At 40.6% G+C, this 144,179-nt stretch overlaps 1 protein-coding gene and 1 long non-coding RNA gene across 7 annotated transcripts; both read right to left on the bottom strand.

Moving 5' to 3' along the window:
* Nucleotides 1–4,231: 4,231 nt before the first annotated feature.
* Nucleotides 4,232–88,705, bottom strand: ST6GAL2 (ST6 beta-galactoside alpha-2,6-sialyltransferase 2). 6 transcript variants are annotated; one of them, XM_054547849.2, is made up of 7 exons: nucleotides 87,515–88,062; nucleotides 44,766–45,765; nucleotides 35,824–35,921; nucleotides 34,342–34,443; nucleotides 31,851–32,025; nucleotides 8,458–8,761; nucleotides 4,232–6,657 (listed from the first exon to the last, which is right to left on the bottom strand). In XM_054547849.2, exons 2-6 carry the CDS (start codon nucleotides 45,706–45,708, stop codon nucleotides 8,490–8,492), a joined length of 1,590 nt encoding a protein of 529 aa, XP_054403824.1. In that variant the 5' UTR covers nucleotides 45,709–45,765; nucleotides 87,515–88,062; the 3' UTR covers nucleotides 4,232–6,657; nucleotides 8,458–8,489. The 6 variants fall into 6 exon arrangements, with proteins under 6 accessions (XP_054403824.1, XP_054403827.1, XP_024098177.2 ...); XM_054547852.2 differs by lacking the exon at nucleotides 87,515–88,062 and adding an exon at nucleotides 88,620–88,705 and having other exon boundaries at nucleotides 4,232–8,761; XM_024242409.3 differs by lacking the exon at nucleotides 87,515–88,062 and adding an exon at nucleotides 88,184–88,599 and having other exon boundaries at nucleotides 4,232–8,761.
* On the bottom strand, nucleotides 63,104–81,151 carry LOC134759689 (uncharacterized). Its single transcript, XR_010136252.1, has 2 exons — nucleotides 72,489–81,151; nucleotides 63,104–68,963 (listed from the first exon to the last, which is right to left on the bottom strand). It is a non-coding gene; the product is annotated as an uncharacterized LOC134759689 (long non-coding RNA).
* Nucleotides 88,706–144,179: the final 55,474 nt, after the last annotated feature.

A 144,179-nucleotide genomic window follows, 5' to 3' on the forward strand; every position in this document is an offset into this window, starting at 1 on the left:
AACAGGAGAGAAACTCTGACTCAAAAAAAGAAAGAAAAAAAGGAAAAAAATCATAGAAATTAATGACTCATTCAAAAAGTGATTCAGAAGAGAAATACTGTAAGTATAAATGTTTTAAGAATAATTTAAATGATCAGTTTCACACATATTGTGCTTTCCTTTATATCCCTTGGTGATACGTAATGAAAAATCTATGCCTAAATAAGTCTAAAATGCTTTTTTGACAAAGTTCGAAGTTACTATTGTTTACTGGAAATACATTGTGAGCAAACAATTTTAAATCTTCTAGTAAGCATGTTCAAAGATATAAAAAGGAACATCAGGCCAGACGCGGTGGCTCACGCCTGTAATCCCAGCACTTTGGGAGGCCGAGGCAGGTGGATCACGAGATCAGGAGATCGAGACCATCCTGGCTAACATGGTGAAACCCCGTCTCTACTAAAAATACAAAAAAATTAGCCGGGCATGGTATCGGGTGCCTGTAGTCCCAGCTACTCTGGAGGCTGAGGCAGGAGAATGGCGTGAACCCAGGAGGCGGAGCTTGCAGTGAGCCGAGATTGCGCCACTGCACTCCAGCCTGGGTGAGAGTGAGACTCATTCTCAAAAAAAAAAAAAAAAAAAAAAGAAACATCAAAATTAATCTCAGTAACATGTTTTTATTTGAAGAAATATATTGAAAATATCAGTTCAACATGTACTCAATATAACAAAGTTATTAAGGTATTTTACATTCACCTTTTCATACTAAGTCTTGAAAGTCCAGCCTGTATTTTCCACTTCACACCTCAATTCAGGACTGGCCACATTTCAGCTATGCCAAATTTACACGTGGCTCATGGCTACTGTGCTTCACAGTGCACAGCTAAGTGGGACAGGAGACTCATGTTCCAGTTTGATTACGTTTTTCTTTGTACTGGGGTGCAAAAGAATGGTGCATTTTATACTTAGTGATGTCTTAGATTAGATGAAATAGGGTAGTTTTTACCTTGCATTGAAAAGGGGATTCAAGGTAAGAAATAAATTAAGTTAGGGAAAAATATTTGTTTCTCACACACACCTACTATGTAGTTTTTAGAAGAAAAGTTGTCTGAGAATGCAATTGCTTGCACAATATTCCTAAAAATGAGTTCTGTGAGTCACCATCACTGCTGGCTCTTCCTCTACTTGGGCCCACGTGGGTGGCTGAGGTCCCTGAATGCCTTCTTCTAGGTTTTTTAGCACCCTCCTGGGCTCTCCCATACCCTCTTTAACCTCTTCATGCCAGCATTGTTTTAAAAACTAAAGGGCATGTTGCTGTTTCTACCTCCTTTTTTTCCCATCCTTGGGATGGTAAGCCAGCAATAACAAGAGAAGACATATTTTCCAAAGTCATTGATTTTTCTTTTGCTTTGACTTTTCTGATCAGTTTCTCAGGGGGTTCCTCATTCTTAAGTACTGCTTGTTTCTCCAGCATGATGCAATGAACTAAGAGAGTGGCTGGGCATAGAGCTTGTAGAATGTCAATCCTTCCTGGTGGCTTTCTCTACACCACATCAGAGGCACTCTTTATATTAGGCTGTGACAATCATAGAGGCTGCCTTCTTATAACAAAGTAATTGTACTTGACTGATACATACAGTTCAGAAAGATTCCAGGGCTCTGGGGATTTAGAAGACTGGAAAAGCCTCTGGAAAAGCCCAGTGTTAGTCTCCATAAATTTGAAAGCACAGTTTCTCACAATATTCAAAGTGCAATGATCCTCTGTAGAATTTTTTAGTGTTAGGGCAGCATCCCAGGGCAAGGCTGCTGTTAGAAGACTAACACAATGCTCCTGACCAAAGGCTTTGAAGCCAGTCAGAGATTGCGTGCCTGGCTCTGTCATTTCCTGGCTGTGTGTCACAGGCTGACACCTAAATGCTCTGACTTCAACTTTCCTGGGCTAATACACTACCTATTTTAGAAGGTGGTCTTATGAGGATTACATATACATCGTCTGCCACAAGACCAGCCTAAAGAGTTTTCCACAGATTGTATTCATGATCAGGGGTCAGCAAACTGTTTCTGTAAAGGGCCAGGTAGGCATGGTGGCTGCAAAGTCTCTGTTGCAACTACTCAACTCTACCCTTGTAAGGTGAAAGCAACAACAGACATGTGAATGAATGAGCATGGCTGCGTTCCAATAAAACTTTATTTACAAAAGTAGGCTGTGGGCCAGCCCATGCTCTAGGCAATGAGGGGCTTGCAGAGATCTAGTGCAGGAGGGCCTTCTCCCTGCCACATTTTGTGCACCAGGGTCTCTTGAACATAGCACTTCAGTGCATTCAGTGGGGTTGACTGGGTATGCCTTTGGTTGTGAGGTAGTTCTGTTTCTGAGTTCATGATTTTGATATGCAAATGGCATCTGGGACCCCTGGACTTACTTTTCACTCCCTCTCACTTTAGCCTTCTCTCTCTCTACCCTGCTGTTCACTTCACCTCCTTCCCCTAGCTCCTGCTGTCTCTGAGGGCAACGTATCTTACACAATTCCTTTCTCTTCCTCTGAATCCTCCCAGCAGCATCTAGTGCTAATGGACACCAAGTCTCCTGTGTGTGCCCCTCAGAGTCCCTGGGGTTTGCGCATGCCTGGCTTCTCCGAGAGCATGGAACAGTATCCTTCCAGTGATCCACTCCAGCTCTTCCCGATCAGGGCTGGTGCAGCCATGTCTACCTTTTAATTAGCTGGAAGAAACTGGTCATCTTGTGGGGAAAGAAATACAACAGCACAAAGGTGGTGAGAGTCCTCTCTGATTCAGCACAGCTGTTTGAGGTGATGGATGACTCTGAATTTCCTACCTGCTCACATTGTCCTCACATCAAAAACCCCAAAGACTTCCTTGGTTTGAGGATTTCCTCACATTCGAAACAGAAAGTGCAAATGACCGAGAATTTCTTTCCAGGAGCCTAATTAACTGATTTTCCCTTCACGTCACAAGTATGAAAATACCAAGGCTAATTTGACATCGTGGTGGGTTGTAGGTGACTCAGCTGTCTTTAGGCTTTCCTCGAATAACTTATTTATGTTTTCCAAGACTTAATGCCCTGTCAAGCTGAGGAAGAGTCTCCCAAAGCCATGCATTCATCAAAATCTTGGGTTATTAAGTCAACATCAAGATTTGTTAGCCTAAATATGCCTTTTCCACTTGATTTCGCCACTTTCATTCTCCGGCATGTGGCAATTAATCCCTGGAAGAAAAAAACCCGCCCACCTGTGGTTTCAGGCCCAGCCTGCGTCCATATTCATGGCTGAAGGCCTGCTGCTGTTCCTTCTGTTGCCACTCAGTCTTCTAATCAGATTTCAGCTTTGCCATTTGTTTTCCTAGGGATGGATTTTTATTTTGCCACTTGCTCATTTGTATGTGTAACTTCTACGAATTAAAACAAGAAACTTCTAGACAAATGAAAACATGTTTTATTTACAAGAAAAAAGTCTGTACATTGTGTATACATAAAAATATACAAAACCAAAATAGAAAATATCAAAGTGTTAAAATGTGTACAAACACTTTTAAAATGCGACTCCTGGAAAACTTCAAGCCTTAATTAGTTTGAAGAGTACACATTTTATTTTAAAAATTATCATACAAAAGAATTCTCAAAGCTGTTAAAAAAGTTCACTGGTTTCCACTGGAAGAATTGTCTAAGTATTTCATCTAGAGTAAAACAGGATTTGTTATAAATGTTAGATTTTAACACCATCAATGCAATTTCTTTGTTTCAAATCTACCTAGCAAGAAGACTATTTTCCATAGAACCAGTAAATGTTTCTTCTAATCCTTGAAAGCCATGAGCTATAGCTAAGCTTCCCTTCAAAGTTCAGTGTTAAATCAGGCTTCTGACTAGGATAAAATATTAAGGTAGTGTTCTACCTTCATAGTGCCTTTTAAATAATTCTGTCAGACCATTTTAACGTAGCCAAGACGTGCAGAGTATGAGTGTGTGGGAAGCGGTTGGTGGAGGACTGAATTTTTTTTTCTTTTAACAGAAGGACATATATAACATTTGCTTCCTTCTCTCAAAATATTAGTGGTTACATAATTAAAATAAAATTTATTGTAAAGGTTTCAGTCAAAAATATTGATGAAAAAGCAATATAAAACCAACCATGTGTGTAGATATGTATATACACAATTATATAACTATATCTACTACATGTACACTTTTTATACTAAGAACTAGATCAATGTCTTTAATTCTTTAAATGTCATTAGCTCAAATTTGAACAGAAACATATTAGATTACTTTTTTTTTAACCAAAAGGCTTCATTCATTTAATAAAACAAGAACTTACATTTTATTTCCTTGAACGGACAGAGAAATACCTTTCATTTATCAAGTGTGTAAATAATGCCCATGTGACAGAAACATGCATAATAATCTCATAAGAGAATATCCAGAGTATAAAAGACAAGTTGAAACTCAGGGACATTTTACCTAAGCAATTAATTTCCAGATGGAGTTGCCTTGATCAGTCATGAAACCACTGGGTAAGAGTTCTAAACTATCAGAAAGAGTTCTAAACTATCAGAATCAAAACAGACAATACAATAGAACATACTTGGAAGCTACCTGGCCAACAGGTTCGCTCATGTCTCTCTGATAATTCCCCTGGTCCCACCTCACTCCCTTTCTCTGTCTCTTACCACAGCTAAGCAGAAATTCAACCAAGTCACTGACCACACGTACTGTGTGTTGATCTATAAGAAAAACTGGAGAGAGAACTTGAATCACGGCATTTGTGTGTATGAAATTCTTCTATCACATACTGGCACTCATCTAAGACTGATCCCACTTAATGCACCCAAACGGGACCTACCTAATTAATTCAGGAGATGTGTTACTGCTCAGAAGAGTCAATCAGCAGCATAAGTATGATCTGTCCCAACAGAATGAACTGGCTCATACACATGTAAGAGAGTGACCCAGCTACTTTGATTTCCTAATTTTGAAAATGCTAATGATTATTTTAGCATTTCTTTTTTTGCAGATGCTATGGCTACAATGACTGAGGACTACTGGAGAGTCCAGGATTGATTAAGTGTCTGGCTGAGAGACCAAGAGGACCAGACACATGGGAAGTGCTGTTTCTCAAAGCTCTGCCTTCAGACAGACAAGGAAAGACCTGGTCATTCAAAGATGTATAAAAGCCCTCCCTTGCCCATTTTAATGCACAAGCCTGATGCTTACATGCAACTTTTAATTGACCATCCCTTGGTCCTGAGCACAAAGTTCTCTGTAAGAGCAGCTCTATAAGGACATGGTGGGAAAGGCCAGCTCCCTGGGATGAGCATTGGCATTCCATGAGAACACCAGGTCTGTTAAAGGTTACCTGCCTGCCTGGTGTGACTGGCTGGAGAAATAAGTTAGGGAGAATCTAGATGTGGTTGAATTGTCATTGCTGCTCAAAATTTGTTTCTTTGTGATAACAACAACAACAACAATAACAACAACGGGTGAAATTATCTTGAAATACAAAAGAATGTTTGTTGGTCCTGAGAGTGAAAAAAGGAATCCTTAACAGCTTCAGCTTGCACCAAGAGGATTTTTTTTTTTTTTTTTTTATCAGCTTCCCTTCATAAGAGAGGATGGAGGATTTTGGAAGAGACAGAACCTGGGAGAAATTCAGTGAGCTGCCACTTATTGTTAACTACTCCACAGAAGAACTGTGTGTTTATTGGAATTCAGTAAACGTGGCATGTAAGGATTTAGTCAATGTCTGGCAAAATACTGCCACTTAGGACCCATTTGGCTAATACCAGAAGTAGTCATCATGTTAACTATAACTGCCTAACATTTTCTTAGAAGCTAAATAACTTAAACTTTTATAGAAGAATGCCCAGTCAGCACTATATTAATATGTGTATTACATTTATTGACTGTTGAACAGACCCTGATTCCCAAGAGTCTTTAAGGCCATAATAAATGCAAAAATTGTAATTAAATTTCCTTTGTACTCTTCAGTCTTTCTTGTAACCTCAATGAAACTGCAAGTACTATTTTAAAAGCACAATGATTACAACAAAATTCTATTTAAAAATCTTTAAAGTGTGGGGTTCTGAGGCTTTTGAACTTGAATTTTTACACTGACCCCAATAAATTCTCCTCTAACCAAGTTCTCATGTCAGCCAAGGGGGATTGTGCTGGATAGTAAGGATGTCTACAAGTAAATCCACTCGCAAAACTATAAAAGGAGCTTCAATAGTCAGGGGCATTTAATGGCCTGGAAGATCTAGAAAGATCCAAGGAGGGTAGGGAGTAATATTCATCCACCAGAGCCACCTCACCCACATTCCAGAGTTGCTGAACTTATTACACACATATAAACATAAGGACAAGACCAAGTTCTTTCAAGAAATTAGAAAGGAACAGCCAGGCGCGGTGATTCATGCCTATAATCCCATCACTCTGGGAGGCCGAGGTGGGCAGATCACGAGGTCAGAAGATGGAGACCATCCTGGCTAACACGGTGAAACCCCGTCTCTATTGAAAATACAAAAAATTAGCTGGGCGTGGTGGCAGATGCCTGTAGTCCCAGCTACTCAGGAGGCTGAGGCAGGAGAATGGCGTGAACCTGGGAGTCGGAGCTGGCAGTGAACTGAGATCGCGCCACTGCACTCTAGCCTGGGCGACAGAGAGAGAGACTGTCTCAAAAAAAAAAAAAAAGAAAAATTAGAAAGGAACATGGCTTAACCATGTCTATTTAGACATAAGTTAATATATAGGACAAAGTTACCTATCCCTTCTCATTGACTTAATAACAAAACTCTCAAAATGGGCTTTTATTGGATATTATCGTGATTAAAACTTTCCAATTTCTCCTTCACTATTATAACAAGCTATAGGAGATGTCTTGTTATCCAGCTCCATATCTGCTGAATAGACTAACCAAACAGAAGCCTTCAGTCTCTGTAAGCCATTCTTGCTCAAGAAAGTAGTCCTGAGAACAGTCTAGAAGAAACCAATCCTGAAACAAAGAAAACTTTTCCACTAAACTCTCCTGACGTTCATACACTTTGCAAGGGAGAACACATTTAATTAAGCTGCTATTGTCATTGCAACAAGTCTTAACTGTACCATGGAGATATGTTTTGGTTATACACTGAAATAATAGCATGTTTAATTAAGGTATTACAAAATGTTTCTGTTTCACTATATTCATAGCAAAAATTTTTCAATGTATTAGTGACAGTTGAGATTAAAAAAAAAAAATCAACCCTGAATATAGCTAACATATTGGGATGAAAATTTCCCTCTAGCTGCCTTTCCCTCTGAAGCATCTACATATTTTCCTTGTTAATAAGCAATGCTTTCACATAAATTATTTAATTATATGGCTTCGTCATGCTGCTGACATAAAACATATCTGCGAAAGCAAGGACTGGATTCCTAAATGTCTGTAGGAAGATTTAGTGAAGATTCAGTGCTCATCACTGTGGAGTTCCCACTGGCTGATAAAAACCTACAAGAAACCTGTATAATAAAGACAGGCGTGCATCCCTAGAAGCACAGGGTGATGGCTCCAAAATCTTTCCTTCTAGTTTGGAAGGAGCAAGGTGTCTCCTGTCTTCCCCAGCACAGCTGTGCCAATTGTCAAGTGTGTCACTGACTATGCAAAAGCTGCAGGGTAGATCTGCAGGCAAGGAGGTACAAGGCAGAAAAGCCAGAACCGGGGAGTGTCCAGGGGCACCTGCAGCCCTGTGATTCTATGTTACTTGCCAGTGATGTGCCTCCTGGTGGATGTGATACTAATGCTCCTGGTTGAAATACTGCAGGGAAACAAAGGGCCTCCTCTGTGGTGCTATATGGAATTTGGCTTTTTCTTGGACCTTTCAAGATGGATGTTTTCTGGTTTTAGAACTCTGTCTTGATGCACAGAAAGCAAAGCATTCAGTGGGCAATGGGAGGCAGAGATGAAGAACCCAACGGTTGGAAACACAAGCCTTTGCCAGGATGTGCTGGGAATTTTTGCTGTTAAACACATCTGAGTGATAATTTCAATGTCTGTCATAAAACCCAGGATATTTAATGATGAATGCATGTATAACTGACACACTCGATGCTGTAAATGATGTCCCTCAATTTGAATGTTTCTAAACATAAACCACTTCATATGGTCAGGAACATCACCAAAACCTGTCATTGAAACCAACCCTGATGAGGGGTGCTCATAGCAGAAGAATAAGTTGTTATCATTTCTGGAGGTATCATACTCATGGTCATACACGTGTTTTCTTTCTAGCTATCCTTTGTTTTGCATCTTTCTTGAGCCTTATTTTTTTAAAAATCCATTTCTATGTTCAAAGCAGTAATACATACTCAATGGCTTAGAAAGAGAAGAATCCTCACGACCACCACTAAATTACAGTTTAAAGACTCAAAACTACATTGTCTAAAATCTATCTTCAAGTATTCTTTTGTGATTTTGAGTACAACAGTAGTACCTTATTGCACATTGATTCCCAAGAAACCATTTTTAAGAGTGTGGAATGACTGGACTTGGTGCAGGGCAGTGCACCGCCTGGAAGCCAGGCAGAACCACCTTGCCCTTGCGATGCAAATCCCCCTGCGTGCCCGTGTTCAGGCGCTGCACCAGGAGCTTCTCATAGAGTAGTGGGTGGTACGCCCCGAGGGTGCAGGCTGCGTCGTAGTACAGCTCGTGGTAGTGGCACAGCTCCGTCTGCCGTACAGATGGGATGTATTCATACACGTGCACCTCTCTGCACATGGACATCATGATGAGGATTCCTGACATGAAAACCAAAAATTAGAACCTAATGAACAACTCCACGTGAGAGGGATGAGTTTTTTGGGGGAGGGGTGGTGGTGATGGGATATGACTGTGGCAAGAGACACTTGCTTTGCACTCACTTTTTTGTTGTTGTTGCATTTGCAATGTTATAACTTCCATTAAGTGGTGTGTATGCAGTTCGTGGAGTATGGGGGCATATTAAAATGTAATACTATATATATATCTATTCACTCATTCAATTTATCACTGTGGGCCTGGTAAGGAGAGATGAAAAGAAGTCAGTGAAGTTAAGGGAACCACACTCTAGTGAAGGACAGATTTGCAACCCCCAAATTAGAGTTTCCTGTATCACATTCTATACACATGTCCCGTCTGGTTTGCAATGATGGGACAGTTATGTTCCAAAGAAACAAATGCCATAAAAACTAAATTATAAAATAGTTGCTTGCTTATAAATTGACTATAATACAGTTGTTTGAAAAGTTGTAACATAAAACTGTACAATGGATCAGCCCTTATAAAATACTATAGTTGTCTGAATGGAAAGAAATGGAGTTAAAGGGACAGAGCTTAAGATTCATATTAACAAAATTATTTTTCTCACTGCACTATCAGTGTTAAAGTTTTAATTTTTTAATGTTTTAAATAATCAGCTATAACAGCTAATCATCACTGAGTACATTTCACTCTTTTCTTCATTTTTTTTTGAGATGGAGTCTCACTGTGTCGCTCAAGCTGGAGTGCAGTGGTGCGATCTCCTCTCACTGCAAGCTCCGCCTCCCGGATTCACGCCATTCTTCTGCCTCAGCCTCCCAAGTAGCTGGGACTACAGGTGTCCACCACACGCCTGGCTAATATTTTGTATTTTTAGTAGAGACAGGGTTTCGCCGTGTTAGCCAGGATGGTCTCAATCTCCTGACCTCGTGATCCCCCCACCTCGGCCTCTCACAGTGCTGGGATTACAGGCATGAGCCACCGTGCCTGGCCTGAGTACATTTTATTCTTTATCTAGACTAATGGCTTTCTTTCTTTTCTCAACACCACCATGCCACTATTAACTTGAAAGTTAAAAAAAGGCTTATCACTTTTCTGAAAGGGATATCCCTTGTTAGAAAAAACATAAAGCAGCACAGTTATTCTTGTTATAGCCAATATTTATCTGAAGATGACAGTAATATTCCCTATTTAACCAACCATGTGTGCAACACAAAAATCCCATACCAGAGGAGTCCTGTATAAGGGACACTGGGAGAGAAGAGAGAAGGGGCCTAATTTTGCCGAGGGGATCCAGAAAGGCTGCCCAAAGGTGGAGAAGTGTGAAGCTCAAGGGGCTACCTGGTGGACAAGGGGTAGAAGGAAACAGGAGAAGGGATACTGCTCCAGAGTCAGCAAGGATAGCTTGTGTAGAAGATGTCAGAGTCATGATACGGTATCATAGTTGAGAGTAAAACACACTCCTAACAAAGACAAGGGGATTATGCACTTCACATTCTATGCAGTCAAGTTGCTCTCAAGAGCGATGGTCAGAACCTCAAGTTACTGGGTCAATTCCTCTTGTTTTTCTCCCAGGTCCTTCTACAGTTTCCTTCCTTCTTCCACGGCTGCCTGGCTGCTGCCCCTCCCTTAGATCAGCCTAAAGCACTGTGATTCAGGCATTCGGGTGGCACCAATTGAAGAAAAGGAAGCAGTACCCCATAGATGCTCGAAGTGTCTGCACCCGTGGAGAAACACGAGTGCAGGTGGTCAAAAGTCTGCCTCCTGATTAGTAATGACTGCTCTCAAACATTTTTTCTCCCCTGTATAAAATCATATACAAGGAATTCACATGGTGAATGACATCTGCCCATGGAGAATTAAATTCTTTTATTTCAAGTCACTTGCTGACATGGTGAAATCCTGTCTCTACTAAAAATACAAAAAACTAGCTGGGCACGGTGGCATGTGCCTGTAATCTTAGCTACTTGAGAGACTGAGGCAGGAGAATCACTTGAGCTTGGGAGGCGGAGGATGCAGTGAGCCAAGATTGCACCACTGGACTCCAACCTGGGCGACACAGCGAGACTCTGTCTCAAAACAAAACAAAACAACCCACAAACAAACCTAAACAAACAAGAAATGCTCTGGTGTGAATGTTCTCTGGTGGCTGAAGTTTTCCCAGAGCCTGTGCCTGTGGAGCTGAGGATGGCTTCATGTTTTCTAACCAGGGGCTACAGACCAAGTTGCTGTGCACTGCCCAGCACTGGGGGCTCCCCCTCTCCTGGGCATGACATCTGCTCAGCCAGCTCTGCACAAGAAACCACATTAAAGGGGGTGGACTTCATCATGGGCATCATTAATCAATATGTTTATTACAACACTTTCCTTGTACATGGCAGGGGGGTGGCTTCAAGGGTGTCTTTTGCACAAAGTCACTGTATAACCTAGCAGTGGAACTGTACCCAGAAACCACAGTTCTTTGGTACTTGGGCATTTCTATGAGCTAATAACACAATGGCATCCATAAGGACTGGAGTCAATTGTGTTGGAGTTGTGACTTTTGCAACTCTGGTTCTTAAACTGGATGGTTTTCAAAAGCCAATCTTATACTTAGGGGAGTATGTTAGCCATGCAGTTGGTCCTCCCCATAAAGCAGTAGTCCTCAAAGTTCAGCATGGAAAAGAATGACACAGGCAGCTTGATCAAATGCAGGTTCCTGGGACTTGTCTTCATTTCCAGAAATTCAGGTTCTATTGGTTTGTGCTGGGGTCCAGGAATCTGAACTTTTAACAAGCATTCCCTTTAGGTGAAAGGCCAGTTAGAGAAAAGTTCCAACCTATCACAGACCAATGCTTTTGTAAAATACCATAATGAGGAACTACGAGAACAATGATCAACTATTTGGATGCCATGGCTATGTGAAATTGCTATAAGGTGTCTAAATCCTTCCATTTTCTACACTAATCTAGTTGTAGACCAGTAACACACGTTCCTGGACCAGTGCTGGTCTATTCTCCATGCTTTAAGGACCAGGTTGTTTTAACACACATATTTTTTGAAAACTGCTGAGGAATCCCTAAGTTGTCTCATAGGTAGCAAGACATTCTGCATGTTGACAGCTAATCTAGATTTGAACTGCTACCAAATCCAAGTAACTCTGGGGAGCTTCCCTATACATCCTTGCTATCCTCTTGGACTCGAAGAGCTATCAGATGCTTGAATCTGATTGTTTTTCCAGAGAAAAATTTTACCCTTGCTGCTAGTTAACCATTATATCTTAAATCATGTTATCTGCTAAATATACAATATAGATTTTGTCATAGACTATGCAAATAGTTATGCTTTCAATATATGTAAATAGGTACACTTTTAGTATTTTCTTATATAAGTACTCTATATTTAAAAAGAACTTCTTCAGCTTCAGAAATAGAGGGATTTGTCAGTTAGCTCATGGCAGTCCAAATTGAAAGCCAATAGATGCTATGAGAGTGGGTGTTTGTCCTGAGTTTTCTGCACAGTTCTTCCTGATCTTTGCCTATCGGATAGAGATTTAGCAACAATGACTTCTCCATCTTGTTTTGTAGTCTCACAAACTTGTGGCTTCCTGAAACTATGAACCATGGCCTGGAGCATCCTAAAATTAAAGTAACAGTAGAATCTACCCTGAGTGTTTAGGTGGCAGCCAGCTGCAGCCACTGATATGGAATTGGTATGGAGGCATCTTCAAAAAAAAGGAAAAAATTAATTTAAAACTCGCTGTGGAGTAGGACGTGCAGTGGCTCACGCCTGTAATCCCAGTACTTTGGGAGGTCAAGGCAGGTGGATCACTCAAACCCAGGAGTTTGAGACCAGCCTGGACAACATGGTGAAACCATGTCTCTACAAAAATACACAAAATATCAGCCAGGCATGGTGGCTTGTGCCTGTGGTCCCAGCTACTCAAGATGCTGAGGTGGCAGGATCACCTTAGCCCACAGGTTGAGGCTGCAGTGAGCCATGATTGTGCCACTGCACTCCAGCCTGAGTGACAGAGTGGCATCCTGTCAAAAAAATAAATAAATGGAAATTAGTAATAATAAAACTGTGTAATGTGAAAGGTAGACAAGGAGATTTATGGTGCCAAAGACGTAGAATATTCTTTAACATTTTAACTTTTTTTTTCAGGCAGCATCATCAATTCATTTAGCATATGCATACTTTGCCTTTTAATTTTCTTTAAGGCTGTTGTTATACATAAATTTGAGTTTAGATTCAGACTCTGTCATATAATAAATAGTGAAAATTATTAGTATTAAATTTGATTCCATCTACATATCAATTTTCCTAAGAGTTAATAATAGTACTTAGCAATACACAAACACCTGAAGAATAAATTTCTTCATACTTTGCAAAAAAGAACTAGGTAGATGTCAATGTTTGGACATATACAATAATATGTGGGCATGTGGGGAGTAGATACTACAGGCAGGCAGGACGGGGACAGGATTAGGGAAGAATAGAGTCTTTAAGTGCTGTTTGAGGCCTCCTCAATTAAATTCAACATCTATCAAGCTGACCACAGTACTAATCATTGGCAATTTAGAGCACCTTTCTTTAAAAACGTAACGAAATTAAATAAAACTAAAGATTTCACCTTTAAATTTAAAGACAGGTAGAAGGCCCATGATCATTCTTAGGATGGCTTGAAGAAAGTATCCTAAACGTCATACTGAGAAAAATGTTTAGGAACTACCACCAGATCTCTCTGCAATGCCCCAATGCTGGGCCTTGTCATTCACAAATGACTACCAATAGCACACAGCTCTCAAATGAACTCTGAGTCACCACCATTAAGGTACTGTGTCAGTTCCCAACATACCCCTAGGTTCAATGATTCAGTAGGAAGACCCAGAATCTAGCATAGGGTTTTACTCACGATGATGATTTACACAAAATGATACAAAGCAAAATCAGCACAAGGAAGAAGTGCACAAGGTAAAAAGTACAGGGGGAACCAGGTGCGAGCTTCAAGAATCCTCTCCCAGGGAGTGGCACAGGGACTGAATTCCCCCAGCAATAAGTTGTGATCACTGCTACGAACTGAATGTGTCTCTATCCCCACTCACAGGTTGAGATCCTTCCCAATCCTTAATGTGATCGTATTAGGAAGTGACACCTTGGGAAGTGATTAGGTCATGTGAGTGGAGCCCTCATGAATGGGATCAGCGCCTTTGTAAGAAGAGATGTTGTGGAGGTGATTTCTCTCTGCAACAACACCATCTGTGGAACCAGCAAGAAGGCTCTGTCTCTAAATCAGGAAGAGGGTCCACACCAGGAGCCAAATTGACCAGCGCCTGCTCTCTAACTTCTCACCTCCAGAACCATGAGAAATTTCTGCTGTTTAAGACATCCAGTCTATGGTATTTGTTATAGCAGCCAGAAATAATGGAGACAACACCACAAATGAAATGTTGCCAACCAGGGAAGCTTTTGAGAGACTCAGTACTCAGTGTTTCTATTTGAAACTGGTCATGTCAGCAGTCTCTGCCTGGCATATACTAAAATTCCAGACTCTCGGAAGGAAAACAAGTATCCAGCATAAACCACATTTCTTGCATAAACAGTACACACATAGTGAACCACGCTTATCAATTAGAGGGGTGGGAACCTTCCCAAAAAATCCAAGTTCCCAGACATCAGCCAAGGGCCAGTCTTATAAGCAGGCCTTCCTGAGGATAAGCAGTCAAGCTGGCAGTGTTGTCTTTTCTGCCAGATACCATATATGCATAAATTCAAAGTATCACATTACTTCATAATCATTTCCCCATGCCAGACTGATGTGGGGAATTCACATCTGGTTATGCTAAAAATGTTATTGATCCTTTTTTTATTTCCTCTCTTATGTGTGCTCAGGACTACATAAAATGCAAGAAGAATACAAATCATCTAATAATATGCAATTCAGCAAAGGACAGCTTTTAAAAAGCATTTAAGAAACTTTTATGTTAAGTAATTTTGTTTAAGAACTACGAAAAATTAACAACTTTAATCACTAATAGAAGTTTTACTGCTTTCAACATGAGGCTGGACTTTTTGATAGGCAGATCAAGATTTAGACACTTTTTAATGTATTTTTCCAAGCCAATCAAATGGGTATGGGGCCAGCTGTTTTGAATCTTTAAACAGTATGAATGTTAAGTTTCTTATATGGCCAGTTTTTTTTTTTTTTTGAGATGGAGTCTCGATCTGTCATCCAGGCTGGAGTGCAGTGGCGTGATCTCGGCTCACTGCAAGCTCTGATATGGCCAGATTTTACAAATGAGTCTATATGAAGGATTCATTTGAAGAAAATAAGTATTAGTATTTTCTAGGCAATTATGACTCAAGAGGCATTCATTTGCTGAACTGTAGGCTTTTAAACGTCATATAATGCAAGATAATTATCAAACCAATTAAAAAGCATTTCTACTGGTCTTGATAAAATGTCATGTTATATGATTCAGCATAGTAAGCAGAATGGGCACTTATTTATTTGCTCCAAAACCTGAATAAAAGGCAAACTTTAACACATGCTCAGATTATCACAAATTCTAGATGACTGAGGTTTCCTTTATACATCTTTAATTGGCATATACAGATATATTTGATGTGTTATCAGAGTCTAGTATAATCATTTAGCATTTAGCTTAATTGTGGTTGTGCCAGAACTATCTTGTTTTTCACTTGGCAGAATATTTAAAATAACATCCCAAATCATTGAGAAAAATAAAATTTTCTCCTTGATGAAAACAGCCTTTCATTAAACAGCAAAAATGAGCTCTGGATATAAAACAGAACATAATACAAGTAACAAGAAAACTACCAGTTTAAATCAATTCTAATAAACACTTGAACATAACTCACACATGAAGTAAATTAGCAGTTTCTAAGAGTCACCAAAGAACACTGCAGAACACTTTTCTGAATGAGGGGTGAGGGTGAAAGGCTAAGTGTATTAAATATGCCAGGCTAACAGAACTCTAGCAGCTGTTTTGTGGTTTTTCCTTAAATTCAATCATAAAATGGAAAATAATGACAGCTACACTTGAGATTCTTAAAGAGATAAAAGAGACTTTTTAAGTGGTGGTTCTAGAAAATATTTGTAACTAAAAGATGGTTTGGAAATTTGAACCTGATGTAATTTAAGAAGACTCTACCACCCTAAACAAAATAGTATAATGCAAGAATAATACTGGAAGGTCAATTTTTAGCTCATTTACACTGCATTATTTGTTGTTATCACACACTCAGGATTCATTATTTACAGGAAAATACAAAAAGTTGTTCCTAACCAACAAAACTGTGACACATTTGACACGATCCTAAATATAGATGTTAAGTAGCTTATTATTTTGTGTTAATGTTCTGAGTTTGGGTGACACATTAAAAAATGAGATTCCAAAAGCCAATATAAAATGGAAAAGAAAGAAGTTATGACATGTTTCTAAGCCTATTATTCTTGTGCATCTATAAATTAGCCTGAAATTACAGTGTTTGCACCTGTAAACTTCAGAACTATTAGTTATAATATTATGAGTAGTGGTTGCATTCCAAAAAAAAAAAAAAAGGCAGGGTGGGGGTGTTGCTGGCTTCTGCAATAAAAAGAATTGGCAATTGTACCTTAAAAAGGAGTTCCACGTCTGTGTGTATGTTGGGCAGAGGCCCTGGCTACAAGGCCTGTCTGCCTGTCAACACTCAGGCTGGGAGCCGGGGTGGGTGAGGCTGGTGCCTGCTGGTGTGCCTGGATGCCCTACTGCATGCAGGTGGCAAACCCATCCAGCTATGCATAAAGATCCCAGGTGAGATCACTCACCTATAAAAATATGTCATTACGTGGGCAAAATAAAAGCTACAGGACTCCAAGTAAATTATTCCTTATCCTCAGTCAGGCACAGTCAAAATGACTTCATTGCACTGAATAACAAGATAAAATCTCTAGTATCTGACTAGGGATGAAAGAGAGAAATGCTCTTCATATGTGAACAAGTAGCTCCCAATGGGCTGAGTGTAAGGAAGCTAATGAGATGGAGAAGTTGTTCCAAAGAAACGAGTCCTTATGGATCATCTAAATTACCCTGATTCATGCTACATCTTTTTAGTTTTAAAAATACATGTGCAGTCCAATAATAGGTGTATGAATTCCTTTATTGCTTCTCTAGAGAAGGAGATAGTACATGTAATACAATCCAATATATCTACTAGTGTACTTTCTTCTGTGAACCCAGAGGACAAATATGGAGTCTAATTAGAAACTCAACTACATAATTATTGGGAAAGCAATATATCAGTTCTTATCAATAATCACCAGAATGCTATACCCTTTGCACTGGCACTAATACTCCTGGGAATTTATCTTAAGGAAATAGTTTAAAGAAAAGTCTATATATAGTCACTTACTGCACATAATTTGTATGAATACATACATATAGTAATGACTTGTCAACATAATTGTTTGATAATATCAAGCACTATGAAACAACCAGAATATCAACAACTAAACAAAGGCATACATTATGATACACCTGTTTGATGTAATTATATGATCTCTGTAATAGCAAGGAAAACCAAAGTCTATTTTCACCTTGATTATAGGTCTTAATGAAAGAACAGTCCTTTTCTGTTTGGGGAAGAGTCTTATTTGACATAGCATAAATTTTTAGATGACACACATTACAATAACAGCAAATAGTAAACATTAGTTATTGTGCTTAGGCACATGATAATTCAAAGTTAAAGGTACTATCAGTATTGTCATTTTACAGATGAAGGAACTGGGGTTTAGAGATGCTAAGTAACTTGTTCAAGGTCATATAGCTATTCAGTGGTAGGGCCAAGATTTGATTCTGATCTCTGTAGAATCTAAGGTCTTAGCCACAGTGCACACATAAAATGACAGGCCAGGAGTGTGGCCACCCTTCTACATATGAGACCAGTGAAATCAAAGGTGAGAGTCTATAAGATGACATGAATCACAGCCTCCCATTCATTCGTTTTTTCAATCGGGGAACACCATGCACTGTGCTGTGGTGCTTCACAGTAAGGGAGCCTTGTTCATTACAACAATGTCAAAATCTGGATGTGGTCAAGATTTGGAAGGGTATACACTAAAATAAAGTCAGGATGGCAGTACCAGAAAGTGAGGTGGAGTTATTTGGTGTTTTTAAAAATGTGTAAACATTTAGTTACATTATTATTTTGTTTCTTTCTATAAGGACTGCAAAGTTCTAGGAGATTATCCCAAAAGTTGCAGAGAAAAACTAATAAAGTAAGGCAGAATCATTCTCTTCCTTAAGGTTTGGTGAAAGCTTTGGACACATACTTATGTGAGGATAAATAGTAATTCTAAACCTACTCAGCCTTACATATGTTAATAAAATGGGATTTGTTAAAAAGCTAGTCAGGCTTTTACTGAATTCCAAGTAATAACCTTGATACAAAAAGTCAAAACGTATTTGCAAAGTTATGGTTTAAATGTTTTGAAAAATAATTATCAATAATTGGTATGCAACTTTGAGTCAGGTTTCCATGATTAATTGCAGTAAATAATCAACTCCAATAATGATTCTTCAGAATATTTTGTTAGGTGGAGTTGCTCAGTAATAACAAAAATCCGATGTTAAAAACATAGAAAACAAGATTTAAAAATATTAATTTAGAAATTTGAGAGGGCTAACTTCAGTATACATTAGTTTTAAAACTTTAATAAGGATATAGGGAGGCAGAGCAAGATGGCCGAATAGAAGCCTCCACCAATTAATTGTCCAGCCAGCAGGAACACCAAAGTCAACAACTATCCACACAAAAAAGCATCTTTGTAAGAACCAAAAACCAGGTGAGTGATCACAGTACCTGGTTTTAATTTTCTATCACTGAAAGGAGCACTGAAGAGAGTCGGAAACTCAGTCTTACATTGCCAACACTGTGCCTCCTCCATCCCCCAGCAGGGAGGAGAATCTGTGCACTTGTGGGGAGGGAAAGTGCAGTGACTGGGAGACTTTGCAATGGAACTCGGTGCTGCCCTGTTACAGCAGAAAGCAATACCGGGCAGAACTCAGCCAGAACCTATGGAAGGAGCATTTAGACCAGCCCTGGCCAAAGGCAAATCATCCATCCCAGTGTTCACAACCTGAGTTCTGGCAAGCCTTGCCACCAGGGGCTAAAGTGCTCCTGTGTCCTAAATAAACATCAATGGCAGTCTAGGCCACAAAGACTTCCATTCCTGGGCATGTCCTAGTGCTGTGCTGGGCTCAGAGCCAGTGGACTTGGAGGCATGTGACCTGGCGAGACACAAGCTAGGGCAGCCAAGGGAGTGCTTGCACCACTCTTCCCTCAACTCCAGGCAGCACAGGTTGCAGCTCTGGAAGAGACTCCTTCCTTTCTTGTCAGGAGAGGAAAAAGAAGAGTAAAGAGAATTTTGTCTTGCAACTTGGATACCAGCTCAGCCACAGTAGGATAGGGCACCAGATAGAGTCCTGAGGCCCCCATTCCAGGCCCTAGCTCCTGGCTGACATTTCTAGACACACCAGAGCCAGAAGGGAACCTGCTTCATGGAGAGAAGGACTCAGTCCTGGCAGGATCCATCATCTGCTGACTAAAGAGCTGCTGGGTCTTGAATAATCAGCAGTGGTACTCAGGCAGTACTCACTGTTGGCCTTGGGTGAGACTCAGAGCCATGTTGGCTTCAGGTGACACTCAGCATTTTCCCAGTGGTGGTGGCTACAGGGAGGGACTCCCGCTTGAAAAAAGGAAAAGGAGGAGTAAAGGGCACTTTGTCTTGCAGCAAAGGTACCAGCTTGGGCAAAGTGGGTTAGAGCACCAAGCAGGCTCCTGGGGTGCCAGATTCCAGGCCTTGGCTCTCACCCAGCACTTCTTCACCTGCCCTGGGCCAGAGGGGAGCCCCCTGCCTTGAAAGGAGAATCCCAGGTCTGGTAGCATTTACCATAAGCTGACTGAAGAGTCCTTGGGCCTTAAATGTACATTGGTGGAAGCCAGGCAATACTCACTGTGAGCTGGGCTGGTAGTGGCCATGGGAGACACCCCTCTGCTTGTGAAAGGGGGAAAGAACAGTGGGGAGGACTCTGTCTTGTGCTTTGGGTGCCAGGTCAGCTGCACTAAATACAATACCAGGTAGAATCCTAAGTTTCTGACTCTAGGCCCTGGCTTCCACATGGCATCTCAAGACCCACCTGGGGCCAGGGTGAACTCACTATCCTGAAGGGAAGGACACAAGTTGACTGGCTTCATCATTTGCTGATTGTAGAGCCCTAGGACATTGAGTGAACATAGGCAGTAGCCAGGCAGTGGTTACCATGGTCCTTAGGTGAGACCCAGTGCTATGCTGGCTTCAAATCTTATCCAGTACCGTCCCAGTGATGGTGGTCACAGAGGTGCTTTTGTCCCCTCTTCTCCACTCTAGGCAGCTCAGCACAGAGGGAAAGACTCTGTTTGTTTGAGAGAAAGTGAGGGAAGAGAACAAGTCTCTGACTGGCAATCCAGAGAATTCATCTGGATCTTATCCAAGACCACCAAGGCAGTACCTCTACAAGTCTGCAAGGGTCACAGTGCATTGGGGTGCCCCTTAATGCAGATACAGCTGAAGTGACCAAAAACTTAGATCATAATATCATACCCAACTCCTTTCAAAAACCTAGAAAGCCTTCTCAAAAAGGCTGGATACAAACAAGCCCAGACTGTGAAGACTACAATAATACCTAACACTTGAATGCCCAGACACCAGAAAACATCCACAAGCCTCAAAACCATCCAGGAAAATGACCTCATCAAACAAATTAAATAGGGCACCAGTGACCAGTCCCACAGAGAAAGAGATATGTGACCTTTGAACAGAAAATTCAAAACAGCTGTTCTGAAGAAACTCAGTGAAATTCAAGATAACAGAGAGAAGAAATTCAGAATCCTATCAGATAAATTTAACAAAGAGATTGAAATAATTAAATACAATCAGGCAGAAATTCCAGAGTTGAAAAATGCAATTGACATACCGAGGAATGCATCAGGGTCTCTTAATAGCAAAATTATTCAAGCAGAAGAAAGAATTCATGAGCTTGAAGACAGGCTATTTGAAAATATATAGTCAGAAGGGACAAAAGTAAAAAGAATAAGAAAGAATAAAGTACACCTGCAGGATCTAGAAAATACCCTCAAAAGGACAAATCTAAGAGCTATTGGTCTTAAAGAGGAGGTAGAACAAGATATAGGGGTAGAAGGTTTATTCAAAGGGATAATAACAGAAAACTTCCAAAACCTAGAGAAATATACCAATATTCAAGTACAAGATTATAGAACACCAAGCAGATTTAACTTGAAAAAGAATACCTCAAGAAATTTAATAACCAAACTACCAAAGGTCAAGGATAAAGAAAGGATCCTAAAAGCAGCAAGAGAAAAAAAAACAAATATTAATAACATATAATGGAGCTCCAATATGTTTGGTAGCAGACTTCTTAGTGGAAACCTTACAGGCCAGGAGACAGCAGCATGACATATTTAAAGTGCAGAAGGAAAAACAAATACACTTTTATCCTAGAATAGTATATCCAGCAAAAATATCCTTCAAACATAAAGGAGAAATAAAGACTTTCCAAGACACCCAAAAACTGAGGGATTTCAACAAAACTAGATATATCCAACAAGAAATGATAAAGGGAATTCTTCAATTTGAAAGAAAAGAATGTTAATGAGCAATAAGAAATCTGAAGGTACAAAAGGTACTCACTATAGTAAGTACATAGAATATTATAATAATTATAGCCTGTAAACTATTCATATATTGAGTAGAAAGACTGAAAAATGATCAAAAATAATAACTATAACAACTTTTCAAGACAGACATTAAAAAAAGGTATAAAGAGAAACAACAAAAACTTAAAAAGTGGGAGGACGACATTAAAGTGTAGAATTTTTATTGGTTTTCTCTTTATTTATGCAATCAGTTTAAAATAATGAATTGAAGATATTATTTGCCAACCTCACGGTAACCTCAAATTGAAAAACACACAACAGGTACACAAAAAGTAAAAAGCAAGAAATTAAAATACCACCAGAGAAAATCACCTTCACTAAAAGGAAGACAAGAAGGAAGGAAAGAAGGAAGAGGAGACGGCAAAACAATCAGAAAACAACAAAATGGCAGGAGTAAGTCCTTACTTATCAATATTAACACTGAATGTAAATGGACTAAACTCTCCAGTCAAAAGACACAGAGTGGCTGAATGGATAACAAAACAAGACCCAATGATCCATTGCCTACAAGAAATACACTTCACCAATAAAGACACACATAGACTGAAAATAAGGAGATAGAAAAAGACATTCCATGCTAATGGAACCCACCTCCCAACTAAAAGCAGGAGTAGCTACACTTCTGTCAGATAAAATAGATTTCCAGCCAAAAACCTATAAAAAAAAGACAAAGTAGGTCATTATATAATGATAAAGGGGTCAATTCAGTAAGAAGATATAGCAATTGTAAATATATTTTGGACCCAACACTGGAGCACTCAGATCCATAAAGCAAATATTACTAGAGCTAAAGAGAGAGATAGACCCCAAAACAATAAAGGCTGGAGACTTTAACACCCCACTTTCAGCAATGGACAGGTCATACAGACAGAAAATCAACAAAGAAACATTAGACTTAATCTGTATCACAGACCAAATGGACCTATAATTATTTACAAAACATTTCATCCAATGGCTGCAGAATACACGTTCTTTTCCTCAGCACCTGGATCATTCTCAAGGGTAGACCATATGTTAGGTCACAAAACAAGTCTTAAAAAATTTGAAAAAACTGAAATTGTATCAAGTGTCTTCTCTGACCACCATAGAATAAAACTAGAATTAACAAGAGGAATTTTGGAATTAAAAAGATGAATTTTGGAAACTATATAAACACATGAAAATAAAATGGTATGTTCCTGAATGACCAGTGGTCCAGTGAAAAAATTTAGAAAAAAAAATTTAAAAGTTCCTTGAAACAAACGATAATGAAAACACAACATATCAAAACCTATGAGATAAAGCAAAAGTAGTACCAAGAGGAAAGTTTATAGCTATAAGCATCTACATAAAAAAGTAGAACAACTTCAAGTAAACAACCAAATGATGTATCTCTAAAAACCAGAAAAGCAAGAGCAAACCAAAACCAAAATTAGTAGAAGAAACAATAGAGATCAAGCAAAATAAATGAAATTGAAATGAAGAAAATGATACAAAGGTCAATGGAACATAAAGTTGGCTTTTTGAAAAGATAAACAAAATTGAAAAATATTTAGCCAGATAAAGATAAAAAGAAAGAAGACCCAGATAAACAAAGTTAGAGATGAAAAAGGAGACATAATACAACTGATGTCACAAAAATCCAAAGGGTCATTAGAGGCTACTATGAGCAACTATAATAGTATATATGAAATTGTATATATATTAATAGTATATAATAAATTGGAAAACCTAGAAAAAATGAATACATTCCTAGACACATATAATCTAGTAAGATTGAGTTATAAAGAAATCCAAAACCTGAACAGACCAGTAACAATTAATGAGATCAAAACTGTAATAAAGTTTCCCAGCAAAGAAAGTCCAGGACTCAATGGCTTTACTGCTGAATTTTACCAAACATTTAAAGAAGAACTAATACCAATCTTACTCAAATCATTCTTAAAAATAAAGGAGGAGGGAATACTTCCAACCTCATTCTACAAGCCATCCTGATACCAAAACCAGACAAAGACACATCAAAAAAGAAAACTACGGGCCAATATCTTTGATGAATATTGCTTTAAAAAATCCTCAATAAAATACTAGTAAATTGAATTCAACAACACATTAAAAAACCATTCATCACAACCAAGTGGGATTTATCCCTGGGACGCAACGATGGTTCAACATATGCAAATCAATCAATGTGATACATTAACAAAATGAAGGACAAAAAACATATAATCATTTCAACTAATGCTGATAAAGCATTTGATAAAATTCAACATCGTTTCATGATAAAAACCTTCAAAATAGTGGGAATAAAAGGAACATAATTCAACACAATAAAAGCCATATATGACAGACCCATAGCTAGTATCATACTGAATGGAGAAAAATTGAAAATTTTCCTCTAAGATCTGGAATATGGCAAGGATGCCCACTTTCATCACTGTTATTCAACATAGTACTGAAAGTCCTAGCTAGAGCAATCAGACAAGAGGAAGAAGTAAAGGGCATCCAAATTCGAATGGAAGCAGTCAAATGATCCTTGTTTGCAGATGACATGATCTTATATTTGAAAAAACCTAAAGACTCTGCCAAAAAACTATTAGAACTGATAAACATTCAGGAAAGTTGCAGGATACAAAATCAACATAGAAAAATCAGTAGCATTTCTATATGCCAACAATGAACAATCTGAAAAAGAAATCAAGAAGGTAATCCCATTTACAATAACTACAAATAAAATACATGGGAATTAACCAAAGAAGTGAAAGATCTCTATAATGAAAATTATAAAACATCCATGAAAGAAGTTGAAGAGGCCACAAAAATATGGAAATATATTCCATGTTCATGGATTGGAAGAATCAATACTGTTCAAATGTCCATACTACCCAAAGCAATCCACAGATTAAATACAATCCCTATCAAAATACCAATGACATTCTTCACAAAAACAGAAAAAAAATCTTAAAATTTATATGTAATCACAAAAGACTCATTCAATAGAATGACCCAGAGTAGCCAAAACTATCCTGAGTGAAAAGAACAAAACTGGGGAAATCACATGACCTGACTTCAAATTATACTAGGTTGGTACAAAAGTAATTGTGGTTTTTGCCATTTTTGCCATGCAGTTTCTCCATTAATAAGAATCTTATTAATATTGAAGTAAGCTTGTAATGAAAGCATAGTTTAATTTCATATTAAAATGTATTTATATTATGTCAATAATATAATTGTTCGCATGTTTTAGAATTCATTTATTGTAAGGAAAACAGAATCACTGTTATCTTTGATAAATTTTCTATGTACGTAAATTGCAAACTTCTGAAATCAGGTGTTTTTCCAACAATAAAATGACTTTTGGTGAAGAGGTTCTTAGAGTTTGCTTTCTTCAATGCTAGGTCAATGTGTTCTTCAAATTTTGAAACTTATTGTTCTTTCTCTTGAAGCAGAAAAGGAAGCCCTGTTATTTTCAGATAAAACAGGAAGAATTTATTTGGTTGCAAACTAAGTATTTCTGTCCAAATCTGATTTCACTAGGAAATCTGATTTTCTTCTCCATAGGAAATAATGCACAGATCTTACAGCAGCAAAGAAGCTCAGCCGTGCCTATGGGGTACTAGATGAATGACAATTCTGATGTCACAATATCTCCAGGCCTACTAACCAAGAAACATTCAGACTGGTGCACTGAACAGAAGTTGTTTCTATACTCCTTTTCCCTTTAATATTTATTGCTTTCCTTTTCCCAGCAGAAAACACACACGCGCGCACACACACACACACACACACACACACACACACACACACACAGAGAGAGAGAGAGAGATTTCCTAATCCAATAAGGCAAGAGCACATGATGTATGAGCCATCAAAAAGACTACAGGTACTGGGCTAGGGGTTGCTAATGAAAGTGCCAAAAGTATGTTATGCTTTTTGAGAGGAAGGTGTTGGCTGAATGTCTTATTCCATTTGGGCTGCTGTTCCAAAATGCAATAAACTGGGCAGTTTATAAATGACAAGAATTTATTTCTCATAGTTTTAGGGGCCTGAAATTCCGAGAACAATATGCAGCAGATTCAATGTCTCGTGAGGGCCCACTTACTGGTTCATTGATGGCCATCTTTCTGCTGTGTCTTCACACAGTGGAAGAGGCAAATGAGCTGCCTGGGGTCTCTTTTACAAGGGCACTAATCCTGTCCATGAGGGCAGCTTCACCTTCATGACCTAATCACCTCCCAATGGTCCCACCTCCTAATATCATCACCTTGAGGGTTAGAATTTCAACATATAAATTTTACAGGAAGAAACATTCAAGTCGACCACACCAAATGCATCTGCCCAAATGTTAGTGAGAGAATGCCTTCCTGAAATCAATGAGAGTTGGAACTTTGCTTGCTTTTTACAAACTTATACCCCACTAATCAGCATATTCAAGAATCTGGGTCCCCATTTGATAGGAACAAACACAAATCCACTTTTAAGAAAAGGATTTACAGTTCACATTGTAATGTATGTCATTTCATAAGAAGTTTTAAGGACCAAAACTGAGTTCATTAGTAAAGCAAGTAAATTTTATAGTTATGTCTTCCAAAGAGACAAAAAGAATAATTGTATTTGTAGTTAAAACATCCAATAATGCTGGAATAGGCCAGGCACGGTGACTCACGCCTGTAATCCCAGCACTTTGGGAGGCCAAGGTAGGCGGATCACGAGGTCAGGAGATCGAGACCATCCTGGCTAACATGGTGAAACCCCATCTCTTCTAAGAATACAAAAAATTAGCTGGGCACGGTGGCATTCGCCTATAGTCCCAGCTACTCGGGGGAATGAGGGAGGAGAATTGCTTGAACCCAGGAGGTGGAGGTTGCAGTGAGCCGAGATGGCGCCAGTGCACTCCAGCCTGGATGACAGAGCGAGAGTCCGTCTCAAAACAAACAAACAAACAAACAGAAACATCCAATAATGCTGGAATATAGGATTTAATGTTACGGAATTTCAAAAGACGAAAATATATAAAAATGTTATATTTTTAGTAATACATTACATTGTTTTAACTAAACACAAATAAAAATAATTATCCCACTTGGGATTAAAGATTGCAATAAGTACATGATTAGTAGTTATTCAAGATTCCTGTGTCCTCCTACTGAGCCACATGCATATCACCTTGCTGGTACCTCCATCAGTACAGAGCCTGTGGACTAGACTTCTAAAGTACTTAAGATTCCAAAAAGCTAAAAGAATGGTTCTCAAAGCGTGGCCCCAGGACCAACAGTGTCACTATCACTTGAGAACTTGTTCCAAATGCAAATTCTCACAATCTCTGGCAACTCAAAAACACTAGTGGTGGGCCCGGTAATCTGGTTTACAAAACTGTGACAGCCACCCTCCAAACTGACTCCATAATGATTCATGCCTGCTATTCATGCCTTTGTATAGTTCCCTCCCATAACAATGGTGCTGACTTGTGTATAACAAAGATAATGTAGCAGATTTGTTAGCTTATGACATCATAAAAACATTGGGCCTTCCTCGTTGCTCTTTCTCAGATCCCCTGTTCTCTGGAAGCCAGCTGCCATGTTGTGAGGATGCCCAAGCAGTGCTATGGAGAGAGGTTCATGCGGTAAGGAACTGAGGCCTCCTGTGCTCAGCTATGCAAGTGAGTCATCTTGGAAACACATTATCCAGCCTGAATCCAGACAGTTTCATTGTAACCTTATGAGACACTGTGAGCCAGAATCATCCAACCAATCTTCTCCCAGATTACTGACCCATGGAAATTGTGTGAGAGAATAAATGCTTATTAATCTTTTTAGTATCTAACTTTTGCTTTGCAGCAATGGTTTACTAGCATACAAACCTTTTGTGTGATTCTGACACATGCTAAATTTTGAAAAACATTGAGCTAAAACATGCATTCATTCACAAAGTAATTATTATTTGTATCTACTATGTACCAGGCTAACAGCAGAAATACAATGATGAGCAAAACAGACACTGACCATTCCTTGATGCATCCTTTTCTTTTCCTTCATTGGACTTATCATACTTTATAATAATTTTATTTATGTCTGTCCTGCAAGTTTTGGGTGGGCAGGACCCTTGTCTGGTTTCTTCACCACCAGGTTTCTGGGGCCCAGTCCTGTGTCTGGCACACAGGAAGTGTGCAATTAATATCCACTTGACAGTGACCCTTACCTTCCTTGTTCACCACCTTTCGCCTATATGAAGGATTCAGGCCCCAGTAACAAGGACTTGAATAGCACTAATAGCACTACATTTAAGGGGCTGGTAACATCTCCTTGGGAATCTAACTGCCGCTGGATAATCTCCATACAAAGAAATGTCTTTTGTGTTCAAAATAGTCAACTTTTAGAGTCTCTCTATTTCAAACATGCAGATTCCTAAGCATGTATAAAGAAAATGTATGCAGTGGATGTGTTAGTCTGTTCTTGCACTGCTATAATAAAATACCTGAGACTGGGTAAATTATAAAGAAAAGAGGTTTAATTGGCTCATAGTTCTGCAAGCTGTACAGGAAGCATAGTGCTGGCATCTGCTTCTGAGGAGGCCTCAGGAAGCTTTTACTCTTGGTGGAAGGCAAAGTCAGAGTTGGCACTTCACATGTTGAAAGCAGGGGCAAGAGACAGAGTGGGCGGGAGGTGGTGCCACCTGCTCTCAAATAACCAAATCTGTAGTCCCAGCTATTTGGGAGGATGAGGCAGGAGAATTGCTTGAACCTGGGAGGCAGAGGTTGCAGTGAGCTGAGATCATGCCACTGCACTCCAGCCTGGGTGACACAGCGAGACTCTGTCTCAAAAACAAAAAAAAAATCAGAAAACAACCAAATCTCACAAGAACTCACCATCATGAAGACAGCACCAAGCCATGAAGGATCTGTCCCCATGATCCAAACACCTCCCACCAGGCCCAGGTGAATTGGGGATTACAATTCAACATGAGATCTAGGTGGGGGAAAATATCCAAACTATGTCAGAGGGTTTAGAAATATAAGTAATTGCATGGGAGACTATAAGGATGAACATATCAGTAAAGGTTTCAGCCAAAAATATTGGAAAATAAAAGCACTATGAAGCCAACCATGGGTACAGCTATGTGTATATATATGTATCTAATGAGCACATCAGTATAGGAAGTGGGGCACACTGTTTCACCTCCAGTGCAGCCCCTTGTGGATCAGAACAACCGGAGGCCAGGGACACTGCCAGGGTGACCTCTTGTGATGGTGACTGTCCTGCTGACCAGTGTACCCAGGGCTGAAGATGGGACTATGCAAACTGAAATGTTCTAATCCCTTCTAACAGCTCTTCAATGAGTTCTTTTGTTCAGGAGCTGATGTTAGAGGTTAGAGCACTTGGAAACAATGAGGTGCTGAGACAACAAGTCAATACCTTCTCAACATGACCTCAGAGCATGAAGGGGGCATTTGGAGAACACTTTTTGATAGCAAAAAAAAAACCAGTCACTGATTTTTAAAATTCTTATAGCAGACAGATTGAGACGTGGGTGACATCATTTTACTGCTATTTAAGGATGTTGGATAAATTATAAAACAGATTCTGGCTCTCAGCCTATTTATGATCAAGATCAAAGAAGAGGGGCAGAGACTACTGCAGTCTCGTGGGTCATCAGAAGGTGCTGGAGTTTTTCTGAGCAGAACTCATCCAAGCTGTCTCCACTGCCCATCCTTGGTGAGGGTTCTCACATGCTTCACCATGACAAGGCACAAGGGCCACAAATAAATTTAACAACGCCAGACCACATCTTCTGTTGCCTCTTCTATCCTTGCCCACCCCCAACCCTTACTCACAGAGCACAGCCTGCCCAGTGGGAACTGAGGGATTTCTTATCAACTTACTGTTTTTCATTCTTTTGTGACTAGCAAAACATAACAGTGCTGTCCTATATAACTTTCTGGGACAATGGAATTGTTCTCTCTCTGCACTGTCCAATATGGTAGCCATCAGGAGCATGTGGTGACTCAGAATTTGAGATGGGGCTAGTGAGATTGAGAAACAAAAGGTTTCCTCTTATTTAGTTTGAAGTAATTGAAACGTAAGTAGCCATATTGCTCAGTACAGTCTTAGAAAATAATAATGATTATTAGTATTTCCATTTCTCATCTGTGAATATTCAGGGTCAGAGGATTAAGTAACTTGCCCAAGGTCAGAAAGCTAGGAAGCAGCAGAGGGGAATTCAAACTCAACCCACCCTGCACAACCTCAACTTCTTGCATGAAACTGCAGCCACTTCCTCATGTCAAAGAAGCCTTAAAGATAATCTTCAGCTTCTGAAACTTTAAATTCTCAGTAAATAGCTTTAAAAGGAAGCTGGCTATATATGGCATGATTTCTTTTAACAAAAACAACATAGGAAAGTACTTTTTTTCAGTTATGACTATCTAACTTGAATTTTTTAAACCCCATGTTGATAATAAGTGTATCTGACAGGCCCCTCTAACTGTGCTTTAAAACTTTTGCTCTAATCAAATATTAGCCACATGAATTCATGAGAGGGTGATGATATGAAAAAGACTTTATTAAACTTCTGTCACATCCTATTTTGCTGTCTAGGCATTATTCTATCCTGTTTATCCTTTGCTGACAAACTAGATTATACTTTCTTTCCTAAATCAACAAGATCCTATGAAACCACACAAAAGATAAAGAACTTAGGATTTCAAAAGAGTGATTTGGAAACAAAGAGTGTCAAAGGCACGAGTTTAAAAAGCAGAAAAAAAGCTGAGCTTAAGGAAAATAATATGCAGTCATATTGTAAATTTTGTTCTTAAATTATAAGTAAAATATTTCACATTATTAAGATACCAAAACCCACTCTAAAATCTGCAAGCTTCAATTCAGGATACCTGTGTGTTCCGAATTCATAACCAAACCAGTGTTATATCCACAAATCTTTCCTTTATTCATGGGGAACCACTGTGCAGCCCAAGAAAGGAAAAGAGGTATAAATTCATTGAAATTGGGGAAGAGAACATTACAGTTCTTTAAAGACAAAACCAATACCCTTTGGTTCTTGTATAGGTTTTAATTTTGCCAAAAGGGTCTAGGATATTCCTTAATATTACCCTACTCAGGTAATATCAAAGAGACAATGGGGTGATAAGCTAAAACACAGATAAAGAAATGGGGTAAAACCCAAAAACTCTGAGGATCAAAGCTAGACTGGAAAACAACGTAGGCCCAGTGTGATGCTCTTGTTATATAAAACCATCTGTAGATGAAAGATGGTGTACTCTTCAGTTAAGAGAGCTAAATGAGGTACTGGAACTAGTCTCATCAAAGCCCGTACCTACTCATAATCTTGAAACACAACACACTATCCTGTTGTCACAGATTCAGCTCCACAACCAAGTATGGCATAAGCTATGTGAACAGGCATGGATGGTGGATTCACAATGCCGCACATTCCTGGACATGCTTCCTTCACTTCCCTCAAGAGGCGGTGGTCTATGTTCTGTCCCCTGGAATCAAGTGAGCCCTGCAGTGACTCTGGCCAATAGAATTGCACACGTGATGCCGTACCAGTCCCTAGGTGTTGGCCTTAAGAAACTGGCAGTGGCAGAGAATTCAAATTCTTGAAATTCAAATTCTTGATTTTCTGTGTTTTCAAACATTCTCCCTAAGATCCATAAGCTGCCATTTAAGAAGTCTAATTACTTTGAGACCACCATGCAACAGAGACCATGTGCAGGCCCATGGTCAACTGTCCCAGCTGAGTTGGGCCTTTAGCCATCCCTGCGAAGGGACTGGATGGATGTGGGAGTGAAGTCATCCTACAAAGCAGCTGAATACACCAGATAACCCCCAGGGATGCCATATGGAACAGAAAGAACTGCCCAGACAGGCCCGTCCTGACCCATAAAACCATGAGAAAAATAAAACAGTTCTTGCTTTTACACCTTGGAATTTCAGAGTAGTCTGTTACACGAGTGTTTCTTTTTTCCTTAGTTAACCTACCCTCCCTCCAAAACACCTGTTAATGGCTCTTACTATACAGGTGGAACATGCCTAATCTGAATAACCAAAAGTTCCAGTGCTCCAAAATCCAAAACTTTTTTGTGTGCCTACATGGCACTCAAAGCAAAGGCTCATTGAAGCATTTTGGATTTTTGGATTAGAGATGCTCAACCGGTTAAATATCTGCAAATATTCTGAAATCCGGAAAAAAAAAATCCAAAATTAGAAACACTTCTGGTTCCAGGCATTTCAGATAAGGTATTCTCAACCTGTATAACACGACTGTATATTTGTTAAATATTAGATCTCATCCTGTCTGCCCCCCAATCATTCCAATTTTTAACATAACACCTACCAATGAAACCAGAAGATGGTGGGTTTGGTTGAATCTTCTCTTTAGTGTTCTCCTGGATAATATCCCACAGCTGCCATATAAATTTAGGATGAAGAATGTAAAATGGCTGATTTGGGTTTCTCTGACGATGCTGAATATATGGAGTGAACAGGTTGTAATCCGGCTTTTTGTACCACTAAGGAAAAAAAAATCAATGCAGTCAAGTAGAAAGAACTAAACTGTGAAAGGAGACAGGGCATGGCTGGTTGATTCGAGGCAGAGGGGCCAGGCCGGGGCTAGAGGATGGGGAAAGATCATGACTCATGACCTCTACAGACACTTCCTCATTGGGATGAGGCGACAAGAAGAAAGAGAGACCAGGGCGCTAGCCCTAGCAGAGATAATGCTTTGTGCTTTAGTAAAATAAGGAAAATGGACTAGATCATCGATCAGCATACTTCTTCTACAAAGGGCCAGATAATCAACACCTTGGGTTTTGCAGGCCATAGAGTCGGCCGTCTCTACTCAATGGTACCATTGTAGCATGGAAGCAGTCATGGACAATAAATACTGAATGGGCGTGCTGTGTTCTAATAAAACACTATTTATGAAAACAGGTGGTGGCTAGATTTGGCCCATGGGTGTAGATTGTTGACCCCTGGGGACTGGATCACTGTATTTCAAATATAAGTTTTCCAAATTTCATCTATAGTGACAGAAATTGTATCGTTGCTGCCTGGGCCAGAGTTGGGGCTGGGAAGATTGACTAGGATTGATTAACAAAGGAACTTTCTAGGGTGATGGAAATATTCCAGTTTTTCATTGTGATGGCAGATATATGAGTGTATAAATTTATCATTCATCAAAATGTACACTTATATTTGTTTACACAATGTATGTTATTGTATGAAAAATCAATAAGGATGCTTCTTAAAAAGGAAGTTTTCAGAAGCATCTCAGCTGTAACCATGACATGGATTTGGAGAGGGTAGGGAGAAGGTTAGCTCATTGAACTCCCTTTAAACAGACATCGGGGATATATAATGGGTATATATTAAGATCACAGGAAATATTCCACTAATGAAACGGCACTGTCACTTTAAAAGCTTTGAGAATGACTGGACCAGAGTATCTTTCATAAATGAAGCCCTAAGCCATGTGGCACTGGCAAGGGAGAAAGAGGAATGTGGGGCCAGAGGGAGAGTCGCTCCTTTACCCTCCCTCCTCTTGGGGCCTCACATGGCAGCAAAGGCCTTACAGAAAGTGGCCTTGTCACTGGGATTTTAGCACTGCTGGGTGGCCAGCTCTGTGCCCTGGGCTGGGCTGCTTTCAACAGAGGAAGAAATAAGGTCCAATAGCTAGAAACTCTCAAGTCTGTTCACAAATAGCAAGAGAGCTGTGAGAGCTTCAAACCAGGGAACCTCAGGCTGGAAAGGAAGTTGAAAAGTTCAAACACCCATCTGATGCTTGATTCTCAGTGGACGGTACATATGAGAATCAAAGAGCCCTCCCAAAAAATATACATTGAGGCTATATATATCGTACATTTCTGGAGATGGGGCTCTGACAGATTTTGAAAAATACTCTCCAGGTGATTTTGACTTGCCGGCCTGGTCAAGAATTGTAAGTAATCATACGAGGTAAACGTCCAGCCTTTGTCTCAAGGTCAACAGTGACCAAAATGCTCCTTCTCCAGGAGCCGCTTCTATCTTGGGAGGTTACCTCTCGGAGAAGCAAAGATCTTTCCCTGACACTGATCTTAAGAAGGTTGCATCCTCTCTGGTCTTGACTAAACAAGTCAAAGGCACTCATTTACAGAACTGACAGCATCTCTTACTAGGCTAAATACTATCCACCTTTTCCAGTCCTCATTGAAAAACAAGCATGCTGGCTTTTCATGAAAGGTTTCACCAAAAGTAGCTGGCTGCTTGTTTAGACAGGTAATGATTTACCAGAATTTCCCAAATATAACCTGTTTGTGTTTTTATGGCTAGTAATAAACTTGTTTCAGCCCCATTGCATAAAATTAAACAGATTCAGAAGCAGAGGCCAAAGAGGAACACACTCAAGAAGAGCCTGGAACAGGCCCCATTTAAATAAAAATGAGCTGTGGATTCACAAAGTTGAGATTTTCATGCCATCACTTTCAATTTATTTCAAAAGGTCTTCCAACTACTTGAAAGGTAATGTAGCCCTATCACAATGAAACAATTCTGAGTTTAATCAGTCAACCCTTTAGTGTAACTAGAAATTTCTGAATATTTAGATATTCTACATTTCCCCCACCCGGCTGCCCTGCCCACCAATTCTGCACAAAAGCACTTTGGCATTAGATGACTACTGCTGCTGTAACTGGGTATCAACGTGGTGTTCACAAACATGCATTAAATTGATATTGATGGGTACTTTCATTGTCTGTCAAAGCTTAATTAATCCTTGCCTTGCTCTTAGGATTAATTAGTCAAAGCCATTGTCTGACCGTTGGGGTGGGCGAATCCAGGGAAACACTTACCAGGTTAAGATTTGCGGAATATGGGGCAGGGTCCCAGGCCACCAAAATGACGTCTTTATACAGGGAACTGTCAATGAAGTGATGGCTGGGGTTGGTCAGAATCTGCAAACACACAGAAAAACCATTTCAAAGCCAGGGTTTGGTTTTTAAAAATTGCATTTTAAAAAGAGGTGAAAACTAAAAAGAACTAAGGCAAGAAAAAGGTGGCTCAGACATTGTATTTTCTTCTGGGGGAGGGAGAGAGACAGGCATTGCATGCAGAAGCACTTAAAGAATGTTTGAGGAAATTACTTTTTTAATAAAAAAACACAAGTTCTGACATTTTCACCAGCAATGTACTCATGTCTAGTGGTATTGAATCCAGATCCTGAAGGATGCAACTCCCTAGCTAATTCAAGCCTCACAACCTCCTCTACAATTGCCTTCACATATAATTTGGAGACAGACTTGCAGTTGTGGATGAAGTGAGTTCAGAAGGAGCCTCCAGGGTGCCAACCGCATCCTTCCCTCTGTGGCCCTACCTAGTTCTAAATGAGTTCTTCAATCTCAGCTGCCAATCATCTTTTTAAAATTATTATTTCAGGAAAAAACAACGTATTATTTTCCCTCAGTTTTAAGATCCTTTTTTTTTTTAACCATTATTACGATGTACTTTTTTCCTTTACATGTTAAAGTTTCTTAGAATGTATGTTACAGATGATATGTATTCTAATTTGGTGGCATTTACCTCCTCCTTTGTAAAAAGTTGTTATTAAATGAATGGCAGATTTTACAGTCAAATGACATCTCTGAATTAAGGAAATATGGTAATTGTTTCTTACCTTGCGGCAGGCTGCCTGGTGCAGTGAACTGTGCAGAAAGCTAATCTTTTGTTCTGTAAGCAACTCACCATAAATCACTCATCACCTCACTTTTTTCTACATATTTTGAAACTCCAGAAATTGTTGTGGTTTGTTCTGAGGATAATTTTGCTATAAATTTGCAAGGCATTCTTATTAAGAACGTGAAGAAATGAGGTATTTTCATTTCCAATTAAACAATTCCTTTTCATTTTTTAAAATTTCCAAATGGCAGACTAAAGTTGCAAAGATCTCCTATGAACTCTCAGATTTTATACTTTGCTTTTCTCCCCTTTATCCTCTGCTTGCTTTATTGCCATTTCTTCTAAGTTTAACTTTTGTCAGCTCACAAAATGCAACATGCTAAGTCTATGATTATAAATATACATATATTTCTATTTCTACTGATTTTTCCTTTTAATCTTATTCATTTCCTCCTATTCATGTCATGTCTAAATTCCCATTTCTCTGCAGTTTTCTTCATTAATTTCTATTAATTATAAGAATGATACAAATAAACAAGTTCCACGGTCATAATTCACCAGGTAACTTCTCTTCACTCATCCAGTTAAACTCATTTCTCTTCACTCATCCAGTTAAACCTAAGAAACATACATCCATGAAAACACTCAATCTGTCTTACCTGCGAATTAATGATGCGTACAGTGGTTTTATTCCCAACATCTTTCTCATAACCACGTGTAGGAGCAGAGTTAAATCTCAAAACTGCATCATGAGAATCTAAGGGCACATAAGTGACAAGCTTACTTTTGTTCTCTGTAGAATCACATAATCTAGGAAAAAATGTTAAAGCAAATCTTTCAATACCTGAAGCTAATTATACACCATCAACAAAGTTAAGATATCTCCACATGATTTTCAGAGAATTTACTCTTCACTGAGAATGAGATCTTGGCTACAGGAAACATCAATATGGATATATATATATATATATATATAAAATCTGTTCAATTATGGGCGACATTGTATTATCTAAGTGATATTTAGATACTTGCTACCTTTTCAACATTCTTTACAAGTGACACGCTTGATGCAGCCATTCTCCCACAGCTTCCAATACATCTTGAGGGAGACTGTACTGGAGCAGATAAAGACACTAGAAGGCAAGGGCTGCTTTTTGGTGCTGGTGTATGCTTAAAAAGAAAGCCAGCCCTTAAGCAGAGATTCTGCATGTAATGTTGAAGAAAGAAAGAAAGTCAGCGCTGACTTCGACGCAGCCTTACGTACTGCTGCCGATGGCAAGAAGACCTGTGTGAGAGCAACCTTAAGAGCATTCTGCGTTAGCAGCAATAGCCTGCCAGACCACCGTAGCCCCGAGGATAGATGAGATGGAGAGACCACCAATGCCACCAGCTGCCAGGGCTCTTATGTTCTATAACCACACACCGTGCTTCACCAAACTTGAACTATGAATGCAACATAAATTTACATCTCACTTCATTCAACTTGACCGCCCAACTTGCCCAAGTTCTCTGAATGCTGGGCTGGGAGGTCCTGGATGAAAACAAGGTACCCCTATCCTGGAGGCTGACAAGGAGGTGAACAGTGGGAGGTACAGGAAAGTGGGTTCACCTGATTTAGCATTGGGACTAGGGGATATGTTCCCTTTACAGAAGGCAGCCTATAAACATACATGCTTCTTGAAATTCCTAGAAACCAGCCTGAAGCCAGAGTCAATGAGCAAGAAAGCAATTTTCTAAGGGCCATCTTTAGCTTTAAATATCTCATGCAGATTCCAAGCTCGGCCTGGAGCAAGGACAGTGCCTGTCTGTGAGGGAGAGGTGAAAAGAGGTATTTCTGTCATGCCCAAGGGGAGCTGCATTTATAGTCCCCGAGCCCGCACAAGTGCCTAAGGCAGCCGCCTTCTTCCCTGAGTCCCTGCTATCTGCTCCTTTGGAGTTGTCTTCTTGCTCCCCAAATAGCAGAAACTCACCATGCATGCCCCCACTAAAACAATGTTTAAAAAGTTGCCTTCACTGACAAACCCTAAACTTAAAAAAATTCAAATTCCAGCTTCAGCACCAAAATTAATTCACTTTTGGAACACGTGAATGCGTAAAGTGTAGGTGGCTATGTCATCAAAACCCCGCAATGTTCTTTTAGGGGAAATTTTGCAGGAGTTGGCAAACTATGACCTTCTGGCCAAATCTGGCCTGCCACTTGTTTTAGTAAATCAAGTTCCACCATAACATAGACACACTCATTGTACACGCTGTCTATAACTGCAAAGTTGAGTTGTTGAGACAGAGACAGAGATGCAGTTCACAAATCAAAAAATATTTACTATCAGGCTCTGTAAAAAAGTCTGCCAATCTCTAGATTCAAGGGGATCTATTCTTTGTGTAAATGATGCCAAAATACATGAATGCCTCCAAATTAAAACCAGTTCTTTACTTCACAATTTAAGGATTTGTTCATACTTTATTGAGGTAATGGATTTCTTATTTATTTTTATTGAATAATGTTTTGTCAAAAAATTCAAATAATATTTGAGGTAGAAAAACCAGATTACCCAAAACAGTAGACTCTTGAAATTTATTGATAATCCAAACACTTTTTAGGCATATGGAATATATCTACTGATATTTGCCATACTAAAAAGTAAAATAGGGAATTTAAAAATGTTTATTAATTTATTTTAAAATAGCTTTTTTTCAATTTAAAAAACCCCTATATTTTCAAAAACCAAAAGAATACTGAGAAGACTGCCACCGTTTTAAATGTTTTCAAGTCTCTTTAAGGTCTGGTTTTTTAGAAAGTTGTTTTCTCATATCTGCTTTTGAATTCAACTTGTTGTAATATGTTGTTTTATTTGAAGTATATGAAGGCTCAGACACATTGTTGAATTGAGAGAGCTATTTAAAGAATCCTTCCAAAGAACTGTGAATATTCTTCTTTGATACGAGGGCTAGTTTCTTAGGGTTGGTTATAATTTGGAATCTGAAACCTATCGATGAACTTTTTGTGCTCTGTTACATTAAAACTTGTGGTCTATTTTTCTCTTAAAATGGATCTTTCACTCATGCATAATTGTATAATATTGTACAATGATCAGCTGGAAACTATCAGCTAGGCATAGTTATATATAAGTCTTATATATATATATATATATATATATGTATGTTCGTCAGATCTTCCAACTAGTGATGCATTTTGTTATAAAGAGTTGAAACACTGGCTGGGCATGGTGGCTCATGCCTGTAATCCCAACACTTTGAGAGGCACAGGTGGGCGGATCATCTGAGGTTGGGAGTTCGAGACCAGCCTGACCACTATGGAGAAACCCCGTCTCCACTAAAACTACAAAAAAAAAAAAAAAATTAGCCAGGCGTGGTGGTGCATGCCTGTAATCCCAGCTACTCAGGAGGCTGAGGTAGTAGAATTGCTTGAACCCAGGGGGCAGAGGTTGCAGTGAGCCAAGATTGCACCATTGCACTACAACCTGAGCAACAGGAGCACAACTCCATCTCAAAAAAAAAAAAAAAAAAAAAAGAATTGAAACACCACATTGATTAGTATCACCATGGAGTTCACCAGTTTTTAAAGTCTGGAAAACTTCCAAGTTCATGGTTCAAAGCTTGAATTTTATCATCAGCAACAAATACTATTAGTTATTTTCCTAAAAGTGACAGGTTCACTTGATTCCTTTTTGAGAATATATCTGCCAAATATCCAAGTCTGAATAAACTTTTTTTTCAAGTTAAAATTGTATTTCATGAAAAAAGTGGCTAGTTCGGCTCACAGTACAATTACCCAAGGGCTTTTCCTTTGTGAACTGGCACACATAAGTGCTTTTCTCCTGTTTCCCCATGTGCCCCACTGAATCTGAAAAACACGTGTATTCAAAAGTTGAGCTTTGGGTTCTGCTGCCCTGACTTGTGCTAAGAAGCCCCAGTCTCATGCATCATTCATTGTGTTTGTACCACCACTGCAAATGTCAACAACTGAAAGGAAAAGAACTCTGAGTATACTTACCACAATAGTTTTTTCTCATGGACCCTCGAAAGGGCCTTGCAAAGGCTAAGGGTAAGCTTAGATCTCACTGTTCCCACTGCTAAGCTAGGGGGACCCTGTGGTTGCAGACAGTGAGAGGAGACTCCACCAGCGAGGTGACTGCAGGTGCTGGGAGGGAATCGGCCCTAAGCCAGAGAGGAAGTGTGATGCCAGCAATACTCAATCTCAGTTCTGTCCAAACCACGCTGCCCACCCCTCAGACACAGCCTACCCAAGGGCCTCAAGCGGTGGGTGCATTTCTATTATTTGACTAATAAATCTGAATTAATTGCATCACCCTTGAAAACATCCCAGCATTTACATGCCCATTGTCCTATTGTGGAGCTGTGCTCTAAACCATCCAAGGACTTCACGAGGCACAGGGCACAGAAAGATAATGCAGTGTAATTCCTTTGGAGGTGGTATTAGTCTGCAGAGTTAAAAGGCCACCTCCGTGGAGAGGGCAAGGAGGCAGGGTCATGTAGGCTTGTGGCTAGGCCCAGTGCAAGCCCTCTATGAACAGCCTCTATGAGCAGCGTGGGGTTGGGATGAAGGGGAGGGTGAGCTGAGACTGTCTGTCACACAGACATGTTTTGTAAACATACACCTGGGTGTGCATTCCTTGATAATGCACTGTGAGGATAGAAGCTGTCCATTCATATTTAGAAAAAAAGGAATAGGTCAGACAGCAAATACAAGGGGAAGAAAGTCAAGTTTCATTTCTGGAGAAGGCATTTCCAGGCCAGAACCATGCTGTGTTGACCTTGAGAATGGAGCCAGACAAGTGCATCCATGGAAGGAAAATTAAAGCCCTTCAAGGAGCTGCTGGGCCAGCACCCGGTCACTGCCCTGCCCCAGGCCCCATTCACCACATCACCCCCCTCTCCTACGCTGATGAGAAAATTCAAACAGCAGGAGAGCAAGCCTCCAGTCACTAGAGAATGGCCTGCCTAGGATTGGACAAAGCATTGCTTTGGGAGCTCCATCACCCTGGGAGCCCTGTTTCTCCCCAGGACCTGTAACCCTCACCTCTTGACGTACTTCCCTCGCACCCTCAAGTCCAGGCTCTGGAGTGATCTCTCTACAGTGACTATCTGCAATGGCTGCACATCATGGGCACAGGGGTGAGAGCTAGTGTTTCTGGAGACCCAGACTGGGGTTTGAATCCAGACTCTGCACATGTGACTGGAGGTACCTTCATTTCCTTATCTGTAAAATGGGAACAAAGTTATCTATCACTTAGGGTTGTAAGGTTTACAACAGTTAGCATATAAAAAGCATTTTGGGTTGGGCACGGTGGCTCACACCCGTAATTCCAGCACTTTGGGAGGCCGAGGTGAGCAGATCACTTGAGGTCACAAGTTCAATACCAGCCTGGCCAACATGGTGAAACCCCATCTCTACTAAAAACACAAAAATTAGCTGGGTATGGTGGCGTGTGCCTGTAATCCCAGCTACTCGGGAGGCTGACACAGGAGAATCTCTTGAGCCTGGGAAGTGGAGGTTGCAGTGAGCCAAGATTGTGCCACTACACTCCAGCCTGGGCAACAGCGGGAGACTCCATATCAAAAAAACTAAAAAACAAACAAAAAAAAAACAAGAGCATTTTGAACAGGGCCTTCTCTGTACTATAAATGGTACCTATGATTTCAATGAAGTGAAGTCTAATTTTCATAGAGTGGCTTGCAAGGGCATCCAGGAAGATGATCTGCCTTCCAAGCCTGCTTCTCTCTTCTGTCCCTACGAGCCCAGGTACTCCCTGTAGCTCTCACCACCTGCACAACATGCTGTTTCTCACTTCCATATGATGCTGGGCCTTCAGCTTGGTCTCTTCTGCCTGGAGAAGAGATTTACAAATCTCTTCTCTCTACCAGCCCTCAGGGGAGTTAGGAATCCATTGTCATTTCTGCCTTGTCAGCCTACATATCTCTCTGTCCTTCTCCAACCCACAACACTGGAATTGTCTGTTTACCACTGAAGTGTGCCGGTATGGATAGTTGAGCCTGTGACCTATTCATTTTTTGTCTAGCACAGGATCTGGTGGAGAGTTGGTGATCAATAAATAATGCTAATTGGATGGGTATATGGACTACTTTCTTCTTTCTTGCTTTTTTAAAAGGTAACAGGACATGTCAAATCTCAAGCCCTCTCCACCACTCTATGCATCCCACCCCCAGTCTCTCCCTCCATGTCCCATTTCCCATGCACTTGCCAGAATTCGAGTTTCAAGTACACAGATCTTGGTTTCCCACATGAAGCCTATTACTGGTGGTTCAGAGCAGACCTTTCTCCTCTGTAACATGTTTGCACATGAATGCTAGTGGCACTGCATAGAAGCAAATTATTATTGCTTATATGCATGGGTGAGAACAGATCATCTTATGGCTCTAGGAAAGAATGATCCAGGTTTCCAAAACAATTAGTTTGTTTTTCAATAACATATTCATAGTGGAAGTGTTTACAACTGCTCTACTTTTCTAACCAAAACCAATTCCATTGTGTGACTCAATTCCAACAGAAGGGTAGGGGGATGGGGGCTACACTGCCAGTGGAGCAAACACCAGGGGGAGCGAAAGGGCAGCCAGTAAGCAAACCTGAGACTGACTGGGTCTCCCTTTGACATCAGCGTGGAGAGGGGTCCTCCTGGCAGAGCGTAGGTAGGGCTGATAAGCACTGATCATCTGAGATACTTTCTAGCTCTGCCTTCAATTTTTCATAAGATCGTGATCTTTGGTAAGTCTTTTGATCTTCATTTAGCCAATTCACAAGTAGATACTTAGGGGCCAACATGAATGTAGCTACAGCATGCCCCCAATATTCTAAGCTGCCTGAAGGAATTTGCTGCCAGAGTTTGTATTCTGCAAGCCATTCATAACTACGTGGGTTTGCTTGCATATATTCAGGTGAACAGGAAGGAGCGAGGTTGGCACCTGGCATGTACACTGCTGATGCTGAGATACCAACTTATACAAATGAAACTTTTTGTTTATACAAATTGAGCCATGCTATGGTTACATGTTCTTAAAATAGTAGATACACAATCTGATCCAAAGGACCCTAGACAAAACAATAAAGAGAATTTTAAAGAAATTTCCAGGCATGTTCTTCAGTTGTGATTCTACAGTTCTAATCATAAAGACTTACACAAGCGCATGCCAAATAAATTAGATTTGGATACTAGAAATTAACAAAGATATAACCGGCATTTCAAGTTTCCCAGAAACATGGACTTCTCAGAGTCTTTCACGCTCTCTTCCAAATTCTCAACAGAGTTTACAAGATTCTGGTCAGGGATATTTACGCAGAAATAAAGAACAAGGGATTGCTCACTGACATGCAAGAGCAATCCAGATCTTCACCTCTGATGCAGAGGTGTTTAAAACAAAACCAAACCGGAAGCAAGTTACTGCCTGCTTCAAGCATAATACTTAAATTCCTTCTCCACATTATTAATATTGGCTCTCAGAAATGAGAAAGAACTGTGGTGTTATTTCACCCCGGGGACCTCTAAACCACTGCTTCTTCTTAATAAATTGCAGGCTGCTCTGCTCTGGCTTTGGCTACAAGCTTATGTGACACATGGACTGTGTTATTATGAGCCTGCTGTAATGTCAGCACAGGGACACAGGGACCCCAGACCTTGATTCCAGACTCACTATCTTGTTTTCTTTTTTAACTTTAAAAATATTTCTCATTCAGCCTCATGCCCAAGGACTTCTGCTGAGCTGAGGTCTGGGCTTCTGAGCCTGCCTACAGTGTGGCTTCACCCTATTCCAAGAGAACTCTGGAACATGGGCCACTATTCAAGGACACAGAACAACTAATGGATCCGCTTAAAATGAAGACAACAAAGATTACTTATTTGCAAAGAGGGAGCAACACTCCCTGAATGTCACTTCCAGACCAGTTATGCCCTAACACCGCCTACTGTGAGAGTGTACAGGACATGAATGTTTTATATCTGGACTTGAGGCTGATGCTGTATTTGATTCACATTTGTTTTACTGCTCCTAGTACAGAATCAAGCACATATTAGGGGCTAAACACATATTTGTCAAATGAATGAGCCTAAAGGGCCAAGCTGCTTGCTGACTGGTGTAGCAATGGAATTAGCCTGGGAATGGGGGGAGTTTTGGGAGCAAAGGGATCTGAAACTGCTGAGGGAGAGCCCAGCTACGGCAACACAAGAGCCTGGGTATCTCTGGCAAGACAGGGTGAGAGTCTGGGGCAGGTGGGGAAATGAATGTGATCCAGTGAAGAAGGGGAATTCTGAGGAGAGCCAGTGCAGGCCCATCTGGTGCAGAACCTACACCACTTTGCAGGAGGAAAATGTATTTGAACCCTGCCATGCCCCCATCAATCAAAAAAGATTAGAACTGGTATTTTACTTGAAAACTAGGAAGAAATAGTGATGGCTAATGTTGTGTGCCATCTTGGCTAGGCCACAGTGCCCAGCTGGTTGGTCAAACACTAGTCTAGATGTTGCTTGGAAGGTGTTTTTAAGATGTGATTAACAGTTAAATTACTAGACTTTGAGAAAAGCAGACGACTCTCAAAACGCAGGTGCACTTCCTCAAGCCAGGTGAATGCATTAAGAACAAAGACTGAAGTTTCCTAAACAAGAAACAACTCTGCCTCAAGACAGCAACACAGAAACTCTGCCTGAGTTTCCCATCTGCTGGGCTGCACTACCTATTTCAGACTTGCCAGCCTTCACGATCATGAGACTCAAGTCCTTAAAATAAATCTTTCTGTCTCTGTATAGACACATATCCTCCTGGTGTGAGTCTCTGGAGAATCCTGACTCATACAGGAGCTGGGAAACAGATGTGCTCCAGGGCTCTTGACAGGGATGTGAAGACAGAGCCTGGCAGGGAGGGAGGAAGCCCAGGTGTTGCATGTTATTTACCATCTTGGAGAAGGTCCCTGGTAGGTGCACTGGCAGTGCCCCAAAGGTTGGATTTGCGCCAACAGTTGAGAGGCCAGAACTTATTCTCCCATGGAAAAGATGTTCCCAACAGCAGCTGGGCTCTTCTCAAAGCCCACAGGAACCAACATTATCTTCATGCACCCTGCTCTTTGGAGCTGACGCCCTGATTGGGCAGCTCCTGCTTTCTTGCCTCCTCCTCTTGTTCCCTTCCCTTATTCCCACTGCAGGAAGGGTTCACCGGGCTTTCAGGGGCCACAGCCTGGGGGCATATCCATGTAGACTGCGGTTTCTATGGGATACAAAGTCTGAACAGTGAGAAGGACGCCGGGGGCAAAGGGCGGTGCTTTCCTTCCACTGCCTACTGGCATCAGCTATGGGGAGGACCCTTCCTGCTCCCTAGCATTCCCCAAATCCCTGCTCTAAGAGTCTCCCGAAGAGTACTTCTGCTGTGACCCCAGACAGACTCATTCTGTGCCAGCAATGGGAAAGCACCTGAACAATCTCCAGCTAATATTAGGAACACCTGGTGGGGAGACCCCAGCTTGCCCCGTCAGAGATCCAGAGGCGCGCGCAGAAAGAATCGGCCCCCAGGGACACACTGGTTCAAGACAGGGCGACCTGGTCCCCCCGCTGAGACCTACCTATTTCCTCGCCCAAGGAAGAGTTGAGGATTGCGCCTGCAGACATGACGACAGCGCAGCTGCGCAGGCCGCGCGGGTGCAGCTGGCTCAGGGGCACGGCGGGCACCAGACGCCGCCAGCCCAGCGCAGAAAAGGGCGCCTCGGTGCCGTCCAGCGTCCGCACGCGCGCGCGGCTCCGCAGCTGGCACAGCAGCTGTGCCCTGCTCAGCCCGGCCTCCCGCTTCCCGCGGAAGTGCACCCCGTGCTTGTTGGCGGTCAGGTAATCCTTCATCGCCTTCTGCAGGCGCGGGTTCAGCATTTTGGAGGAGACGTTCCCCTTCCAGAGCCGGTACAGGAAAGCCCTGGACATGGAGGAATACAGCCTGTCGCCGTCGTCGCCCTCCTCCAACACGTGGCTCCTTCTCTGCCTCCGGTGCCTCTTCTTCACCCGCCTCCTCTGGACCTGTGCAGCAGGAAAAGCCCCCTCCCGCGGGCCTGGCTCCCCGGGGAAAGGGAATCCCAATGTCCCCTGAGTGTGGCTGTGCCACCCTGGCTGACCAGCAGCAAAAAAGTAGTCGTCATCCTCTGGGTAGAAAGCACTTTGAGATTTTCTTCCCACCTGGGATGAAAAAAACTCTTTCTGTTCAAACCCATCTTGGGACGGGGCCCATTTCTGCAGGTCTCCAGGCCCCGCGTGAAACGAACCGGCTGGGTGGACGCGAGGCAGCGCCTGGCGTGCGTCCAGGCCCCCAGGCGGGGAGGGCTCATGCGCGGCGCCCATGATGGCCCGCTGCTTCCCCTGCACCGGCAGGAGCCTCCTGGTTTCCAGGAAGGAGAGGGAGCTGGGCACAGGCTCAGCGGGGTTGCTGTCGGTGAAGTAGATGAAAATCAGCAAAAAGAGGAGCCCCCAAGCGAATATTCCGAAAAGCATTCGTTGTCTCCATTGCTTCAAGTGTGGTTTCATGGCAGGTCTCTGCGGTCAGCACCTTGTGTCTTAAAGCAGATTGGTAGCAGAATGAACCTGAAAAACAGCCAGATGGCAGTTAGCCAACATGGGGCATCTGCTCAGATGCTGCTGGGGACATTCTATCTTGAGCAGTGTTTCTGTAGGTGGTGGGGTGGGGTTGTAGAAGGGACACTGGAAACCAGAATCATCCAGGAGTTTTAGCTAAATCCAGGTGTCATATCTGTCCCCTTCCACCCCCCCCCCCCACCTCCCACCAACCTCTGCAAAACAAGGGATCTCACCATCTCAGGTGAGTCTTTGGAGAGAGGCGATGGATGAGTGTATATTTGCAAAAGCCTCCCCACATGACTCAGGGACACGTCTGCCTTCCCACTTTGATAGACAGTAGTGCCCCTGCCCACAAGTTCCCCCTACTTCTGAGATTATAAAATTCCAATTTGATAAAGCAAAGCCAGAGAGGTAAGCATGGTTTGCCCTCTTTTGTCTGCTTATCAGACCACCAAAAGCTCAGAGCTCATAGATTTTACAGCAGCACTGCTGTGCACTTCTAAGGAGTGACAACCATATCTGATTCTTCCTGTTGTCCCCAGTCTGGAAGGCTGCGTAGAACATACCAGAAGTCCACCGATGGCACTGAATAAAGCAATGCTTCAGTGACTGTGTCTGTGGGTGAATGTTATTTCAGGGTGCCTGTTGTCTTCAACAATGCCCCCAAGACTACCCTCCTACTTCACCCTTACCATGAACTTTTGGTGAGATAAGAGGGAAGTACATTAAAACTTTAAATAGGAGGAGAGATGAGGAGAGAGCTTGCTGATTCCAAATGAGACTCAGAGAAAGGGTAAGGGTAACAAAAGGGGCAGAGATGAAAAGTAAGATACAATGAAAGAGAATGAACCTCTCCTCTGTACAGCATTGCAACTAATATGTATTGCTATGTGGGTAGCACATGGCACTTGATATCAAAGGAAACAATAAAACATTAATAAGAAATGATCCTAACTTCAGGAACTTAAAGTCCTGGAAAGGGAAAATAACCTAAGGTATGTTTGTGGAATAATAACTAAGCTTGCTAGAACTTCAAACTGAGCACCAAACCAAGCACAGGCAGATATTCAATAAATATTGGCTGGGTAAATGATCTGAGCTTGTGTTTGTGTGTGTGTTTTGCAGAGGGCCTTGTGCGTCTGTGGCTATGATGGGTGTTTTGGTGGGGGTGCTGGAAGAAGAAGCAAGACCACTGGAGGAAAACATAATTGGAAAGCTATCCTCTTCCAGCTGTGGAAGGTCTGGAGTGCCTACCTGGATGTCTGGGGCACATGCCGTATAAGAAATAGGAAGAGAGTGAAGTTCTGAGAGCAAAGGAGTTATGCATTGGTTCCATGGGCTTTCAGGAGATTCCTTGGTGGCAAGTAAGGCAGAGAAGTGTGCAGGGAGGCAACACAGACTGCAAGGAAGTCGTTAGTAGAAATCAGATACTCAGCAAGTAGGGTGATTCTGAGGGGAGGGTCTGCCAGGGGAAATGTGTGACCCCCACACTCCTTCCCCAGTACAGGCTGACCAATGCTAAAACACAAAGGCATGTAGGGCATGGCTGTAATACAATGGTGGTGTTTTCACTCAAAAAGATAGGAACTGAAATCGAAATGAATGTTCCTACCTCAATGTGGTCACCTTGGGAAGTCATACAATGTCGCTGGTGGGAAAGGACATGCTAAACTAAGAAAACTACATTCCTTTTGTGGCTCTATGGCAGGTTAAAGGTGGACACAGATTCTTTGACCCTCCACCCAGAGAGAGGCAGGTTCTGTGTCTCCCCCTATTATATAAGGACAGGCTCGATGACTGCTTGGACTAGTAGAATATGGCAGTGGTGATACTATGCCAGTTACCAGGCCCAGGTCTAGCATTTTCCACTTTCTTCCTCTCAGGACATTCACTCTGGGGGAAGCCAGACACCAGTGAAGACATGTCCCTAAGCTTAGCCCAGCATGCATCGAGGAAGCCCAAGCTACGAAAGTCCACATGGAATGAGAGATACCCAGCCAGCCCCAAGCTGTTCCAGCCGTCCCAGCCCAGGCACCAAATGTGAAGCGCAAAGAAGTCATTCTGGATGTCCAGTCTGTTGCACTTTCCGATGACTCCATCTCCAGCCAACATCTGACTGCAACCCCATGGAAGACTGGATAGGAGAGCCGGTCTAGCCCAGTCGGTCAACGGTGAGTGATAATGATAGATTGTTGTTCTAAACCACGAAGTTATTTTTCATTTGTTTTGTTTGAGATATGTATAGATGTGTATAAATACATTTATATACCTATATATGTATTTGTTTTGAATTTTAGATTCAGGGGTACATGTGCAGGCTTGTTACAGGGGCATATTGCATGATGCTGAGTAAACTCCTACATTATAAGGTGATTTGTTACATCAGAAGATCACTGGAAGAGGTTCTAATGGAAATGTTAAATAAGTTCCCAAAATCATCAGTAACATATACAACTATCTTGTACCCATAATAATTAAAAAGAAAAATTAAGCAAAAAAAAAGAAGTCCCAAAAATGCTTCCAACAATTGCAACATTTTCAGATAAGACTCTAGCATCCCAGAGGGATTCTACAAAATGCAACATTCGCTTACATGTATAAATTGTGGCTTTTAAACAGTGTTTGCTTTATTTTGTATTCACATGAGAGCAAGGCTATAGATTTTACATACAGTAATACATCAAACCTACATAGACAGACTATACTTTAACCAAGCCAGAACCACAGATGCCAAGAAGCGAACGTAGAAGAATACCCGCAGTTAGCTTACCATATATACAGGTCTGTGGTTAGCACTTGTTCTGGATTATTTTATTTGGTCTTTCCAGCATCGAATTAGATAGGAAATACTGTCATATCCATTTTCTAGACTAGGGAACTGAGTCCCAGAGCAATTAAATAACTTGCCCAGGACCACAGAGCTAGCAAGCAGCAGATATTACATGCAAATCCATCTGCTTCATCCTATGGCTCACACCTTTCACACTAAGTTCTGATTCCATCTGGTCATACCAACCAAGGCTATATTTTCTAAATTTACACTCCCCAAATACCTGTGGTGAAGGATAATTTCCCCCCAAATTGTCACTGTGTGATATTTTAATATTTCCATTTCTGAATGTCTTGGCATTGTCCAATTGCTATGAAAGTTTCTAAATGCCTGCTCTCAAGTTCTGCAAACATCTTACCAGGAACTGGTAATGAACAGTTGTGGATATGCATTAGTCTGGGCCCACACTTTGAGTAGCACCTCCCACATGATCTGTCTAAGCTGTCTACCCAGGGACAGTGCTTTGAGCTGTAATGACCAACATAAAGGTCTAGAAGCTGTTTCTAATATTTCAAGACTTCTATAAGAAATTGCAAAATTATCCTTAATAGCAGTTATTCTGTTGCATCCCACTGGGTGCACTGCAGTATAATTCTGACACCTGCTACTGAGAGTTAGTGCAGACCCCATGTGTTAAGGGCTCAGGCCTCCAGGACACTGCCCTCGTTTCACAAGCCAGCTGTGTGGATTTGCATGTAATATCTGCTGCTTGCTAGCTCTGTGGTTCTGGGCAAGTTACTCACAAGTTACTCAAAGCCACTCACACTTTTACCTGTTCAACTACCAATCCTCAGACTCTACGACACCCTTCAGGTTTGATAATTTGCTAACATGACTAACAGAAGTCAGGAAAGTACTATATTTATGGCTATGGTTTTATTGTAAAGGATGCACACAGGGTGAGATCTGCGGGAAATGCAGTTCCACCCTCTTCCCCTGTGGAATCTGAGTGTATCACCCTCCCAGCACATCAGTGCGTTCATGAACCAGAAGCTCCAGTGAACCCCAGAATCTAGAGTTGTTATTAGGGTTCCCATTAGATAGGCATGATTGATTAAATCACTGGCCATGTGAGTGAACTTAATCTCCAGTGCCACTCTTCTCCCTGGATGTCGGGCAGCCCAAAGTTCAAAAAGTTCAAACCCTGCAATTTCTTTTTCTTTTTCTTTTTTTTTTGAGGCACAGTCTCGCTGTGTCGCCCAGGCTGGAGTGTGCAGTGGCGCGATCTTGTCTCACGGCAACCTCCGCCAACCGGGTTCAAGCGATTCTCCTGCCTCAGCCTCCTGAAACCCTGCAATTTCATCTGGTTGATCTTTCTGGTGATCAGAGCCCAAGCTGAAGCTATCAGGGGGCACAAAGTGAGTTCCCTCATTAGCAAAATGAAAACAGTCCTATCGCTAAGGAAATTCCAAAGTTTTAGCAGTTCCATGCTGGGAATACCAAGGCTGCAGCAGCTGATTTAAAAGACAGTCTTTTTGTTTCTGACTGGTAGTCACCATTTCCTGGTTTCCCTGCACTGAGCAACAGCTCTGGTGGGCAACTAAAAAATGAGAAATGCAGGTTTCTGATTTCAGCATTTGCTCCAGAAAATATTTTTTAAAAACAGAGGCAAAGATGAGATGTGTGCACAGTGGTGGGAAGTGAAACAACAAAAAGAAAGCTTTGACCTGTTGGGAGGAGCTCAAAATCTCTGGCCTAGAGGGCTTGGGGCTGAGAGCCAGTGCCCCCCACACCAGATAATCTAATATGACCTTGGTTTGATGAGTCAAGAAGCCGCAGGAACTTGACCTGAAAAAGTGAACTTGGGAAATTTCATGGCAGGATTCAAATTATCAGATGTAAAATTAAATAATTCAAATTTAAAATAATTCAAACTTAAAGCTATTGGAACTCAAAATTATCTTGAGCCTTGGGAGGAATGTGGCTATGCAGCCTGCATCAGACAGCTGCAGCTTCTGCCTTTTTGTTCCTGTAAATAATTAGAAAGACCAAGCAGCGCCAGAGATAAGACCCTCTCAGATCATTGCACCTCCTCATGGAATAATAAAGTATTCTTGCTTAAAATGGAACAATCTGTAACCAATCAAACAGCCGTGGCACATATACCTGGTCTTGTATGGAAAATGCTGTGATTCTGCTGGAACTTCTCTGACTCTGCCTATATAATTGAAAGTTTAACTTCTCCATTTTGGAAACACTGACCCCATTCATCTGCAGCTGGTGCTTTCCCAGGTGGCCAGCCTCAAGCTTTGCACTCAAATAAACTCTGTACTTAATCATATTTCCTGAACCTCATTATTTAAGGTTGACACAGATGTAAACTGAAAATAAATTCCTAAGCGCCTCAACTGACCCAACAGACCCCCTCATGGCCAGATGGACCCCAGAGAAACCTGAAAAACTGAATTTCCAGTCATGACTGGAAGAGCGGTCAGACAGGCCTCCATATATTCCCTCTCCCTTTGATATTTGGACACAACTGACCAGGATTAATATTAAAATAGACATCATAAGCTGACCAAACTCTTTGTGGTGATAAGATGCCAAATTCCACCCTGACTCTGGTATAGCATCACGTGACAGTTAGAAGACCCTGAAGGAAATCAAAATATTTTACCCCAAAATATATTTCTTTGACATATTTTGAAATGGCCATGCAAAGCTGTCTTTTGTGGGGGAAATTTGCATTGGTAGAGAATCTCCATTAATGCAGCCTACCTTTCCCCTTCTAGGCCTTTCCTGGACCTAGGAGAGATTAAATGTGAGTGTAACACCTTTAAGGTCCCAAAAGAGACATGTACCATCTATCCTCTCTGAAGGACACTACCTATGAGGCGTCATCTCTATAACAAGAACCTTGGCTTCCACAACCTCTCTTAACTCAAGCATTTATTTCTATTGACTTCAAGCCTTGAGACAAAGCTTAACTCTTTCAACCAACTGCCAATCAGAAAATCTTTGAATGTACCTATGACTTATAAACCCGCATTTCAAAATATCCCACCACTTTAGGCTGAACCAATGCACACCTTTCATGTATTGATTAATGATTTTATCTACAATTCCCGTCTCCCTAAAGTGTGTAAAACCAACCTGTGACCCAATTGCCTCGGGCACACGTTCTCAGGACTTCCTAAGACTGTTCCCTGGGCCATGGTCACTCACATTGGCTCAAGTTTAAATATTTTACAGGGCTTTTGTGTTTTTCTCTGCATCAACACAGACATAGCCTCCATTATATGAAACCGCCTAGTTTCTACCCAGAAGAAACTACCCTTGTTTGTCATGGGGAGATGACATACGGGAAAGGAAGGGAGAAGAATGAGAGGATGTCAGAGGACACACATAAGGAGAAGAAGCACCTGGCAGGATAGAGGGGGCTGCGTCGGTGCCAGGACCCTGTGGCAGAGTTTGCTCTCTCTGCCTGCTGTGCTGGGAAGTAGAAAGAGGCAGGATTTGTGAAGCTCTCTGAGCATCTTTAAAGGAGTATTACAATGCAAAGAATGAAGACTCTTCATTTGGTGGAGCTTAAGTGGCTCCTAAATGCACAGGAATAATAGGAAAGAGTGGATTTGCTGCACTGCCTCAATTTGTGATTAGGTCTCAACTTTTAATAATCCAAAAGCCTCCACTGCAGCCTCTGGAGCTGCAAACCTTCTGCTGCCAATTAAGGGAACATTCTCCAAAATGATTAAGTCTCAAGGCAATGTCAAATCCTCTGCTAGCAAAATGCTACAGAAATCACCATCTGCATCATGGGTCTCAGTCATCAGCATATCTGTAACAAATCCAGGTTACAGAGAGGCAAGGGACGTCATCAATGTTACAGCCCTGGATCATTGTTTTCCTTGAAATAACCATAAGCCTAATAGGAAGGCTTGGCTAAGCAAGAGAAAACACATCTTTTCCTCTGATATAGTATATCTGAAATATTATAATTATACAGCTTAAAGAAAGTCGTCGGTAATACTCACTGCCATATCCCATCATTAGCTGGTGTGATATAAATGACATTGGGGGATATGAGAGGCCCATCAGGCAAATCGTCTGTCCCCAGGCACCAATGGGAAAGTGCTCCTTAATCACACCTTCACATGTGCTTTGTCTACGATGGTTTAAGTGACTGGGGCTGTCGAGTTCTTGCCAGTTTTCCCCTGGGAAGAGCCCTGGCAAGATTATACTCATACTGGATTGGGTGTGACTTTCTTTTCCTTTCCACTGCAATTCTAACATTATTACCCGGCAATGCAAAGGTTTGAATTCCCAGTGGATGTTCTCTGCCTATTTGGACTACTTTTTTCCATTTCCATTCTTTCTCCCTGTTCTCTGCCCTTTCTGGCCAGGCCTCTAGGGAACTTCTATTTTTAGAGGCAAAATCAAAAGTGCCCCACTGCTGGAAATCATGGTGATTGTTCCACTTGCTTAGGAAGGTCAGTACCCGTATCTTAAATACTAATGCCCAAAGACACGAGTCACATTTCTTAGGGATAGTCAAACTAGCACAAAAGAGTGTTTAAATTCTCCTTCAAATTGTTCTGAGAGAAATCACATTTTCCAAAAGGCACAATTTATTACGAGTTGTCAGATGAAACTATGAAATGTAAACACTGCCACAGAGGAACATTACAATGCAGCTTAAGGTTAACGCAGCTAACTTCTTATTTTGTTCAAGGGCAAAGAGAAGTTAATTCTAGGTCTTACCACTTTAACGATGTCCCTCTTAAGCCTTGTGGTTGACAAGCTTTATTGCCCATTTTCTTGACTGGAGAGTGTTTTTCTTTTCTTTTTCTTTTTTTTTTTTTTCACATTTTGATTGATGTGTCTGCTATTAATTGCCAGCTAGCCAGGTCTTCTGTGAGTCTGAGACACACTCACGTCCTTTTTTGTGTCAAAGAGTTGTCTGGACTAATGCTAAGTCTAAGTATTTATTTTAATGTTGAAATAATAAAGAAGATTTAGCATGTGTGCTGTGGTGAGATACTCGTGTATCTTAAGGGCCTTCACGAGTCATTTTCTTCCGAGAATCATTTTTTCTAAAATTAGCTCTTATCACATATCCAAGAAAACATCCAGTCTGCAGCAAAGAGGAAGATACCTCCCTCAGCTGGAATTATTTTATCTCTTAACACCCTTATTGGCACTTTTTACAAATGGGCCCTTCTCTTTTCTTTCTTTGCTTTTGGTAAATGTGAGAAAGTCTCCAGACTGCTAAAGGCAGAACACCAAGGAGGCACTCCCTCATTCATTATCCCTCTAGTTTCTGCCCATTCTTAAGCTAACGTCCAGAAGAACAGAAAGAAAAAGGTCAGCCAGGTCAGCGGAGCCTGTGGTAGCAGGAGGACATCCCCCTCTCTAAGGAGTACAGTCCTGCGGGATTGCCAAGTCCTTGCCTCCTCAGAAGGGCAGCCCCCCTGCAGGCAGTGCCCCCTCCTTGTGACGGCGCTGTTTGACACCAGAATGCATGGAGCAATCCCACCTGCTAGGAAGGGCACTGCTAGGGCTGGCCGACCCAATGACTCGCTTGGTTGAGGCATAAGTTTAAAACACTGGTGGCTGGGCTTCCGGTTAATGTAAAATTCAGATGTTTGAGTAACCCACAATGGGGATGCCTGTAAGGTTCCTGAAGGCGGGGACTACAGCTTATTCATTCTTGTATTCCCACCAACCAACGTGGGCTGGCCTGTGGAAGGTTCCCAATAAATATTGCTGAAATCAATGAATGTCTGAAATTAAGAAAATAAGTGGGGGAAATGTACTGTAATGGCATTGCCTGACCAGGGGCTGTTGGTTGGTTCAGGAGGGGAAGGGTTCCTCATCTACTGTGCTTCTCAGCCTGGCAGAGGTGTCTGGGTGGCTCCAGGCAAAATCATGCTTAGGCTATTGTAGGGTTAGGCCTGAGTCATTAATAGCAGTCGTGGCAGGAGTCAGGGGGCTGGTGGGTGCACGAGCAGCAAAGGTATCCCGGGCTGCCACTGGCCAAATGCCTGTGCTGTGCTGGGCACTGTATCTAGCACCTCACTCACATTGTCTCAATTCCTCATCTCAGTTTAATCTTGACAACAAATTCCTTAGTAAACATTATTAGTCTCCTCAGGCCTATGAAAGCTCCAAGTGGTTCCCTTCTGGTTTACTGTCCCAAAGCCCCTGTCTTTTTTTCACTAGAACAGGAAGCCAGAAAAAATTGCTGGGGTCAACTCAAGCACCAGCCTTAAAATTTTAATAAGATTTATTTTTCCTTTTGGCCACAAAGTACTATGTCTAATTTCACTCCAGCTCCCTACATTTAGCAGAACAAGTGATCCTCTGACATCCGTTATCTTTGTTTGCTGGAGTAAATGCTGTTCCCAGTTAGGCTTTACAATCCATACTTTCGCATGCCCTGCCTTTGTTAGAGATAGCTTAGTCTTCGGACACCTGCCAAGCGGATTTTGCCTAGGCAGAATGGGCTACCAATTTACTAACATTTCCAAAGAGACTACAGGTGTTAGGCCCATGGTTGCAGGGGTTTTCTACCTCAGTAGGAAGGCAAAACAGTTCTGCCTTTGCTGTTGCATGGTCCCAGGACTGCTGAATAAATGACAAGCAATATGGATTAAAGTAAGCCTGGAAGGCTTCAAAGAAGAGGAGGTCCAGAGCTAGACATCGAAGGATGCATGGGTATGGAGGAGAATCAGTGATTTCAAGCCAGTGGAATGCCTGGGCCCAGTGTGCCAGGGATGAGAATGTGTATGCTGGACAGACTCATGATGAGCTAGGGCTGGACAAGGGTGAGTTGCTCTTAGAAGATGATACCATTATCTTTCTGGGTCAGGTCATTCCAGCAGTACAGGGTTTTTGCTCAAGAGACAGGGCAGATGGGAACTAGTTTAAAAGGCAAAGATCCACATATGTGAGCCACTCTGGGCAGCTCCCAGTTGAGGAAGAGGGAGGTGGAAATGATTCCAGACGTCTATCAGTGATTGTGCAGAGACACAACACAAGCTGCCTACTAGTTAGGGTCTGCTGGCTTCCAGAAACAGCATTCATCTGCTTTGGACTCAGTGGCCTGTTTGTTTTACAATAATTAGCATTCAAATATTTATACTTCATACCAGAAATGTGCCAAGGCTCATGACTGGAGCTGTAAATTCCCTTCAGTCCTGATGGCTAATACTAAGAAGATGGAAGATGTATACCTGCCATTGAGACTTGAAAGGTTAGGTGAACTCCTAAAATGTGCAGTGGGCTTTGAGGTAAAAGCACAGGTGGCCAGCAGGTGGCTTTTACAAGGAGGCTTCTGTACCAGCAGAGGCCACATTTCTTTCAGCGGGTGTTACAGAGTGAGATAGATAATGCCACCTATTCTGAGGAGTAAAGGCCATGCACAGTTGACCAGAAAGCCCTGTTGGCAGCTGCATAATTTTGGATAAGCCTTGATTTCAGATAAGCCTCAATTTCATTAAATATGAGTTGTAAGATCATCACTGCTTTATGAGATGAATGAATAAAGTAACGTGCTTAGCACTGTGCCTGGCCCAAAAAGAGAGCACAATAAATATTTTTCAGTCCAAGTTTTGAAATTCTGTAAAAGTGGAAAAGGTGGCATAACATGCATGGATTTCACTGTATATTAGTGTATTGTATTGTATGATATTACCATATATTATACTAAATAATTTAATATCTATTACATACAGTAATTTAATTTATATGTTACATTATATGTATTATAATATACTGTATTGGTGCCGTGTGTATAAACTTGATGGTTTACCAGGAGGCACCTCTCTTTAACTGACCATAAACTGACATGCCCCAGTTTGGATAAACACGAGTGTCTAACTCAAGCTAATAAGCACAGAATAAGGCCTGCCTAAATAAAGACCTCTCTCTAGTGTCTCAGTCATAAAAAGTAACCCTGTCAGGGACTGAATACCTGATAAATGTCTTCTAATGGGTTCACTGTGTTAATCAGCTTATTATAATTTATGCTGCTATGATTCAGCAAATATTTATGAAGTCTATCATAAGGTGGCAGATATAGCACATGATACCTTGCCCTTGGAGAAGTGACTTCATTCTTGGGAAGTATTTAAATTCTTGAGTAACAAGCGTGAACGAAAGGATACTATAGATTCAAATTCCAGAATCTCTCTTCAGTCCAGATCAGTGAGGCCTCTCACAAGAACCCAGGCAAGAAAGGGTGCTTAGGGGCACCCATTCAGAGGACTGCAAAGGACCCACATGGCATTTGTTTCTCTCTTTGGAAATGGTGTTTTATGTGGTAAGAGCTACTCTTAAAAAGATAAAGCAAAGCTAAATCTCTTAGCTCCATCTCTGTGGGTAAACTTCCTGTGTAACAGTTGAGAGAAAAATAGAGGCCGCAAAACAAACATACAGAACTGGGCCATTTATGTAAAATGTTTAAACACATAATATAAACCACCTGGTAGCTACCTCTGAGGAGGGAAGAAAGGGGTTTGGATGAGTGAGAGAGGGGATGCCTGCTTCATTACTAAAGTATTCCTTCCTTATAAAGAAAAAATTGGAAGTAAATATGGCAAAATATTAATATGTGTTACATCTAGGTATATAAACTCTTATTATATTTGTTTTTCTATTTTACCACATATTTAAAGCATTTAATAATTTTAAACAATAAAAATTTTTAAAAATAAAGTTGTAATAAAAGTTGTAAAAAGTTCTAAAATATGAGAAATCATTTATATTTACATCTCTGTTTCCAAATCAATCCCCTTAGGTGACAATTCTTGCTGATCTGGTAACACAAAACATACATCTAACATTTTACACTGAACTCAGATTTAGTTAAAGCTTTCTTCTGGTCTTGACATGACCAGTCAAGACAAGAATTACTGAATGCTATAATAGTTTATGAAAGCTTCACAGAGTGCTGAGCTTCTGGTGGAACAAGGATTACAATCGTGACTTCTACTATCCACGTAAGCTTGGGCAGGTTTCTTTACCTCTTTGCACCTTGGCTGCATCTTCTGTAAAATGAAGAGCATCCCACCTCACAGAGTTGTCATAGAATAACATATTTTAAAAGAGAAAATGCAAATAAAGTATAACTCCCATAAACAATAGATATGTAAAAATCCCAGCTCTGCTGTGTGCCTGCAGGCTGAGCTAAGCACTCACGTATTCCATCTTGGCTCCTAACTGCCTGGGATAATGGCATCTCTCCTCTTTCCACGTTGAGGGACAACCCAAGGGTAACAACCCTGGCTTCTCACTCCACCTTTTAATCCTTCCCACAGAAAAGGAGTCCCTAGTCCACTGAGAGACATGGATCATGGTGTGAGTCTCTGTAGACCCAAACTGTCCCTCAAATGGGTTTGTTCAAGATCTAGACTTGAGTGTGGAAGGGAAAAGGGAGGATTGGCTACCCAAGTTGTTGCTCACCTCTAGGACAAAAGCTTCACCTGGCTTTTTCACTAATACCCTTGAGATTTTACCTTCCTCTGTTTGACATTCATGGCACCAACTACGGTGTTGAGCAGTTACCATTTCAGTTTCCCTCACATCCTATGATTGAGGAGCTATGATCAAGCCCATTTTATGGATGAGAAAAATGAGTGACAGTGAGGTATTAATTACTTAAAAGCACTGCTTGTTACTGTGTGGTGAAGCTAGGACAGGACCTGGTATCTTTGAAGGCAGTCAAAGTAATGACATTTGACAATGACATCTGCTCTCATCACCTTCCAGTGTTGTTGAAAATAACCAAGAAAAAATGCATTGGCAAGAACATTTTGAATTTAGACATTCTACCAATTTGTTCAATTTTCATGACATGAGGAACAGTCAATATTTAGATTTAATAATATGCCACAGGCATCTGGGTCAATTTTTGGTTTCATAAAATAAGTGTAAATGAAAAGACGATCCTGGTATACACAAAAATCAGCTTGGCAGATGCAGAGGTGCCAGTGAAAGTCACCTCTGACTTTCCGGGCATGTGCAGATGGAAGCTGTTTGCTTTGCAAGGCTTTGTAAAGGCTGTGGTAGAGTAGTATCGACACCAAGTTTTATTTTTGAGGATGGAATTTTAAGACCTTATTCAAAGAAAATGCCAAGTTGCTAATGACCTAACATCTTGCTTTTTATGATGGGATACATTATCCATAGAAGTGACTGGAAAAGCCAGCCATGAGGTGTTGATTTTAATAGAAGACTTGGGCTGAGAGAAACTCATTAATTTTTATATTAAAACACATATACGGCCGGGCACCGTGGCTCATTCCTGTAATCCCAGCACTTTGGGAGGCCAAGGTGGGAGGATCACCTAAGGTCAGGAGTTTGAGACCAGCCTGGTCAACATGCTGAAACCTTGTCTCTACTAAAAATACAAAAATTAGCTGGGTGTGGTGGCAGGTGCCTGTAATCCCAGCTACTTGGGAGGCTGAGGCAGGAGAATTGCTTAAATCCAGGAGGCTAAGGTTGCAGTGAGCTGAGAGTGTGCCACTGCACTCCAGCCTGGGCAACACAGCAAGACCCCATCTCAAAAACAAAACAAAACAAAACAAAACAAAAAAAAAACCACACACATATACACACATGTTCTAGAGTCAAATATAAAATCAACTTGAATATGTAATACAAAATATGGCCCTTCAAAGAAATTTCTTCATGTAGGGTTTTCAGCTCTGCCCTCTGATCATCTTGAGCTGAGTGTTCTCTGTCTGTAGAGTGGCCTCTTTGGGCAGATGTGAGCAGCACGGCCTAAGGAGGTTGCTGGGGTGACACTCAAGAACAAGGCCTCACCACCGACAAGAATAACCTACACACAGGTCAGGTGTTTTCTCTCCAGTCTACTTGTCCAGTGTTCACTTTTCAATGCCAGTAAGAAAGATACTACTAGATTATGAGCAATTTCTGAATATTACAAAATAATTTTTGAGGTTTCTACCTCTGAGGACTAGCTTGCTGTCATATCTTCTTCTTATCAATAAACTCCAGTCATGGCCAGTGAGTCACTGTTCCCTTGTGAACAGCAGCATAAAAGCTTTTTGGTATATGTGCGCATGTGTACACATGAGCACAGAACTGATCATGCACTACACATTCACCTACTTTACTCATTTTACTTTTTTACTCGCTTTACTCATGTTTTTTACTCACTTTACTCATTTTTGCAGACATTGGAGCACCTGCTCTGTATTGAAGTCTAGGTAAAAATGCTGAGCAAATCAAAAAGAACTTCTCCCACACTCAGCTGACAGTAATGTGGCAAAGAGAGAAATTATACAAATTCTTCAGGATATTGTGTAATTTTACCTGACTTTTTTCCATTCCCTTTTACCCTACAACCTTCCTCCATTCACAGTGATAAACACAAGACTCCCCAGCCCTAAAGGATAATTGGGGCAAAGGAATCAGAGAGGAGTTATGTCAATTCTTGGCTTTTAAGTTCAAAAGCTGTGTTTCAAGGAGTGAAGGAAGATCAAAAAATGGAAAGAATACTTGCTAAGCCAGTTTTCTTTTGGCCAAAGGAAGATAAAAGTTATCTCTGGGCTGATGGAAAACAAGAGTGGGAGTTGAAGTAGATGAGTTAGATACCAGCAAGTGTCTCCAAAGAGGATTCCCATATCCTGCCAACACCAAACCCTCTTGGGCTGGCACCAAGAGGAAGAGGACACTAGAGCCCTAGGTAAGTTTGGGGATTGAATGTAGAAGGGATCGTGATCCACTCTGCCCCTCTGAATCTTAGATGTGAGGATCTTGCAGGAATTCCCCACCCCACTGGAAATGGAAGCACTGTGATGAATGTGTGAGCCAGAGTTGTCTGTGCTCAGAATGGCAAGGGAGGACAGCCAGATGGGCCCCAAAGAAGGAAAAATCTGCACAACGAAAGAAGAAGGTGTGCAGGCATGGGAGTGGGGGCAGGCAACAGATGGGAGCACATGTTGTAATGCTTCACAAAGCAGGAGACCAGGCTGGCTGCCAATGCTGCGACAGTACAACATATGTGCAAGTGGATGCTAACTAAGGACTAGACAATCTTCCTGATGTCATGAGGCTGTCTATGCCCCCAGGAATTAGAGGGAGAATAAAGAACCTATGTTTACAATGTCAACTTTATTTAATCACCTAAAAGCGTTGGCTGAATTGACAGTAAAATTTCCCTGTTCTCAGTGGAATGGGGTCTCAAAATATAGCCTAAGTTGAACTTAGATAAAGTTGCATTTTTTGAATACTTTTGGAAGTGGATGGAAAATACACATCTGCTACACATATGCACAGTTATAATTGTGCTGTGTTCTCTATATACTGATGTTGATATCTATACCCTTGGTTTCTCCCCTGGACTGCAGATCCACATAATCAATAAACTATGTGATATCACCACTTACATGTGTTCTGAGAATCTCAAACTTAACATCCAAACAAATATTTGTTATTCTTTTTTCCTTCCTTAGTCTTCCCTATCCAGTAAATAGCATGGCCAGTCACTCAGTTGCCCAGGTCTAAAACTCTGGTGTTTTTCTTGATTCCTTTTTCCACTTACAACCACATCCAATCCCAACCACCAGCAAACACAGATAACCCTAACTCCAAAACACATCTAGACTCTGACAATGCATTGCCTTCTCCACTGCCCCCATGTGGACCTAGTCACCTCTCACCTGAACTATGAAGAACTTTCGAACTGGTCTCCCTGCTTCTATCCTGTCTTTCTTCTGTAGATGCTCCATGAAGCAGTCGGAGTGACACTTTTCGAATGGAACTTTAACATGGCCAATTCCTGTGCTCAACCCTCCATTATTCTTCCTTATACTTCAAATTAAAAAAAAAAAGATACCCTTTGCCGTGGCCTACAAGGCTGTGTTCCTGCTTGTCTCTCTGCTCTCTTCTCTTACCCATTGCTCCTTGCTCCCTCCTACCCGACCCCTTGCTGCCCCTGAGTCAGCTCACACAGCTCCTGGGCATTTGCTTGGGCCCTTCCCTCTGCCTGGAACAAGCCTGCTTTAGAACCCGGCTTGGCTTCCTCCTAGTTTTGTTGAAGTCTTAGCTCAAATGCCACCTATTCAGTAAGGGTTTCCCTCCAGCACGTTTGCATCCCTTTCTCTCTACCTCTCTTGGACATCTTTGTTTGGATTTTTGGTACTGATGCCACTGGATATGCTTATTTGTTTACTGCCTTTCTTCTCTAGTGAGCTCTAAGCTCCTGCAGGGAGATCTGTCTTTCTGCCTGAGCATGCATCCTCAGAGCCTGGAACAGTGCCTGGCACATAGTAAGCACTCAGTCAGTCCAGGAAGGAGATTGAGGAGGAAATGCTTAAGGTGCTGTGGTGAGACAAAAGACTTAGGGCATAATTTCAATGGGGGAGCCTGGGAAGGTCTTTCACAGGCAGAAAAATTTAAGCAGGGAACAAATGGCTAGTGAGGGGTTAGGCACTTGGGGATGGAGTGCATCTCACATGGAGGAAACAAGAGCTGCAAAGGGTAGGGCAGCTGAGAGCTGTACACCATGTACTGCAACAGGGGCAGGTACATGGCTGTATCACAGGTTCTCTTTATGAAGATCAAACCACTTGTTACTGACTCCATAAACACATTGTGATATGGAAAGAAGCTTCTATGAAATAGACTAACAACAACTTTTGAAATATAATTTTAATGTTTTTATCACATCTAATTACATGAATAAGGTGCAATGGGCTTCAGCATCCCCATCCCAGATCAGTAAAGGCCTTCCCTCACAAATGGTTTTGGCTAAAACTCAACCATATACAATGGATATGGAAACTTAGAAGTATGTCTGAAAGTTTATTTTGTGTTGCATGGAACTAGAAAAAGAGAAAAGTGAAAACAGTAACATAGCTATACCCTCCTTGCTTTGACTGACTGCACAAAACTTTTGCTGGCTTCAGCAGTTTTACAGTCTAACACACTTAGGAGGCACCCGCACCAAATGCTGGAAACCGGAATCTGCTCTTGAAATGTCAGTGATAAAAATTAAAAGAAGAGTAGAAGAGTGAGACCCTAATTGTGGCTAAATCATCAGACTATGAACATAAAACTAACCAGGATGACACAGGAAAATAGCACAGCAAAGGGGAAGAAAAACACCATCTAAAAATTGTGTGTTTCTGAGATGACACCAAGAATCACAAAGCCTGAGGAATTCTGCTTTAATATCCATATTAAACAAGTAATCTGTTTATCTTCTCATCTCAGCCCATCCCGGCCCTTTTTCCTTACTGCCCTAACCTCTCTCTGACCTATGGAAATCTCTTTCTCCCAATTTGTAAATAAGTCATGGCATATAAACTGCCAACCTACCCCTTGATGAGAATACTCATTTTTATAAATAATTGTGTGTGTGTGTGTATGTATTAGACATTTATTATATATCCAGGCACTGTGCTAGATGGTGGGGATTAAAAAGACAATACAACATGTTCTTATCTTCCATGATCCTATAATTTAGTGGAAATAATTGGTGAAGTCTTCATTGTGCCTGTGTCAAGCCAAGAATATTTCATTACTAAATAAAATAGATGTTCATTTATTCTTTTTTTTTTTTTTCAGATGGTCTCACTCTGTCACCCAGGCTGGAGTGCAGTGGCCGTGATCTCAGCTAACTTCAACCTCTGTCTCCCAGGTTCAAGCGATTCTCTCACCTCAGCCTCCCGAGTAGCTGGGATTCCAGGTACCCGCCACCAAGCCTGGCTAATTTTTGTATTTTTTTATGGAGATGGGGTTTCACCATGTTGGCCAGGCTGGTCTTGAACTCCTGACCTCAAGTGATCTGCCCGCCCTTGGCCTCCCAAAGCGCTGGGATTAGAGGCATGAGCCACGGCATCCAACCTCATTCATTCTTATTTCATACTCTTATGTAAATATACAAATGGAATTACAATAAGGGTATCTGCATCTAATTTCCACGCTGATTAAATGACAGTTCTGTATCACAAAAGAAAGCACTAATCCAACATTTATTCACTCAACAAACATCTCTTGAAGCCACACAGTCAGACATGAAATTACGAGTGATCATTCCGTATATGATATGCAGCTTAAATGAAATGCTAATGCTGCTGCACCAGAGTCGTGAAGCAGTACCAATCTTTATGTTGCCTCTCACTCCAGTGTGCTTTTGCTCATTTCATTTCTGCTCTTGGCAAGATTTAAATAAAGGCTTTTTTTCTTTGCTCTACAAATGTTTGCAGCAGCTATATTACACTGACTTAACACAGCATTAACTACAGTACAAATACATACTCCCTAGATTGCTTTTCAAGAAAGGAAAATATTTATGATCTCTATCAAACAAACACTGAATTCATCAGTCTGAAATTTATTTCAAGTGTCAGATGAATTTGACAAAAATCTATACCTAGAATTCATTTCTGAACAGTGTAGGCTTATTACTTTGATTTCAAAGAAAAAAAGATACCCTAAAAATGTTCTGGCTCTCTCAGAATGTAAAGTTCAAGTTAAGGCATGTATGGCTACTATGGGTTTACACTGAATTATGTGAAGAAAAAAAAAAAAAAAGCATTTCTGGCTTGGTTGCTTAACTCAGAGTAAAATTATTAGTCCCAATTCTGCAATAAAACAAAATATCAGTCTAAGTGAAAACAAGTGAGAAGCATGGGCTGAGAGGAATTACGCTTTACTTTATGACTCAGGCACCAACCTGAGGCAGGGCATAGAAAAAACATTTCTAGACAGAGACAGGGCAAATCAGCCAAGAAAATGACTAAATGGTGGAGAAAACAAGTCATTGAGCTATTTTAAATCTAATTAATTTGATAAAATATGTTTCTATTTTTCCCAACCTAAAAATAAATGAATACAATAATAGAATCATGAGTGCATTGCTTACAATGTAAACGTCTTTTTTTTTTTTTTTTTTCTATTAGAAAAGCTAAAGAACATGGTATTCCTGGGGATATTTTTCTCCCTTGGAAGTTTTCCATCATGTGTGTTACAGCTGGGACAGGCCTTACAAGGACTCCAAATTTCTTTCTACAAACGAGGAGCCCGTGGTCTGGAGAAACGAGGCGAGTTACCTATGGTTACAAAGCTAGCTGGAGGCAGACACAGAATGAGAGGACAGGTTGCCTGGTTCATGTTTGCTCTCTTGTTCTCCAACATTCAGTGATGGAAAGGGACCGAAATACTTAACAACCTACAGAAATCTATTCCACTCATGATATGCTCCTTGTCATCCAATGATACAGAACAGATTGGATCATGGATTTTTGCTTCTTGAATGTTTTGGAGTTCTGTAGCTAAACAGGATGCTGCAGAAACTGGGAATGAGGAACCTCAAGAACAAAACTACACACTGTAAAGTGTGTAGAATCATTCCAATGGGGTTCAAAATATTTTGGGAAGCACAGGTGACCCCCTGTCTAACGCACAATGTTTCTGAGGCTGGTTCCAGAGCAGACCACCATGAAGTAGCATCTGTAGAACGTGTAGGCAGTAGCGACTATGGGGCACTGTGCAACCAAGGAAATACACCTGCAAAACACTGAGAAATCTGGGTCCTCCATTTGCTAAAGGTAGGACCTGACACTACTTAATTAACCTCTCCCATCCCCAGTTCTCCCAACTGTAAAATAAGAAGAGTAATTAACTGCTCTGAACATCTCACAAGGTAATTGTGGGGATCGATAGAGACTGGGTATAAAAGATGATGTGGAGCTAGGAAGAGATATTATTATCATTACGTGCGTGTTCTTTCGTCTTACTTGGGAAGACAGCACAGAAGCTACAAAACAATATTATTTCTGGAAGTGCGGTGCCTGGTGCTGCCTCAGAACCTCTAAAGAGGTGTGTTTGAAATGCAACTACCTGGGTTCTATCCCAGACTCACTGAAACGAAATCTGGGTGGGCATGGCCCATGATCCTGTCATGTCAAAACTTTCCTTTGGATTGCATGCCCCTAGAAGCGCTGCACTAGAAGGGATCCAGGGAGTAAAAGCCAGAGGAGGCTGGGAAGATGGGCAACCGCATTCCACAGAAACAATGTTCAACCCACTGGTTGGAATCTCCAAACTACCCACAGATGTCTGTCTGATCACAATCCTGTAATTCTTGTTACCTCTACCAAAACCAACCTCTCTCCCTGCAGCACTTCAAGCCCTGGAGACTACAGGCACTGCCAGACACACACCGGCAAGCCTATGCAAGGGTTGCTTTCTTAAGCCTCCTGCCCTGATGGGCCCTGGTCTTCTCCCCTGTTCCTGCAACACTTCATAGGTAACTATTCCTCCCTGGGCAGAACTTTTACATGACCAGTGATTGGCACATTTTACTTTCAGCGTGTGATGTACAAATACTTGAATGAAAGACAGAATATGGAATTCATTATACTCACAAAAATCTTACTATAGCATTTAACACTATTCTTTTTGCAAAATGTATTCACATTTCCCATTCAAGAAAGCAAAGATAATAAGCATTTGGATAACAAATACCTGGATTCAAATACATTTCCAACATAAGTTTTTTCATTTATTAGCTGTATCAACTTGGGCAGGTTATTAAACCTCAGATCAGTTTCTTCAACTGGAAGACAGATGTAATATCATACAACCTAGCCCGCCTTCAGGAAGATTTTAATTGGGCTCCATAGGAAAGGCAATTAATGTATTGCCAGGCACAGATGCTCAAAGAATCTTCATTCTCTTCTTGTCCTTTTCCCTTTTCACACTTTCTAATGGGTTCTCTAATAGTCTGCAATAGCCACAGCTTTTAACAAATCTTCCAAAAGGAACTCCAACAGTAAATTTGATTCCTACTCAGTAGTGTGCTATTAAATGTTTTACAATCATCTCTCAGGGAGGGGGAGTGGAGGAAGAACCCTGATTGTTAAGTGTTTGCCCTTTCTATGGTGTAAACACTTCCACTATAGCCAATTTCAGACTACCAATGGGATGTTACTGAACAGAACTGGGATGCGATGTGCAAGAGCTCATCATTGTATGAGTATTCCACCACACAGATACAATAAAGGTAAATAACTTCGAGAGCGCAGATAATATGAAATAAATTGCAAAATGAAATAAAATAATCAGAAAGTGATGAGTGTGGAGCATTTGCCCATGTTTGTTTTTAAACTGGCTCATAAAATTCCTGAAAAGGTACAAGCCAACTCCAGCACACTACTGTATCTTACTCCATCAAGAAAACTCTGCCCTTAGAAGGGTATTAATTCCAGGCATTTCAGCCTACCTAGAGAGCTTTATTTATGCAGGACCCTTTAAACAGATGCACATGCTTAGAGTTTCTACAGGGGTGAAATGTGGCTACAAAACAGTATGTGTCTACGTGATACTGACATGCTGTACACGTGCATCAGTTCTGCTAGGGAAGAGCCTTGTCTGGGGAGAAAGCAAGCTGTACAGCGCTTAACACATGGAAACACCCGGTCAACAGGTAACAGTAATAGGTAGTAAGCAATAGTAAAATTTGTTACACCTCTTCTCTCCATCTCATCCTTATTACGAACATTTACTTATGTGGCTTAACTTTTACCTTAGGTCCATCCTCGTTGTAAGACACTAAGCCATGATGTAACAATTTTTAGGGCCCATGTCAGACATGTGTGACACTCTCACTTTAGACACAAGGAAACGGAGGTACAGAGGAGGAAAGCAAGTTGCCCACACTTAAAGAGATGTGGGACTGGAATTCAGGCCTTATACTTTTATAAAATGGATTAGTTCTCCAAAGCCTTTAGGCTACTATATTTTATTTGCTTATTCATTTGTACACTGTTTTCAAGAGATAATAAAATATATTTGTGACTTGTAACATTTTGTTTGCAGCCTGCTCAGTTCTAGAGGTGACATTTAATGACATTTAACGACTTGCATTTGCATTAGGCTGTCTTTGCCATCACATTTGAAAACTTGCTCAGCAGTAGAAGTGGCAGGAATTAACTTTTATTAAAGGCTTATTAGGTACCAAGGATATTAGCACCTAAATTATAAAGATGGCTTCATTTAAACAGAAGAACAACCTATGAGTTAGGTAATAATATGGCCTCAATTTTATGATGAAGAAATGAAGGCTCCTTGAGGTTAAGAATCCATCAGAAGTCTCTAGGGCTGGCTTGCTGGGCATGTGACCTACGCAGTCATGTGGGACCTGACACCCAGAAGAGCCACGCTTGTTTTAATGCTCTCCTGCCTCTGGCCTGAAGTTCTCAATAACTCTGTCTTTGACTTTGTATGCTGTACCTGAAGTCAGATGGGAGAGAGTGGAACGATGAAGCAGACATGGGTCATACGTGTGCCACATCCTGTCCACCGTTCCTTGCTGCCCACTAGAAAGTTGTCTAACATTCATGATGCCTCATGAGCACAGGACTCTGGTGAGGCCACAATGCTTGGGAGTTCAGCAGGACTCAAAACGAGTGCAAGGTGAGTATGGTACCTCTACAACAAGTGGAGGATCCCACAGCTCCCAGAGGCCATGCTTTCTGTTAGAACCAGAACTAGCTTCAAACACAAAAATAAGGCAATTGTACTTTAAGAAACACAACCGACCAAGGCCCTTATCACGTCCTTTCTTATTTCCTTGTATTGGCCAAACACTTGTGTTCCAAATGGTGACACAGAAGGAAAGCCCTGCCTTACTCATCAGGAAGCTGAAGGTAGAATGTGCTGGTAAAACACGCATGTATCAAGAAGTGAAATAAAAACAACAGAATTAGTTTTTGGCAGTGTTTCCTCTGGTCAGAAAGAAATACATAGGCATGTAACAGCTATGAAATACAAATTGTGTAACTTCAGTGATTATGCAAACAAGTTAAATGCTTTTAAATTTGCATTTAAAACTGGAACTGCACGAGTTAATAATAAACAGAAAAAAATCACACCAATAATTAAATTTTTAATTTTTCTTTACTTAGAACATTAAGAATACTGTGACAATTCAAGAGGCAAGGAAGAGAAGGGAAAGGAGGGCAGGGAAGCAGTGGGAAGGAAAGGGCAAAACATTTTGTTTTAGTACCCTGGAGGGCATGTCTTTCCTGTTTTTTGAATAAATGGCTCCACATTCTAATTTCGCACAGGGTCCCACAGCCAGCCCTGGCTGTCACACAACTTGGAAGCATCAGAGTCAGTATCTGAATCCAAACTGACTCCAAAGCTCCTTTGCTTTGACCCCATTTTATTCAGCCTTTTATTTTAAACAACAAGGCTCTTCAGTTTCAGAAAATTTTTGTCATGATTCCACTGTTGGCAATCTGGACATGTGACAATTGTTTATCCCTCTTCCTTTTTCTTATTTTTTTCCCCTTTCTCTGAATTATTTCAGCTGTGCTCTCTCCATTCATTGAACGAGTATTCACTCTGTGCCAGGGCCATCTAACTCTGTTACCCGGTGGTGCATCGGCAAAGCCTATGATTTTAGAAGACAACAAAGGTGAAGTCATTTCTAAGAACTTCAAAAATCCCAAATGACGAGGTTTATGGAACTTCAAAGTCCTTCTGCTTTTTTTTTCCTCCTAATACTTGATTACCTCTCTAAGCAGAGGCTGCACTTCATGCAGGTCTAATCTTTCAGAGCACAGAATGGTTAGGAACCCACCCCCTGCCCGACCCCCGCCGCCAAAATGAGCACTGGCTGCTAAGTAAGCATTCAGTTTCAAAGAGGGTTGGTTCCACTGAACACCAAATGTGGACTAGAAGCAGCAGATTAAAATTCTGTTTGCTTGTGTCCCACGGAGGACTCAAAGTCAGGGGATTTCTATCCAAGACTTTCTGTTTTTTTTTCCTCAACCGCTCCCTCCCCCCAACAAAAGCCACTGTCTGGGTTGTAAGTTAAATCAGTCATAAGTCATCTCAAAGAATAAGGTATTATATAAGAAGGTAAGGCAAGAGCGAAACTAACAAACAAAACCCTATGCCACTTACGCTGCTTAAGCAAGAGCCAAAAAATGTACTAGACATGCCAAGAATTCTTTTTCTTTTAATTCTCCTATTGTGTCCTAATGATAATAGCCATAAATGCTACCTTTGAGCCCAGCACAGGTGTTCTGGCTGGCAATTTAAAATACCGTTTGTCAAAAGGAACCAGATCATTTACTCTCACTTTACAGGGGAAGGAACGGAAGCCTGGAATATGGTTAATTTTTTCGTGGTTTGTTAAAACAAACAGAAAGAAAAGAAAGAAGGAAAGAAAAAGGTAACTCACACATATCCCCACAAGGTGCAGGGCCTGGAATCTGAGACTAAATCTGTGGACTCCAAAGCCCCGGTCTCTCCTCACAGGCTGCCCTCTACAGGTTACAAAGTGCATTCATGCACCGCGCATCTCAGTGCCATATGGATTTCAGATTAAATGTCCAATTCTGACCACAGTTTTACTGAAAATAAACTCTTCATAGGTCATAACTTTTTAGAACCGGCCATAATAAACTAAATATCTGTGTACAAGTCCCAAAGCGAAGATCGCTGTGCCGGAAGCCTCTAGCAGTGCTTCAAACATGCTTGCTGCTAACACTTAGAACTGCCGTTATCAGACACAGAGATGGGAGATGAGAAAGAAACAGATTGGGAGACTAGAAACTGAAGAATGCCAAGGAGAGAATCCAATATGACAAAACTGTCATCAATCTACCATCTGTGTAGAGTTTGGGGGTTTCAGAGACAACATCATAGGTCAATTTGTTTTTCAAATGTCTGAAATTGTGCCCCCACATGTGTGAATTGTGGCTAGACAGCATGAATCAGGGAGTGCAATACAAAAAAAAAAAAAACCACTTATGAAATGCATCATTGAGGGAGTGTCATTACATGCTGCTGTAAGCTGGTGTAAGATTCAAAGTAGACTGGTGGTGGGCCATTGCTAGGTTGTAATAAACCCACATCTATGGTGAAAGGAGTTTCTTTTAGTTAACAAACATCTATGGAAGAAATCTGCTAACCACTGGGGATATAAAAGCAAATGAGATGAGCTCCCATATCTTAAGAACTGGTGGCAGGGGAGGGGTGGTGGGCTTTGGAGGGGATTTTGGGAGTGGTGAACAGAATATTCCACAAGTACAAGACAGATACTCCAGGAGAGGAAGGCCTGGAAGGGAGCTGCAGACTCCCTAGAATTCTTCATTTGGAGGGGAGGGGCACCTTTCAAACAGGTACAACCAATGGGGAAAGGGGTGTAGGCTTCTGGCAGCTTCCTTGTGCACCGAGCTTGTCTTCTTCCATTTAGATATTTGGACAAAAACCAAACTAGGGCTACTCTGTTAATTTTCTGCAGCAAACTGTCACACATCTTGTTTCATCCTTTCATCTTCTCCCCCAGGAACTTCAAAATATCGACCGCCCTTTAAACTCAGGGATAACTGTTCCCATCCTAGGAAGCCCGCAATTTGGAAATGGGGCAGAGAGGCTCCAGCTCCCACCTAGTCAGGGAGGGCATCGGTTGACTGTTTACAAAGTGCAGACGTCCCCTCCCACTGCTGGTTTGGCTCTCTGGGCAGAAGCAGGGCCTTCAAAGCTGTCAGTCAGACCTTTGAGAACGTGAAAGAACCCTGGGGAGGGAAGAAAGGGTTTGTTTGTTTTTAAGCTCTTCTCATTAAGTTGACTGATAGGGAGGCTCACACACAGCAGTGGGGGGCATCCAAGTCTGATGTTTAAGCCTAGACAGCTCCAAGGGGACACCCGTTGGCTGTTCTCCCTCGCACCTGCCCAGGTGGCTGGGCCTCCAACTGTCCTCTCTGCACCTCACCCCTTCCTGACACCAAGCAGGACTGAACAGAGGGCCCTGCCCACACGGCACCTGACCTTTGAGCCAGGGAGACAGCCAATCCTTTATTTAATCGTGGAGACTGTGATGAGGCTAGCCACTGTGTTGTGCCACTTTCCACTTCACGTGGTGTGACGGACCAACACAACTAACAGAGGTGACGTACCTGGGGTCTGTCTGCAAGATGGCCAGTGAGAGGAGGGTGGGAAAGCCAGCTCTGTACAGGCAGTCACCTGGCAGGGATGGGGGGTGCTACACTCAGCCGCTTTTTGCACAGGAATCGTCTGATCCCCACAGAATGAGATTTTCCCCACCCTTCATTGGCCAGAGAGAGAGTCCTGGAATTGTGCAGAGCCCCCAGCCTGATGCTAGTCTTCTGTTTCCTGGACACCAAGAGATAGCCTTTCTTTCCAAAAACGAATAAAGATAGTTATTTTGATGTATAAACTGAATGTTTAATAGTAATTCACTAAGAGGGTGAAAAATGTGAAAACTTCCACTTAGCTCAGATAGTCATGAAACGTAAACAGGTAAACCCAGGCCACTTCTTCTTGTTAGATCCATATTATTTATTACCAGTTTTCTAGGAGCCACAAAATTGTGTTTACTTTCACTGCCTGAGAGTACACGTTCTCAAGGAATATAAACCAGTTGAAAAAACAGTGTAACAAATAAACAAGCAAAACACCAAACTCATTACTAAAGGTGTGCCCAGGCCAAGTTCATCTCTTCTCCCAAAAGCCTGAGATCCTTTCAAATCCAGTGCCAATATCCAATGATTATGAGTTTCCCGAAGAGTGCAACATTCTTCAGGTTCACAGGTTGGTTTGAGCACAGGATGAGGGCTTCCTAGACATTAACATTCCAGAATACAGTCACAGACCTTTCTAACCACATCCAGTCATCTAAAAACTTCTCCAGGACAACAATATAATTAAAAAGTGCAGAGGAACCAACCCCAGCAATGTAAACCCTATTAAGATGGCATAGCACGGCTCATAAGGAAAATGAAAAGGGCTTGGGGGTGTGCGGGGATCTAAGATCATTAAGCAAAGTGAAAGAATTTTAAAAGATTTTTAAATTTAATGTAGTCATGCCATGCTAATGACAGACACATTCTGAGAAATGCATCCTTGGGCAATTTCATCGTTGTATGAAATCATAGCATGTACTCACAAAAAATCTAGATGGTACAGCCTACCGCACACCTAGGCAATGTGGTATGGCCTATTGCTTTGCTCCTAGGCTGCAAACGTGTACAGCATGTCACTGTACTGCATACTAGGCAATTGTGACACAATGGTATTTGTCTGTCTAAACATATCTAAACACAGGAAAAGTACAGTAAAAATATGGTATAAAAGATTTTAAAATGGTACAGCTGTACAGGACACTTACCATAAATGGAACTTCCATGACTAGAAGTTGCTCTGGGTGAGTCAGTAAGTGGTGAGTGAATGTGAAGGTCTTAGGACATTACTATATGCTACTGTAGACTTTATAAACACTGTACACTTAGGCAAAGTGTAAGTTTACACGAAATTTACCAAAAAATGATTTTTTTCTTCAATAATAAATCTTAGCTTAAGATTAGTAATTTAGCTTAGTAACTTTTGAACTCTATAAACTTTTTATTTTCTTAGAACTTTGGACTCTTTTGTAACACTTAGCTTAAAACACAAACACATTGTACAGCTGTACAAAATATCTTTTCTTTATATTTATTCTATAAGCATTTTTCTATGCTTAAATTATTTTATTTTTCATTTTTTAAACTTTTTTGTTAAAAGCTAAGACACAAACACACAAATTAGCCTACGCCTACACAGGGTCATGGCCATCGACATCACTCTTCCACCTCCCACATCTTGTCCCACTGGAAGGTCTTCAGGGGCAGTAACACGCATGGAACCACCATCACCTATGATAGCAACGCCTTCTTCTGGAGTCCTCCTGAAGGACCTGCCTGAGGCTGTTTTACAGGTAACTTTCTTTTTTATTAATTAGAAGGAGTATACTCTAAAAGAACGATAGAAGTATAGTATAGTAAATACACAAACCAGTAACACATTTATTATCGTTACTTTATTATCGTTTACAATCATTATCAAGTATTATGCCCTGTACATAATTGTATATGATAGACTTTTCTATGACTGGCATATAGTAGGTTTATACCAGCATCATCACTAAAATACAAGTAATGCAGTAATGCACACTGCAGTACAACCTTACAACAGCTACAAGTCTCTAAGAGATTGGAATTTTGCAGCTCCATTATAATCTCAGGAGACCCCTGTGTTATATGTGGTCTGTCACTGACTGAATGTTGTATGTGGCATATGACTGTATGCTATCTGAAATAACAGCAATGCTGAAATGCTCTAGGAACCAACTTAGGTTCCTAATAGAAGATGAAGTTTTCTTCTTTGCCTGGTGCATGAGTCCAGGGCCAAACCTGAGTTTGTGCTTATGTTGTGGAAATCAGGAACAGCCTCAGGCAGTGGTGGGGACTACCAGGCTGACACAGTCAGAATAACAACCACTAACAGTCAGCATCCATGAAGTCACTGAAGTCCTTTTAAATTGCTTATGAAGGTGACTTAAAATGATTTCCACAGATGTGAGGACATCCACACTTAGGTTCTTCTTTCCTCACTTGTACGAGAGGTCCCTGTGTCTAACGTAAATGGAGAAGTGACATCATTTATTCAAATGCCCCACATACATCCTTTTGTTATTTATTTATTATTATTATTATTTTGAGATGGAGTTTCGCTCTTGTCACCCAGGGTAGAGTGCAGTGGCATGATCTCGGCTCACTGCAACCTCCGCCTCCCGGGTTCAAGAGATTCTCCTGCCTCAGCCTCCCGAGTAGCTGGGATTAGAGGCGCCCGCCACCACACCCAGCTAATTTTTTGTATTTTTAGTAGAGATGAGGTTCCTTTTGTTTTAAACTTCATGTGCTTTCATTACATCCTGTGAACTTTTATTTAATACTGAAGATCACTTAATGTTCCTAACTTCAATCACTGGTATTTTTTTTTTATTTCGATTCTAGTACAGGTTCAGAGTAAGGAAAAGAGTCCTTTTAATTAACTGACATGTGCCAGGCATTCCCCTGATTTTAGCCTCGCCTTTGGGAAGCTGCAAAATTTCAAAAAACAAAATAAAACTAAACAAAACGCTCACTCAGAAGGATGTGAGTCTGGGAAGAAATTCTGAAAATATACAAAGTTCCACATAAACTCTAATGACCCCAAATGCTCACTAACCCTTCATCTCTCTCTGTAGATGTCCCCAGCCCTGTGGCCGTCTCCTGCAGGGAGTGATGGCAGAATGAGGTTGTGGCCATGCATCTGATACACACAGGCAGGGGACAGCACAGCAGCTTCCTGGGCTTTAAGCTAAAGGTGTGTGTTAGTTTCTACATCTGCCATGGGGTTGGGCTAAACCCAAGATCAAGGCCCTGCATTTATAATTCTTCATGGACAACTGATGTTGTATACTCCCCCTGGTGTAGAAGTACCTTTTTCAAATTTCATAGATGATTCTTGGGTGGGCAGCATAATAACAAAACACTGCTGAGCCCATTCATTCTGGAACGGGCTTATTATCACACCAGGTGCTGAAAATGTATGTAGTTCTAATTGTAAGATTTGTACAACATTTATGAATCCAAGACAAAGTGCTTTTATAAATTCTCCATGGACAGATACAACCCAATATATTTACTAATTATTTACCAATTACACATGTCCGTTAGTTCCAAATGCTTTGCTGAAGGAAGAAACAAAGATGCTGAACCCTATTTTTTAATCATTTTCAACAGAAATGTGAATTTCAGGTTTTCTCCGTGAGATTCACAAGTGGCACAAAAATTATGAGGTTGAATGGTTTAGCAGTGATTTCCTAACATTGCTAGTAAATGTGTTTCTCCAAAGTGATTAGCAGCAACTCTAAAGTATAAGACAGTGTATGTGCAGAATGGCCCATCTGGGCCATGGTCTCTTGTCCTTAGAGAATGTTCTGTTTATAAATAGATCACAGAATTTGAGGAGCTCTATTCATGGCGATTCAACTTGAAGAAAGAGGGAAAAAATCCAACATACTCTCTTTTGTTTTAGAAATCACATTTAGGGAGTGGACAGCCATCCTTTCAGTCTAATAGGACTCTTAGATTCATTCATTCGACAAAGATTTATGAAGAACCTCCAGGGCTCAGGACCACACAACATGCTCAATAGCTGGGACACGGAGTTCTGGAGGCTGCCTGCAAGGAACTTACAGTTTAGCAGGGATGGGAAGGGAGCAAAGTCAATTATAACAGAGTAGCAAGTGTAGCAACAGAGAAATGATGCTGTGCTGCAAGTAGGGACCATTAAGTCATGTTAGGTGTGCGTGTGTGTCAGGGAAGGCTTGCTGGTAAGTTAATGAGAGTTGGTGGAAGTTAGGGGTTGGGAGGCGGGCAGAAGGAGAGGGAAAGAGCCAAGTCCATAACAATCAGGTCAAGGAGAGATCCTGAAGGTAGTTGTGGCTAAGAGGGGAGTAGGAAAGTGGAGACCATGAGCTTGGATCCAAGCCAGAAGCACATGATGTTCTAAAAATGGCAGACAGTGTTCCGTATGCAATGGAGGACGACTGGGGAATCTAAGGAGAAGAGAATGCAGCACAATCGAGCTTAAGGTTTGGAAGGAGGACTCTTGGCCAAAGCAGCAAGGGATGGGTATGCAGGAGGGGCAAGAGTGTAAGGAGACATCTGTAAAATTAATTCTAATATAAAATGCTCTGTTAGCTATGAGCAGCGCACTGCTTCCACTCAATTTTTTCCTTAAAGAGTATGATAAACAGGGGATGCTGAAGCCCAAGAAACACTTCACCCTCTAGAAACTGTAAATGTCACTGTTTCCATAAGGGCAGAGACTGTGGACAAGCACATGAAGCATAATCACATATTTTCAAGCCACTTAAATAGCGCATGCCCGAGGGCACATTGTAGACAAGCCAGCATTTGCAGCAGCAGGTAGCACAGGCAGCTTCCTCTTCAGGAAACAGACACCAACTCATTAGAACCTTAATGCTATGTCAGCTTTGGCTGCCAAATATGCAGCTCCATACCAAATGGTACCATTTGCATCTGGCTCTGTATTTAAGCCAACTTCTTTGGCTTTAAGAAAATTCTGAATTTATACAATCTAATATGAGTACATCTGATTTTCATCGGCAGTCTGCCTGTTCTCCTTTTTCACTTTTGAAATCACATTTATATTTCTTTTTCTCTTCCATTCTACTAAATTTTAAGATATCACTTTACTTTTTATCTTTCTTTTTTTTTTTCAAATGGGGTCCCACTCTGTTGGTCATCCAGCCTGGAGTGCAGGGTGTGATCTCAGCTCACTGCAACCTCCGCCTCCCAGGGTCAAGCAATGCCCCCAACCTCAGCCTCTAGAGTAGCTGGGACCACAGGCGAGTGCCACCACTCTTGGCTAATTTTTCTCTATTTTTGGTGGAGACGGGGTTTCACCATGTTGCCCCGGCTGGTCTTGAACTCCTGAGCTCAGGCAATCCACTCATTTTGTCCTCCCAAAGTGCTGGGATTACAGGCGTGAGCCACTGCGCCCAGCCCATTCTACTTTTTCTTTATCTTCCTTTGAACTTTAGTTTTTGGTATCATGGACACATCTCTCAAAGCTGGTCAGCACACTCCAAGTACAGACCAGCAACTGATGGGGTACAAGACAGGCCTGGACTGGGTTTTTATATTTACATTCATTATTTCCAAACTGTAATGTAGAATTTCTGTATAAGAACAAAACTACAAGGAATCTATATGACTTTAATATTCCATGTCCTGATGAACTTTTCCTCATGAGCTAGTTCTTTAAAACATCTCCTAAGAGAATCTAATTATAGTATGTAGAAAAGCTTCTAGAACTGACCATATAGTAAACTTCCATATTATAATTGGGATAGAAATATATCATCTAGAAACAACAGAGATTCCTTGGGCTAAGAGTCCTATATGTCAATGTCCACTTGCAATATTAAATTTTTTCCAAATTTACAATTCAGAGGCTGCAAGTTAAATGCCAAATAAAATTGAACTCAGTTAGTAGATTTCTTTTTTTGTAAATAGATGAGGTCTTGTTCTGTCCCCAGGCTGAAATGCACCGGAGCGATCGTAGCTCACTGCAATCTTGAACTCCTCTAGGCTCAAGAGATCCTCCTGCCTTAACCTCCTGAGAAGCTGAGATTAAAAGTGCAAGTCACCATGCCTGGACACAAATTTCATTTTTAAAGTGTGTTTTTTTTTCATATAAATGTTATATGTCCAGCATTATTTTTAACAAACTGGAATATTTAAAAATACATCTTCAAGATTTAGAGTAAAATGTACTGGCTTGTACTACATTTTAAAATTTACTTTTGGTTTTCTGGTTATAGTCTACTGAAGGAAGATCTATAGCACTGAACAAACAGCAAAACTAAGCTCTTATAACAATCCTGGGGTTTTTATAATGAAATGAACTTCAGACAGCATGAAAGTTTCAATGATGAACAAATATTGAACTTTTGTATTTTAATAGCACAACCAATACTTCATTCCTGGTTAACTTTAATTATTTTTTAAAAAAGATAAATTGTTTAAAAGTTATTTTGTTTAAACTTTAAGTATAAACTGGTGAGCAGGTGACACAAAACTAATCTACTCTGATATAAATCAGAATGGTGAGTACCCACTGGGGGACAGTGACCAGAAGAGGGCATCAGGAGGCTTCTGGGGTGCTGGTAAGAATTGCTTCTTGATGTGCTGGTTATATAGGTATATTTAGTTTATGAAAATTCATCAAACCGTACACATGCTCTGTGCAAGTTGGCACTGGCAAAAGATTTAATAATTAATTTTTTCATGTAGCAATTTTCTGGTTAAGGTATGTGGCTGAAGAAAACAAGACAGATAGAGTAACTGCATAAAAGCCAGAGTAAACCTGTGCCTTGGAGGCAGCAGGTGCCACAGCTTCCTCCCTCCACATGTGGACACAAGCAGCACATTGGTGAGAAAGACATGTGCTTAGAGAGGCAGAAAACGAGGAAGAGAAACGTTCAGGACTCCAAAGAGTCTATTTAGAGAGAAAAAAGGTGGTAGGTGGGGGAAAGTAAAGATGACATGTTTCTTTGTACCCTTTTCTCCTCCCAAATTCCATTTGACATCATGCAGAGATGTTCATTTGACATTTCTGGTTTGAAGACTATGAGGGGAATGCATCCCATGGGCCAGTGGTTACTGACTACAATACCACCTTTAGAAAGTTTAGGAAATCCTCTTATGGCCTTCTGTGATTTTCAAGCTGAGGATATAGCCAAGTTGGCTTCTTGCAGACCTTCGATCCCAGAAGGTGGTTTGGGGGCAATATTCCACCTCAATCTTTTGTACCTGAAGTTGATGAAATCCGACATGTGAGATTACATGGAGCTGACAATGTCACATGAAAGTAAATCTGGATTAAAATATTACATATATATGTATATACACACGATAGAAGGCCTGCGAGCTCCACACCTTCGTTGTGTGCAATGACGTCACTCACCCAAGCGTCTGAACACATCAGCACCTGTGAGCTTCTTTTGGTAAAATTTAGTATCTACCTCCCGTTCTACCATCATAAACAATGGGGCCTGTGACTTAGTCTCTATTTCTCCCCCACCTTAGAGACTGTCAGTACCAAATGAAGAAAATCTTATTTTGAAGTACACAGTTGAACATGCCAAGAGGCTTCACCACATCTCTATAAAAATATTTGGTTGGCACCTACACAAGATAAACAAGAGTGCTCAAATACCTAACTGCATTCATTAATCCTTATTTTCTATCCACCATATATATATAAAACAAACAAACAAAAACAGGTGTGAGCACCTTCCTACAATCCTGTTCCCTACAACCTCTCCACACACACAAACTTGAATGTTACTTAAAGGAGAAACAAACCAATCAATATGGGTATGCCTTTTAGTTCAGTGAAGAACGGTTCTAAGGAACAGCCTTGTGACCAAGGTCCTACTGCCTGGGTTGAGCAGGGACCTGAAGGGCTGCACCCTGGTGCCTGGCTGGAGGTTGTGCCCACCACCCTGAAAATTCAGTGGCTATTGCTTAGGTGCTGAATGCACACAGTAATTCCCAAACCAAATCTGTATGCCAGTCACAGTTAACCTTCTGCATCCGCAGGTTCCACATTCACAGATGCCACCCACCACGACTCAAAAATATCTGGAAAAACAAATAAATAAATAAGAATACAACAATGAAATGCCAATAAAAATACAGTATAGGCTGGCATAGAGGCTCATGCCTGTAGTCCCAGCACTTTGGGGGTTGAAGCGGGAGGATCGCTACAGACCAGAAGTTCAAGACCAGCCTGGGCAACAGAGTGAGACCCTGTCTCTCCAAAAAATTTTAAAAAGTAACCAGGTGTGGTGGTGCACACCTGTAATCCCAGTTACTCAGGAGGCTGAGCGGGGAGGACTGTCTGAGCCCAAGAAGTTGTTGCTGAGGTGAGCCATGATCGCACCACTGTACTCCAGCCTAGGCAACAGAGTGAGACCCTGATTGTAAAAGACAAAAACCAGGCTGCGCGTGGTGGCATGTGCCTGTAATCCCAGCATTTTTGGAGGCCAAGGTAGGAGGATCGCTTGAGTCCAGGAATTCAAGACCAGCCTGGAGAGAACGGTAAGACCCCTGTCTCTCAAATAGAAATAAAAAAGCAAAACCAGCGTAACTGTTTACATAGAATTTACATTGTATTAGGTACTATAAGTAATCTAGAAACAATTGATTTAAAATATACAGGAGAATCTGCCTAGATTATGCAAAGATACTATGCCATTTTATATCAGGGACTTGAGCATCCATGGATTAGGGTATCCATGGAGAATACTGGAACCAATCCCCTAAGGATACTAAGGGATGGCTATATTTCTACATCATAAACCCACCTCTCATTTTCAACACAGTGTGGTAAGAACAAGATTGAGCTAATTTGGGCAGTTGAAAGACAGGGATCGACATGGAGTAAAATGAGTTTGTTTAGTTTTACCTGTAAGACATGCACATTAAGCACTTAATTATACTCATGGGCTTCCAAATTATAATTGGGATAGATACACACCATCTAGAAACAACCGAGGTTCCTTAGGCCAGGAGTCCTTCCATTACCCCTTAAGAAGCACATTGTGTGATACAGTCTAAAGCTTTCCTTTCACCCACTTCTGGTTCTACATCGAATACTGTGCTTAACAGTCATGAGACAATACTGAAAAAATGCCAAACAAAAAAAATTAACCCTGCCTTTTTTGTGTATGTATCCAATGGTGATATATGGGGTATTAATAGGATATGATGATAATACAGCATGATGTGTTTTAACTCTGGGGGGCAAAGTGTAGAGTGAAGCAAGTAACAAATGTTTAGAGTTAACTTATGGAAGCAATCACATTATTTTAAAGCCATACCTTTCTGACACTTTCCTACTACTATCAAGTCAACTTTGGAAACTCTCCCACCTCAAATAGTTAATGAAATAACCTACTTAAAGGCACCCCATGAATGTTATTCTAACATATCAAGTATTGAGTCAGGCCAATTACTTAATTAGTTCAACTTTCCCAGCTACTAATTTTGAACATCAGGCAGAAGAATGTTTTTTAACTACACTGTCACTCAGAGGGGGTAAGCTGCCCTTTAAACAACAGAAATTATAGACCAATTATATACATATCTATTATAGACCAATTATATACATATCTAATGTATATAATAGAAATTATATATGATAGACCAATTAGATTATAGACCAATTATATATTATTATATAGACCAATTATATATTATTATATATACATATAGACCAACTATATACTATTATACATATAGACCAATTATATACTATTATATATAGATAATCTATATATAGATAATAATCTATAAACTATAATATATACATTATACATATAGACCTATATATACATATAGACAAATTATATACTATTATACTTATAGACCAATTATATACTATTATATATATACATATAGACCAATTACATACTATTATATATACATATAGACCAATTATATACTATTATAGACCAATTATATACATATCTAATGTATATAATAAAATTATAGACCAATTATATACATATCTATATATTGACATACTTTTAAAAGAAAACCATATTACACTTGTCTATTTCCCATTTATTCATAAATTATTTAAAATTTACCTTAGAAATTAGAGCATATAGTTTTCTTTTAAAATAACTCTTAGGCTTATGGTCTTAATTATTTTGCCTATGTCTATAGTGATTAAAAGACACTATAATTCAGGGCAATTCCAAATAGTCACCTGCTCTCCAGAAAAAAGATTGAATCACCTATAGTATTTGGTGAACTTCTGGCTGACCTAAAACATCTCAAGTGGTTCATCTCTGTCATCACAGAGAACAGCTAACCAATATGTAGGATTCCAGTCATCAGCCTGGGGCCAGGTTCCCCGAAGGACCCGCCTGAGAAGCCAATCTCAAAAGTTAGTCTCAACAGTAAAATGCATTCTGCATATCACCAAAGGGACCAAGAGAGTAGAGGTTCTTGCATGTTGAGCATGATGTCTGCTGTCATCATAAAGAACATTTACACAAACATTCACATTCACATATATGTACACATATAAGTATGTTTTCCATACGTATCCTATTTATAATAAACTAAGAGAAAGTTTAAACCTTAAACATTTTTGTTGGCTTCTCACAAGCCATATAATTTGGAAGATAAAACTTTCCCAGAGAGAAACCACATAGGAAAAAGAATGTTCTTCCTTCAGTCGGAAGGGCTAAGCTCTTGTCCTGATTTTGTTAGGCAACAGCCATGAATCCCAACAATTAATGCCGAAGTATCCTAATTCAAGTTCCCACTCCTGATTGCTGATGTAACAACACATAATGCAGGAATTTATTCCTCTGGTACTTATTTGCAAGTGTGTGAGTGTGTCTGTGTGTATGTGTGCACATGTGTTCTTTTGAAAGACATTCCTCTTTTTCATATGAAAATTTCTTTTATTTATTTCTCTATTTTCTGAGATAGGGTCTCACTCTGTCACCCAGGCTGGAGTGCAATGGAGTGATCATGGCTCACTGCAGCCTCAAACTCCAGGGCTCAGGTGATTCTCCCAACTCAGCCTCCTGAGTAGCTGGGACTACAGGTGCACGCCCTCACACCCAGCTAATTTTTTAAAATTTTTTTGTAGATATGGGGGTCTTGCTATGTTGCCCAGGCTAGTCTTAAACTTCTGGGCTCAAGCAATCGCCTGCATCAGCCTCCCAAAGTGCTGGGATTATAGGCACCGCACCAGGCCCATACAGAGATTTCTAATGGGGTATAGTTTCCCTAATTTTAAAATATAATTTACATAGCAAGATCCCTCTTCTAACAGTAAAAAAAAAAATCCATTCATTTAATCCTATATGTACAGTTCCATTTTGTAACTGGGTTAGCTCTATCATTTAGAAAACAAATCCCATATTAACTGTACTTTTTTCTACCCATTTGAGGTCAGTGACACAATTATGGGTTTTTGGCACATAGCAATATACTTATATTTCAGAAAAGTCATCATTACACTTTCAAAGAAGCTACTTTTACATTTTACTTCTGAATAATAAAAGCTATTGGATTATCTAAGAGACTTACCCTTTCCCATATTTAATTTAAAGCTAAGTCATTTTAGAAACCACAATTACCAACATGCAAGAACCTCTACTTGAAAAATTTGTATAATTTGAACATGGAAAACCAATTGTTTTAAATTTAATAAAGCATTTTTCTCTCAGGCTCAAACAGTAGAAGCAGCCCAGAGTAGAACTTAATGTGTGAATTATAAACTTCTAAAAACAAAGACTTATAATCAAGATATTGCAGAATTTTTCTTTACAGTGTATTCGCTAATGCTTTAGCCAATGTATTTCTAAATGTCCCAGGAGACTACTTTTTGAACTTACTCTCCTTACCGACCCAGTAACTCAAAGCAGATGGATCATTTTCTTGAATCTTAGCCTAAACTTTTCCTTGGAAATTTCACTTGATATGACATGCTTCATATCAGCCCAAATTTCGTTCTAATATTGACTGCCTGGATATTCCACATTTCATAGCCCATTTTTAAGTTGCAGCTTAAACCTTTTTCTGCTTCCAGGTTCTGATGAACACATGCTTTCTGTATACATGGGCTCCCTGACATCCTCTTCCATCGTATACAATCTTCCCCATCCAGCAGGCTCAGCCTGGTTTGAGGACATGAAAACTTATAGTCTTAGTTGGTCTCTGGCCCCACACAATGACAGGAGTTGTCATTCTTGTTTTCCTCTGTTGAGTGGATCACAGTCTAATAGCATGGGTTTTGGACACCCAGACACAGGTTCAAATCCCAGCTCTGCCAAGGCACTTTACCTTTCTGAGGTTCAGTCTTCTCGCCTGTAAAATGGGCACAGTGATACCTCCCAGGATTGTGGCTAAAGTACACTTTGATAATCTGTGCAAAGCAAATGGCAGGATGTGGTACATCGTAAGTGCAAATTAGTTACTATTATTATTCTTTGAATTACTACTATATCCTGGGGCTGCACAGGAATTAGCTTTTAAGTATGCCACAAACTTACAATTATCAATTTTGTGGAATCTCACACCAGAAGGCATGCTGGAAAGGATTTAATGTAAGCCTTCCTTTTCCAGCCCTGGAAACTGAGCTCTGATAAGGCTGTCTTTCTCCAGTGCTGGTTGCTGCAGGAGCACTGGCCAATAGCTTTCCTTGGCTCTATAAGAAAGTCCAGTGCAAAACTACAAACCTAGCCTTCACATACTTCTAGCTTTGTAAAGCCACTGCATGCCTTCAATTTGGACTTCTTCCCTAGACAAGACCACAGAGGGCAGCAGAAGCCAGGACGGCACAGAACAGTTCTGTCCAGATAGAAGTCCCCCACAGTGGGCAGCATGCCTCTGATGTCATTTCCATGCACAGAACAACTCCCCCAACCAACCAGTAGGCGCTGGGTACTGTGGGATAATCAGGAACCTGTAGGTGGCAAAGTGAAGATAATAGTCCCACAACTGCTGGGACCCTGCTTTCACCAGGACTAGGACCAATGCTGGGGCTGGACCAGATCACCAACTCCTGCAAAGCCTTAGGACTGCCCAGGTCATACTTCATCCCCTTTAAATGTATTTCACCTGTGGACTAGGTAGATTCCAAGTATTTTGAATTGCAACTATTCCCCTATCAATTCAATGGGAGGGGTGGGAGGTGGCTGGGACCAAGCAAGGGTAAATTTCAAATTTTGGAAGGGGCATAATAAATCCGTGTTTCTCTAACACTGATGTCTTTGCATTGTGTACTTAATAACATTTAGAAACAAATTTCTCAAAAGTTGGAAGGAGAGCTTTCGGAAAAATGGTAGGTATATTAAACTGAAAATGTGGTCATCCATGAACAGTGGCTGGTCATCTACAGCCCATTCAGTCTTTGCCATTGATATCAACAATTGGTGTAAGAACATTGAAAATTTCTGTGCAAATATGCACCTGTGTTTCCCTTCCACTTTCCAAAATTAGTACATAATTATATGCAATTATTACTTTTATAGTCATTTGTGAATTTCTTCCCATTTTTTTTAAGGGATGAGACTTCAGATTTCAATGCTTAGAAAATCAAAGCTTAACATACACCTGCCACGAGGGTACTATCTGATTCCCTTAGACATTTATGCATGCTGAATTAAGTACTTAATTTAATTTAAGCAATTAAATTTTAAGATCATATTACAGAAAACCCAAGAAAAGAAAAAACTCAATCAGGAATAACACAATACATTTAAAGAGCAAATGCATTAACAAAGACTGTCCTTATTATCATGCATAAGATATTTTTATTCAAAGTCTCACCAATGAGGTAGCAATCTGCAAACTAATTATGAGCTTCCCAGAGGACATATATCTCCAAGTTTTTGGAAAGGAACCTATCATTTATTTACCTAAGCAGGAATGGCAGAAGCCTAGAAATGAGTTTGTCATTTCAGAAAAAGATTTAATCACTTGAGAAATGCTTGGATAAATTCTAAACCTGGAGGGTAAAATTTCAGTCAGTATCAGTATAAGCAATAGACCAGAGCCTCACACACTGAAATCATCTCAGAAAGAGGAGAAACTCGGGGGTTGGGGGGGTGGAACCTCCAGAAACAATGCGTACAGGAATTTTTTCAGCAGTCCCTTCACTATTTAACCAATATTTGCGGGCTGGATTGGCCACAACTCCCTAGACTCAACTTATGTCTTCACCCCACAGAGTAAACCTTTTCCCTCTTAATTATCCTCATCAGAAACTCAACACAGATAATTGCCCTCTTCTGCATAATAAATCATTCACATATTTTCAAATGTTAAATTGTCTCAACTTTGAATCCTCTAGTCTAAATATCCTGAATTTTGTATCCTTGCTTCCTAGATCCTGTGCACCACATAGCAAACTCACCAAATGTTGGTCCTTGCTCTGACCTCACTCTTTCCAGGAGTATCCATCCAAAGCCTCTCTAAACTGTGGAGCTCAGTACTCCATATAAAGCAATAACTCCTATCACAATCTCTACAAGAGATTTAACTCAAAACTCCAGAAGCTTTCACAGCACCAGGCAAAAAGGTAATATGCTACCATTTGTATCTATTGCTGTAAGAATTGGATAGAGTGCCTTTTTAACTTTGCAGTAAAATTCAAGGCACTTCACTTATTATTTTAGAGTTTCATCAGTTTTGAGCACAATATCCATTCACCTTTGCCAACAGTTTCTTTTAATGCATTACTACAAAATTCCTCAAGTGCTATAAAAATTTTGGTTGTCAGTTCCAGAAAAATAATGGGGGAAGGGGAGTGGGTAAAAACAGGTTCAAGGCCACACATCATTTTTCCTTTTAAAAGAAGTTTTAACCCTAAATTTGCAGCATATATATATATATACACACACATATATGCATAATATGTGTGTATATATACATATACATCATATACATATAGCACTTCACTTTATTGGAATTCTTCCTTAGTCATAAATTATATTTCAAGTTGGCAAAAAATGTTGATCAGAATTTCAAAAAATGGAAGCATCAAAGTAACCAGCATGGGGTTTTTCAAGTGTGCAGAAAGTTCTCTAAATACAAAATGTGCTGCCATCCCACCAAAGACCCCCTCACCCAAGCAGACAGTCCGCGGCGAGGAGGGCCAGCATGCCCCTTTATGGTCAGAACGGCAGTGGTGCAAAAGACAATGATTTCAACCAAATATGGTTTGCCTCTCGCCAAATTTTTCGCATGTCCAATAAAAGTAAGTTCACAAAAATCCAACCAAGCATTACTTTCCCCCAAAAAGTGCTTCTCAGATTACAAAACAGCTTTGAAAGTTCAGCCTGACAAAACAAATATGGTACTAGGAGGAGAGACCTGGAAGGCAATCACAAAAAGTCTCATTTAAATTCCTGGAAAGCACAGCTTCTCCAAACACAGCTATTCAGCTCTTTGGAAGGCAGCACTTGCGGGAGCCATTGAGTTTAACTTCACTCAGTCCCCCAACACAGAACCGGCAAATCCGAATGAGATGGACGTCACACTCCCTACTCAAAAGAATGCATCAAATATCCACTCCGTACACCGCGGAAAGTAAACCCAAAAGCGGAGTTTGCCGCCTGCCAACTACATAAGAATTAACACTCGGGTATTTAGGATTCTAAAGATCCCTACTACCCAACATTATAGCTACAGAGAACCAGAAATCAACAGAACACACTTTAACCTTTAAGAAGTGCAGTTTTGTACGGGGGTTGGCTGAAGAAAGACAAAAATCTTCACTCCCTTCCAGAGCCAAAAGAGCCAAAATAAAAGATCACCGTTACTGAGCCACACGGGCACAACTGTATCCGCCCGTCCCCAAAGCGCAAGCCGTCCTCCCGTTCGCTTCTCCAGAATTTCTTGCTTTTCCCCAAACCACCTTCAACATTCCCCACACAGGGGTCTGGCCCCTAAACACGGAGTGTAACTCCGCGCAGAGCAGCGCGGAGGCTGCAGCGCCACCAAGGAAGGCGTCGCCCACCCCTTACCCAGTGCCCTCCCTTACCAGCCTTCTCCCCACGCCGCGCCTCGAAGCGCACGACACCGTGGTGCTCGGCGCTCCCCCTGGCAGCGCGGCACTGGAGTCCGAGGCGTGCGTGTCACATTTTATTCCCCGGCAGCCGCTCGGGTGCGCGCGCCACGCGCTCCCACACTCACACTGACGCCCGCTAGAGCTGGGACCCTGGCCGGGGTCTCCCGACTCACGCCGCGGAACTTGGGGGCTGCAGAAGGCGAGTGCGCGGCGGGAGTCGTCCTGCCGCAGGCTCGAGTCCTCCTCCTGCCACCGTGGGGTCTCGGAGCTGCCCCGCGCTCCCGTCCCGGGCGGCCTGCGGGATCACCTCTCCGGGGCCAGCGCTGCTCCGCGCCCAGCGCTGCTCCGCGCCGGCGGCAGCTGCAAGCGCGGGCGGCGAGGCACAGAGGATGGCTCGGCCTCAAAGCCGGCGGGAGGCAACGCTCAGCCCCGCGCTGCACGCCTCATTGTTTCGGGCAGCGCGGCGGCGGCTCCCGCGGCTAGAGGAACCGCGGCCCCGAGCCCCGGGGAGAGGCGGCGGTTCCCGGCCCCCGCACCGAGGCTGCGCCGCGCCCCGCCCCCGAGCTCCGCTCGCCCCCTCCGCTCGCCCCAGAGCCCCCTCCCTCTCCGCCATCCCTTTCATCCTCCCGGCTCCAGGCTCACCTAGCTGGCGGGAGCCGGGCACTGGGAAGTTGGGCTGCCCCCTCCCTGCGCCCCCGGCCCGGCAGCTCGGCCCGCCGGCGAGCGCAGGCGGGGCGCTCCCTGGCTGCGCGCGGATCTCTGCTTCTCGCGGAGAGTGATTGCAGACTTGGGCTGCGTGGGGCGGTGCGGGGCAGCACGGCTGCCTAAAAAGGCGTGTTTCTCCCCGGCCGCAGCCTCCATCCAGCCCTAGTTCTTCCGAAGGTTACCTGCACAGTACCCGCCTGGCACCGCGCCTGGACTCCCCCGGGGCATTCGGGTCCCGGGCGGTGGCAGGGATGCAGGAATGCGCACAGGCTGTGGGCGGCGGGGAGGGAGTCCGGGCGCCTGCCCCGGCGGAAGTGAGTCTTTGTGTACCCTCTCCAACACCTCCCCCCGCCAGCGCCGAAGGCCGGGCTACCTGCGCGTCTGGCAGCGCCTGGCAGCCGGCTGGGTGGGGCGCAGGGGGGCGCAGCATCCTCCCCGGCTCGCTCGCTCCCTTTGTTCCTCTAGCTCAGCCAGGCTCCGCGCTGCCGCCTGGCCCTAGCTCCCAGAGCTTCTCTAAGGATCTGGGATGGACTTGGGAGCGGGCCACCTTCCCTTTGGGAAGGGTAGCTCGCCAAGTCCTGTGACGGTGCTCCTTGGAGACCCCCACCTGTCCGCCCCTCCCCACTGCCAGTCCCCAACCCCAAGAGGGATGGAAAGTTCTTGGGGTAGAAGCCGGCGGGACACGTGGTGAAGCAGCCCCAGGAGCCAGTGGGTGGCTGCGGGCAGGGCAGCTGGAGCCTGCGGGCGGGGCCGCGGGGAGGTGCAGATCGAGTGTCCGTCTGGTCGCGTGCGGAATGTCCACTTGTCACCGCGGCCCTTGCGTTTTCTCGAGGCGGCGGCAGCTGGTCCTAGGACCCCGAACCCCGCCGCCCTTTGTTTGCTAGTAAATACTCTCCTCTGAACTTCAACGTGGCTCTCCGCGCGCACTCCTGGCATTGGGTGCCCCACCCCGCTGGTTCTCTCGCGGACCCAAAGAGCTGTTCAGGTGTAGGGGAATCCCAGGTAGATGGATAATATTGCTAAGGTTGGGCCCATCTCAGGGGGACTGGTTAGTCACCCCTCACCCCACCCCACACCCTCAATCGCTAGAAGGACACACGTTTTGGAGACAGAGATCTTCCATTAAATGTATTATTTAAAAATCCACAAGTACGTTTATTTAAGTAATTTAGACGTTTTTTAGGGGGGAAAAAGCAATTAACTGGCTACCCAATTCATTCAGCATTCATTAGTGCCTACCTTAGCCTGGAACTCTGAGCTAGACAGTGGGCGCCCAGAACTCCCTCAAAGCGTTTACAGAAATGTAAAACAGCACGGGAATTAAACTAAAATCGAGTGGGTATAATGCATTGTGTTCAAACAAAAGTGTGGGCCGAAAACGCTTACTCAGTATTTCCCCAATTGTATTAATTATGTCTGACACATGGAATTCTGCGGAAGTGCCTGAATGAACAATGCGTTACACAGATTTTTTTTAAAAAGAAAAATTATATTTTATAAATGTGAAATACATACAGTGTGGTTAAAAGTCACCAAAACAAAACAGAAACAAACAACCTGTTAGAGACCCATAGCTAGTGGGGATAGAGAAAGGAAATACTGCAGAAAGACGCACCCTCTTAATAGTAGAGGGGCACAGAGGGAGTTGCAAAGTCTGTGGGCTTCTGTTTCTCTTCTGTATGATGGATATAAAAGTACCTACCTTCAGCCTGGCGCGGTGGCTCACTCCTGTAATCCCAGTACTTTGGGAGGCCAAGGCGGGCGGATCACGAGGTCAGGAGTTCGAGACCAGCCTGGCCATAATGTTGAAACCTGTCTCTACTAAAAATACAAAAATGAACCGGGCGTGGTGGCACGCGCCAGTAGTCCCAGCTATTCGAGAGGCTGAGGCAGGAGAATCGCTTGAACCTGGGAGGCGGAGGTTGCAGTGAGCCAAGCTGGTGCCACTGCACTCCAGCCAGGGTGACAGAGAGAGACTCCCTCTCAAAAAAAAAAAAAAAAAAAAAAAAAAAAAGTACCTATCTTCAAGGTTTGTTATAAGTAGAGAGCATGTGTTAAAAGCATCTCCCCCAGTACCTGACATGTTATACCTAATAAATTGTAGTAATTAATAAATGACAGTGGCCATTATTAAAACACTTTACCTTGAAACAGAAAAAATTGTACACTTTTTATAGTGTATATGTATTTTATACACTTACTATACTTTCTGCATAAATGCTGCCAACGTTGATATCTTAAAGAAATTTTAATGAGTTAAAGTGTCCAAATAACAGTCAACTTTATAGAAGTAGAAAAACTACCATGTTAAGGCAAATATGCAAATTACTGTTGTAAAACTTAAAGTGGATTGAGTTCATTTCTTATGATCGAGGTAGTAAATACACAGTCACTAAACCGACTTAAATCTATTGCTTCCCAAAGAAACCACAAAGCCAGTTTATATACAGGAAGCTATATGCTGATGACTGCTTCTGTCAAAGTGTAATGGTAAATAAAATATTTTGGCACCTTTTAGTTTAATTACTCAGAGACAAAAGGAGCAGATTATTTAATTATTTTATTGGTCTATAGATTCATGAGGAATTCCTGAGTTCCTCTGGCACTATAATATTATTTTCCTTAAAAAATCATCAATAACAAAACACAATAAACTTATTCCTACAGATGAGGCAGCATTCAGAAATCCACTTGCTGTTATCTATTTGCTAATAATAACATGAATTTCCGTTCTTTTTTTTTTTTAAATTCAGGGTTCCTCAATTCTCGTTTTCTCACCTTGTGTTAACTAACCAACTAAGCTTTCCCAGGGACAATTCCTTCCTGTTTCAGGAACTTGAAACACATCATGAACAATCAACCAAATCAGGAAGCTCAGTTATTCAGCTGAGAAGCATTCAGGTGGGGCAGGGATGAAGAGTAAATATTTTCTAACTCCACCATTGGTGAATCTGGGCTATTTTGTTTCACTTACCTATTGTTCATATAAATATATTTTCTCCCATTCATTATGCCACTCAAATTTCACAATAAAACTATAGATTATTTTACAGATGAGAAAACTCACCGATAGAAACTTTCAGGACCACTTTCTCTAAACAAGATGCCTTCGTTTTCTGATTTATCTGAGATTTTCCATCTGTAGCATTGCAAAAACACATTGATTTCTTCGCTTGCTTGAGAAATTAGTACCTCGAAAGGAAAATCTTCTATATCTGGGCTCCTCCTATTTAATCAGTGAAACGAATTTTCATGTGGCCGATCAGTATAAAAAAAAAAAAGAATTTCAGATTCTTGCTTTTTGGAACCCATTATCCACTGACAAGATTAGGTAGAAACATTGGTTTCCTAGCCAACTCACAGATTTTTTTTTAAAAGTAGTTCCCTTTGTCTTTGGAAATGTTCATAAGGAAACAGACCACCATTAGAAAAAAAATGCTTCAGGTGTTTGTATATGTGTAAGGGCCAAAATCCTCAGCCAGCAGGAGCTGCTTCTACCTTTCTGTCAATGTTTTCAGGTGGAGAGAAAAACATTATTTTTTAGCATCAGATATAGGAATGATGCCATTTTCAGTATCTGCAGTAGGAACGATAACACCAAAATGCAATTGGTTACCCTTAGGCTTGCTGACACCCGCGCTAGTCTGTGGGCTGCCGTCCAGGAAATAGAGTCTGGCCTCAGAGGCGGAGTCCTGGGACCACAACCTGACCTCAGCTGGCAATGAGCTCTACCAGACAGAGCAATAGAAAAACATGTCGGTATGTGAAAGAAACTATCCTTTCCTAAACTTCTCCTTGCAGCCCACTATCCAATATTAAAAAGACAGAACTGAAAGTTGGGATCTTTGGGTTTTAGTCCTGACTTTGTCCCTTTAGTGATGTTATTTGAACTTTCTGAGTCCAAAGAACCTCATCAGCAATAGAGACAAAGATCATCAGATAGCTGCACACAAGAATCTGAGTTCATATCCAAGCTTACAGACATTCACCAAACCACAGCACTTCACAGTTTATGTAAAGACTTTTCTATCCATTATCTCATTGGATTTCTCCAAACTCTGAATGATGAAGTGCAGGGATGAGGGAATTAAGGATAAGGGTGTATAGGCCAGATAGAGGTAGCCTTGCCACTTCTTAATTCTATGATAATAATAATTACATCTAATCATTAATATTTTAAGGTCTATGTTCTAAATCCTTTGTAAGCATTAACTCATTTAATCCTCATAACAGGTTTTATTTTAATTTCTTTCACATTTAACTTTTTATTTTGAAATACTTTCTGATTTACAGAAAAACTAGATAAATAATACCAATTGTCCATATTTCCCAAATATCACCACTTTACTGTGTTTGCTTTATCATTCCTCAACTGTTTTATGTTTCCTCCTGAACTGTCAGAAAGCAAGTAACATACAACATACCCCTTTAACCCTAAATACTTCATTTTGTGTTTCCTAAGAACAGGAACATAGTCTTATGTAACAAGAGTGCAGTTATCATAATTAGGGAAATAGCATAATTAGGGAAATAGATAATAATACTATTATCTAATCTGTTTATTAAAATTTCACCAATTATCCAACTAATGTCCTTTAAGAAAAACAAACAAGAAACCCCACATCTAGTTAGATGTCATGTTTCTTTAGCCTATTTAATCCGAAACAGTTCCTCTGTGTACTGGTTACATGATATTAACATATTTTGCAGAATTCAAACTATTTGTTTTGTTAAATGTTCCTCAATTTGGGCTCATCTGTTGTTTCCCCCACGATCAGAGTTAGATTAAATTTAGGTTCTGCTTTTCGTCCTGTATCTTTGTCTTTTTCACCAGGAAGGCCACAGAGTGTTATGTTCCTCTCAGTGCATGCTTTGCAAAAGCCCCATTATGTTTATTTGTTCCAGTCCTGGGTGAGGTTAACTGGTTACTTGGTTAAGGTGGTACCTACCAGTTTTCCCCACTGTGAAGTTATTAGTCATTCCTTTCAAATTAAAAGGTAATGTATGTGGACATACTTGGAGGCTGTCTCAAAGAGGAACAGAAAGTGAGAAACAGTCACTGCTAGTTTTAGCCACCATTTATGGTTCCACCTGCAACGCTGGTGATTTTCTACTTTCATTGCTCCTTTGCACTTTGTGGTTAGTGTTTTGCAATAAAGAGGAGTGTTTTTTTTTTCTTTTCTTTTTTTTTTTTTTTGGAGACGGAGTCTTGCTCTGTCACCCAGGCTGGAGAGGCAGTGGCGCGATCTTGGCTCACTGCAACCTCCCACCTCCTGGGTTCAAGTGATTCTCCTGCCTCAGCCTCCCAAGTAGCTGGGATTATAGGCACACATGCACCACCACACCCAGCTAATTTTTGTATGTTTAGTAGAGATGGGGTTTCACCATGTTGGCCAGGCTGGTCTTGAACTCCTGACCTCAAGTAATCCACCTGCGTCAGCCTCCCAAAGTGCTGGGATTACAGGTGTGCGCCACCACGCCCCCGCCATGTGCAAGTGCTTTCTGTCACCCTCCTTTAAAGAGGAGTTCAGTTCTAGAATTTGTGGATATAGATGTTAATAATGGAACAGGTGCCTGCTCTTACTGTCTTGTATATTTTCCAGGCAACAGAGTAAGCCAAACATACCCCCCTAACCAATCACAGAGGAGGCCCTATTTCTAGTTAGTCACTTCTAGCTCCTCCACACCAACAGCCTCCAATCAGGGCATGCCTGGAGCCTTCCCTCCCCTCTTTCCACCAAGAAGCTTTCCCGCTCCTCTGCCTGCCTTTGAGTCTCTGCCAACACAGGTGATGGTGGCCAACTCCCTTGCTATGGCAAGCTCTGAACAAACACCCTTCGTTTGTTCTTATTTCAGTGGTTTTTGTTTATTTCCACACAGGGAGAAGGGAGACAAATCAGAAAGTTACCAGAAGGACACCTAACTCCACTCCAAGACCTTGAGAGGCTTTGAAGATGGACTGAAGAGTAGTCAAGAATTTTCCATTTTAAAAATAGTGCTAAGAGAACAAACAGCCCATATGTGCTGTTTCTTTCATTACCTTTTCAAAGACCTCTCCCTAACAAGCTAGCAATATAATTAATTAAAACCCACCTCAACTGCTGGGTAATTTTCCCTTGATTAGCCCTGCAATTTGTTATACATCTCTCACAAAACCCTAATCACTCTAAGGTGAAGCAGCCTGTACTGATGCACAATTGCAGCAGAGTTGAAAACACCATTCCATTTCAGAAGTCTAAATCCTACAGAAATTTAAATTTTTTTCAGTCAATGATAGAACTGGTATAAAATAGCTTTAGTTATAGAAACTAATGGATAATAATGACGCTAATTTAAGAGATATCAGAAGCATGAATACAAAGAAACTTTGGACTAATTTTTTTTTTCAGAAACCTCACACAGTTTTTTAAAAGTAGTACTAGATTGTCTCATATTTCTCTTGTTCATCTCAAGTTATTCCCCCCAATATATTTCTAGGTCTCCAACACAACTTAAAATCAATACATGCTTCCCAAGAGTATTCTTACATGATTGGGATTGATCATAAGTTATATATTAAATAGCACAATTTAGATATCCATAAATGTCTTTTTTATTGTTGTTGTTGTTTTGAGACAGAGTCTTGCTCTGTTGCCCGGGCTGGAGTGCAGTGGTGTGATCTCAGTTCACTGCAAGCTCAACCCCTCGGGTTCATGCCATTCTCCTGCTTCAGCCTCCAGAGTAGCTGGTACTACAGGAGCCCACCACCACGCCTGGCTAATTTTGTTTTTGTATTTTTAGTAGAGATGGAGTTTCACCATGTTAGCCAGGATGGTCTCGATCTCCTGACCTCGTGATATACTGCCTTGGCCTCCCAAAGTATTGGGATTACAGGCATGAGCCACCACGCCTGGCCTAGATATCCATAAATTTCTTAATTCAAAAAATAAACAAAACTGAAAAAAATACCAAAGTAAACTGCATTACATTACATGCAAGAAATAATTTTTAAATTTTTGAGTGACTTGGCTAGGGGAACTAATTATCTTGTGACATGTAGAAATATTAGAGGGAAAGAATCAATTTCTTCTACCCTTTTAGTTCAGCTTAACTTATGGTGGCAGTATTGATGAGACATAATGAATAATTTGTTCTGAAAAGGTTAGCACTTTTTAAAATGTGCCCTTTTTTTCTAGTTTACATGCTGATATAGTTTGGATGTTGTCCCCTCTGAATCTTATGTTGAAATTTAATCCTCAGTGGTAGAGGTGGGGCCTGGTGGGAGGTTTTTGGGTCATGGGGACAGATACCTCTTGTTGAGTGCTATCTTCTGATAGTGAGTGAATTCTCAAGAGATCTGGTTGTTTAGAAGTGTGCAGCATCTTCCCCAACTCTCTCTCTTGCTCCTGGTCTGGCCATGTGATGCACCCACTCTGCTTAACCTTCTCTCATGAGTAAAAGCTCCCTGAAGCTTCCCCAGAAGCTGAGCAGATGCTGACACCAGGCTTCTATAGCCTGCAGAATCGCGAGCCAGTAAACCTCTTTTGTTTATAAATTGCCCAGCCTCAGGCACTTATTTACAGCAATGCAAGGATGGTCTGACACACATGGGTGGTGGAGGATGCTCCGGATGCTCCTATCTATGAGTCATTGAGAGATGATAAGAGGAAAAATACATATACGTTCATGATTTTACTACTGTTGAGAATGGTAACGTCCATGGAAGAATGCTCTAGAAGGCACAGTCCAAAGATGTCAGCGTGGGCTGGCCACATGCAGGCAGGTTCTTGGGGCCACAGGCCTCTATGTGTGGCCAGGGGCTCTGGGGGTGCTCAAGGCCCTCTCCAAAGGGCTGGTGGAGTCAGATGTATTATTTTTGTAATACTACTGAGTATCATTTGCCTTTTTCACTCGCTATCTCTCATGAGGCAACGTGGATTTTCTTGAGGTTGTAGCATGTGATACTGCAGCAGAGTGACTGCACATGCAGCCATGAGGATCTACCTGTTTTTTAAGCCAGACATTAAAACAGTTTGCAAAAATGAGAAATGATGTGATTCATCTCATGAGATTTTAAAAAATAGAGTGACTTTTCCACCAAAATATGTGCTTTCAGTTAGCGTGTGCAGTATTCCTCCCTTAAACTTGGTTTTGGTTTTGGAGGTTTTAGTTACCTGCAGAAATGGTCCATCACTGTCTGAAAATAGTCAATGGAAAATTCCAGAAATAAACAATTTCTGAGTGTTAAGTTGTGCACTGTTCTAAGTGGTGTGATGAAATCTTTGCTGTACCACTCTGTCTTGCCCAGGATGTGAATCCTCCCTTTGTCCAATGGGTCCACGTTTGTCTCTGACACCCACCCCCTGGTCACTCAGCTGTTTCAGCGATCAGATACACCATCTGGGTATTGCAGTATTTGTGTGCAAGAAACCATTATTTTACTTCATAATAGCCCCAAAGGACAAGAGTGGTGATGCTGGCAATTTGGATATGCCAAAGAGAAAGCTATAAATTTCTTCCTTTAAGCAAAAGCGAAAGTTTCTGACTTACTAAGAAAAAAATTAGATGCTGAGGTTGCTAAGATCTGCAGTAAGAATGAATCTTCTATCCATGAAATTTCAATGAAGAAAAAAATTGTACTGGCTTTACTGTCACATCTCAAACTGCAGAAGTTATGGCCACAGTGAGTGCTAGGGGCTTAGTTAAGGTGAAAAAGTCATTAAATTTGTGAGTGGAAGACACAAAGGGAAACATGTTGAGACTGACAGCTATCGGATTCTGTATTTTCCTTGGTTTCAGGCATCCACTGGGGGTGTTGAAACAGATCCCCCACCAAGAAGGCGAGGCTACTGTAATAGCTTATTTTTGTTATTTTTAAATGAATTATTTTAAAAATTTCCCATTTTTGATTTCAAATACAATAAGTATCAATAGATAAAGCTGATAAAGCCCACACAAATAAAAGTTCTTTGGGGGCCAGGAGCAGTGGCTCATGCCTGTAATCCCAGCACTTTGGGAGGCTGAGGCAGGTGGATCTCTTGAGGCCAAGAATTTGAGACCAGTCTGGCCAACATGGCGAAATCCTTGCTGAAAAGGTGAATAAGAAAATCCAACAGGATCAAGCCCCTGGATATCAGGAGAAGAAGGAATAGCAAGAAGCAATGATAATAGAGGTGAGCTATTTATTAAATATTATAAGGCAGTAAATACTTTTAAAGTATAATTACATATATTCTTTGACATCTCTTTCCCTGCTTGAATCAACAATAGTGAGGATGTCATCTGTTGTGTTCTGTGTTCTGTAAATATTTGTTAGGCGAATGCCGAATGATCAGTGCTAGCTCTGCCTCTTCACCTGACATTCATGAGGTAGCTTCCATCTAAGTACACTATCCTCTTGCTTGTAAAAACTGGCTGCCCTTGCTTTAGTTTCTTTCCCTCAACCTACCCTGCAAATGGAGGCTTCCCTCGGCAGGGATGCTCAGCTCCTCAGCAGAACAGCAGGATACCAGCCTGCTCCTGAGATGATGTCTCCCTGTCTGGGCGGCACCTGCTGACCTCTTCCGAAGGCCAGATCAGGAGTGTGTCTGCCCACTGGGCACCTAGAACTCCTCAGGCTTTGACTGTGGTCAAACTCATTACCCCCACCCACACTCACCCCAACCTCCTTCTCCCCTAGCAAGCCCTGTCTCTGTGTTTAATGGGCAGTGTTTGCAATCCAGAGGGAAGGCGGGTGTTAACTGTTACCCATGTGTGCTCATTATAGAAAAGTTGTGTGGGTGCCTTTACCAATGGGCATAGGTTTGACTTAATAAAGCTTGACTTGAAAACAATATCTGAAAATAGTCTGGAATGTATAGTCATGGGCCCCTGAAACTCTAAAATTAGCAATATTCCATGTCTTCAGCATGGAATATGGTTTGGCATTGATAGAAAATGAAACAGCGATGGACATCAGCAATGATGTTAGAGATCAGCTGACACACAGACTAAACTGAGTTTTAATTTATCCACAGCTCACAGGAGTGAAAAGAATACAAAAGGCAGGTCAGGATGTAGCTTAGCTAATAGCATCATCTTCCACCTAGGTGCCCAATCTAAGAAGCCAGGAGTCAGAGGATATGTACACATCACTTTATTTCTAATAGCTAACTAAATCCTTTGAATCCTGTATTCACATAATCTATTTAATATATTCTTTTATTTATTTATTTTTTTGAGACAGAGTCTCACTCTGTCAACAAGGCTGGAGTGCAGTGGCACGATCTTGGCTCACTGCAACCTCCACCTCCCAGGTTCAAGCGATTCTCCTGCCTCAGCCTCCTGAGTAGCTGGGATTACAGGCCCCCACCACCATGCCTGGCTAAGTTTTGCATTTTTAGTAGAGATGGGTTTTGCCATGTTGGTTGTCCAGGATGGTCTCGAATGCCTGACCTCAGGTTATCCACCCACCTTGGCCTCCCAAAGTGCTGGGATTACAAGTGTGAGCCACTACATCCAGCCAATTTAATATATTCTTGAAAAGAATATTTTCCTAATGCTTTGGGTAAGTTTCTTATTTAACTTGCACTAAAATTATTATATGGGCCAGTCTCCCTAACTATAATTTCTCCTCAATTCAATCCACCCCTCATGGCCACCATATTATGCTCCTAAAACATAAAAATAATACACACACACACACACACGAGTTTATCTCTATGCATAGAAATATCTATATATAAGCTTATCTATGTACAGATTTACCAATCCACTCTCTCCTCTTTAAAACTTTCTTTGAATCTGTGAGCTTCAGAACAAAAACTAAACACTTTCAAGATGGTATTCATTTGCTAGTTCAAAATTCATTTTCCAGCCACATTTTTGCCATTTCTTATAAATTTTCTATATTGGAAGAATAACCATATTGGTTATCTCTTAAACAGAATACAATTGACCCTTGACCACTGCAGGCATTATGGTGCTGAAACCCTGTGCAGTTGAAAATCCACATATAACTTTTAACTCCCCTAAAACTTAACTGTTAATGGCCTCCTATGGACTGGATGCCTCACTGATAATATAAGCTGTTAACTAACTCATATTTTATATGTTATACGCATTATGAACTATAGTACTATAATAAGCAAGCTGCAGAAAAGAAAATGTTATGAAGAAAATCATGAAAAAGAGAAAATATATTTACTATTGATTAAGTGGAAGTGGATCATCATAACAGTCTTCATCCTTGGCATCCTCACGTTGAGTAGGCTGAGGAGGAGGAAGAGAAGGTATTGATCCTTCTGTCTCAGGAACAGTGGAGGTGGAGGAGATGGAGGAGGCAAGTGGAAGGGGAGGCAGGAGAGGCAAGCACACTCTACTTGTAACTTTTTAAAAAAAATTTTAAAGTTCTGGGGTACATGTGCAGGATGTGCAGGTTTGTTACACAGGTAAATGTGTGCCATGGTGGTTTGCTGCATCTATCAACCCATCATCTAGGGATTGAAGCCAGCGTACATTAGCTCTTTTCTCTAATGCCCTCCCTTGACAGGCCCCTGTGAGTGTTGTTCTCCTCCCTGTGTCCATGTATTTTCATTGTTCAGCTCCCACTTTATAAATGAGAAGATGCGGTGTTTGGTTTTCTGTTCCTGTCTTAGTTTGCTGAGAATAATGGCCTCCAGCCTCATCCACATCCCTGCAAAGATGCATGCATGTGTATGTTCGTTGCAGCACTATTCACAATAGCAAAGACATGGAATCGACCCAAATGCCCATCAGTGATAGACTGGATAATGAAAATGTTATACATATACACCGTGGAATACAATGCAGCCACTTGTAACTTTTATTGAAAAAAATTCATGTATACGTGCACCTGTGCATTTCAAATCTATGTTGTTCATTGGCCAACTGCGTTTAATTTCACTCTGTTTTTATACGTTCTTTAATTAGACCCACAGTTCCCAAACAGTGTGCTGAGGTGCCCACGACGTCACAGCAAATTTACTAAGATTCTGCAGGATAGTTTACATTTCTACGGGAAGCACAGAATGCGCAATATTCCTGTGGGACAATGTAACTTACCAGTCTCATCATTAGAGCATGCAATATTTGTATTAATGATGTTATATCTTCTTGAAATTGTGTTTCCAGTGATTGCTGTTATTAAATGTATGTGAAAAGCAAAGTGGAACCAGAAATGAAGGTGGTGGTTCTCAATCTGATTCTACATTTGAGAGCGTGCATAGCACTCAGCAAGAACACACATTCTTAAGCAATTTGGAATATTTAAGAATGAAGTAAAGGTATTGTTCAATTTACATGTATTGTTTTTCAGATAACTACAGTTAATTCTCATTATCTGCAGTAGTTATGTTCCATAAAGTCACCCCGGACACTGAATTAGTGAATACTGAACTATTATTCCTAGGGGAAATACAGGAATGGTTCCTGCAAGCTTCTGACCACAACAGTTTCATCAGCCAACCAATACATAACCTTGCTTTATGTGAACTTCTGTTTAAAAACACCTTATTTTATTTATGGTGGATTTATTAATTTAGAACTTTTGGCCAACAGCACAGTAACATAACTCCTGCCTGAACAAAGAATATCTAACAAATATATGCTCTCTGTAAGGTACATCACAGCCTTCCTGAGCTTAGGGACACTAGAAAGCACTCCAATACTATGTTTTGGGTCATTTTAAACAGCAAATTCACTGACATAAAGCACAAAAAAATGAGAGAATGTGGCACCAAACCACAGAAAGGGCATTCACTTCAACAGGAAGACAGAGCAACGTGTTGTCACCTCTGCTGGGAACATGTGGCTCAAGTGACTCAAAATGTTCACTATCTTGTGCATGTCCCTGAGTGACTTGAGAAAGCACTGTGAGGCTTGGTCTTGGGGTTACAAACACGTAGCAAGTAGGCAAACAATGAGGATCCTCTGTAAGTTGTCAAAACAGATACTTTTTAAATTGTGCGAACTTAACTAATGATTAAATGGAGCTACACTATTAGATATTTCTTTTGGCTTAGATGCACCTTGAAGCATTTCTGAGACGCTAAAGGTCATGGCAAACTAAGTTTGAGGAACTTTCATTTAAACCTCTCTCCTCCCCAAGTTATGTATATCTCAGTTTTCTTTCCCAACCCAATGGAGCTATCCCTTCTTGACATTGGCCACTTCCTCTTTTGGCTCCCATATCATAACAGCTACCTCTATCATGAGACTGGTAACTCTCTGAAATCCAAGAAAGTATTTCCTTCTTTGCCCACCTTTTTTCTCCCCACTAGGTCACAATATCCTAGCATCATCAGCCCTAACAAGTGGAATTTTGCAAGCTCGTTTTCTGGTTCCTTATCGCTAGACACTTTGCATTGTCTCAGTCTTGCCCATTTTATTTCCAGGATTCCTGAATTTGGAGGAAGGAGGGAAGGGTAGGATCTCATTTGTGTTCAAAAAGCTTTCATGTGCTTCGGTCCTTGCTGAGCATTGTTTGCCCTTCAAGCCGTCTGTGCCTCCTTTGGGTCCTGGGGTTGGCACCACAGTTTGAGGGTGCTGCTTGCTGTTGCTGCAGTACACCAAAGGTGCACCAGGCAGCATCCTCACCGATGGACTTCATCCTTCTTCCAAAACTACACCATTTTTATGGAAACATGGTAGTGCCTTGGCCTCTCTCCTCCCTTGAAACAGGAAATTTCTCTGTACTGTATAAAAAAGGGTTCATCCAAAGACATTACTAAGAGAAAATGCAATTCACAGAATGGAAGAAGACACGTGCAACATTTACAAATGAAGAAGCACAGCAGCTCTATATAAAATAAGCAAGATTGAACAGGTGACTCACAAAAGAGGACATGCAGATGACCCACAAACCTGAAATGATGTTCAACTTCCTTTGTAATCAGAGATATGAAAATTAAATCTGTAATTATTTTCCATAACAGAATTCTTAAAATTTAATAAAAGACTGACGATACCAATAATTATAAATATTGTCACTGTATTATTTCTATTTATCCCAATCTGCAAGCATTCTAAAGTCCTTCAACCATAAAACATAAATAAAATATGATATATCCATATGTGGAATATTATACAATAATAAAAATAAGTAAACTATAGCTACATGCAACAACATGGGTGAGTCTCACAAACATAACGTTGAGTGAAATAGTTCAGACAAAAAAGAATGCATGCTCTTTGAGCATTGCTGGATCATTTTACATTCTCACCAACAATGTATGAGTGATCCATTTTCTCTGTATCCTTGCCAGCATTTGGTATTATCCCCATTTTTAATTTTAGTTGCTCTGGTACATGTGTTCAGGTATATCATCATGGTCGTAATTTGCATTTTCCTAATGGTTACTTATGTTGAACATCTGCTCATGTGAGTATTTGCTGTTCATATATCTCTTCATGTTGTTAGCCATTTTTTTAATTGGATTATGTTTTTAATGTTGATTTCTGAGAGTTTTTTTATACAGTATAGATTAGTCTTTTGTTATATTTGAAATTTGCAGGTATTACTTTGTCTTTTCATTTTTACAGGGTGTTTTGCAGAGCAAAAGTTTCAAATATTGTTGTAGTTCACTGCGTCAATATTTTTCTGTTAGGAAATATGTTTTTAGTGTTATATCTTAGAACTCTTCACCAAGACCTAGGTCCCAAAGATGTTATCTATTGTCTTCTAAAAAATTTAATGGTTTTATGTTTACCATTTAAATCTACATTGAGTTAGGTTTGAGGCTTAGGTCTAGGTTCACGTTTTGCCAATAGATAGCCAATCGCTCTAGCACCGATTGTTAAAGACTAGCCTTCCTTCATATAAATGCATTTATGCCTTTGTTATTAGTTGTTCATAATTGCGTGGATCTATTTGTAGGTCTTTAATCTGAACCATGGATCTCTGTGTCGTTACTACCCCAGTCCTACACAGTCTTGATTACTGTAGCTATCTAAGTTTTAAAATTGGGTTAATTGATTCCTCCCACTTTATTTTCAGAATTGTTTTAGTTATTTTATCTAGTTTCTTTGCCTCTCCACATAAGTTTTAAAATAATGGTGTCTATATCTACAGAAATTATTCCTGGGATTTTGATAGGAATTTTGTTAAATCCATTTGTCAATTTGGAGGAAATTGACTTCTTGACTCTATTGAGTCTTCTAATCTATAAATTTGGTATGCCTCTCCATTTATTATCTGCTTTGATTTCTTTCATCAGTATTTTGTAGTTTTCAGCATACAACTCCTGTACATGTTTTAGATTTATTTCTAAGAATTTCATCTGCATGTTCATTGCTAATATATAAACATACAATGTATGCCTGTATGTCAATCTTGTATCGTGCAAACTCATTGAGTTCACTTATTAGTTCTATGAGTTTTTTTGTAGATTCTTTTGGGTATTTTCTACATAGACTATCATGAAATTTGTAAATATGGGCAGTATTATTTCTTCTTTATAATCTGTTTATCTTTTATTTCCTTTTTTGTCTTGTTGCTCTGTCTAGAACTTCTAGTAGTATGTTGAATAGCAGTGTTAATAGTGGAAATCCATGCCTTTTCCTGGTGTTAAGGGCAAAGAATGGACTCTTTCACCACTATGTATGATATTAGCTGTAGGTTTTTAGAAATGTTCTTTATGAAGTTGAGGAAGTTATTCTTTATTCATTGCTTTCTGTATTGTCAGTATTTGTCATTAATGAGTGTTATATTTGACTGTCAATTCTGTATCAATTGATATGATCACATAATTTTGCTTCTTTAACCTGTTAATATAGTGAATTACATTGATTGCTTTTTGCATATTGAACCAGTCTTGCGTCTCTAGAATAAACCCTGCTTGGTCATGACATAAAGGCCTACCTTGTCTTTATAATATCAACAATTCTATTTGCTAATATTATATTAAGAATTGTCACATCTATATTATTAAGGGATATTGGACTGTGGTTTTGTTTGTTTTGTTTTGTATTTAGGTCTTTAACCTGAACCAAAAGAGAAGTGATTCCTTCTCTTTTTTTTTTTTTTGGAATGTGTTGTGTAGAATGGTGTTAATTCTTTTTAAAACATCTGTTAGAATTCTCCATTCCCCTTTGAGCCTGGAGATTTTAATTGAATTAAAATTACAAATTCAATTCCTTTATAGTTGTAAGGCAATTCACATCTACTATTTCACATTGAGTGGGTTGTGATAGTTTGTATCTTTTGAGAAATAGGTTCATTTCATCTCAATTGTCAAAATTATATGTGTAGACCTCTCCATAGTATTGTATTTTTTAGTTCTAAACATTTTTTCTGGCTCTTCTTTATATCTTCAAATCTTTTCTGAGATTTTTCCATATTAAAAATTTGTTTTAAGTATTTTTATAATTGGCCATTGAAGCATTTTTATCATGGCTTCTTTGAATCCTTGTCAGATATTTCTCACATTGATCTCATCTTCGTGTTGGTGTCTATTGTCTTTTCTCATTTAGTTTGAGATCTTCCTAGTGTTTTGTATGACAAGAGATTTTTTTATTGAAACCTGAGAGTTTTGACTAATATAAGATTCAGGATCTTATTTAAATTCTGTGTTTCAGAAGGGCCCATCTGACACCATTCCATTGGGGAAAAGTGGCTGTCAGTTGGTTACTCTCAAGGTGGTGGAGAAAGCCCCAGTTCTTCATTTGGCTCTGTTGATAGCTGGGGTCAGGGTCAGACTCCCTGGTGTTGCTGGGTAGGGAGAAAGTTTAGGTATCCACCTAGTCCCCCCCACCATACCACCTTGGTACCCTGGCATATTATCCTTTCTAGGTATATTAAAAATGATAGATCTGAAAGTATTTCTCTGTCAACAATTAATCGTAAGGCAAGAAGGAAAATGTGAATTTAGACCAGATAACTATTCTGGCTGACCCTTTCTTGAAAGAATGAGAGCACACTTCAACAGAGAAGCCTTCGGAAATGCAAAGCCAGAAGTCATTTAGGCAGAAGAGAGTTTCTCCCCACAGACAAGTTTTCCAACCCTCTTAGTTTGGTTTCTCCAGAAGCAGACCTTGAGACAAGCATGAGCTTGTTTGGAGGTAATCTCAGGAAACACTAATAGGAAGGAAAAGGAAGGCAGGAAAGAAAGACAGCCAAAAAGGAGTGCACCGTGAGGCAAATGACCAACCTGGGCATTGGAGCTCGATCTTGTTGAGATGCTGTGGGTACCAGCATGGTACACATAGCTCAGAATGTGGAGGAGCTGGGGTATGGATGCACGATTTTCTGTTCCTGTTAGGAGGAATGCTTCAGAACAGCTGGGGTAGGGATGCATGAGTCTCTGTTCAAGGGCTGCCTGGGGATGAAGGGGGTGTTACCAAGCTGGAGTGACAGCACTCCAGCTGCCAGAGAATGTTCCCTGGCACAAAGATGAAATAATGGCATTTGGGCCAGGTGCGGTGGCTCATGACTGTAATCCCAGAACTTTGGGAGGCCGAGGCAGGTGAATCATGAGGTCAGGAGTTCAAGACCAGCCAGGCCAAGATCGTGAGACCCACATCTTTACTAAAAAATACAAAAATTATCTAGGCGTGATGGTGGGCGCCTGTAATCTCAGCTATTCAGGAGGGTGAGGCAGAGAATTGCTTGAACTCAAGAGGCGGAGGTTGCAGTGAGCCAAGATCGCGCCACTGCACTCCAGCCTAGGCGACAGAGTAAGACTGTCTCAAAAAAAAAAAAAAAAAAAAAAAAAAAAGGAATAATGGCATTTGGAAGTCAGCCTGGTGCACTACAGTGGCAAAGCCTGTTGCAGGTGGGCACAGTACCACAGCATCAGCAACATTACCTAGATGGTACCTCTGGTGCTCCACTGCCACATTTTGGTAGTCAGCATAAAATACTTGGATTTTAAAAAATGCCTCCTTTAGCTGCATCCTTCCTCCGTGATTTTTGTTTCTCTGTATGATGGGAACATTGTTTAGGAGGAATGCTTCAGCATCTCCACTGCCCTTTGTGAGAACTTTCCCTGTTCCAGTCTTCTTCAAGAGCATCCCCATGCTCTCAAGAACCCCACGCTTCATCTCTTTGTATAGCACTGGACAAATCCATGCTGAAATGATAGCAATTGAGTGTGTTATCGCTGCAGGCTGAGTTGCATTCTGAGAGGAGAATGAGGATCTAATGACATTTCAGGCATCTGAGCCTTTGAGAGTGGCTGCCTGTTGTGGGGTGGGAGGGAGATGCCAGCTTCGATTTTTTCTGGCTTTGATAACAGACATAAGCAACTGCAAATGGGTCGCCACCTACAGCTGTTCTGGAAGCAGCTGTTTTGGAAGCAGTCCACACCTGGCTTTGACTTAAGAACAAGCAGTGCCTCTCTGAAGATTTGATTAGGCAGGTGAGCAATATGGATGATTAAATTAATACTTAGGACCTGGTGTTCTAAAGCAAATGCCTGGGAGGCAGAGCTCTATCCTTCCTGAGCCACTGAAGGCTGTGGGGAAAATCATTTAACACTTCAGCTCTTCATCAAGAGATCGGAAAAAATATGAAACCACCACACTGGGGCATTGTAAGAATCAATTAAAATATAATTGTTTAATTTTCCCTACAATCACATAGGATGATTTCCTTGCTGGGGACCCTATGATGTTTTGTAAGAGTGAGGTGCCATTTCTGCTCCTTGGTTGCTGCAAGCCTTAGAAACATGTAAACATATGAAGAAATGTATGGAAGAGACTGTGTCCCCTATTTTCTAAAGGATAACAGAAACTTTACCCTTTCTGCATGTTTTATCTTAGCCTGAAATGTAAGATTATGGAATCTGAGAAGGAATGCCCTTTTAAATGCCGTAAGTGTATCTGTCAAAATACTCGCATGGATAGAAACGTCTTACCCTATATAAGAAGTCTGAAATTTATTTAAAGATAAATATCCTCTTTTAAATTCTCTTTATCTGCTACCTCTAATGGCAGTCAAAAATGACATGGATTTTCACTTAAGAAATAGAATTCAAAGCCAATCAGTGAAACCAAGCCAGGACTTTCCCCAAATCTGGCTTAGCTTGAAAGAAAATATTTTTGGATAAACACCAAACATTTTATTGAATTTTCTTTTAATGTTAGACCAAGAATTAACACAAACAGGAAGCTGGTTTTAGGTATATACCTCCTAAAGCCAAAGTTTTGAGGTATATAGCTCCTAAAGCCAAAGTTTTGAATGATTCAGCAAACCACAGTTTTTATGTAGCATTTGTATTAGTTTTCCCCTGGAAAACTGTGCAGGGAAGTGTGGATTGGCAAAAACAAGAGCTAACACAATGTCTTAAAACAGGTCTCTGCTAGGAATTTTGGCAAGGATTGAGTCAGTGGCCAAAGAAAGAGTGAAGACAAAATTGCCACAAAACCATTGGCTTAAAATAATAGAAATTTACTTCCTCCCAATTTTGATGACCAGAAGCCCAAAATCAAGCTTTCGGTAAGATGACCACCTCTGAAGACCCTATCAGGGAGAATCCTCCCTTGCCCCTTTCAGCTTCTGATGGCTCCAGGTATTCCTTGGTTTAGGCTGTATCACTCCTGTCTCTGCCTTCATCTTCACAAAGCATTCTATATCTCTAGGTCTCTCTCCTCTGTGTGTCTCTTATAAAGACACTGGTCATTGGATTTGTGGCCCACCTGGATAATCTAGGGTGATTTCATCTTGCAATCCTTAATTCCATCTGCAAATGCCCTTTGCCCAAACAATGTCACAGTTATAGGTTCCAAGGGTTAGGACTCGAACATATCTTTTTAGGGACCATCATTCAATTCACTTCAGCATTTTTTTTTTTTTTTTTAGATGTACTTCCCAGAATTAAAGTTGTAATAACATTAGGCTATATTGGAAAAGCAAACATCTTTCATTCTCTATTTTTATTTTCCCTTTCCAGCACTTCTGCTCTCTGAAAAAACAACATTACTAATCCACTTAAAGGTTTGCAAATTCCTCTAAAGGTTTCCAAATGCCCGCTGTTCTCTGCTAGTGCAAGAAGCTTCCTCCACATGGCAGGGGACAGGGCTTCAAGAATTGAAGTCACCTTCTCGTTTGGTCAGCTCCACAACTGCAGAGATCAGAGGCCTCTGGTCACCTCCCACCCCTGGTCAGCTCCAGACAGACCCATCAGGAGGGAAGATCTTGATTGGCAAGACCAAGGTCCTGGGGCCATCTATCTCAGCCTGTGCGGGGAAGTGTGGAGTGGCAAAAACAAGAGCTAACACAATGTCTTAAAACGGGTCTCTGCTAGGAATTTTAGTGGCAAGGATTGAGTCGGTGGCCAAAGAAAGACTGAAGACAAAGAATATTTCACTGGCTGACCAAAAAATCAAACTTCCAAAATGGGCCATTTCTCTTTTCCACTGTTGAGGTCCCTGTTTTCTTGGTATGTCTAGACAGCCTGATGAGTATTCTTTTTTGTGTGTGTGACAGTGGCCACTCCAGGCCACCCCAGACTTCCCTTTTCAAATGGAATAACTGTAATGCCACACAACTGTTTCGAGACTGGGTTGCCCAGGGAGCTTGTCTATACCAGAGTGGCTAAAATTATGTCTTTATCAGCTTAACTGTAAATGTCAGAGTTGGCATGCTGCATTCTGGTTGCAGATCTCTGTGTCTTCTGAATTTTCCAAGGGAGGGCCAACACCTGGTGAACTTTCAGGATTCATGCTTCTCATTCCCATGCAGATTGAAAACTGATTGTTTTCCACAAACATCCTGGCACCCCCTACTCTTCCCTCCTCTCTTACTATGTGCTGTCTGCACACATGAGCTCCCCTTCACCTTCTGCCATGAGTGGAAGCAGCTTGAAGCTCTCACCAGAAGCAGATGCAGGTGCCTTGCTTCTTATACAGTCTGTAGAACCATTAGTCAAATAAACCTCTTTTCTTTATAAATTACCCACCCTCAGGTAATCCTTTATAGCAACACAGATGCACTAAGATGGAAGTCTTCCCTATCCCATCGGATATGGCTAAGAGTTAGAGTTCACACTTTACAAAAATGGCTGCTAAGAGTCAACTCCTGATCTGAGGAAAATGATGGGCAGGTCATTTTTCATGGGATGAGCAGATACCTTAAAAAATGTCTGCTGGGGGAGAGGTTCCAAGATGGCTGAATAGGAAGAGCTCCAGTCTGCAGCTACCAGTATGAGCGACACAGAAGATGGGTGATTTCTGCATTTCCAGCTGAGCTTTGAAAAGAGTAGTGGTTCCCCCAGCACAGAGTCTGAGATCTGAGAATGGACCGTCTGCCTCCTCAAGTGGGTCCCTGACCCCCAAGTAGCCTAGCTGGGAGACACCTCCCAGTAGGGGCCGACTGACACCTCATACAGCTGTGTGCCCCTCTGAGACGAAGCTTCCAGAGGAAGGATCAGACAGCAACATCTGCTGTTCAGCAATATTTGCTGTTCTGCAGCCTCTGCTGGTGATACCCAGGCAAACAGGGTCTGGAGTGGACCTCCAGCAAACTCCAACAGACCTGCAGCTGAGGGTCCTAACTGTTAGAAGGAAAACTAACAAACAGAAAGGACATCAACACCAAAACCCCATCTGTACGTCACCATCATCAAAGAACAAAGGTAGATAAAAACACAAAGATGGAGAGAAACCAGAGCAGAAAAGCTGAAAATTCTAAAAATCAGAGTGCCTCTTCTCCTTCAAAGGAATGCAGCTCCTTGCCAGCAATGGAACAAAGCTGGACGGAGAATGACTTTGACGAATTGAGAGAAGAAGGCTTCAGACAAACGTTAATAACAAACTTCTCCTAGCTAAAGGAGGATGTTTGAACCCATTGCAAAGAAGCTAAAAACCTTGAAAAAAGATTAGATGAATGGCTAACTAGAATAAACAGTATAGAGAAGTCTTTATATGACCTGATGGAGCTGAAAACCATGGCATGAGAACTATGTGATGAATGCACAAGCTTCAGTAGCTGATTTGATCAAGTGGAAGAAAGGGTATCAGTGATTGAAGACCAAATGAATGAAATGAAGTGAGAAAAGAAATTTAGAGAAAAGAGAGTAAAAAGAAATGAACAAAGCCTCCAAGAAATATGAGACTGTGTGAAAAGACCAAATCTATGTCTGATTGGTGTACCTGAAAGTGACAGGGAGAATGGAACCAAGTTGGAAAACACTCTTCAGGATATTATCCAGGAGAACTTCCCCAATCTAGCAGGGCAGGCCAACATTCAAATTCAGGAAATACAGAGAATGCCACAAAGATACTCCTCGAGAAGAGCAACTCCAAGACACATAATTGTCAGATTTACCAGAGTTGGAATGAAGGAAAAAATGTTAAGGTAGCCGGAGAGAAAGGTTGGGTTACCCACAAAGGGAAGCCCATCAGACGAACAGCGGATCTCTCAGCAGAAACTCTACAAGCCAGAAGAGAGTGGGGGCCAATATTTAACATTCTTAAAGAAAAGAATTTTCAACCCAGAATTTCATATCCAGCCAAACTAAGCTTCATAAGTGAAGGAGAAATAAAATCCTTTACAGACAAGCAAATGCTGAGAGATTTTGTCACCACCAGGCCTGCCCTAAAAGAGCTCCTGAAGGAAGCACTAAACATGGAAAGGAACAGCCAGTACCAGCCACTGCAAAAACATGCCAAATTGTAAAGACCGTCAATGCTAGGAAGAAACTACATCGATTAACAAGCAAAATAACCGGCTAACATCATAATGACAGGATCAAATTCACACATAACAATATTAACCTTAAATGTAAACAGGCTAAATGCTCTAATTAAAAGACACAGACTGGCAAATTGGATAAAGAGTCAAGACCCATCAGTGTGCTGTATTCAGGAGATCCATCTCACATGCAGAGACACACATAGGCTCAAAATAAAGGGATGGAGGAAGATCTACCAAGCAAATGGAAAACAAAAAAAAGCAGGGGTTGCAATCTTAGTATCTGATAAAACAGACTTTAAACCAGCAAAGATCAAAAGAGACAAAGAAGGCCATTAAATAATGGTAAAGGGATCAATTCAACAAGCAGAGCTAACCATCCTAAATATATATGCACCCAATACAGGAGCACCCAGATTCATAAAGCAAGTCCTTAGAGACCTACAAAGAGACTTAGACTCCCACACAATAATAATGGGAGACTTTAACACCCCCACTGTCAACATTAGACAGATCCACGAGTCAGAAATTTAACAAGGATATCTAGGAATTGAACTCAGCTCTGCACCAAGCGGACCTAATAGACATCTACAGAACTCTCCACCCCAAATCAACTGAATATACGTTCTTCTCAGCACCACATTGCACTTATTCCAAAATTGACCACATAGTTGGAAGTAAAGCACTCCTCAGCAAATGTAAAAGAACAGAAATCATAACAAACTGTCTCTCTGACCACAGTGCAATCAAACTGGAACTCAGGATTAAGAAACTCACTCAAAACCGCTCAACTACATGGAAACTGAACAACCTGCTCCTGAATAACTACTGGGTACATAACGAAATGAAGGAAGAAATAAAGATGTTCTTTGAAACCAATAAGAACAAAGACACAACATACCAGAATCTCTGGGACACATTTAAAGCAGTGTGTAGAGAGAAATTTGTAGCACTAAATGCCCACAAGAGAAAGCAGGAAAGATCTAAAATTGACACCCTAACATCACAATTAAAAGAACTAGAGAAGCAAGAGCAAACACATTCAAAAGCTAGCAGAAGGCAAGAAATAACTAAGATCAGAGCAGAATTGAAGGAGCTAGAGACAGAAAAAACCCTGCAAAAAATCAATGAATCCAGGAGGTGGTTTTTTGAAAAGATCAACAAAATTGATAGACCGCTAGCAAGACTAATAAAGAAGAAAAGAGAGAAGAATCAAATAGATGCAATAAAAAATGATAAAGGGGATATCACCACTGATCTCACAGAGATACAAACTACCATCAGAGAATACTATAAACACCTCTATGCAAACAAACTAGAAACTCTAGAAGAAATGGATAAATTCCTGGACATATACACCCTCCCAAGACTAAACCAGGAAGAAGTTGAATCCCTGAATAGACCAATAACAGGCTCTGAAATTGAGGCAGTAATTAATAGCTTACCAACCAAAAAAAGTCCAAGACCAGACAGATTCACATCCAAATTCTACCAGAGGTACAAAGAGAAGCTGGTACCATTCCTTCTGAAACTATTCCAATCAATAGAAAAAAAGAGAATCCTGACTAATTCATTTTATGAGGCCAACATCATCCTGATACCAAAGCCTGGCAGAGACACAATAAAAAAAGAGAATTTTAGACCAATATCCCTGATGAACATCAATGTAAAAATTCTCAATAAAATACTGGCAAACAGGATCCAGCAGCACATCAAAAAGCTTATCCACCATGATCAAGTGGGCTTCATCCCTGGGATGCAAGGCTGGTTCAATATATGCAAATCAATAAATGTAATCCAGCATATAAACAGAACCAAAGACAAAAACCACATGATTATCTCAATAGATGCAGAAAAGGCCTTTGACAAAATTCAACAACCCTTCATGCTAAAAACTCTCAATAAATTAGGTATTGATGGGACGTATCTCAAAATAATGAGCTATTTATGACAAACCCACAGCCAATATCATCCTGAATGGGCAGAAACTGGAAGCATTCCCTTTGAAAACTGGCACAAGACAGGGATGCCCTCTCTCACCACTCCTATTCAACATCGTGTTGCAAGTTCTGGCCAGGGCAATCAGGCAGGAGAAAGAAATAAAGGGTATTCAATGAGGAAAAGAGGAAGTCAAATTGTCCCTGTTTGCAGGTGACATGATTGTATATTTAGAAAACCCCATCGTCTCAGCCCAAAATCTCCTTAAGCTGATAAACAACTTCAGCAAAGTCTCAGGATACAAAATCAATGTGCAAAAATCACAAGCATTCCTATATACTAATAACAGACAAACAGAGAGCCAAATCATGAGTGAACCCCCATTCACAATTGCTTCAAAGAGAATAAAATACCTAGGAATGTAACTTACAAGGGATGTGAAGGACCTCTTCAAGGAGAACTAGAAACCACCGCTCAATGAAATAAGAGGACACAAACAAATGGAAGAACATTCCATGCTCATGGATAGGAAGAGTCAATATAGTGAAAATGGCCATACTGCCCAAGGTAATTTATACATTCAATGCCATCCCCAACAAGAAGCTACAAATTTCTTCACAGAATTGGAAAAAACTACTTTAAAGTTCATATGGAACCAAAAAAGGGCCTGCATTGCCAAGACAATCCTAAGCCAAAAGAACAAAGCTGGAGGCATCACGCTACCTGACTTCAAACTATACTACAAGGCTACAGTAACCAAAACAGCATGGTACTGGTACCAAAACAGAGATATAGACCAGAACAGAAGAGAGCCCTCAGAAATAGTACCACACATCTACAACCATCTGATCTTTGACAAACCTGACAAAAACAAGCAATGGGGAAAGGATTCCCTATTTAACTAATGGTGCTGGGAAAACTGGCTAGCCGTATGTAGAAAGCTGAAATTGGATCCCTTCCTTACACCTTATACAATAATTAATTCAAGATGGATTAAAGACTTAAGTGTTGAACTTAAGCCATAAAAACCCTAGAAGAAAACCTAGGCAATACCATTCAGGACATAGGAATGGGCAAGGACTTAATATCTAAAACACCAAAAGCAATGGCAACAAAGGCCAAAACTGACAAATGGGATCTAATTAAACTAAAGAGCTTCTGCACAACAAAAGAAACTACCATCAGAGTGAACAGGCAACCTACAGGATGGGAGAAAATTTTTACAATCTACCCATCTGACAAAGGGCTAATACCCAGAATCTACAAAGAACTTAAACAAATTTACAAGAAAAAATCAAACAACCCCATCAAAAAGTGGGCAAATTATATGAACAGAAACTTCTCAAAAGAAGACATTTATGCAGCCAACAGACACATGAAAAAATGCTCATCGTCACTGGCCAGCAGAGAAATGCAAATCAAAACTGCAATGAGATACCATCTCACAGCAGTTAGAATGGTGATCATTAAAATGTCAGGAAACAACAGGTACTGGAGAGGATGTGGAGAAATAGGAATGTTGTTACACTGTTGGTGGGACTGTAAACTAGTTCAACCATTGTGGAAGACAATGTAGCGATTCCTCAAAGATCTAGAACTAGAAATCCCATTTGACCCAGTCATCCCATTCCTGGGCATATACCCAAAGGATTATAAACCATGCTGCTATAAAGACACATGCACACGTATGTTTACTGTGGAACTATTCACAGTAACAAAAACTTGGGACCAACCCAAATGTCCATCAATGATAGACTGGATTAAGAAAATGTGGCACATATACACCATGGAATACTATGCAGCCATAAAAAAGGATGAGTTCATATCCTTTGTTGGGACATGGATGAAGCTAGAAACCATCATTCTGAGCAAACTATTGCAAGGACAGAAAACCAAACACTGCATTTTCTCACTCTTCGGTGGGAATTGAACAATAAGAACACTTGGACATAGGGTGGGGAATGTCACACACCGGGGCCTGTTGTGGGGTGAGGGGACAGGGGAGGGATAGCATTAGGAGATATATCTAATGTAAATGACAAGTTAACGGGTGTAGCACACCAACATGGCACATGTATACATACGTAACAAATCTGCACGTTGTGCACATGTACCCTAGAACTTAAAGTATAAAAAAAAAAGTCTACCAGGCGCGGTGACTCACGCCTGTAATCCCAGCACTTTGGGAGGCCAAGGCGGGTGGATCATGAGGTCAGGAGATCGAGACCATCCTGGCCAACTTGGTGAAACTCCGTCTGTACTAAAAATACAAAAATTAGCCAGGCGTGGTGGCGTGCACCTGTACTTCCAGCTACTTGGGAGGCTGAGGCAGGAGAATCACTTGAACTTGGGAGGCAGAGGCTGCAATGAGCTGAGATCGCAGCACTGCACTCTAGCCTGGGTGACAGAGCAAGACTCCATCTCAAAAAAAAAAAAGTCTCTTTTATCCCACTCACTCTGTTAACTAAGCTTATAAACGTTCTTCTTTTGAAAGTATTGTTTTAATACCTAGGGGGAAAATGGGCCTGAAATATTTTAAGAAGTAGACAGTTAATTAAAAAAAACAAAAATTGAAGGAGTAGATTATGATACCTTTTTCCTCCAAAATATTTGTGGAGTGAATATGTTATGATTGTTAATATCACACTTTATTGTAATTATTCATTTGTGTCCCATGTTCCTTCAGTTGCATGGTAAGCTTTGTGCGGGTATAATTGGGCCTTAATAATCTCTATGTCTTCGGTTTTCGGCACAGAGCAAACTGAACTGGGCTTATATGTGTTACTCCAGGTCAGTGCTGCACAAGTAGACCTTCTGTGAAGATGGAAATAGCCTATCTTTGCACTGACTGATATGGTAGACACTGGTCATAGGTGCCTCCTGAACATGTGAAAAGTGCCTAGTGTGACTAAGGAATCCAATGTTTAATTTTATTTATATTTAATTTATATATACTTAAATTTAAATAGTCACATATAAATCAAGGAGGATGGCAAATATTAATACACAACGAGAAAAATAATTTATGTTTAAGGTTTGTGGTAGAGATGATGAGTTCCTAATCTAAAACCAGTCACTAACTGTGGCATGTCTCTCTTGCTTCTTGCTAACCCCAATTTTGTTTGGGTATCAGGAGGCCTGTGCTTCCAGAAAGCTTGCTAACCCCAATTTTGTTTGGGTATCAGGAGGCCTGTGCTTCCAGAAAGGCCAGGCTGTCCTCCAGCTTTTAGGGTGTAAATCTTAATTGATCAAATCCAGAGGTTCTCAACTTTGGCAGCATAATAGGAACACCCTGGGAACTTTTAAACCTCCAGATGCTCAGACTGCACCCCAGACCAAGAAAATCCAGATCTCTGGGGATGGGACCTGGGCATCAGTATTTTATAAAATGCACCAGGAGCAATGGTTAATTTTATGCGTAATCTTGTAGGGTAATTTTGGATGAGATTAACATCTAAATCAGTGAATTCTGAGTAAGAAGACTGACCTCCATAATATGAATGGACCTCATCCAATCATTTGAAAGCCTGAATAGAAGAAAAAGACTAACCTCCCTAAACAAGACGAAATTCTCCAGCAGACTGCATTCAGACTTAATCTAGTATAGGCTTTTCCGGGCTTCCAGCCTCCTGGCCCACAACTGCATATTTTGAACTCACAAGGCTGCATAATCACATAAGCCAATTCCTTATAATAAACTTCTTTATATGTATGTGTGTGTGTATATATATGTGAGTGTGTGTGTGTATGTATCTATCTACAGATACATGGATGTGTGTGTATATATATATACACACATACATATACAAACATATATACATATATATATAGAGAGAGAAATATAGGTGTGTGTGTGTGTGTATATATATATATATATAAATTATAGGTCTTATTTTTCTGGAGATCCTTGACTCACAGGGATTTTGGAACCAAAAACCGTTATAGAGAAATATAATTTTAAGTATGAGTTTTCTGAATTTGCTCTGGGGTTTCTGGAATTTGCTCTGTATTCTGATTAGATATAAAATTCTGATGACTCTGTTTTCAGTACTAAGGAGAACTCTGATTGTTCATGGTGTGATCTGGCAATAATAATATGCAATATATCTGCATGGGTACTCTTTATGAACCACTTATAAGAAGCAAGAAGCTGGGTGACTGTACATGTAATATTTTTAAACATTTTTGGAAAACTAATGAACATAATAAGGTTGCCTAATTGCTCTTAATGTCACTGGATAAAGTGGTGAAAGAAAAGGTTGAGCTCAGCGATTTGAATTCCTGGCTGCAGTCCCATATAAATGATTCAAAGGCTTTAATGTGTGCCTGGAAGGAAATCCTTATCTCCTGTAGTGGCAGAGCTGATATTGCTGAAAATCAAATGCAGAATCTCATCTTGTCACTGGTTGAACTGAATCCCCTGCCTCATAGTGTTCTACTGTTAGATTGAGAGCATTGACTGAGAAAGAATGGGACCCTATAAGTTGAACTGGGGACATGTAGGAAAGTACTGGTGAAGTTGTGGAAATTGAGCCCCTAAATTCTGAGTCATCTTTGCTAGTGAAAGAAGTCTCCCCACCCCTGGTGGAAAAAGCTACTCCATCCCAATGGCAGCAGCCCACCCTTAGTGATATCTGCCTTTACACCCCTATTTCAGGGATATAATGCTGTGTTGCCTGAGTAAAGTGGAATGGCCTCTCCTCAGGCAGTTGCCATGTAAGACAACACTGTTTCTCCTCAGTACCCACCACACCATCTCTCATTGTTTCTAGACCATTACTTCAAATCCCAGAAGACTCCTAATGGTACAAAGTATGACCCATGACAAAGTGTGTTTTGACCCATGACAAGATATGCTTTGTACCTTTGATCCAAAGGGAATGGGAATGGACACTAAGAGTGTGGGATAATGGTGGAAGGAAAATAAATTTGAATCAGGCCCAATTTATTGATATGAGCTCACTAAATAGAGATTTGGCATTAAATATTGCAGTTCGCAGAGTCATAAATGGTTCTGTCTGGTTGGTTGGCTGAAATACAGACCAAAAAATGTCCCATGGTGAGCAACTTGAAAATGTCTAGTGCATCCTAATTTAATGTGGAGGAAGGGATTCAAAGGCTTACAGTGGAATGTTATAGTGGATATGTCATTTAAGACCTACTCATCCACATTGGGAGGATAAAGAAGACTTGCTTTCACCAGTACTGTGAGAAATATATTTGTGAAGAGAGCTGGATTATTGTTGATGAGCTCCGTAATTGCTCTTCTCTGTAGACCAGACCTTTCAGTGGGAACTATGGCCACTTAATTGAGAAACCTAAATGCAACGGGTGTAACTGAATCCCAGGGTGGCAAGGGCCAAGTGGGAGCTGCACTCAACCATCAAAGGCAAGGTGAGCATGATTAAGGCAACGGACAGTAGAGTCAAGGCAGCAAGCAGAAGGGTTTGACTACTGCAGACTTAGGGCATGGGCTAGCTGATGATGGTGTTCCTAGAACCAAAATAGATAGCAAGACTACTAAATGTTTACTTGATCTGTATAAGCAGAAAATTCTAGGTCAAGTGAACAAAAATCTAACCTAAACTATAAAAATAGAGAGTCACAGTCCCTCAATTGATTACAGACTTGAGTCAGTTTATAGACCTAGAACCTATTGGATGAAGGGGAGGCTGCATTGCATCCTGTTGAGGAAGGACCCTTATACACCACCAAACATTTATATTGTTAATCTTTCTCCTATCTTTCTTTCAGTTTTTTATTAGGGTAACAGTGCACTGGGGAAAAGGAAATAATCGGTTATTTTGGGAGCTGCTGGACAGTGGCTCTGAACTGACACTAATTCTAGGAGACCCAAGCATCACTATGGTCTATCATTCAGAGTAGGGGCTTACAGAGGTCAGGGGATCAATACAGTTTTAGCTCAGATATATTTCAGCGTAGGCCCAGTGGGTCCCCAAATTCATCTTGTGGTTATTTCACCAGTTCTGGAAAGCATGATTTGAATACATTTAATCAGCAGCTGGCAGAATCCCCACATTGGTTCCCTGAGCTATGGTGTGAGGGTTATTACGATGGAAAAGGCCAAGTGGAAGCCACTAAACCTCTGCCTAGAGAAATAGTAAACCAAAAACAATATCACATTCCTGGAGGGTCTGTGGAGATTAGTGCCACCATCAAGGACTTGAAAGATGCAGGGGTGGTGATTTCCACCACATCCCCATGTAATTTTCCCATTTGGCCTATGCAGAAGACAGACGGATCTTGGAGAATGACAGTGGATTATTGTAAGCTTAACCAGGTGGTGACTCCAATTGCAGCTGCTACACCAGATGTGGTTACATTGTTTGAGCAAATTAACACATTTCCTGGTGCCAGATATGTAGCTATTGATCTGGCAAATCCCTTTTTCCTCATCCCTGTCCATAAGATCCACCATAAGCAGTTAGCCTTAGGGGTTTATCAGTTCCCCAGCCCTGTGTCATAAGTTAGTTCACAGAGATTATGATCACCTTTCCCTTCCCTGAGATATAACATTGTTCATGACATTGATGACATTATGCTAACTGGAGCTAGTGAGCAAGAAGTAGCAACTACTCTAGACAAACTGGTAAGATATTTGCATGCTGAAGAATGCAAAATAAATCTGATAAAAATTCAGAGGGCTTCTACCTCAGTGAAATTTCTAGAGGTCCAGTGGTGTTGGGCACCTTGAGATATCCCCTCTAAGGTAAATGATAAGTTGTTGCATCTGGCCCCTCCTAAAACACACACACACACACACACACACACACACACACATACACACACGCAAACAATAGGCACAAAGCCTGGGGAGCCTCTTGGGATTTTGAAAGCCATGTATTTCTCATTTGGATATGTTGCTGTGGCCTATTTACTGAGTGAACCAGAAAGCTGCTAGTGTTTGCTAGTGGGTCACTAGGGGTAATGGTGAGCGGTGGGACCCGGAACAGAAGAAAGCTGTACAACAGGTCCAGGCTGCTGTACAAGTTGCTCTACTGCTTGGGCCATATGATCCAGCAGATCCAATGGTGGTTGAAGCATCAGTAGCAGATAGGCATGCTGTTTGGCACCTTTGGCAGGTCCCTACAGGTGAATCACGGTGCACAGATAACTATTCTTCTTTTGAGAAGCAGCTCTTGGCTTGCTACTGGGCCTTAGTGGAGACTGAACATTTAACCATTGACCATGGAGTTACTATGGGACATGTCCTGCCCATCATGATCCAGTGCAATCTGATCCACTACGCCATTAAGTTTAGCAGGCACAGCAACAGTCAAATAGAAGTGGTATAAGGCTGAACTCAAGCAGGCCCTGAAGGCGCAGGTAATTTATATGAAAAAGTAGCCCAAGTACCCATGGCCCTGCTCCTGCTATACTGCCTTCCCTCTCCTAATCTGCATCTATGGCCTCATGGGAAGTTCTTTTGGATCCATTTGCAGAGGAAGAGAGGACTCAGGCTTGGTTTACAGAAGGGGCTTCACAACATATGGGCACCAACTGGAAGTGGAAAACTGTAGCACTACAGCCTGTCTCTGGAACGTTCCTGAATAGTGATGAAGGAAAATTCTCCCAGTGGGCAGAACTTTGAGCAGTGCACCTGATCGCTCACTTTGCTTGGAAAGAGAAAGAACCAAAAGTACAATTATGTGCTAATACATGGGCTGTGGCCAGTGGTTTGGCTGGATGGTCAAGAATTTGGAAAGAACGTGATTAGAAAACTTGGCAACAAAGAAATTTCAAAAAGAGGTATATGGATAGATTTCTCTGAATTTGGCAAAAATATGGAGACATTTGTGTGCCATGACTTCTGCCAAGGATTTTAATAAAGTGGATAGGACAACCCATTCTGTGGATACCAGTCAGCCTCTTTCTCCGGCCACTCTAGTCATCACTCAATGAGCTCATGAAGAAAGTGGCCATGGTGGCAGGGGTGGAGATGATGCATGGACTCAGCGACATGGACTTTCATTTACCAAGGCCAGTCTGGCTATGGCCACCACTGAGTGCCCAATCTGCCGGTAAAAGAGATCACACTGAGTCCCTCACATGGCACCATTCCTTGGGGTGATCAGCCACGTACTTGGATTGATTACATTGGACCATTTCATCATGTAAGGGGCAGCAATTTGCCCTTATTGGATTCAATATTTATTTTGGATAAAGATTTACCTTCCTTGTATGCACTGCTTTGGCCAAAACTACCGTCATGGACTTACAAAATGCCGTATCTGCCATCATGGTATTCCACCCAGCATTGCTTCTGATGACTGAGTTCACAGCAAAAGAAGTGTAGTGATGGGCCCAAGCTCATGGAATCTACCAGTCTCACCATGTTCTCTGCCATCCTGAAACAGCTGGTTTGATAGAATGTTGGCATGGCCTTTTGAAGACTCAGTATGGTGCCAGCAAGGTGGCAATGCCTTGCAGGGTTGGAGCAATATTGTCCAGGAGGCTGTGTATGCTCTGAATCAGCAACGATATATCATCCTGTTTCTCTCATATCCAAGATTCACAGGTCTAGAAATCAAGGGACAGAAATGGGAGTAGCACCACTCACCATTACCCCTAGTAACCCACTAGCAAAATTTTTGCCTTCTCTCCTCACGACTTTATTCTCTGCTGATCTAGAGAACTTATTTCCAAAGGAAGAAATCCTTCCACCAGGAAACACAAAAATGATTCCACTGAACTGGAAGTTGACTGCCACCCAGCCATTTTGGACTCCTTATATCTCTGAATTAGCAGGCAAAGAAGAAAGTTACTGTGCTCACTGGAGCGACTGATCCTGACTACTCCACAATGGAGATTAGGAAGAGCATGTCTGGAGTTCAGGAGATCCCTAGGGCATCTCTGAGTATCGCCATGACTTGTGATTAAAATCAATAGGAATTGACAGCAGCCCAATTCAGACTCTGAATGGTCCAGACTTTTCAAGAGTGAAGGTTTGAGTCACCTCACCAGCTAAAGCACCATGGCCAGCTGAGGTGCTTGCTGAAGGTAAAGAGGATATGAAATGCCAGCCTGGGCAACATAGTGAGACCCTGGCTCTACAAAAACTACAAAAATTAGCCAGGCATGGTGGTGTGTGCCTGTAATCCCAGCTACTCAGGAGGCTGAAGTGGGGGGATCATTTGAACCCAGGAGGTGGAGGTTGCAGTGAGCCACGATCATGCCACTCCACTCTAGCCTGGGTAACAGAGCAAAACCCTGTCTCAAAAAAAAAAAAAGAGAGAGAGAAAGAGAACATGAAATGAATAGTGGAAGAACGTGGTATGAATACCATCTATGTATAAGTAACCTGTTACAAAAATGAGGACTGTAATTTTTATGAGTATGTTCTCCTTATTTTGTTATAAATATGTGTATGTGTGTGTTTGTGTGTGTGCATGTATACAGTCATGTGTTGCTTAATGAGGGGAGTATGTTCTGAGAAATGCATTGTTAGGCAATTTTGTCATTGTGTGAACATCATAGAGTGAACTTAGACACATGTAGATGGTATAGCCTGTTATACACCTAGGCTACATGGTATAGTCTATTGCTCCCATGCTACAAACCTGTACAGCATGTTACTGTACTAAATACTGTAGGCAACTGTAACACAATGGGAAGTATATGGTAAAAATGCAATATCATAATCTTATGGGACCCCCATTATATATGTGGCTCATCACTGACTGAAACAGAGTTATGTGGCACATGACTATATACATATACATACATATATAACAAATATCTTTGTTTTCTCCCCTCTCTTTTCCCCTTATCCAGTAACATAAGTTGTATTGACTTTTTATCACAGTATTTAATTTATAAGATATCAAGAAGAGTAAACATCATCAAGAACATCAAAAAAGGACTTTTAATCCTTTTTGAGGAAAGCGGTTAGTGCATTTTTGGTTGCACTCAGGGTAGGTTGAAGTATGACTGTTTTTGTGTTTATTAGGAGGTTACGTGTGGTTTAAAGAGATGCATGCAAGTGCCAAGTTGACAAGTTTAGACTTGTAGTGGATAATTTTCTGTGTCAACTTGGAGGGTGTTTTTGGATGAGGTTAACATTTAAATAAGTGAACTTTAAATAACCAAATTGTCCTCCATAATGTGTGTCAGCTTTATCCAATCAGTTGGAGGCTTGAATAGAAAAATAAAAAGATACCTCCCCCTCCCCCTAGCAAAGGGAGATTCTCTATCAGATTGCCTTCAGACTGGAAGCTTATCATTGGCTCCTCTGAGTTTCCAACGTACTGGCCCAGACTGCATATGTTGTAACCCCCTGCCTTCATAATCATGTAAGACAATTCCTCATAATAAATCTCCATACACATCCCCATTTTTCTGTTTCACTGGAGAATCCTGACTAATAGGCCAGATGACTCGAATGTCAGGAGAAATTTAATAATCAATAGTTGAAAACAATTATGGTCAGCCCATTCTTCTTACCAGAGATGGCTATAGGAATGCAAATATATTTCTGCCCATTCCTATAGCAATCACTGATAAGAGAAATAGAATAACCATAATTGCAAAATTCAAAACTATAAAACTTCTGAAGGATAACAGGATAAAATCGAGGTGGCCTTGGGTTTCCTGATGACTTTTTAGATACAACACCAAAAGCATGATATGTGAAATTTAAAAAAATGAATAAGTTGTATTTGATTAAAATGAAAAAGTTTGGCTCTGTGAAAGACACTGTAAAGAGAATGAGAAGACATCCATGGCCTGGGAGAAAATCTCTGCAAAACACATATCAGATGAAGGATGGGTGTCCAAAATATTCACAGAACTCTTAAAACTCAGCAATAAAAAAACAAACAACCCAACTTTTTTAATTCTTTGAGACGGAGTCTCGCTCTGCTGCCCAGGCTGGAGTGCAATGGCGCGATCTCGGCTCACTGCAACCTCCGCCTCCCAGGTTCACGCCATTCTCCTGCCTCAGTCTCCCGAGTAGCTGGGACTACAGCTGCCCGCCACCACGCCCGGCTAACTTTTTGTATTTTTAGTAGAGACGGGGTTTCACTGTGTTAGCCAGAATGGTCTCGATCTCCAGACCTTGTGATCCGCCTTCCTCGGCCTCCCAAAGTGCTGGGATTACAGGCGTGAGCCCCTGCGCCCGGCCAAACAACCCAACTTTTGTACGGGCCTAACATCTGAACAGAATTCAACATTGGTAGTAGCAGTGCTGGGGCTCTCTGAAAAGGGTTCCTTCATTATTAAAAGGTGGCATGAAGAAGGGCCATTCTCTTTCTAGGTCTTGGATGTTGCTAGGTGAAGGTAGGATGCCTCACCTTGCTTCAGCCTTCTTGCAGCCGTGGAAGGGACAAGTGAGGTGGTAAAAGTCAAATAGCAGAACAAGAAGTGGAGAAAACCTGAGTCCTTGGGGAAGCTGTGATTCTCAGCCATTCGTCAAACTACTTTGCACCTAGACTTCTCATTTTATGGCATAATAAATCTGTTTATTGTTTAAGCGAAATGGCTCAAAGCATTCTGACTCAGTTTTTATTTTTATTTTTTTTAAATTGCTTGTGCTGCTTGGATTTTAACAGTTAAGCTAGAAAAGCATTATAATTATCACACAGCAGCAGGTTCAGAGATGGTGCCCTGGGTTTAGTTTCAACCCCCAAATCCTCTTTGGTGAAAAGATTCTGGGCACAATTCTGTCACCATTCTCCTGACTTATTTACAAATGAGGACACTGGATGATATTCTTAACGTTTGGTGATGCTAACTAAAGTTCTTTACTTGGCCTTGATTTACTTGCTAACTAAAGTACTTTACTTGGCCAGGTTGATGATAGCAAGCTGAAATAGTCTACCTTTTCCAGGTAAACAAGCCCACATGAATTCCTGTTCTCAGCTTTGTGTGAATCGTGAAAAATGTGAGGATGACATAAATACCTGAAAGTCATTTTCGCTTAGTGTAAATCTGAAAGGGAAGTCAGGACACTATAATGAAATACGCTTCTTTTTTTTCTAAAAAGACAAACCAAAAGATCTCATCCTTAAAAAGAAGGAACTTATATTAATATATTATAGTGTAAGACACATGCATAGTAAATATTAGAACACTGCCTGCTAACATTTAAGAATGTATGAGTTGCGAAGATCATGGTGAATAAAGTAAGAACCAAAATCCCTCTCTTCTGTTGATTTTCCTGTGTCTTTTTTCAATTTATTCAGTACTGTTAATAATTGAGTAAAAGAGCTCTTACTGCTGAGCTGTATGAGGACAGGGAGAGGAAGGAGAGATGGGATGAAATTATATGTGGTCATGAGATTGCTCATAGATGCATTTATATGTAGTACCCTTGAAAACAACCCACAGCGAATGTCCAAAGGGACAGAGGCTCAGTCTGATGAGACACAAATGGACCACCTTTGAGGAGTCCTACTTCTAACTTGGTGTACTTTAATCTTTTATTTTCTTGGGGGTATGTGTAACAGGATGTTCTAATTCCATTATTGGAGACAGAATTTTATGCTTGTTTATGCCCCTGGATACATTAAACAGGAGAGACATATATGGACATCTAGGAGTGAGAGAGTGTAAAGCTGGCCCTTGTGGGCAGAAACAGATGACAAATTCCTGGACAGTATTTTTGTTTTTAAAGTGAATGATTTTTAAAGTTCTGCAATGCTTAAATTAAGATATAGACTATAGTATACAAACATGTGGAAGAACACATGAATGCCAAGGGGGACTTCTAAAACTAGGGGTCTTCATAGGAATAGACGACATGTGGGTAGCATGGAGCCACAGAGCTCAAAAAGACATGTATTCTTATCTTTGCTTTCTTTACAAATTAATTAATTAATTAATTTTATCTAATAGACTTTATTATTTAGAGCAGTTTTAGGTTTACAGAAAAATTAAGCAGAAAGTACAGAGTTTCCATGCACCTCATTCTCTCTTCAATGTCCTCTATTATTAACATTTTGCATTAGTGTGGCATATTTGCTACAATTAATAAACATGGATACAATACTGTTAACTAAAGTCCACAGTTAACATTAAGTGTTGTATATTCTATGGGTTTCAGCAAATTCATAATGTCACATAGCCACCATTATAATAATGGTTTCACGGACCTAAATATCCCCCATGCTCCAACCATTTATTACTCTTCACCTTCCCCTAACCTCTAGCAACTACTAATTTTAAAAATGTTTTTTTGGCCAGGCATGGTGGTGCGTGCCTATAGTCACGGCTACTTGGGAGGCTGAAGTGGGGAAATCGCTTGAGTTTGAGGCCGCAGTGAGCCGTGATCGTGCCACTGCACTACAGCCTGGGCGACAGAGTGAGACCTTTTCTCAAAAAAAAAAAGGTTATTTTTATATGATAAAAAACATATAACATAAAATTTACTGTCTTAATTGTTTTATTTTATTTTATTTTATTTATTATTATTATTATTATTATTATTATTATTATTATTATACTTTAGGCTCTATGGTACATGTGCGCAACGTGCAGGTAAGTTACATATGTATACATGTGCCATGCTGGTGCGCTGCACCCACCAACTCGTCATATAGCATTAGGTATATCTCCCAATGCTATCCCTCCCCCCTCCCCCCACCCCACAACAGTCCCCGAAGTGTGATGTTCTCCTTCCTGTGTCCATGTGTTCTCATTGTTCAATTCCCACCTATGAGTGAGAATATGCGGTGTTTGGTTTTTTGTTCTTGTGATAGTTTACTGAGAATGATGATTTCCAATTTCATCCATGTCCCTACAAAGGACATGAACTCATCATTTTTTATGGCTGCATAGTATTCCATGGTGTATATGTACCACATTTTCTTAATCCAGTCTATCATTGTTGGACATTTGGGTTGGTTCCAAGTCTTTGCTATTGTGAATAATGCTGCAGTAAACATACGTGTGCATGTGTCTTTATAGCAGCATGATTTATAGTCCTTTGGGTATATACCCAGTAATGGGATGGCTGGGTCAAATGGAATTTCTAGTTCTAGATCCCTGAGGAATCGCCACACTGACTTCCACAAGGGTTGAACTAGTTTACAGTCCCACCAACAGTGTAAAAGTGTTCCTATTTCTCCACATCCTCTCCCGCATCTGTTGTTTCCTGACTTTTTAATGATTGCCATTCTAACTGGTGTGAGATGGTATCTCATTGTGGTTTTGATTTGCATTTCTCTGATGGCCAGTGATGGTGAGCATTTTTTCACGTGTTTTTTGGCTGCATAAATGTCTTCTTTTGAGAAGTGTCTGTTCATGTCCTTCACCCACTTTTTGATGGGGTTGTTTGTTTTTTTCTTGTAAATTTGTTGGAGTTCATTGTAGATTCTGGATATTAGCCCTTTGTCAGATGAGTAGGTTGTGAAAATTTTCTCCCATTTTGTAGGTTGCCTGTTCACTCTGATGGTAGTTTCCTTTGCTGTGCAGAAGCTCTTGAGTTTAATTAGATCCCATTTGTCAATTTTGGCTTTTGTTGCCATTGCTTTTGGTGTTTTAGATATGAAGTCCTTGCCCATGCCTATGTCCTGAATGGTAATGCCTAGGTTTTCTTCTAGGGTTTTTATGGTTTTAGGTCTAACATTTAAGTCTTTAATCCATCTTGAATTGATTTTTGTATAAGGTGTAAGGAAGGGATCCAGTTTCAGCTTTCTGCATATGGCTAGCCAGTTTTCCCAGCACCATTTATTAAATAGGGAATCCTTTCCCCATTGCTTGTTTTTGTCAGGTTTGTCAAAGATCAGATAGTTGTAGATATGTGGCATTATTTCTGACGGCTCTGTTCTGTTCCATTGATCTATATCTCTGTTTTGGTACCAGTACCATGCTGTTTTGGTTACTGTAGCCTTGTAGTATAGTTTGAAGTCAGGCAGTGTGATGCCTCCAGCTTTGTTCTTTTGGCTTAGGATTGACTTGGCGATGCGGGCTGTTTTTTGGTTCCATAGGAACTTTAAAGTAGTTTTTTCCAATTCTGTGAAGAAAGTGATTGGTAACTTGATGGGGATGGCATTGAATCTCTAAATTACCTTGGGCAGTATGGCCATTTTCATGATATTGTTTCTTCCTACCCATGAGCATGGAATGTTCTTCCATTTGTTTGTATCCTCTTTTATTTCCTTGAGCAGTGGTTTGTAGTTCTCCTTGAAGAGGTCCTTCACATCCCTTGTAAGTTGGATTCCTAGGTATTTTAGTCTCTTTGAAGCAATTGTGAATGGGAGTTCACTCATGATTTGGCTCTCTGTTTGTCTGTTATTGATGTATAAGAATGCTTGTGATTTTTGTACATTGATTTTGTATCCTGAGACTTTGCTGAAGATGTTTACCAGCTTAAGGAGATTTTGGGCTGAGACAATGGGGTTTTCTAGATAAACTATCATGTCATCTGCAGACAGGGACAATTTGACTTCCTCTTTTCCTAATTAAATACCCTTGATTTCCTTCTCTTGCCTAATTGCCCTGGCCAGAACTTCCAACACTATGTTGAATAGAAGTGGTGAGAGAGGGCATCCCTGTCTTGTGCCAGTTTTCAAAGGGAATGCTTCCAGTTTCTGCCCATTCAGTATGATATTGGCTGTGGGTTTGTCATAAATAGCTCTTACTATTTTGAGATACGTCCCATCAATACCTAATTTATTGAGAGTTTTTAGCATGAAGGGTTGTTGAATTTTGTCAAAGGCCTTTTCTGCATCTATTGAGATAATCATGTGGTTTTTGTCTTTGGTTCTGTTTATATGCTGGATTACATTTATTGATTTGCATATATTGAACCAGCCTTGCATCCCAGGGATGAAGCCCACTTGATCATGGTGGATAAGCTTTTTGATGTGCTGCTGGATTCTGTTTGCCAGTATTTTATTAAGGATTTTTGCATCAATGTTCATCAAGGATATTGGTCTAAAATTCTCTTTTTTTGTTGTGTCTCTGCCAGGCTTTGGTATCAGGATGATGCTGGCCTCATAAAATGAGTTAGGGAGGATTCCCTCTTTTTCTATTGATTGGAATAGTTTCAGAAGGAATGGTACCAGCTCCTCCTTGTACCTCTGGTGGAATTCGGCTGTGAACCCATCTGGTCCTGGACTTTTTTTGGTTGGTAAGCTATTGATTATTGCCACAATTTCAGCTCCTGTTATTGGTCTATTCAGAGATTCAACTTCTTCCTGGTTTAGTCTTGGGAGGGTGTATGTGTTGAGGAATTTATCCATTTCTTCTAGATTTTCTAGTTTATTTGCGTAGAGGTGTTTGTAATACTCTCTGATGGTAGTTTGTATTTCTGTGGGATCGGTGGTGATATCCCCTTTATCATTTTTATTGCATCTATTTGATTCTTCTCTCTTTTTTTCTTTATTAATCTTGCTAGCGGTCTATCAATTTTGTTGATCCTTTCAAAAAACCAGCTCCCGGATTCATTAATTTTTTGAAGGGTTTTTTGTGTCTCTATTTCCTTCAGTTCTGCTCTGATTTTAGTTATTTCTTGCTTTCTGCTAGCTTTTGAATGTGTTTGCTCTTGCTTTTCTAGTTCTTTTAATTGTGATGTTAGGGTGTCAATTTTGGATCTTTCCTGCTTTCTCTTGTGGGCATTTAGTGCTATAAATTTCCCTCTACACACTGCTTTGAATGCATCCCAGAGATTCTGGTATGTTGTGTCTTGGTTCTCGTTGGTTTCAAAGAACATCTTTATTTCTGCCTTCATTTCGTTATGTACCCAGTAGTCATTCAGGAGCAGGTTGTTCAGTTTCCATGTAGTTGAGCGGTTTTGAGTGAGATTCTTAATCCTGAGTTCTAGCTTGATTGCACTGTGATCTGAGAGACAGTTTGTTATAATTTCTGTTCTTTTACATTTATTGAGGAGAGCTTTACTTCCAAGTATATGGTCAATTTTGGAATAGGTGTGGTGTGGTGCTGAAAAGAATGTATATTCTGTTGATTTGGGGTGGAGAGTTCTGTAGATGTCTATTAGGTCCACTTGGTGCAGAGCTGAGTTCAATTCCTGGGTATCCTTGTTGACTTTCTGTCTCGTTGATCTGTCTAATGTTGACAGTGGGGTGTTAAAGTCTCCCATTATTAATGTGTGGGAGTCTAAGTCTCTTTGTAGGTCACTCAGGACTTGCTTTATGAATGGGTGCTCCTGTATTGGGTGCATATATATTTAGGATAGTTAGCTCTTCTTGTTGAATTAATCCCTTTACCATTATGTAATGGCCTTCTTTGTCTCTTTTGATCTTTGTTGGTTTAAAGTCTGTTTTATCAGAGACTAGGATTGCAACGCCTGCCTTTTTTTGTTTTCCATTTGCTTGGTAGATCTTCCTCCATCCTTTTATTTTGAGCCTATGTGTGTCTCTGCACGTGAGATGGGTTTCCTGAATACAGCACACTGATGGGTCTTGAGTCTTTATCCAATTTGCCAGTCTGTGTCTTTTAATTGGAGCATTTAGTCCATTTACATTTAAAGTTAATATTGTTATGTGTGAATTTGATCCTGTCATTATGATGTTAGCTGGTTATTTTGCTCGTTAGTTGATGCAGTCTCTTCCTAGTCTCGATGGTCTTTACATTTTGGTATGATTTTGCAGTGGCTGGTACCAGTTTTGCCTTTCCATGTTTAGTGCTTCCTTCAGGAGCTCTTTTAGGGCAGGCCTGGTGGTGACAAAATCTCTCAGCATTTGCTTGTCTGTAAAGTATTTTATTTCTCCTTCACTTATGAAGCTTAGTTTGGCAGGATATGAAATTCTGGGTTGAAAATTCTTTTCTTTAAGAATGTTGAATATTGGCCCCCACTCTCTTCTGGCTTGTAGGGTTTCTGCTGATAGATCCGCTGTTAGTCTGATGGGCTTCCCTTTGATGGTAATCTGACCTTTCTCTCTGGCTGCCCTTAACATTTTTTCCTTCATTTCAACTTTGGTGAATCTGACAATTATGTGTCTTGGAGTTGCTCTTCTCGAGGAGTATCTTTGTGGCGTTCTCTGTATTTCCTGAATCTGAATGTTGGCCTGCCTTTCTAGATTGGGGAAGTTCTCCTGGATAATATCCTGCAGAGTGTTTTCCAACTTGGTTCCATTCTCCCTGTCACTTTCAGGTACACCAATCAGACGTAGATTTGGTCTTTTCACATAGTCCCATATTTCTTGGAGGCTTTGCTCGTTTCTTTTTATTCTTTTTTCTCTAAACTTCCCTTCTCGCTTCATTTCATTCATTTCATCTTCCAGGGCTGATACCCTTTCTTCCATTTGATCGCATCGGCTCCTGAGGCTTCTGCATTCTTCACGTAGTTCTCGAGCCTTGGTTTTCAGCTCCATCAGCTCCTTTAAGCACTTCTCTGTATTGGTTATTCTAGTTATACATTCTTCTAAATTTTTTTCAAAGTTTTCAACTTCTTTGCCTTTGGTTTGAATATCCTCCCGTAGCTCGGAGTAATTTGATCGTCTGAAGCCTTCTTCTCTCAGCTCGTCAAAGTCACTCTCCATCCAGCTTTGTTCCGTTGCTGGTGAGGAACTGCGTTCCTTTGGAGGAGGAGAGGTACTCTGCTTTTTAGAGTTTCCAGTTTTTCTGCTCTGTTTTTTCCCCATCTTTGTGGTTTTATCTACTTTTGGTCTTTGATGATGGTGATGTACAGATGGGTTTTTGGTGTGGATGTCCTTTCTGTTAGTTTTCCTTCTAACAGACAGGACCCTCAGCTGCAGGTCTGTTGGAGTACCTGGCCGGCCGCGTGAGGTGTCAGTCTGCCCCTGCTGGGGGGTGCCTCCCAGTTAGGCTGCTCGGGGTTCAGGGGTCTGGGACCCACTTGAGGAGGCAGTCAGCCCGTTCTCAGATCTCCAGCTGCGTGCTGGGAGAACCACTGCTCTCCTCAAAGCTGTCAGACAGGGACATTTAAGTCTGCAGAGGTTACTGCTGTCTTTTTGTTTGTCTGTGCCCTGCCCCCAGAGGTGGAGCCTATAGAGACAGGCAGGCCTCCTTGAGCTGTGGTGGGCTCCACCCAGTTCAAGCTTCCAGGCTGCTTTGTTTACCTAAGCGAGCCTGGGAAATGGCGGGCGCCCCTCCCCCAGCCTCGCTGCTGACTTGCTGTTTGATCTCAGACTGCTGTGCTAGCAATCAGGGAGACTCCGTGGGCGTAGGCCCCTCTGAGCCAGGTGCGGGCTATACTCTCCTGGGGCACCGTTTCCTAAGCCCGTCGGAAAAGCACAGTATTCGGGTGGGAGTGGCACCCCTGGAAAGGGAACTCCCTGACCCCTTGTGCTTCCCGAGTGAGACAATGCCTCGCTCCTGCTTCGGCTGGTGCACGGTGCACTCACCCACTGACCTGCGCCCACTGTCTGGCACTCCCTAGTGAGATGAACACGGTACCTCAGATGGAAATGCAGAAATCACCTGTCTTCTGCGTCGCTCGCGCTGGGAGCTGTAGACCGGAGCTGTTCCTATTCGGCCATCTTGGCTCCTCCCCCCTTAATTGTTTTTAAGTGTGCAGTTCCGTAGTGAAGTATGTTCACACTGTTGTGAAATAGCTCTCCAGGACATTTTCCTCTTACAGAACTGAAACTCTATATCCATTAAACAACTCCCCATTTTCTTTACCCCCAGCTCCTGAAAAATCGCCATCCTACTTTCTGTCTCCATGGATTTGGTTACTTTAGGTACCTCATATAAATGGAATCATACAGTATTTGTCTTTTTGTGACACAAATATTTCACTTAGTGTAATGTCTTTGTGTGTGTGTGGGAAACTCTACCTTTTAGGGTCCTAGTGAGTCTAAGAATTAAATTGACAGGAGACAGATTAACAGGAGAAAAGCATACAAATATATCTAATACAAGTTTTAAGTGGTACGGGAGCATTCATAAAGAAATGAACACTCAAAGAAGCAGTTAGAGTCAGTTACTTATAACCTGAATAAGACAAAGAACAGTAAGCTGCAAAGATGTGATAAAGCAAAGGGGATTGTGCTAGGAAATTTAACTGGGTGGAGAAACAGCTAGGAAGATAAAGGTTAGTTTAACAAGGCTTGTTTGTACAAAATTCTTTCTGCCTCAATTTTCTCATCCTTGGTGATAAGAATGTTGCTTTTTCTTTAGCATAGGGAGGACAAATTTCACATGGGAATTTCTTCTCCTTTTAAGAAACAGCAAAAAAAGTCAGAGTGATCTTTTTGCACCTGCCATTTTAAAAGTGCCTTTAATTTAAATAGTAAATATGCCAGAGTTGTATGTCACTCCTTCATCCTCAAGGTTCATCCATGTTGTAGCATGTGACAAGATTTTCTTCTTGTTTTACAGGCTGAATAAACTTACCTTGTAAGTTTTGCAGGCTGAATAATGTTACCTTGTACATATATGCCACGTTTTAAAATCCATTCATCCAACAATGGACACTAGGTTGCTTCCACCTCTTGGCTATTGTGAATAATGCTGCTATTAACATTGGTGTGCAACTATCTCTTCCAGACCCTGCTTTCATTTCTTTTTGAATATTTATGCAGAAGTGAGATTGCTGGATTCTATTTTTAACTTTTTGAAAAACCCTCGTACTCTTTCCTACAGTGGTTGCACCATTTTATAATCCCAACAGCAGCACTCAACTTCCGTCTTCTCCACGTCCCCACCAACACTTGTCATTTTCTTTCTTTTTTTCTTTTTTTGGTATTAGCCATCCTAATGAGTGTGAGATGATAGCTAGTGCTTTCGATTGCAATTCTGTGATGATTGGTGATGTTGAAAATCTTCTCATGTGCTTGTTGGCCATTTTTGTATCATCTTTGGAAAACTGTTGATTCAAGTCTTGCCTGTTGTTTAACAAGTTTATTTGATTTTTTGTTGTTGTTGTTGAGTTGTAGCAGTTCTTTTTATATTCTGGGTACTAACCCCTTATCAAATATATGATTTATAAGTACTTTTTCCCATTCTAGGTTTCCTTTTCACTCTGTTGATTGTTTCTTTTGATTCATGAATTTTTTTGTTCAATGTAGTCTCATTTGTCTATTGTTACAATTGTGGCTTGTGTTTTTGGTGTCGTATCTAAGAAATTATTTCCAAATCCAATGTCATGAAGCTGTTGCCTTATGCATTTTTCTAGGTGATTTATAGTTTTGGGGCTTATAGTTGCTATGATTCGAGTATTTGTCCCCCAGAATTCATGTGTTGGAAGCTTGATTCCCAATGCAGTGTTCTTGAGAGGTAGGACCTACTGAGAGGTGTTTGGCTTATGGGGTTGGGTCACTTATGAGTGGATTACTATTGTTACCCTGAAAGTCAGTTGTTATAAAGCAAGTCTGCCCCACCTGCTTCTGGTCTTTCACATGCTCTCACTCACCCTTCTGCTTTTCTGCCATGTTATGATGCAGCATGAAAGCCCTCACCAAAAGCCAGAATGAGGCCCTTAGGCCTTCAAGCTTCCTGAATCATGAGCCAAACTTCTTTTCTTTATAAATAATCTAATCTGTGCTATTCTTTCATAGCAACATACACTAAGCACATATTTAGGCCTTTAATTCATTGTTAGTTGAATTTTGTATGTGGAGTAAGATAAGTTCCACTTTTATTCTTTAGCATGTAGATTTCCAGTTTGTATAGCATCTTTTGTTGAAGAGACTGTCCTTTCCCCATTTAGTGGTCTTGGCACTCTTGTTGAAGATTTGTTGACCATGTATGCATAGATTTATCTCTATGCTCTCTATTCCATTAATTTTTATGTTTGTCTTTTTGTCAATGCCACACGGTTTTGGTCATGGTAGCCTTGTACTATGTTTTCAAATAAAAAAGTGTGAGTCTTCCAACTTTGTTCTGCTTTTTCAAAATTGTTTTGGCTATTTAGGGTCACTTTAGGTTCTACATGAGTTTTAGTATGATTTTTTTTCTATTTCTGCAACAAAAATACCAATAGGATTTTAATAGGAATCACATTGAATCTGTAGACTGCCTTGGGTCGTGTTGACATTTAACAATATTAAATCTTTCAATTCATGTGCATGGGATGGTTTTCCATTCATTCGCTTCTTTCATTATTTTCAGCAATGTTGTGTAGTTTTTGGTGTACAAGCTTTTCATCTCCTTGGTTAAGTTTATTCCCAAGTATTTTAATCTTTTTGTTACTACTGTAAATGGGATTTTTTCTTAATTTTCTTCTCAGATTGTTCATGGTTAGTGCATAGAAACACAAATGATTTTTTCATGTTAACTTTGTTTTCTGCTACTGTGCTGAATTTGTTTCTTAGTTCTAACAGTTTTTTGTGTGGATTCTTTAGTGTTTTCAACATATAAGATTATGTCATCCTCATGATTTTACTTTTTTTTATTTGGATGGCTTTTATTTCTTATTCTTGCCTAATTGGCCTGAATAGGACTTTCAGGACTCTATTGAGTAAAAGTAATGAGAGCAGGCATCCTTGTCTTATTCCTGATTTTAGAGGAAAGGCTTTTAATCATGCACCATTGAGTGTAATGTTAGCTGTGGGCTTTACATACATGGACTTTATTATGTTGAGGTAATTTCCTTCTGTTTTTAGTTTGGTGAGTGTTTTTATCATGAAAGGATGTTGAATTTTGTTAAACGCCTTTGTTGTATCAATTGAGATAATCATGTGGTTTTGTCTTTCATTCTGTTAATGTAGTGTAATACATGGATGGATTTTCACATGTTAAAACATCATTGCATTGTGGGAAGAAACTCTACTTGGTCAAGATGTATAATCCTTTTAATATGCTATTCAATGTGGTATGCTAGTATTTCATTGAGGATTTTTGTTTCAGTATGTACTAGGAATATTAGTTTGTTGTTTTCTTGTCAGATAGTACTAGTCCTGTGACTTTGAAGTTCTTTCAAATTAATGCTTTAACTACTCTAGATTTTTTGTCTTTCCAAGTAAACTTTAGAATCAGCTTGTTGATATCCACAAAGTAATCTGCTGTGATTTTGATTGAGAATGCATTTAGTCTGCAGATCATATTGGGAAGAGCTAGTATCTTGACACTATTGAGTCTTCCTATCGGTGAACATTGGATACATCTCCATTTATTTAGATCTTTGACTTCTTTCATCACAGTTCTAAAGTTTTCTTCATGTAGCTCTTATCCATATTTTGTTAGATTTATACCTACTTCATTTTTTGGTGCTAGTGTAAATGGCATTGTGTTTTCAATTTTAAATTCTAATTGTTCATTGTTGGTTTTTAAGAAAGCAATTGGCTTTTGTATACTAACCTTGTAATCTGCAACCTTGCTTCAATCACCTTTTAGTTCCAAAAGTTTTTATTTTGTTTTTGTTAAGCTCTTGAGAAATTTCCACATAGCTAATTATGTCATCTGCAAACAAAGGCAGTTTATTTATTTCTTCCCAATCTTTATGGCTTTTTAAATGTTTTTATTTCATTAGCTAGGGCTTACAAATTATATTGTGTAGAAGTGTTGAGAGTGAGCATCCTCACCTCATTACTCATCTTAGGAGGAAAGCCTCTAGTTTCTCATCATTAAAATATAATATTAGATCTAAGTTTTTGTAGAGGTACTTATCAAGTTGAAGAAATTCACTTCTATTTCTAGTTTTTCTGAGTTTTATTTATTTTTTATAAATAGATTTTAAATTTTGTCAAATGCTTTTTCTTAATCTATTGATAAGATATTATGATTTGTCTTTTTTAGTCAGTTGATATGATGAATTATATTAATTGATTTTGAATGCTGAACCAGTCTTGCATACCTGGAATAAATCTCACTTGGTTGTGGTATACAATTCTTTTTATATATTCTTGGATTCAACTTGCTAATGTTTCACTGAGGACTTTTGTGTCTATATTCATCAGAGATATTGGTCTGTAGTTTTCATTCTTTGTAATGTCTTTGCGAGGTTCTAGTATGATGGTAATGCTAGACTCTCAGAATGAGTTAGAAAATATTCTCTCTCCTATTTTCTGAAACAGATGTAGACAATTGGTATCATTTCTTTCTTAAATGTTTCACACACCTAATCAGTGAGGCACCATCAGGGCATAAGGTTTTGTTTTTGGAAGGTTATTAATTATTAATTTAATTTCATATATATATACAGCTAGATAGATATTTGACTATCTTCTTCTCCTTGCATGAGTTTTGGTATATTGTGTCTTTCAAGGAACTGGTCCATTTCATGTCAGTTATCAAATTTATAGGCATGGAGCCATTCAAAATATTTATTTTTTTTCATTGTCTATGGGACCAGTAGAGATATCCCTCTTTTATTGTTGATATTAATAATTCATATTTTTGCTCTTTTTTCATGGTTGGCATGGTTAGAAATTTATTAGTTTTATTGATCTTTTCGAATAATCGGCTTTTGGTTTCATTGACTTGTTTTCCAATTGTTTTCAATGCCAATTATTTCTGCTTTAATTTTAATCTTTTTCTCTTGCATTTTTTGATTTAATTTTATATGTTTTTCTATTTCCATATATATATAAAGTCTCCCTAATATATGCATTTAATGCTGTTTCTCTCTAAAATAACTGCTTTTTGTGTATCTCACACATTTTGATAAGTAATATTTTTATTTAATTTAGTTTAGAATATTTTTCAAAAATTTTCTAGAGAGTTCTTTGACCCATGTGTTAGTTAGAAGTGGGTTGTTTAACCTCCAAATATTTTGGGATTTTTTTTTTTTTTACCTATTTCATTGATTTCTAGTTTAATTCCATTGTATTCTTACAGCACACTTTTTATGATTTCTATTCTTTTAAATGTGTTGTATAAGATGTCTTCTATCTTGGTGAATGTTCCATGTGAGCTTGAGAAGAATGAGCATTCTGATATTGATGAAGTATTCTACAAATGTCAAATAAACACCATGGATTGATAGTGTTGTTCAGTTCAACTATATTGGGGGAAACTGCCCCCATTATTTCAATGTAGGTTATTTCTATTTTCCATAAGTGTCGACCAGCTGAGAAATAAAGAGAGACAGTACAAAGAGACGAATTTTACAGCTAGGCCACTGGGGGTGACATCACATATTGGTAAGACCATGATGCCTGCCTGAGTCTCAGACCAGCAAGTTTTTATTAAGGGTTTCAAAAGGGGAGGGGGTGTAAGAACAGGGAGTAGGTACAAAGATCACATGCTTCAAAGGGCAAAAAGCAGAACCACTAATAAGGGTCTAACAAAGATCACATGCTCCTGAGGGAACAGGACAAAGGGCAAAAGCAGAACCACTGATAAGGGTCTATGTTCAGCAGTGCATGTATTGTCTTGATAAACATCTTAAACAACAGAAAACAGGGTTTGAGAGCAGACAACTGGTCTGACCGCAAATTTACCAGGTCGGGGTTTCCCAACCCCAGTAAGCCTGAGGGTTCTGCAGGAGACCAGGTCTTATTTCAGTCCTTATCTCAACTGCACAAGACAGACATTCCCAGAGTGGTCGTTTATAGACCTCCCCCCAGGAATGCATTCCTTTTCCAGGGTATTAATATTAATATTCCTTGCTAGGAAAAGAATTTAGCAATATCTTTCCTACTTGCACATCTGCAAGAAGAAAAATATGGCTCTTTTTGCCCAACCCCGCAGGAAATCAGACCTTATGGTTGTCTTCCCTTGTTCCATAAAAATTGCTATTATTCTGTCCTTTTTCAAGATTTCAATATGAAATCTGCACTGATTTCATATTGTTCAAACACACATGTTTTACAATCAATTTGCACAGTTAACACAATTATTACAGTGGTCCTGAGGTGACATACATCCTCAGCTTACGAAGATAACAGGATTAAGAGATTAAAGTAAAGACAGGCATAAGAAATTATAAAAGTATTATTTAGGAACTGATAAATGTCCATATTAAGATGAAATCTTCACAATTTATGTTCCTCTGCCACAGCTCCAGCTGGTCCCTCTGTTCGGGGTCCCTGCCTTCCTGTAACACAACTACATGGTTACTGATTGTTTGCCTGCTGGATCTGTCAATTAATGATAGAGGTATGCTAAAATTTTAACTACAATAGTAGTGTGTCTATTTTTCCTATAGTTCTATCATTTTTGGTCTCACTTATGTAACACTACTATTGGGTACATATACAGTAAGAATTGTAATGTCTTCTTAGAGAATTGACTACTTTGTCAATATATAATTCTCTTTTTTATCTCTGATAATTTTTCTTCCTCTGATGCCTGCTTTGTCTGAAATTAATATAAATATCCTAGCTTTGTTTTGATTAGCATTCACATAGTACATCTTCTTTATCTTTTTTCACTTTATCTGTATCTTTATATTTAAAGTGGATTTTTTTGTAGAAACATATAGTTTTTTTAATCTACTCTAACAGACTGTATTTTAATTGGTATATTTAGATTATTCACATTTAAAGTGATCATAGATATAGTTGGATTAATATCTACCATATTATAAGTGTTTTTTCTTTGGTGCACTTATTTTTTGTTTCTTTCCTTTTGGTCTTCCACTGTTTTTCTGCCTTCTCTGGCTTTAAATGAGCATTTATATGGCTCTATTTTATCTTTTCTCTTAGCATATGAAGTATACTTCTTTAAAGAAATTAGTGTTTGTTTTAGTGTTGGCATATACAACTAATATATACAATATACAACTAATTTACGTTCACTTTCGAGTAACACTATACCACTTCATAGTCACTGTAAGCACCTTATAACAGAGTATTCTTAATTTCTCCGTCCTATTTCTTATGACATTTCTATCACTCATTTAAATTATCTATAGGCTATTACCACCAGTCTTAGATCAGCTAAGGCTAAGAAAAATAGGTTTTATTTTACCTTTTTACTTCTCAGTGATCTTTTATGTAGATCTGAGTTTCTAACCTGTATCATTTTCTTTTTCTCTAAACATTTTAACATTTTTTGCATAATAGGTCTACTGGCAACAAATTCTTTCAATTTTTGTTTCCTTAAGAAAGTCTTTATGTCCCCTTCACTTTGACAAAAATTTTGGGAACTATTGAAAAGTTTGCTGGATATAGAATTCTAGATTAGTGGGTTTTTATCTTCCAATGCTTTAAATATTTTACTCTACTCTCTTATTACTTGCATTGTTTCTGAAAATAAGACTGATGTACTTCTTAATTCTGGTCCTTTATAGGTGAAGTGTTTCGATTTCCCCTTTCTGCTTTCTGGCTTCTTTCTAGAATTTTTATTTGTCTTCAATTTTCTGCAGCTTCAATATGAGATGTCTTGATGTAAATGTTTGTGTGTGTTTATTTTGCTTGGGGTTCTCTGAACTTCCTGTGTATCTGTAGTACAATGTCTGTTTTTAATTTTGGAAAATGCTCAGACATTGTTACTTCAAATACTTCTGTTTTTTTTTCTGTCTTTATTGTCCTTCTGATGCTATTATTATGCATATATTATTCCTTTTGTAATTGTCCCAAACTTCTTAATTTTTTTCTGTTTATTTCATTTTTTCTCTTTATTTTTCTATTTAAGAAATTTATATTGATGTATCTTCAAGATCACTGGCACTTTCTTTGGCAGTATCTACTCACTGATGAGCCTAATAAAAAGAATTTTCGGTTTCTATTATAGTGTTTTGATTTCCTTTTGATTCTTTCTTAGAGTTCTTATCTTTCTGCTTATATTACCTATCCATTCTTGCATGTTCTCCACTTTTTCCATTATATCCCTTAGCATATCAGTCATTGGAACTTTAATTTCCCAGTCTGATAACTCCAAAATCTCTGCTCTATCGGAGTCTGGCTCTGATGCTTTCTCTATCTCTTCAGACTGTGTTTTTTCCCTGTGAGCATGATTTATAATTTTTGTTGAATGTCAGACATGATATATTCAGTAAAGGAACTCAAGTAAATAGATCTTGAGTGTGAGGTTTCATGTTTATCTGGCTAGGTGTAAGGCTGCGTTTACTGGATTTCCCCAGAGACTCCTTCTTAAATAGGGTTTTAAAGAGGCTTTCAGTTCTTTTAGCTATAGTCTTGTTATGATACATGAGCCCTTTATAGATAGTGTAAAGTGTTTGGTGAAGAGGAGATGTTCTATAGTCTTCTGACAAGGTCTCAGGTTTTTCACAAGATTGTGCCCCTGAGCTGTTACCTTCATGAATGCTGTTCAGCTCCCTCCCACTTTACTTCCCTTTTATTAGAGCTTTGTGAATCCCAAATCACTTAGGCTTGGTAAAATAGTTTTCCTTGAGGGCAAACATCATTAAGGAGGTCAAAATTTTGAGCATATTTCAAAATGGTTATTTTTCCTCTCCCCCTGACAGAAGCAAGAGGGGAGATTTTGTTTATTTGTTTGTTTGTTTTTCCAATCTTTATTCTGAGAACCTGATGAGTTTCCTCAGGAAACTAAAACTGATAAATATGTAGGGCCTCACCATTGATCTCTAAAGCTCACAATCCAATGGGTGGGATAGAGATTGAAAGACATAATTGCAATATAGTGAGCTAAACACTTCGTAAAATGAGGGTATGATTTGAATCTGCCCTAGGAATAGTGAGTCTTATATCTGAGTAAAAACTGAGGGTGGGTGAGATGGAAATTTGGGAGACAGATGAAGGGGCATTCCAGGCCATGGTATGGTATAAGCCCACGCAAAATAGTAAAATGCTTCATAGTAAAATATTGTTTGCAGGTTAAACACGTTTTTCCAACTGTGACATCATTAGAAGGCTGATATTTAAAACAAGAAAAAGCATATTCTTATTCTCTGTCAGACCCTTATTTGCCTCTAGCCCAACGTCACTGTGACAGTTAACTTCCCATGTAGCGCTCAAGTGGCAGGTCAACTGCTATGTCCTATATGAGGTGCTTTCTTGATGCTGCACCCCATTTAATTAAAACAACCATTTTTGAGACATTGTAATTGCTGTTTTACACAGGGACAAGAGTCCATGTCTTGCTCAATGGACCCTTACCTCCTCTCTGCCAAGGAGCTTGCTTTTTCATCTCAGCATCTCTGACACCTAACCAAGACCTTACCATGATACTTACTCAAAAATAAACACATAGGGTGGTGCTTACTGCCATGTGTGATGCAGGACTTCAGTCTCACAGCATAAGTCCAGTCTCTCTTATTTAGTGGCTGTGTGACTTTAGGCAAGTTAATTAACCTTTCTGACTTTCAGTTTTCTAAATAGAAACAAAAAATAAAATACAGAAATTTAATACATGTGAAGCACTTAGTGCAGTGTTTATTTGCACAATGAACTTTCCATAAGGGATAGCTATTTCTAATTATTGTTTGGTGAATAAGCAAAGGGTGATCTCCTGGCAGAATACTTTAGATGGAGACTGTCACAGATTTCCAGGGCCATATACAATGTGTTACGCTTTGTAGCACACTGTAAGAATACCTGCTTTGGCCACACGCAGTGGCTCACACCTGTAATCCCAGCACTTTGGGAGGCTGAGGTGGGTGGATCACCTGAGATCAAGAGTTCGAGACCAGCCTGGCCAACATGGTGAAACCCCGTCTCTACTAAAAATACAAAAATTAGCCAGGCATGGTGGCGGGCACCTCTAGTCCCAGCTATTTGGGAGGCTGAGGCAGGAGAATGGCTTGAACCCAGGAGGCAGAGGTTGCAGTGAGCCTAGATCGTGCCACTGCACTCCAGCCTAGGTGACAGAGCTAGACTCCATCTCAAACAAAACAAAAGAAAACAAAACAAAACAAAAAACAAGAACACCTGTTTCACACAGATTCCTGTTTCCCTAAGGTACATTGATTCAGGTAGGTTAACCTCGTTGGGTCTCAAGTCCCTCATCTTTTAAACAGGGGTCATTTAATTGGTTGCCATGAGGACTAAATGAATAAACATCAATATTAAGTGCTTAGAACAGTTCTTGATATATAGCAGTCACTCTGTAAGTCATAGCTACTATTATTAGTAGTATTATTAGCAGTAATAGTAGCAGTACAAACTATAACCTGCAGTTGTTTTCAGGCTTACTTAAATGGGGAAATGTATGTGAAATATTTGGCCCCATGCAGACATAGAGAGATCCCATTAGATGTTAACTGTTAGCCTCTCTTTGGTGGTGCACCCATTCTATTTCTTAAAAGCAGCACCTTGGGAGGAGGCTCTCTGCCTCCCATCTTCTCTGCTAGGGGATACATCAGCCCCAAGAACACCCTCTCCGTCACTCTCCCACTCCTCTCTAAGTGATTTCATTCTGTACATGAGACACTGTGATTTTTATGTGAGAAGCACAAAGCATCTTTCATAGAATTTTAGCTTCAAAGACAACATCAAAAGGTTGTGTTTGATGTTTCCGAAGGCAGTATTTCACTTCATGACTATTCAACGACAGGTGATTTGACTGATTCTTCTTTGTCAGTGTTCACCCAGATGTTTGGCACAGCTTGACAAGGAGAGTGTCTGAGCGCTTCTCTTCTGTCATTGTCAAGAGCCATTTGGGAATATACTTGAAATCCAGCAACAAAGATACACTCCTCCTCAGCTTTTCTGTTCACTATACGGTCATATCAGTATCCCTGAATGACAAACACACTCCAGCATTCATCCTGATGGTAACTTACATCATGTGAGTCATGAGTTCAAGGAAAGCCTAATCTGCTGCATTCTATTCTGACCTCCAAACAGCCCTGGAGATTATTATCCAGTAACTTTATTTCCTTACTTCCCTTCTCTATATTCTAGGTATTATAGGAGGCTATAAAAGAAGATAAAAATGAGATAAGTAAAAAAAAAATAAAATGAAGAAACAAAAATAAAAAATGACTAGAATGAGGTAATAAAGTTGAAACTTTAAATGTGTTCACAAAGTGGTGGTTAAAAAAAATACAAAACACCAACCCAAATAGACAAGTGGGTGTTTTTTTGTTATTGTTGTCGCCTCTTGTGCTCAAAGTTGTCTGTCTCTATTTGGTACAATGAGGCAAAATCACAGTTAAAGAGTAAATGCAAATATCACAATTTCTGACTTCATTTAGCCTCACTGCATTTACCAAAGCTGTGTATAACATCTTGCCTATTCAAAATATAACATATGGACCATGTGGGTGAGAGTGCTAAAAGAGCCTTCATTTGTGCAGTCTTTGACTGGGGAGGCTTCAAAACAACCTGAATGTTAAGTTGCTATTTTAAAAAAAGAGATAAAATTTTGACTTTTAAAAACCATTGAAAAGAAAGGAAAAGATACCATAGGTGGAGAGTTTCCTAATGTCTGCAGGGAAGGTTAATGGAGACCTCTGGGAGAGCAGGAGTATTCTGAGGTGTCCCTGCCACAAGAGGGCTCCCTGGGGGCGGGGGTGGGTGCAGAGTCAGTGAGAAGTCTCCAGAGCAGGAGGGTGCAGGCTTGGAATCCTTTGAATTCTAACAAAGAATGTGTTTGAACTATTGAGGTGTGTATATATGCTTGTGTGTGTGTGTGTGTGTGTGTGTGTGTGTGTGTATGTGTGTGTTTGCAAGAAAACCCCTCTCTATT

Source organism: Pongo abelii, chromosome 12 (genome assembly GCF_028885655.2).
Source record: "Pongo abelii isolate AG06213 chromosome 12, NHGRI_mPonAbe1-v2.0_pri, whole genome shotgun sequence".
NCBI classification, from domain to species: Eukaryota; Metazoa; Chordata; class Mammalia; order Primates; family Hominidae; genus Pongo; species Pongo abelii.

Excerpts from the sequence above, each read along its gene's own strand:
- ST6GAL2 (XM_054547852.2), bottom strand. The coding sequence starts at position 45,708 with ATGAAACCACACTTGAAGCAATGGAGACAACGAATGCTTTTCGGAATA. Across the intron at positions 35,922-44,765 it reads TTCCTTGGGCGAGGAAATAG|ATTCTCATGATGCAGTTTTG; the intron begins GTAGGTCTCAGC and ends ATGTGCCCTTAG. Across the intron at positions 32,026-34,341 it reads ATTCCGCAAATCTTAACCTG|TGGTACAAAAAGCCGGATTA; the intron begins GTAAGTGTTTCC and ends TTTTTTCCTTAG.